Source organism: Anser cygnoides, chromosome 5 (assembly GCF_040182565.1).
Source record: "Anser cygnoides isolate HZ-2024a breed goose chromosome 5, Taihu_goose_T2T_genome, whole genome shotgun sequence".
Lineage (NCBI taxonomy): Eukaryota > Metazoa > Chordata > Aves > Anseriformes > Anatidae > Anser > Anser cygnoides.
The window spans coordinates 29,640,769-29,744,773 of NC_089877.1; the positions used below are offsets into that span (position 1 = coordinate 29,640,769).

Here is a 104,005-nt window from a genome sequence, read left to right on the forward strand (position 1 = left end):
AGCGGGAAAGTATCCTTCCTGGCAGAAGCTAAGAGCAGTTATAGGCTGGCTTTTGCATGCTGAAAGAAATAGCCTGGTTGGGTGGGGGATGTTAGTTCTTCCCTTAACTCCATCCTGAATCTTCCCTTCAGGCTATCGGCCTGCCTGTTCCTTACTCGACTTCCCAAAGGCCTTTCTTCTGCCTCTAGCTTGAGGGCAGGGCAGCATCACCACCCACCGCTGTTTGCTAGCAGGCGTGTTGCTGAGCCTCAAGTATTGTGACTCCAAGTAGGCTGGTAAACTTCCCTAATCTCACCTGAAAAAATCATCCACATAGCATCAACAAAAAGCCTAGCCAGCGATGTGGGCTTGGAGGCTTTGGGTTTAAAATCAGGGTTTAAGTGCCTGCTAATTCACCCACAGAGGGTTTTGCAAACCAGGATCAGCTGGGGCTGCCCCTACAGCCGTCAGCCCTGCTGGAGCCTCTGCCTAGGGAAGGAGGGGGAGGCTGTGCTGGAGGTCGGTGGGGTGGGGGGAGAACACCACTTACCCACCCTGTCTACATTTGAGTGCTGTGGCAACTTGATAAAAAAAAAATGGGTTTTTCTTTCTTAGTACTGCTTCTGTAGCAGGACATCAGCAGAGCTGTGACCCTGGATTCCTGCTGGGTATGTCCCAAGTGATGACCGCTGTCCTGCTCTAGAAACCGGGGCATTAATAACGGGAAAAGGTCCAGGAAAACTAAACACTGACCTTCTAAAGAGCCAAATAAGGGGAGGGATGAAAGGGGGATGGGTGCCCCTCTGAGGAGAGGGGGAGTGGGCATGCAGTGCTCTAGCACATAAGTGAGGTGGAGAAGGGTTTGGAGCAGAAACAGTCGCATCGAAGGGCCTGTAGAACCAGGCGTGAGGAAAGATACAGGGCAGTCATTTCTTTGTAGGAGGTTAAAAATATGGAAGAACCACATCCACAGTGATCACACAGTTGGGTCAAATTCAGCCAATGCTTTGTCTCAAAAGGTAAATCCAAGTGTTTTTGTTTACTTTTTATTTTTTAAACTACCCAAATAGATCATTTTAGCACACACAAAGCAGAATATAGTCTTAGAAACAGAGATGTTCTGCAAGCTGGCTTCAGTAGGAACGTGAAGGGCTAGATCTCCTGTTTCAACAGCCTGTTAAAAGGGGCGTTCTCCATACGGAGACCTTACACGAGTGTCTCTTCGTTTCCAAACCGCCTGCTGACGAGCTGCAAGATGTGCTGAGGTGGATGGCTGTCTCCCAGCCCCTCTCGTTGGACCTCTCCTGCACTGTAGAAGTGCTCACTGATTACAGAAGTGCCTGGAAACCTGCCGGCCGCTCCTCCCTCAGGCCTGACACACGTTGTGCATCCTCTCTCTTATGGTCTTGTACTTCCTGGCCAACACAGCCCAAGAGTTCCTGTATCCCTTCCTCTTAGGGCTGGGGTTTCACTCCTTTGTTGGGACTTTTAAGCATTTTAATCAGAAGGGAAGAGGCCCTGGGGAACGGCAAGTGCTGAAATCAGCTGTTCAGATCTACCTGGAACAAAACGTGTTTTCCATGTGCCTGTTCTGCTGCTGTGGCAGCAAGAAACCAGCGCTGCGCCTCCCTGTCGCAACAAAAGGGTGTTTGCAGGGTGCTGGGAGTTTGGCTGGGCTTTCCCTGCCTGTGCATGGACAGGAGGGATCGCCCTTCACCAGCCTCCCAGCTTCAGTGCCAGCTAACAGGGCTGTCATCCACGTTCCTCGTGCTTCATCTCTGTAAGGCGTTCTGCAAACATCTGTGGCACCGTCAGGAGCTGCACGAGGAGTGTTCCTGTGCTGCAGTGTGTTGCAGAGGTGCCACCGGGCAACAGGAGGCTGGTACAGCAGGGAAGTGAACGGGCGCTTGCTTTCCTGACTGATCTGCATCTGTTTGACCACAGCTGCTTACGTCTCACCAGTGACTGAGCAGTGATTAAAGCCAGGGCAGAACAATGTAGTGCTGGGAATGGCTCTGGGAAGTGTTTGGCCCTGCCTGTCTTTGAGTCAGGGACATCCCATTGGAATGGAAACAGCGGCTTCTGCTTGACATCTCGGTGAAACTCCTGCTTACCAAATCCCTGTCATTAAAACGAATCCGGCTTCATCTGCATTCTGCATGGTGCAAGAAGAAAAACGAGAGGAAAGATAACAAAATAATCCACTTGGGACAAAATTGTGTTTTAATATGATTTTGGTGGGAACCAGCTGCTCTGGCTCCATTTCCATGGAAACCAGCACAGCGAGGCCGCTTGCCGCTGCCTGTGGCAGGGCTGTGCCTGGCAGCAGTAGCCGTCACGGTGCTCTGGGTGATGAGCTGACCGCTGCCTGGGGGTGCTCAGATCCGTGAGCGTGAGCTGAACAAAGTGGGGGCACTGACCCCAAACGCCGCCCGTGGGCCCCTCCGCCCCACGGCTCTCCATCAGCTTTCTTTTCCCAAGGACTCTTCTCTCTGAATTTTGTAGTTAGAGCCCAGGCCTGCCTTGCCTCTTCCCTGTCTCTGTCTCAGGCTGTTGGCAGGATCCCAGCGTCACCTTCCCTGCAGCAGCCTGGGGCTTCGTGTAAGCGTGGTGACCGCTGGTTCCCCAGGCTTTGTGCCAGCACCCGCGATTCCGCCTTACCTCGGGCCATGGCATGTCATTTCACGGCCCCAGGGCCTCTCCTGACAGTTATTTAGCTTTAACCTGTGGGCCTGCTGCCATCTCCTACGGGCTTCCCTTCAGCAGCTGGGTTACCAGAATTGGCCTGCAGACAGATGTGTTTTGGAAGGGACCACAAAGGTTTCGAAGAAGTGGGACAGCTGCGTGCAAAGCAGAGAAAAGAGCTTATTGGAAAAGCTGACATCTTTTCATCTTTCATCAGAATTTGTGTGACAATTAATTCTGAGTTTTGCCTCCTCTTGCTGTGGGACAGAGCACAAGGGATGTGTTCTGCTGCCAGCCATGCCCCTCGGGGACCGCAGACAAGTCACATCGCCTCCTCGTGCTCCCTTCCCGTCGCTGGGCTGGGAGCGGTTCCTCTGGCTGCCACATGAAGCAAAACATAACTCAGCCTCTTTCTCTGTGCCAAAGAGGATCCATTTTTGTTACTGGTGTTTCCTAATCGATCTTTTCCTGCAAGTTGATCAATTCTATGTGCAGTTCTTTCTTTGCTCGGGTTTGCAGCAATTGCAATGCCGTGTGAGAAAAGCACAATGAGAAGTTCTGCCTCCAGTTTAATCCGTGTCTGTTCTGCCATTGTCTCCACTTGCTTCTGGTTTTCTCCTCTCTGCTGTTTTTCCCACGTGCTCTTCCTCAGCAACAGACAGAGGCCGACAGGTAATGTAACTTTTACATCTTGAAATGGCCACAAGAAGGAGGGAAACACAGCTAATGCCTGAAGCAGGTCTGCCTCCTGCGCTGGCTCTGTTTTGGGGGTGCTCCATACCGAGCCTCGCTCTGTGTCCAGCATCACCTCCCTTCCCCTGGGAAGCACCCTTCCTATGTCACGTTGTCTGCCTGTAACACTGCCTAAAGCACACGGGCACTTGTTAAAATCAGCTTAATGGCAACTGTTGTGTAGATGAAGGCTTGACTATATGGGCTTTATATTATCATCTTTCTGCTGCTGAACATGCTGCAAGGCAGGAAGCGTGCAAACGGTGTTCCAGCAACTCTGACATGGAGAAACCTCTTTGAAGCAGAAGTCCTTTTCTCTAGGTAATTTCTCAGTTTTTGGAGGAAACGTATCAAATTGTAGCAGAGTCTTGATTCCAAATTTCTGGATTTGCTGCAGTTGGTGCATTAAGCTCACTGGTGGCTTTGTCTTTTTCTCAAGCCCTGAATAATTTTAAACCATCCCTTGGACCAGACTTGCCAGCACAGATTGGTGCGGTACAGTCCACCTGTGGGCTGAGAAACTCCTCTGGCATGGGAGAGCCCAGTCCCTCGCTCAGCAATTGGTCCTACCCCCTGCCAGAGCTGGGATTTCCACAGGAGACTTCACATCCAAGAATTTAATTTAGTCTAAATCGCCCTGTGAGGTGTGATGATACTGCAGCCATAGGTATCTGCTGATGAAAATGGGCATTCGAACGTGACAGATGTAGCTAAGTGTAAAACCATACTGCAGGATTTTATTCTTGGGGTGACATTACAGAGTGCAGGCTGGTTCTTTCATGGCTCCTCTCAAGGCTTCAGTGCAGCGTGGCTAATCTTTTGTATTTTTAACTCGTAAATTTTGTTGTGTGAGATTTGTTGTGTGCATACACATTATAATGCTGTTGACAAGGACAACCAAATGATGTCAAAGTCCTTCTAATTATCCTGAGCTGAAGTGTCACCTCTGCTTTCTGCCTCTGTGGATGAAAGCAATATTCAAGGAGTCCCACTTAATACTGGAGCATTTTTCAAGGCAATCAGCTGCTCCAAGCTCTTTTCCCCCTAAGCAATCTAAATGCTAAATAGATCTTTAAAATAATTACCATAGCTAAGCTGAGGAGCCATTTTCCCCTGCAAACACCTGATGCTCATTAGCAATATTTAACCTGTCACACATCACCTCAGTTTGCTCCGAACTTTCTTGACAGGAGTTCGTCAGGTGTCTGCAAGTGCTGAGCCTCTGCTGAAGCGCTTTGGAAAGCCTCTTGAGCACAAACCCTTTGCCCTAGGAGAGAAGGGGACAGAATTTCTGAGAAACACTGCCTATCTTCCCCTGCCCAGCTTCGTTCTGGTGTCATTTACAACACCTAGTCTCAGTGAGTGGCGCCAGCCTAAAATGGGCCCCCAAACCAGAGATGAACATGGCACTGAGCTCGTGAGGGGCAGAAAAGCTGGCTTTATCACATCCACGCAGCCAGGACAGAGCAGGACCCAGCTGGGTCACAGGTGGCTGCTTACAACATCAGAGAGCCCTTGAGAGCTGGTTTGTAGCCAGCCCTTTGCCCAGGAACGCGTTCAGCACACTTGGAAATGTGAGCGCCATGGGCCTGCTGCAGGGCCTCGCCATGGCTTCCCTGCTGCAAGCGCGGCCTCCTGCTGGGGACATCCCCAGGAGCCTGCTCCCTGCCCCTCATGTGGGTTTTGGGAATGAATCAGTCCCACCCCCCTACCAAGGCAATGTATTAATAAAGAAGAGGCCCTCTGGGAAATTGGACTTGCTAAAGGTCTGCCTGCTGAAGCTGTTCTTTACGCCTCACGTGGTAATAAAGCTTGTTTTGGACATGGGATGTGTATTTCTGGCCTAGTGGCTCAAGAGCTTTCAGTCTCTGGAGCGGGGCCTGGAGCCCAAGGTTGCTTCAGGAATTACTTAGCATTTTTGATCTGTACCGGTTTAATTTCAAGTTCACAGCCTTTTGGAGCCATGCCTGGAATCCAGGACCTTTCCGCCATTCTAATGCCCCAGCTGCTGCTAGAAACCTGTATTACTTTCCCTCTGGTGCAGGTCATCCTCAGATATTTCATGCAAAGTATTTGAAAAGAGCCTCAGACGAAGGCATTCAGTGTTTTGCCCTCTAATGCCTCCCGCCAGCCCCAGAAGAGCCTATATAACTTGGCGAAACAAGGCAGTCTCTGGGGAGGAGAGGTCTCCTTCTCATGGCAAAAGAACTGAGCCTGCTTCACCACATCGACTGCGATCCCGCAGCACGTGGTAAGGTCGGAGGGGACCAGCTGTCAGCAGTGGCGATGCTTTAACATGCGCTGAAGCAGAGCCTGAGCTGTGAGAACTGAGATGTGTGCAGCGAAGGTGAATCCACCTTTGGACGACAGCTGCGTGGAGGCTTTGCGGGTTCCCCATGTGAGCTGTAAGCGTTCAGATGTCACCCACGTCCTTTGGATCTGGGCTTCTGAACACCACGCCTCATCCACACATCATCCCGCCTGCAACAGTCTGAAGCCATCCACCTTTGAGCCCCGTTTTTAGGATGGGATGCCATACCTTCCTCATATATCTTAATGCACACTTCTTGAAAATCTTGATCAAATGTCTCATTTGAATAATGTGTGCTTCATTACCACAGGGGCTCTTTAGCCTGTAATATACTACAAATAAGGCTGAAGGTGTTGAGTTAGTGAGACCCTTTCGTGGGTGTGCTGTGCATGGTAATGCTATCATCTGTGACTTCTTTGCAGCCCAGAACCTCCAGACAACATTGTCCCGTTAATAAAATGGATTAGACACTCTCAAAGGTTTTTGAGATTGCTCAGAGGAGAAGCAAATGCTGCTGTAAAAATTTCCTCTGAATTAGGCAGTAATAAAACCCATCCCAGAGGGTGGTGAGCATGTGTGAGAAGGGTTATTTGGGGGTGCTCCCTCATAGCCCGGAGCCCACACCAGCTATCTGTTCAATCACATCTTAATTTAACCATAATCCCAGCAAGCTAATGAAAGGGAAATAGCAGGAAAGGCTCACTGCCTGCTGTAGCAATGAGTGACCAAGCAGATTCTGAAAGCTGGGAAATCTCTAAAAGGTTTTAAGTGGATCAATATTCTCTGTGCTCTCATTTCTAATTGGGCTTTATTGCAGGGCTCTGATTCATGTAGTTCATTAAATGGCCTCAGATGGAGTTTCTACAACTGAGTTTATACTCCTAGGGCATAGAAGTAAAATAGCAGCAGCGAGCAATTGCCAAGGCCCCTAGAACTCATCTAGAGAAGTAATTGCCAGAGTGCTGAAGTATTAGGCCTCAATGAGACATGGATGTGGCTAAATCACTGTTATTAATTGCATTTTAGTTTACAAAAAAAGTTATCTGCCATGTTAACAGTCACTTTAAAAACCACTCAGTGCCATGAAGTGGATAGTTCAACTTATTTGTAGTACCACCTGCATTCTGGGGGAAGTGTTTCCCAGGTCTTCATGAAGCCCCCGAGCAAACAGCTCTTAACCAGTAACTCCATCAGCCAGAGCTACGTCGTCTCCTGTTCTCTCAGTCTCAGGATAGCCTGCACAAACCACCAAGAAGTGGAAGCAAGGAGGAAGACACTACCTATGGAAACTCCTCATTTACCTTAAATCTGCATACACGCTTTAATCTTCCCTGTAAAACATCTGTGAAAAAGATTAGTTAAGTTAAAAAAAAAAAAAAAAAAGTGGTTTTGTGTCCACCTAGTCCCTTAGCCTATTTCTGTCAGTGACCAAAACCAAGTGTCTAGGGGAAAAAATAGGAAGAGGGCAATTGAATGGCGCTACTCTGCCAAAACACTCTCAGGGCCCTTAATAACTTCTGCTTTATTGACAGCCTGAGCCAGGGAGAGCATCCTTGAATTTAACAACCACTAATGGATTTCTCTTTACTGGGCTCGCCTAAGTAAATAGGAAGAAGGGTGTATTTCAATCCTCATGGGATCTTCTGCTTAAATTAGCAATAGTTATTCCTAGTTACGGTGAGTCAGTGTTTGGTGGAAACTAGGGCAGGAAATATCAGCTCGGTCAATAAACGTGTGAGTGAGGGAAATGGGGGAAACTGTGTGAAGCTGGCTCGGCTGTTGGGCTGGGACCTGGATTTTATTTTTACATTACTCCAGTAGCTGGAAGAGAGATTGGACAAATCACAAAGGTAGATTTTTTTCAGTCTGAATTATATGTCAAGTACCTTTGAGGCTGGACCTTCGTTCTCTCTGCAACTAGACTTAAGTAATGTCTGACTTCTAATGACAGCATGCCTAGAGGTAGTCATGAATTTTGTACTGAAACAGTTTAAATGGAGAACTAGGAGTTGTGGAGCTTAACGTGTTTTATTTGAGGTCTGTTGTGTGGGTGTGGGTGTGGGGGGGTCTTAAATAAAATTTCTGCTGGCTGCTGTTCCACCCCAGGAGAAATCCAGGGCACCAAATGAGTAGCCTAGGCTTCCTGGCCTTGGGGGGGAATGGGGTATGAGGAATAAGATAGACAGAAGCCACCATGCTGAGTAGAGAGCTGCCCAGGTTATGCAATGTGCTAACGAGATGATTGGTTCGTTAATTAAAAGACGGAGGGAGGTGCATCTTTTCCTGGGGACTTGCAGATGGGAAATACTTCCTGGAGCTATGGCTGACCTGATTTGAGTGCTTTTCTCCCAAGGCACAGCAATGCAGTTTTAGGATTAACACAGTCCCTGTTCTACCCATTTCAGAGAGGCCTCGAGTCCTCTGGAACATCCCAGGTGAGTGTCCTAATTAAGGCTAATTACTTGGTTATTCTTGCATGGCTCTTTCTTGGTCTTCTAGCTGAAGTTTCATTTTGTATAAATAACAAGTGCTTGGAGATCACAGGGCAAAGAGATAGAGGGTGTACTGAGTTATCAAGAGCAATCAGAAGTGTTGCAGACATTAAAACAGCACATGTATTGTTTGGAGGCATTAAATGATTCATTCTTGGTTAAGATTAGGGAGGTATCATTAACAGAGTATGAAAGATTGGTAAACTTCATTTAGAGTGGTAGGTGCCCAGAATGGTGACTGTGTTCAGCTGAAGATAAACGGGTAAAGAAGCAGAGAACCACCCATCACAAGCTGCTTGTTTAGTAACACTGAGATGGGGAACGATTACTTTTCATGGGAGATGAAGGGAGAAGTACTTAGAGAAAGAATATAAAATGTTGTTACTGGCACACCGTCAGTAGAAATTGATCATAAACTCACCTGGGCCAGAATCTAGAAGGTTCTGGAGCTGCAAAGATTTCTCATTCTAGAGTTGGAATGGGCTGCAGAAGGTGTTCTGCAGTAGCCTTATGAGCTGGCAGGGAAAGCTGCATTGATTTGGCCCTGGCTAAACTTCTGGAGATGGGATGGAATAGAAACAATTCTGGTTTGAGAAACGCACTCCTTCAAAGAGGATTGGATGCTCGACTCTGCTTGCTGCATGTTGCTGATGTCTTGCTGGTTCCACTGTGTTACAGTGTTACAGTGGAATAGGTGTAGAAGATCAAAAAAAAATCCCTCAGAAATCATGTTAATATATATATTTTTTCATTTTGTTTTAAAATAAATTTATTTTCTGCTCAGATCCTGAAGGTAGCCATAGCGAAAAGCAAAACGTGGCACAAGGCTTGTTTCTAGTCCTAGCGGGGTTGACTTTCTTCTTCCCCAGCATGTACCTCACTGGGTACTGCGTTAGGATGCCTCCGCCTCCTAGTGAGGCTGGCAGGGAGCATTGAGCTTCTCCTATCAAAACATCACAAATTTTTTAGGCCTTTTATACGGAAATATTTACATTTGTTGACAGCTGGAAATGTGTGTGGGTGTGTGTTTGGGGTCGGGGTGTGTCTGGGTGGAAGGTCTGATGGCCCCCTAGGACTACACCCATCTAACAAGGCATTTTACTCAATGTCACGTGTGAACCTTCATTCCTGCACAGAAAACATTGGAACAAGATCAAATCTGACCTGTCCATACCGTATCTTTTTCGCTGGGTAGCAGTTACATACAGTACTTGCTGTAGCCCAGTGAGTGTGTCATGCAGTTGTGTCATGCAAACCCCTTTAGGAGTACTTGGTATGCTGCCACTTGCAGCAATATCCTAGGAAGGCTGGGGAACACTGAGTTCAGATGCTTCTGTGGAATCAGTCACAATAGGGATTCAGGGCTCGCGTTTCCCACTTTTCAAGATATGGGATGTCGCAGTAATGAGTCCCATGGAATGACAGGTAACTTAGGATGGAAGAAAGCTCCAGAAGTCCTCTATTCACATCCCGCTTAGAGCAGGTCTAACCAGACCAGGTTGCCCAGGGCTGTGTCCTGTCGGGTCTCGAACATCTCCAAGGACAGCTGCTCCCCAGGCTCCCTGGGCATCAGGCGTGTGTTAGAGTGTGCGAAATCACGTCCCCCAGGTAACCAGCAAGGCAGTAGCTTAAACTCAGGAGCCTGTTTCCCACGCAGTCCCACGCAATTAGACACTAGGTTGAAGCACTGATGCATTAGAGATCTGGGCCATGCCAGTATCTCGTTTAGCCAGTAGCTATGCCCAGAAACACAGACCTTAAGCGCACAGGCTCGTTTTCCTCCAGGTCTCATTGACTTATGTGGCACAAGCAGAAGGCATGCAGCTGCTACGTGCAGTGACAGAAGCTGTGTGCGTGTCACCGAGTGCTGATGCAAAGACAATGGTGCAAAGTAACAGTTTATTTGGAAACACTAAGAAGTTTGATACTGCAGGGGTTGTAGGAGAAAATTGACTGTTTTGTGTACAAAAATATTAGCAAAAATCTTGCCAATGCTTCACAAGCAGTGGAACTGAGTGGGGATAAGTTTTGCTTGCATGTCACTTGCAAGCTAAGCACAGAGTGGAAAGAAAAGCTATACATTGGAACTGAGCCTGAAAGTCACGCAGATAAACTGTTCGTACAGATCCATAGCTCAGATTGCAGTAATGAGAAAACATCGCCAGGATCCAATGTTTCTTCGTGACGAATCCAATCAGGGCTTGCTTTAACTTGGATGGTTTTCAGAAGAAGACGAAACATTTATTCATGGGTCAGAACAGAGAACTGTCTTGTACTGTGCAAAATCAAACCTCTCCATTCAGTGCATTTCAGTGGCAATTCATTCCCCTGCTACTTCAGTGAATGGCACATTATATTCAGCCAGCACTAAGTAACATTATAACAGACAACACTCAGTGCAGGAAAAACTCAAGAGGACTGGCTAATATAGCAGAGCTTTAAAATAATTTTCTATTTTAAACAGATTTACAGTTTTGATATGTAACTTCTGCTAGCTTAGGATAATTGAGATAAATCTGAAGCAAATGGTTCCAAGCTTCAGGCACAAGCAGTCCAGATACTCAGTGACACTGACACTCTTGGGCTCAGTTACTAGCCGCAGCCACAACCTGCCTCATGCTGGAGAGCTGCTGAAGGAAGCTCCCTGACCCCTCAAGATACTTTCCTTCCCTCCCCCACGACAAACTTACATTAATGGTAAGAGATTTAATGCATTTAATACACTCCAGAGTCAACAGACAGACAATACGAGGTTCTAGCAGACAATTAAGTTTCACAGGGGTTGAAAAGCAAGAGCTTGAAATTACTTTATACTTGTAATCCAGTGACTGTTGACTTTCACTGTTTATTATCTTTATTGATGGACTGCTTAAGTGAATTTCTTCCAACAAAGCTCTCTTTAAATACAATCGCTAAATCAATACAATTTGCAATTCAGCGGGATTGGCAAATATATCTGTTTATGTACTCTAAAGCAGAGTAGCTGGAGCATTCCCTTCCCTCTGAGAGTAACTCCTCTTAATAAGTTTCCATGTGTTTTCAATGCATCATGAACTAGCTCACTGCTTGGTGTAGGGTAAGGAGATCACAATCAACAACTCTGTAACTTTACCTCTTTTTAATGGCAGTGAAGAAACTGGTAGTTCTTCTAACCTAAAAAATACCAGGAACAGTCAAGTGCCCTCTTGTTGTAAACATTTTTTTCTCAAGCACGTATATTAGTTACTAACAAAGGTAACAAGGTGGTCTTTGCTTCTACTCTTTTCCCACTGTGACAAAGGTGTTAAGCAGAACAAACTGATGTGACGATGGGGATGCCACTTGCCTGCTGTGCTTATGGTGTGTTGTCACAGATGTCATGATTTCAGTCTAGCTTTTAAAAGAATGTGATGAGGAAAGAAACTGTAGATGAAGACAAGTATTTTAATCACTTATTTCACACTCAAAAAAGGAATAAAAACTCGATTTTGCTGCACAAGCCCCCTCTAAAAGTCTTCAGAATTCTGAAAGATGGCTGCAGAGTGGGATTCTTGTAAGAGAGTGATCCTGTTACTGTTGTTATGTGAAATGTGATCAAAATTTTAATCCAAGTGGGGTTACATCAGACCTAGGTCCTTAAACTGGCTGTGAAGTTTTGGTCTGTATCCCCAAACCACACAATATAATCGTGTCAGGCATCCTCCCCCTCCATCCCAGTCCATCACAAACTGTCAGGAACATGCAATGGCAGATAAACTGGTCCTTTATGTATACAGCCGTTCAGCTACCATTTTCTGAAACAGCATTTACTTGCTTGATCTTGCTGTCAAAGCCCCAAATGAGATTTTAAGTTACCAACTGCTCTGCTTATGGCTGCTGAGCGGCAGCCCCTGTTCTGCCTTTCTCCCACGACTCCCAGTGTCTCTCCTGTACCAGCTGTAATAACTACAAGTGTAGAAACTACACAGTGTGGAGCAGCATCGTGCCCTTACAATAGCAACGAACTGTTAGATCAACTCCGTCATCTCCTGAAACTTCACCTTATTATTTGCTTGGTGAACAGCCATGCCATGAAATGGGTTGTACTGCTCTGGTTTTGCCTCACTTGGGATCAGTAGCAGGCAGTTCAGAGTCTGCATGACGACTCGGTTAGATGAGATATAGCATGCTTCATGGCTCCATAAGCCAGGCAGCTCAGTTGCTTCACACTCCCGGCAATGGATGAGGGCTCATCTATCTCACTGAAGCGAGGCTAGGCTTGCTTGATGGACTTTTTAAAAATAAAAAAATAAAAAAAAATCAAGTACTTAGAAATACTAGGTCTCTAAATTCCATTCTTTCTCCCTTTTTTAGAAGACTTTACCATTGCCCTGCAGAAACAGCCAGTATGATTTACCTTTATCATTTACTCCCACACTGTAGCTGCTATGATCAACACTGCTGCTTACGAATGTCCTTCATGTGGGAAGTATCAGGCTGCCACAGGGCAAAGCATGCACAGGATGACGGATGATGGACTCTTTTCAGACATACCTTCTGTAATCACGTGACTTATTCACCGATTACTAGCAAAACACTGCTAACAAACCTTAATTGTAAAGCAGCTGAACTCAGGCAAATAAATGTTTGATATTGGTTAGTGGAACCGCTGTCATATGCCTTTAGGGACGGGTGCAAGTGGAGAAGGTCCTAAGAACACTGCTATCGCCCCTTAATGGAAAGGAGCTAGTGAAGAGACACCGTAAGACTCCTGGTGTCCCTGGATCCAGGAACAGTCTTTCACTCTAGGCCCAACCCTCCTGTAGCTGTGGCTTTGACCATAGGGACCACTCCAATACTTCAAGCTTGGCTAAGGGAGCGTTAGAGCACCGTCAGTGGTGCATCTTCTGGGTACAGAGTCGTACAGTCTGGCGTTTCTTTCACCTGTTTCAGACACATGCTGTAAGGTTCGGGCAGACTTAGATGATAAAAATGTGAGCTTGAAGGGGCGCAAAACTAATGAAATACCACTGATTTTTTTCCTGCCAAGCAGCAAATTGAAAAGTAATTTTTCACTTGGCCTCCTACAGCAGACTACATTACTAGCGTGCCAACAGAATGTCTACTGGCATGTTATGTTTCCAAATGCTCACAACCCTCTTCTTTACTATATTTCTGAAAGCAAGTTAGATGGATTTCAGATTAGTTTCACGTTCTCCTTTCTCATCTGTTACACATCAGGCAGATGCTGCAGCATCTTTTTTTTTCCTTCAAGTGTTTTTGCACTCAGTTGCCCAGTTAAGCAATTGTTCTGTTGTCTCATGAATAGTTAAACAAGTAAAAGGCAAACCCAAGGTAATGTGGAGAATGGCAACTCAGGAACTAACTAGGGAATTTTAACCAGTAGCTTATTTCAGGAGGAAAGAAAAAGCAGCACCCCCCCCCCCCCCCCCCCCCCCAAAAAAAAAACACAAACAAAAACAGCAGACAGCTGTAGTTAGGTACCAAAGGGAAACGAGATGTTTAAGTGCCTTCTCCTAAAGTGGTCTACAGGCCCTACCTTTTGTATCAGCAGAAGGCTGAGTCTGGCTCCACAGGTATAAAAGGAACTTATACTTACATTTTCCAGTTCCTTGTACTTTTCACAATCAGGAAAGTGCCCACATGCCTTTTTTTTTTCTTAAAGTAAAAACAAGCTCACAAAATGAGAAAAACACTTAATCATTGTTTTTTAGTGTGCAGAAAGCGAGAAGGGATTTTTATTTGACTTCACTTAAAAGACTGCAGAATTGCATCCTGCTTAGCACCTTAAAGGAATATGCACTGGATTGGTTCACTGTGAGAATAGTGGAGTTTTAATGAAGAAATATTTACCAGTAATAAAACCCAAATATTTTGGGAAAGAACATGCTATTTTAGTACTTGCTAAACAGGAGGATAAACTATACAAGATGCTTGAATAACATTGCTTATATTAATTTGAGTGTCGCTATACGGGGCAACAGTTAGTGGGTTATTTTTGTTTTAAGTTGCATTGGGATAGAAAAGCAAGCTTCTACACAGAAATATTTCCAGATTTAAGTAACCATGTGTTGATACGCTTCAGACCTGTCCTGCTTTGAAAAATCTGTTTTAAAGGAAGCATGTTTTGAAGTTAGCAGATTGAATCGATACCTTATCGCTACAATCAAAGAACTAGTAGCTTTAACCTCCAATTTGTACTCATGTTGGAAAATGTTCTAACATTCCCCGTGGGTATGTCTAAGAATTTTTTCTCCCCAGTAATTTGACTCAAAGTCTTCAGCAGCACTTACTTATCGCTTAAGTGAAGCTATTTTCATTAAAGCTTTACTATACACAGTCCATTTGAACTCATTCTTTTAAGCCAATGCATTTGCTGTAAAGTCTATCAAACTATTAATGTGTTTCAGGGAGTTAAGCACACTGGAGACAGCTACATTCTTCCATTAACCCTAGAACTGCTCCTGGCTGGGCATACCTGGAGAGCCTGATCCCAATCTGTACCCACAGTGGAGGGACTCTAGGCTAACACAAAGGCACAAAGTACCAGTTTAGCCTTGCTCTTCTACCTGCTATTTATTTGGTCTAATATATCCTCCAGCACTATTTTTTTCAGTACAGCCAGATTACAAACACAGCAGCATCTGTATTAGGCAGGGGGGAGGGTATCGTTCTACAGAGCATGCAAGCAGATAGGTCCTTATCCCTTGTAAAGAGGGAATACAGTTTGGGCAAGATCCACGTCAGAATAATTCACTTCGCCCGTTCCTTTCTCAGGGGAAGCTTGGAAGTAGAATTATTCATGGGGTCTGTGATGCGATACATCAGCCTGCTCTTAGCCATCATCTGTCCTAGCAAGCAGACGCTTACCTGAATATAAATGCCTTCTAAGAAAGATCAAGTTTAGAGTGCAAGAACAAAGGGGTTGCAATGCTTCCCCAAGATCCCCAGGAAAGACAGCCAAGTATAGGCCAGAGAAATTAATTTGTAAGGCCAGACTTTGAGCCATCCTGTAATACAGCAAATGACCACGGTGTTCAGTCCACACATGCTTTCAAACCCCATTCTTCAGCAAATGGACAAGGAAGATTTAGTTCACGGTATAGCAGGAAAAAACACAAAATTCAGCACTCGAATTTAACTAAAGGGTAGTTTTTTTATTCCCCATTAAGACCGTCTCAAGGACAAAACTAAATGTTGGAAACCCCACAGAAGGGCACATACAGTGGATGTGGTGAAGTACAATGTGAACAGCCCCAGGGGTTCAAATAAGGTAGGACCATTAGCTAACCAGCAGGAAAAAAAAAAAATAACTCTGCTGAAGATGTTGCAGTTTCTTCCCCATTTACACTGAAAAAAAAAAAAGGTCAATCCAACAAAATCCTTGCATCTCTAACAATACATTCAGTCCCGACTAAAGAGTTTAACAAGATGGCAACAGGATGACTATAATACAAAACTTTCACTACTACACTCTGTACACACCTGTTGTCCAAGCCCTCCCCCAGCCCCACGTAAGGATGGTGAACCCATTATTTGCTTGCTTGCTGGGCCTGCCTGCGGAGGAGGACGTAGATCTTCTCCTTTATCCAGTCTTTATTGTACGGCTGGTATGTCTGAGTGTCAGCACGGTAACTAGAAAAAAAGAAAAGAACTCATGTAATATTGGTCTGTTCCACGGAACACTTACTACAAAGATTTCACAGACAATTAAGTGTCCTCAAGTGTACGAGGCAGAAAGTTGTATACAGAACATCAGTAATATCAGAAGTGAATGGGAATTGCCATTTATCAAAGATTTGTTCTGTTTCCTAAAAAAAAAAAACACCTCACAAGTTACCCAGCAAGATCAGTAAGAACCTGAAACGACTAGATTCTCCAAAGACTATTAAGAGACTGCATTTTGCATTTAAATTCATGAATGTAATTACTTATGGGAGAAAGAAAACAGAGCACCTTAATATTCTGGAGCTTAGAATTAAGAAGAATAGTTCCACCAGGAAACTATACTTAATTTGTCTTAATGAGCCAAACACTCAGTTTAACTTCAAGCAAGTGTTCATGTAATTTTTCAAGTGTTCCACTTCTGCCTGGATTTTTTTTTTTAATAAAATGAATAAAAGCACAATTTTCCAGGAATAAAGGCAGGCTAATAGATGGATGACAAATGATTCTTGCCAGCTGGCAGCAAGGGCAAGCTTGCATCTAATAAACAAGGACACTTCATAATAAGCAAACTGAAAACAAGAGCCTACAGGTTAATTTTCTTTACTACTCAGTGACAGGTGATAAGAGTAGACCACTAGCAAGATTTCTTGCCAGGGCTAAAGAACTTGGTTACTCAAGACACTGTTGAACTGAAGCAGAATTAGACTGAAAAATAAAAGCAAAGCATATAAAGTTAACTGTGAAGATTCATGCCCTCCTTCCCCCTTTAGTCCTTAAAGGTGATTTTTTTTTTTTTTTTGGATAAAGATGGTATTTTCAGTGAATGTCCCAGCCAGTCCCTCAATTTCACTACAGGTATTTCTCATCAGGTAAGAACAGTAAGGCGGTCACTGGTAAGCAGTAAAGTATAAATCCAGATGTTTAACTCAATTCAGAATAATTTGCAGTTCTTACTTTAAAAAACAGAACAAAAAAAAAATACTGAACATACTGTTTTTAAGAAAACCTTATTTTAAACCCAGCATGAGTAATTCAAGGCCAAAGAGAGTTTTAGTGTGTATCAATATATTAACGATTTCATTACAGTATAAGAAATGTTAGTTTTGGGAATTGTTTGATTTATTCCCCTCCCTCCCACCCTATCCATTCATAACGCTACACTGCAAGACCAGATAGCAAGTTCTTCACAAATCTCCACAAGCACAAGGCATGTCTGGTATGTTATGTGCTGTGTGTGCCATCTGGTGGAAAACGCTAAGCTGAAGTAGCATGACACTAAATTTACAAGCCTTATTAAGAAATATGAAAGACTGTACAAGAAATCAGTCACTGCTTCTTAAAGCAAATAGTCTTCAGTCTGTTAAATATGCTAAAACAAAGCATGTCTTTCAAACCACATCAGCCTAGTACGATGGCAGCAGGAGATCTAACATGGCAGAACAAGGTAACCACAGAAATTGTCATAGTAATTTATTTATTCTACTGAAATCTTTGGTGAATGCCATTTGTAGCAAGTCACTATCAGTAATGTAATCTGTTTCCGTATGTACATCTAGATGCAAAGGAAAGCAATACAATTTTTTTTCTTTTTTTTTTAAACTGTATTAATTGGCAAGGATTGCTTACTGTGCAGCTGCACAGAACTTGCATTGGGATTTAAGACAGAGCAGTACAGCTGCAGGAATGTCCACACTAGATACTCAGTGGCTTAAAAAGAGATCCTAGAATTTTGAGCTGAGCAAACTGAAGTGGTTTTGGTTATTTGAATGTGCTATTTGTATCCATATTCCTACAGAATTTCTGTGAAATTCAATGCCACTGTCATCTCAAACTATTGCTCTGAAATGTATGGCGCAGAAATTAGCCAGGATCTACCTGATTCAGTCACAATGTTAGCTACATTCTAAATACTGAAACTTAACACTTGATTTCAGTCCAGCCAGAATGGAAAGCACACAAGACCACCTTTGCTTGCCCACAACTTTAACACACAGATGAGAATCAGAGATTATGTATTCACAAGGGCACTCAAACCACTAGCCAGGGGGATCAACAGGATTAATAGGTTCCTTGATCACTTAACTAGGATTTACAGAAGCTTCCATCTTGCTGTATCTCAATCAAAGTAAACAGTTGCAAGTGACTTCTATAGACTACCACCAAAATGATATTAAAGCCTGAATAGAGCTGAATACAATTCATTAATCATTCTGCCTCCTTAAGAATCTGACCAATTGCATAAAGGCAGATCCAGCCCCAATTTAAACAGACTAGCCAGTCTAAAACATGTAGGAGTTTATACAGAAGAGTTCTGTGAGTCACTGAAACATATTTGTACAACTGAACTTACACAAGACAGCTGAGGTCTGCCAAGTCATCAATGAAGTCAAACAACTGGCTGATATCATATGTAATGGATGGACTGTTGGGATTCATTCTCTTCAGATGCTCTTCATACATTTTACAGACTCCTACAGAGGGGAAAAAAAAGATTGATAATGCAATAATGTCAGCACTGGAGAAAAGCAAAAAAAAAATCTGTATTTGCTGCACTTTTTCTCAGGTATTGAACCAGATGCCAAGAAAGTTTAGATGTGAGTACCACGAAAACAGACATGAACTTACTCAGATTTTGTTGCTGAAATGCTTTTTGTTTTAGCTATTTGCATTAAACACAATACTATAAAACTAGGTAAGATGCATGACGAGCATCATCATCTAAAGGAAAACCATTTAGTTCTGTCGTAGATTTAATGTTCTATGCAGTAAGCTCCAAGTGAAGTCTGGAACTCTGTCTAGTAACTTTTAAACAGCAATTGCAACATATATTTCTACTGTACAAGCACCTGAGAAAGACTAAGTACTGTTAAATACAGCTGGTCAAGTCTCAGAAGAGATCATTCTTCACGAAAGAGTCAAACATAGTGACTGAGATAAGAGTGCCAGAGCAAGTCTGTACATTTACATAAGTTATACTTAATCTATCCCATAAATAATTCGGATACATTTGAAAAGAATGTAATATTAAAGTGAGCATGGGGGTTTCACATTCTCTCTCCTATGCTTTTGTTTGTCTTGCAAAGCTTTCTGGAATTAGATTTTAATGCTAAGAGAACTTTTACATTTAAATTATACAGCTGTAGTATTTCAATCTTTTCTCCAACTCACTGTCTCTCTCAAAGTCACACAGAACTTTTTTTTTTCTGGCACAGAAGCCACCAGGTTGCAAACTACATTTCAATTACAAGCATGCTTTTATTTTATATATTATTTCCAGTAGCAATCTCTCCTTTACATGGTTAGCACCAAGATTTGTGAGAATTGGAATCTGATCGTGCAGTGAAATATGTTCAGACCGGTCTGTTGCATGGCCCCATGCCTACTTTCATGAACGGAACATGGTTCAATCTAGTTAAGCCAAAAGGAGACATTTACTGTCACAAGGAAGTTTTACAAAGAAAGGATAACTAAATAGTTTGCTAAAACATTAGTAAGTTAAAAACATGACACTTTTGCTTTTTTTTCCCCGAATTATCCTGGGAAAACATCAACAGCAGCTTATTCTCTTACCAAGGAAGTATGAGAATGTCAAAACCAGGATTTTAACAATAGTTTTAGACTACAATGACTGCACCCACCTTCCATGCACTCATTCACTGATTCATAATCAGCATATGTTCTGCCTTCTGGCCTCTTGGTAGGCTGAACAAGTAGAATTGTGTGAGACTGAAAAACAAAACAAGAAAACAACATTTTTTTCAAAATCTTTTTTTTTTTTAAATTCGAAGTTATTTATCTGAATGAAAAATAAGCTGTAATTTTATTTTTGGCCACCAGATCGTTACACAAACTGGGAAGCATACCACAGCTGTTCCCAGTGTTACTTTGTGATGCTTCTACACATCTTTGGCACGTAAAGGTTAATTATGAGGACTAAGACAGCACAGTCTTCTCAAAACTAACCAGGCTAAATAACGCAAAAATTTAGTACAGTATTAAACACTGAACTACCAATCAAGGTCACGGACATTTTCCAAATAATACTTCTCATATAAGCTGTGTTATATTTTTGCTTCCAATCAGTCCTATCAATTCTCACAAACTTTTACAAATGTGTAATGTAAAATCATCAGTAAAGCAGCTATTGTGTTGAAGAAATCAAACACGAAAATTGTAGTTTCTGCTTAAACAGAAAAGCAAGGCGATGCAGTCAACGTATAGAAGCTATCCCATTGTGCATTTACTTATTGTATTCCAGAGGCAAGCTGTTAGTATGAATTAAGTACCCTAGCTAGAAAGCAAAGATGGAGTCCAAATTAGCATCCCTGTCAGTCTCACCTTAAAGATTCAAACACAAAGAGCTATTTTGAGTTATTCAGCTTCAAGGTAACAAAAATTCTTTAACAAATCTGCACTTGGTATTCAAGATTATTTCCTGCAAATCAGATGTGCTGATTATTTTTTTAACACTTCAGCAAGCCTACTGAAAGGGTAATTATGGCACAGATAACTGTTCCAAATGTCAGCCTGTAAACTTGCTCTTCTGCAGGGAAGGCTTTGATGATTGTACGGTCTGTGGCTTGCATTATTTCTGTAATATTTTTCACTTGGATGCAGCAAGTAATTTAAACAAACAAGATTTTAAGTGTACACAGCCTGTGACCTAATTAACAGGTTACACATCATAGGAAGCTTGCAAGCACCCTAGAAAACAGCATTTCCCGTGCTGCTAATTTAACCCAGCACTTTCAGTGCTAATATATAAAGTGAGCACTCAACTTGTAAAACTCATGCAGGGAACTGCAGAGTAAGACACACTGGAAACAAATACCAAAATGCATTATCAGGCTTCATTTAGGTAGCTGCTGATAACCCACGCTTTGGACAGAACAGTTAAAAGGTACCACTTCAGTGCTCAAATGCGGTGATAGAAAAATGGCAAAGAATTTATAAGAAAATGGTCCAAATTTTTATACCACGATCGACCTGGAATACGGTTTCAGCTTTTTAAATTCATAACGTGGTAGAAGGAGATTTGGAGGAGCTCAGAAGAAAAGTTCCATAAAGAAGCAGTAGCAGTAAGACTTTTCCCCTCCCAGAAATGAAGGAGGAGAACGCAGAGCTTTGTGCTATAATGAAAATCATACAAAGGAGACCACATCTGCTAAGACTGCTTCCCTGCACACCGGAGGACGCTAGATGTGAACGGGATGCCCCCAGGGCCGCTGGTATCCAGCTGCTCCTAAGTGTGCTGCACTGTCCCAGGCACGCCTCGCCAGGGAGTCAAAGGGCTGCCAAATCCATTCACAACTACTTCCAGCAGTACCCTTTGTATTTGGTTGTGACCAGGCTCGCTTCCAGGACTTGGAACTCTGATCTCCCAGGAGCATCCGAGTAAGAAACCCTTCTTAAAAAAAATGGGGTCTGTCAGCCAGTTCAGTGTGTTCTATAAAAGCTTGCGTGTTTTAGCAGCAGAACGCCCTGCAAACTGCAATTGTGGTCTTTGTACTTTCAAACTCAACTTTAACGTTAGAAGAAAAAAGTTGGGTTTATTTGGCAAAACCTAAGAAAGTATAGATAAAACTGTACTGCCTAGGAGATGAGCAACTTTATCATAGTTAAGTGAATTCTGTATCCAGTCTTTCAGTGTCCTGGTGGGGAAGAACTTTAAGCTTTCCAGCCTCAAAATACCCCTCCCAGTCTTTGACTGTTAAATCAACATATTTAGTCTGACACTATCCCAATACTCAGACTACAGGAAAAAAGTATCAGTGAGCCAGACATACAAGCCAGTTCTTTCAGAACTTCAGGTTAGAATTTATTTGAGCTTCTGACTGGAAACCATTTTTCTCTTTGCAAACTTTTCAATATCCATATCAGCCTGGAAATTATTCATTCCCTTGTACAAAAAAAGGGCATAATTCAGCTTTTCTAAAAGCAACACCAATAGATCGTGAGCCTCTAACAATAATTACTACAATAACATCAAAAAACAAGTCCAAATTGTTGCTAGTATTTCTTTTGATCCTGTTACTGCCACTTAAATTTCTCCTTCTAACAAGTATTAATGTCTCAGCTTCTGCTAAAAGCTCTGAAGTAAAGCAAACAATAAAAGAATCAATTCCTTCGTGTTTATATTGTACAAATTAGCTTTTAAGATCTTTGTCCACCTTAGCTGGTCTACCAAAATTACTGCCATTGGGATCAATTGTACTGCAGTATCAATGCATTACATCTTAAGTGTTTCTTTAAGAACTTCCTGTTATTTTACCTTACGACAAAAAAAAAACCCTAAAAAAACTAATTTAGCTTGATTTGGTAAAATTGCTCCTCCTCTCCCACCACAGATGTGACAAGTTCATAAACCTGAGAGGTTTTTTCAAACTTTTACCTGCCCCCCCCCGAATATGTGCCTAGGGACAAAGATCGGTGTAAATAAAAACTGTTTGGTTTTTCCATGAGTATAAATCTCAGTGTTAGAAAACCAAAACAGAGGAAGATACTGAAAATGTCACGCCATAGGAATAGGTAATGTGGAAGAGTGCAGTACGGGCTCTTTATTGTGTTGCATTGTTTCGTGTTCTTGTGTTTTCTTTTAGCGGGAATTGTACTGGCTGTTGTTAAATAAGACCCCAAACTGGTTTATATTACTCCAATTTTCAACTGCCAGAGCGCCCTTTAGAAAGCTCTCCAAGTACAAAATTGCAGACATAACCCCGTAAAAGCGGTTGAGGCAGCACTGGCACCCCAACGAGCAGGAGCCAGGCAGCATCTGCCCGAAGAGCATTTTGCCAATTGCGAAGCCTAGACGAAAACAAACTGGGGGGAAGGAAAAAAGAGAGAAGAAGGAGGTACGGGGAGAGCAGCAAGACGCCTGGCGAAGCGAGGCAGCACACCGCACGCTTAGGGGCCTTCCAGCTCCTCAAGCTAGGCAGGAGGAGTTGATTTCGGCGACTTTTTCCCCTCCTTCGGGCAGCAGAAGCCAAACTCCTGACCGCAGCCAGGCCGAGGCGGGCCTCTCCCCCCAGCCCCGGGGCACCGAGGGGCTCCGGCGCACCCCCCTCACGGAGGCGACCCCCGGGCCCGCACCCCCGGACCAGGCCCGAGCCCCCGCTCGCGGCCTCCCCCCGCCACGTGCTGCCGGGCCGGGTCCCCCCGCGGCCTTGCCGTCCCCCTCTGCCTCCCCCCGCCCTCCCCGGTGCCGGTGCGGCCAGGCCGAGCCCCCCCCCAGAGCCCCCCGCGCCCCCCGCTCACCATCGCGGCTCCCGCTCCTCAGCTCCGCCGCCTCCGACCGCCAGGCGCCCGCCGATCCCCCACAACCCCCCGCGGCCGACCAGCGAGAGGAAGGGCTAGAGCGCCCCCCCGCGCACGCGCGCCCTCTGAAGCCGAAGCGCTGAGGGCGGCGGGTGGAAGCCTAGCGGGACGCGTTGGAGGAGCGGGGGGGGGGGGGAGGGAAGCGGGCTGCGCCGCCATCTTTGATAAGGGAGCCGCGCTTTCCCGCCTCCGGGTGGCGGGCGGCCGCCATCTTGGAGCCGGGAAGGCCCGGAAGGGGAAGCGCCGCGGTGCCGCTCGGTGAGGGGGCGGCTGAGGGGGAGCCGCTGAGGGGGCAGCCATGGGCCGGGGCCGCGCCTGGGCCCTGGGCGTCCGCACGGGCTGAGGTGAGGTGAGGCGAGGTGAGGCGGGGCTGGGGCGGGCAGCTCGCCGCCGGACCTCGCCGCCAGGCGCCATGGATGACTTCCCTGCCATCTGCCTGCTGTCCCTCGCCATGCTGGTGGCCTGCTATGTGGCGGGCATCATCCCCCTGGCCGTCAACTTCTCCGAGGTGAGGGGGCAGCGCGAGGCGCGGTGCGCTTGTGCTCGTTGGAAACCCGCACGGAGGCCGGGTGAGGGAGCCGAAGCCCGTCGGAGCGCTCCGGCCCCAGGCGGAGCAGAGGCTGAGGCGCGTAGCGGGCAGGGGCGGCGGGAGCCGGGCTTGGTGCTCCTTGCGAGTTTCTGTCAGAAATGCCTGGAGTCCCGGCTTAACTTCTACTGCGCGCCTCAAAGGAGGGCGGCTGTGCGCAGTTCTGCTGCCTCCGGCTGTGTTTCGTGTTGTTCGGAGGTGGTGTTCTTGCCCCGTGTTTGTGTAGGTTATACCCGTTTGTATGGTTGGATCAGGCAGTCCGTGTCTGTTTTGGGACTCCCGGCAGCTGCCGGAATACAGGTCGGTGGGAATCCAGAAACGTGGCACTCGGCATCAACAGCAGTCACACACTTGCCAGCCTTCTGCGTAGGCAGTGCTTTACCAGCAGCACACACGTGTACAAACGAGTTTATCGTGGGCTCATCAACTCTCGGAAATCCTCGATTCGATTTTACACTTGCCGTAAACTTGCTGCTTTAAGGATCTGTCTGCTTTGCTGGTTTAACAACAGAACTGTATCTGTGGAAATGATTTATGTGCGAACACCGGTCCTGGAAGTGTCTGATGAGAAGTTACAATCGCTTTATTTAAAACGGTTGCTTAGGCCCCCTGCTACATGGGTAATTTAAAATCGAAATGGCTGTTTGGGCTGTGCGTTATGTGGTTTGCAAAAAGCTTCATAGGTGGTAATAGAGAAAAATGCCTCCTCCCCCTGGGTACTTATCATGGTTAAGTAGAAAGCAAATTAATGCTGTACATAATAAATCCAGATGATGGAGAACAATAAAATTATTCATTAATTAATGCATTTCTTCAGATGAGTTTAATTGTGGACCTGATGTTTGTTTTGATTTCATATTTGTTTCTATTCTTTTAATTACACTTGAATATTCTTGAAAGTCTGAAGCTCCAATAAAGCCTGGTATAGCTAAACATTAGTGGTAAAAAGATACAGATGAACAGCTCTTTGCTTTATTTCTGCAGGCAGATGCACATTTTCAGTTTAATCCCGATTTACATGAAGTACTCTAGAAGACTGACCTTGGGCCAGAAACCACACTCTACCAGTACTTGAGGCTCTCTGAAGTTGTAGCCTAAATGCTCAAAACAAAAAAAAAAGTTGTTCAGGTAGTTTGAATCTTTTCCTTGGGTAATAAAGACTCACAGTGTTGACTGGAATGGGACTGTTTACTTTTTGCTAGGTCCAAGTAAGAGCTTCAATGACGTGAAGATTTAAACGAAGAAATAACTGAGCTGTGGAACAGCTCGGTGTTTTGAGGAATTTAGGTTTTTCCCTGTACATTTTTTAACAGCATTTACTCTGCTGCTGCTCTTAAGAAGAGACACACAAGTGGGTTTTGGAACCGAAATAGTTTGATTTCCTGGATGCCTGTCTGGATAAGCTGCAGTTATTAGGTAGCTGTATTCACCGTTTTGAAGTATTTCATATTGAAAAAGAAATGCAGACTTCTCTTGAAATAGTAACTTGTTAGTGTTTATTATTTTCATGCATTTTTAAAATTCACAGATGTCCAAATTCAAGCAGTACTCTGTATTTGAAGTAGTACTTGAGATGTTTTTTGGCAAACACACACACACACAGCGTAAGAGAGAATATAGTGCTGCAGTGTAAAACCATTTTGTTTTCATTCTGAAACATCATATTTTGGCAAAGCTACTTTGGGAACAGTGGGTGTGGAAGATAATCTTTTCATCTAGATTGCCACTGTTTAATGATTTATCAACTGTAATTGTCATACATGCAACCGTACCATGCATGTTGATGGAAACTTTACATCTCTTGCATATTAGTACTCACATTTTCCCTGGTGATGCTGTAATTGTTTCCCTATGGTCCCACGTGGCTTGCTTTCAGAAAGCCCGTTGTGCTGTCAAGAGCCTCCTATTTCTTCTATGCCAACATCACCTGTGCAGGCGAGATAAGCGGTGCCTGTCCTTGCGGCGTGTGAGAGGGCAGGTGGCACGACGTGTCTGTGCTACGAGTGGTTTCACAATGTTTGAGCACAGACCTTTGTCTCCAGGGCTCTGGTAGCTAACGTTGCTATTTGGTGGCACGCAGTCCTCTTGTGCGTGGAAGGTGATGGCTCTGCCACAAAACAGGTGATACCCAGTTGTTACGAGGATCCAGTTTTGCGTGGTTACTGTATGCACTGTGTTACAGACTAGCTCAGGAGTGACCTCTGCAAGTTGTCATATTTTGAAGTCTAGCAGACGATGCCTATATAATTGCATTTTCAGCACGTGACTTTGACTCTAGCCTGTCAGTGTTGTGGTCACAGGGAAGCAAAAAGTATAATGAACTGTTCTTATATTGGTAAAACAGAATTCAGTCAAACAGTACCGCAGTTGAGAGAGGGGCAGCATCCCTGGCTTTTTGGTTTTGTTTGGTCCAAAATTAGAATATAACTAGGAAAACAGTCGTTACTTATGGTGTCAAATGTCTACCTACCCATTGTGGTATTTTTTTAAGCATGTAGAAACTTTTCCTGGAGTATAAACTAAACTACTTTTGTTTACTGTACTTTAAAAGCATTAAGTTTATGTAATTTTCGTAAAGATTTAATTACAAATTTGCAAAACCAACCAACTGGCATGTATTTTAAAAGCTCTCTTTGCAGTGGGGACAAGGGATGGCTGTGGTTTGTAATTCTGTGTTATACTTGCTGCATAAAACTTCATTTGATGCCTTTTTGAATACATGGAACACATCATCAGATCTTTCAAATACACAAAAGTACACTTCTCTTTAACTATTTTTTATTCACAACTGTGTTTTTTTAAAAAATAAACTCTCTTCTTCAGTGATACCCTATTAAATACAATGCCATTAAAATATGTCAGTTTTAGGACAGACTTTTGTGCAAGGGTTGTTTTAGAGACTGAAACGTAGTTCATCTCCTATAGCAATCTTATAACAGCTTAACTTGGTTTGTTGTGTCTCTCTAAACTTGTAGGTGAAGGTAGAGCTTTTTTGCTCTAAAATCTTCCTTTTATTTTTTCTGCGGTCCTAAAACTTTTCTTAGCCTTTTTCTGTTATATAAATATAGCTGACTTTGTGGTTTGTACTCTTATTTGACCAACGTATTTGCATTTTTAGAGGCGTTTATATTTTTGTCTCTCTCATTTTTCTTTCTTTTATCTGGCAATTTACTTTATTTATATATCTTCCTTTGTTACTTAGCCTGACTTTTTCAGGAACGGGTCATTTATCCTGTGTTGTGCTGTACCTAGGAGAGGCATTAGGGAACTTGCAGGTTTAAGTAGGTTTCTAGTGGGAAGGGTATTTGATAGCAAACCCAGAGTAGAGATAAAACGTAGAATTGTGAACATGCTCCAATTCAGACATAGTCTCCGTGATCCTTGGTCTCTGCAGGCTTTGCAATTTGAGGTCTTGGGCGCAAATTAGCCCCCAAAAAACATTAGTGTCAATTATGACAATCCTTGCTGTTCTCAAGTATGCACCACTCCACTTCTCTGATGTTGCTAGTCTAATGGGTTGTCTCCAACTTTCATTTCCTATTTCAGTTGTTTGTATTGGACACTGAGTACGTTCACATTTCAGCAAGTTAGAAATATAGGACTATGCAACCAGGTCTCCTGAGTATTAATCAGCAAGAGATTTCGTGGGTCGTTCTCTCTTTTCCACTCCACTTCTTCCCCATCCCCCATTTAACCTCTGTTAATGAGGGAGAGTAAGGGAAGCATTTTCCTTCGTAAAGGTGATACTTGTTTTGTGCTTGCTTGCAGGAGAGATTAAAGTTGGTGACTGTTCTGGGCGCCGGGCTGCTGTGCGGAACTGCCTTGGCCGTCATTGTGCCCGAAGGAGTACATGCACTTTATGAAGACATTTTGGAGGGTAAGAACCAAAACTATGTAGATAGCCATGTTCAAGATAACCTAGGCCATGATTTATTATTTAGTGGGGCCTGTTTGTAGGGCTTTTAAGATAAGATTGGCAGGGGCTTTCACAGTATGACACAAAGCCCACGTACAAATACAGAACTGCCGTAGATAAGATACTGCACGTTTCTGGTGGTTTGGGAGAGGAGTGTGATCAGGCTGGGGATCAGGTGATTCTTGCCGAGCGATCCGGTCGCTTGTGGGTCCAGTGTAACAGACTGCTCGTGGAGCCATAGCCCGTTATGCTGGGTCATGTGTAATGTTTCTTATTGTGGGGAGAGTTAAAGTTTAACTTTCACTGGAACCTCTGATGAGGTGTAGGGATGTCTTTGGGTGAGAATGGACTCATCGACTATTTGCTGTTGCATTTCGTAATGTAGATCGCTTCTCGTTTCAGCAATTGCTGGAAGTGCTTTATGTGTACGTGTTATGCTATGTGTACGTGCCATGTAAGAGTTTTCTCTTTTGAAACTGAAGAACTTACAGAAGTATGGATAGGTTCTCACAAGTGTGGAGAAAGAACACTGGATGGCAGCTGCTGTTCCTGCCCGCAGCAAGCTGGGGGGCTGTTGCAAGCCAGTTAAAATGGTCTGAAGCTGGAACCAAGATACCTTAAGGCACCTGACTGAAAATCGTGGTTACGTGGGGCTAATTTGCAGAGTAGGAGACATTTCTGTCTTGGGTGGTATAAGCACATCTTGTACCCAGAAGTCTTGGAAAATCCTCAGTTTGAGGTTATGACCTTATTTTGAATAGTTGGGGCCCGTTACCTTTGTCTGGAGTGCCCTTTGAATCTTGCTTTATTTTGGCGTGACGTGCTATCACGTTACCTTCTGACAACTTTCTGATTCTGAGCACGCTGGGAAGTATCATACAGACAGTGGTAAACAGCAACAACTTAACAGTCACAGGAGTAAGGCCTATGAAGTTGAGACTAGAAAAATCAGCAATTGTCTGATGTCCCATTGTTCCTAATCTGTAATCGACAGATAATTGTAATACTCTGGTTTCTGTGTGCTATTGCATTTTTCTTATTTCAACAACCTTTTACATTTCTTTTTAGGAGTATGCTTTCATCTATTGTGCTTTAGTTTCCACTAAATTTATGTTGTTTCACTTATTATCTTCTGTTTACTTCAAATCTATAAAATCATCCATTATCAAGAAGTAAAAGAACCTCTGATTATGCTTTTATACTGTACTGTAATTTGTGCACTCTAATGTAGGATGTCTCTAATGAGCTGTAGTTGTGGGTTTGCTCTGCATTCCACTTTAATTCAAAGTAGAATAAATTTTCTTCTAATGATATGGATAGCAGTAAATACAATTACTGTGAATATTTGCATGTTTTTCACTAAATGTGGTGTACTGTTCACGTATAATATCTACATCCAGATGTTTAGAGCTGTTAATCTATATTTTTTATATTATATTATCAGGGGAAATGTCAGAAGTATTTACCTAGTAAAAAAGATTTTTTTTTTTCCTGTGAATGACTTCAGGCTCAATTCCGAGCTCACAGTATTATGAGTGAAGTGATTCTGTCTGTAAGGAAATGTGTAAGTGACACTAAGAGAATGATCTCTTCCAGATAATTCTGCTTTCTGTAGTCTTCTTTGTATTTTAATTTTGCCCAACACATTGCACTTGCTAATCAAATCCTAAGTCATTGTTTTCATTTCTTGTAGGTGCAAGAGAGAACGAGATTTTATTTATTTTTATATTGCAGAGAGGCAAAAATCACAGATGTTACGGCTTTACCTACAAAAATACTTGTGATACCTTTCTTAGAGAAGTAGGATATTCAAAGTTAAGCTTAAGATTCTTAGAACTTATCGGCTTTCAGTACAGCTCTTGCAACTGCACCCATTTACGTCACTAAGTCTAGAAAGGTGCTGAAGGGAACGCCGAGGCTTAAGGCTGTATATGGTTTACACACACATGTATGTACATATATGGGCTGTGTTTGCCCAGTTCCAAGTGTAATTTAACTCTGGTTGCCTGTTATCAGAACAAGAGTTTGCCATTGTTACAAAAGTCACTTACCGCTCTGTATTTTCCCCCAGGCTGCAGAATAAATAACTGCTCATTTTTTGACCTTTTAGGCTGCAGTGAGAGCAAACAGCATGCCATGATTCAGATTAGTATTTGCTCCTAAACCTATTTATGCACGTATGTACGTAGTGAAACCAAGTATTACCAATACATAAAATTCCTTGGTGACTGTGGTCCTTTGCTTTAACTGGTGAAACTGCCTGACTGCGGTTGCTGTGAATTACCCACAACGTCTAGCATCTTGAAATAATCTGAAGCAATGTTATCTTTTTTATAGAGATGGCAACAATATTGTTTGGTCCAAATTGATTTATTGGTTGATCTTGTGCAGCAAAGTGAGGTGTGTGAAGTCTTTCGATCAGCCAGCCTATTCTAATGCTCTTTGTCTGTAGTAATGGCGTGGTGCCAACATCTTGTGCAGGAGGGTGGTACGACTGAGGCAAATCCAAGAACGTGTGAATACTCCCAGCATAAAGACGAGTTGAATCAGTCACGTTTTTACTGTTGGTGTCTAAAACTTCAGAAGTTGCCAACCAAAAACCTCTCAAAAATGACAGTTTTGCTTTTGTCACTTATACCGCAGATGTTAGAAAAGGAGTAATGTGCTGTGCTCCATTTTGTTTGTTGCCGTTTTTTTTTAAAAAGGGTGATTGATATTATACTATTTTTTTAGGTAGCAGCATATCTAGAGTAAACCTTAAAAATGCAGACAGATTTTGCATTGAAGTGTAGTGATTATTCTTGTCTAAATTTGTTACATCCTTACCTTGATTCAGGCACAACAAATTGGCTCTTCGGAAGTCAGAAAGCTTTCCAGAGCTGAATGATAATTCCTTCCAAGCCTGTGCCTGTTCTCATACTGAGAAAACATTGGTTGCTTTTAGACTAGTGAAACAATCTAGTTAATATTCTACTTTCTTAAGTACTGTATGCTAATCCTGTTAGTCCTTTTTACCCTTAAATGAGATTAAAATTAAACTAAAATCAGTAACATTTTTTACGGTGAAGACTTCAGAATTTCTGATGGAAACTGATGGAAATTTCTGATGCAAGTGAGAATTTCTGATGGAAACTTGCTTAATCAGTGCTGTTTCTTATTCCTGATCTTTGCTTGTACCTTTCTAACAGTGTATTTCTTTATGTCTAGGCCTTCCTTCTGCCAACAGCAAATTTTTCACTTAAGATTCTTCTGATAAGATTCTTCACTTATTAGCTGGAAACTGGTTTAACTTTGTTAAACCAGACAAATGTCTGGGGCCTACAAGAAAGCAGGAGAGGAACTCTTACCAGGGGTGTAGTGATAGGACAAGGAATAATGATTTTAAACTAAAAGAGGGTAGATACAGATTGGGTATTTGAAAGAGATTCTTTGCTAGGAGGGCAGTGAGGCACTGGAGCAGGCTGCTCAGAGAAGCTGTGGATGCCCCATCCCTGGAGGTGTTCAAGGCCAGGCTGGATGGGGCTTGGAGCAACGTGGGCTGGTGGGAGGTGTCCCTGCCCATGGCAGGGGGTTGGAGTTAGGTGATCTTTAAGGTCCCTTTCAACCCAAAGCATTGTATGATTCTATGAAATGTGTGCTATCCTAGGAAACGGGGCTAAGTAAAAACTTTAAACAATGATTTCTGTGTGTTGTCTAAGAATGTATGAGGAATGTTTTGAGAAAAGTGACCACGCCATGTTTTGTCCACTGTCTCGTAATCTGTTTGTTTGGCTGCCGCAGGGAAGCATCACCCGGTGAGCGAGATGCAGCACGTGGTGGAGTCTGAGAAGGTCGCAGAAATCCCGGTTGTACATGAGTATGGCCACGACCATTCCAGGTTGCACGCCTACATTGGTGTTTCTCTTGTCCTTGGCTTTGTCTTCATGCTTCTGGTTGACCAGATAGGCAGCTCTCATGTGCACTCTACAGATGGTAAGTAAAGAGACATTCAGTTAGTCTTGCTAATTAGTTCTAATTAGCAAGGTGTGACTTTTTTCAATGCTATCGGGATTTAATTTGACCAGTCACGTCCAGAATTTCAGTAGGTGCTGTACAAACATAAAGCAGGATCTGTGTGAAATGTTTGTGCTGGAAACCTGTCTTGGAATCCAGCATAATTTGAGAGCTTGCTTCATTAATGTGAAATAACTGCAGGCACGTGTAGTGTGGTGGTGGAGGGTGACTTGACACTTGAGTTATTGTCTGGTTTACAGTATCGCCTATAGGGGGTTTCTTTGGCTTTCCCCAAAACGTCAGGTTAGTCTTACCATCATTATTTTTCCTACTTAATTGTCATACATGTAGCTAAAATTTGCAAAAACCAAAAAATTATCACAAGTAAGACTGCAGAAAGAACTACGTTTAAGCTCTGGTCCTTACTGTAACTGCACGGCTGAGCTCCTGTATTAGTCTACAGCCTCACTTGAAAATGCTTCCTGCGAAGTCCAAAGATTTCTCAACTTGTTGCAAGATTCTCAAAATGCCCACAGTTGCCCTTGTTTCTTGCTGCAGCTTCACATCCAGACTCTAGCTTAAAATGCACCAAAGGTATTTTGTCATTGAGAAAGGCATTTATTGCCTCGGGCTGCTCATTTTTTCCCCACGTAGTCTCTTCTGTTAGTAGAATTTGCCCCTCCAAAATTAAGGAACACACACACCACAGCAAAGAAGGAGCTGGGGGGGAAATGTTTTGTTTGCATCCTTAGCAGTTCATGGTGCAGCTGCACAAATGCTTGTATGGGGTCAGTGTGATGGGACAGTTATGAGGCAAGTTCAGGGGCTGTGTGTCATTTCACGCCGTTTCAGAAGCATAAGTGGAGCCACAGGCATGGTAGCTCACTTCCTTGGATTTTCAAGGAAAACCTTGCTAGTAAGGATGACAAAGGGACGTGGGTGAGCCACTGCCAGGAAAATCAGTGGCTTGTACAGATTATGACCCTTTTCCATGTCTCTATTTAGAACAAATAGGGCAAAATTGGCTGTGGTCTGTGTTAAGAGATGCACAGTATGAAATCGGTTATTAAGGAAAGCTTTGTCTTGTTTTTACCCCTATCACAGGAGATGTAGTAATGTTTTTGTAGTGTTTCCTAAAGCTACTGAAGAAAAATATTTCTCATTTGAACCAGTGCCTGGTAGTTTTTCCTTTTCCATGTAACTAGATTTTACTTTCTCTAAACTAGAAAAATTCTGTAGGCTGGAAGGAGGTACGAACTTAAATGCGACCGTCCCTTTGAATTCTAGTTCTGATCAATCAATGCAGTTGAAGAACTTGAGAAAACGTGTTTTGTGACTGATCTCCTGTTCTGACATGAGTATACCAGCACAGTCATCCCGTGCAATTGCTCACATAGGTTCTCCTTGATTCAGAAGACCAATCTGTTGGAAGAGAGTACGTTAATTTATTTAGCCAGCTCACTTCCGTGATGTGAGACTGCAGGAAGGGGACAGGCAGGAGAAAAGGAACACTATTTTTCTCTTCTGGCAGCAGTGCAGACTTGTTAAAATAGCTGTGTAAGCATGCTTGCAGTATAATTAAATAACTCCTGTTGAACTATTCTGGAATAAAACAGTTGAATAATATGCTCCTATATTTGCATAGGACTTATCACTGTGATAAACAGTGCAGCTTCCTCGTATCACTTTCACTGCTGCTTGCAATAACAGTGGAAATATGGGCTGGTCTGTATAATTATTTAACATGAAAGCATCCTCAGAGTAGTTGTCAAACAGCTGCAGTCAAAACACTGGGTCAGGAAAACTACTGAAATCTTTGCAACTGCCCCCACAAGAAGTAGAATTTATTGCTTACTGGGAATTCCCAGAGAATCAGTTCAACAGGGACTGTCGCAGATTTTTCACCTGAAGGAAAACTGGGCTGGGGGGTGGGGAGGGGGAAGCATCCTGACCGTTGGTGTAACTCGAGTTCGGGATCTGAAAGCTAGATTTTCTTCCCCTTGGTAGCAAAGAACTTCAAGGTTTGGTTTCAGGAGCTTAAGAAAAACAGCCAGCACTGCCTGTATCAGTGATCCTGTAAGTTGCAAAGAATAGTCTATGATTCTGTTACTTGTTGATGGAACTTAGGGCGATTTGAAGGTGTTAAGTGTCAAACTATTTTATAATAAATTTAATGCAGAAATACAAGAGCTGTTAGTTTTGAGTATAGCTGCCTGAACCGCTTATCACAGGTAAGTGATGTGCAGTGGTACTTACAATTTTTCTTCCAGCGTAATTTGTGTATTTGTTCTCATTATGTTTGCCTGCCTTATGACCATTTCAGATCCAGAAGCTGCTAGATCGGGCAACTCCAAGATCACCACAACACTGGGATTAGTGGTCCATGCTGCAGGTAATGAGGGACCTCTTGTTAGAACTTGAGGGCTTCTGTTGCTCTGTGGCGTGTCCCTAGGTGCGATAGAAACACTTGCATTTTGGTTTTGAAGGTGGCTTTTTTATAAACAAAAAAAGAGGGGAAAGAACTAAGGCTTTTTACCAGAAGTGGCTAAGAAAACATACTCCAGTACTCAGAATGTTTCAGAGAATTTTGAGTGCTGTGTTTTCCCTTCTTTATTTTTCCAATCTAAAAATTGTGTGACGCTTTCTGCCTGTCCTTTGCTGGCTGCTGTAGCTGCAGAATTTCAATACATGCTTACACATTTGATACATAGTATGAAACACCTTTGGGTTTCTTGTCAGTAGAGATGTGTTTTTAAAAAAAAAAAAAAATATCATGTGGAAAAAGGAAATTTTAGGGTGGAGCTTAAAGGTTTGACTGAAACATTTATGTTGACTTGCAGGGATTGAAAAAATGAAGCATGTATTGCAGTCAGCCCATGTTCCTGTTGTAATCCTTTATTATATATCCATAGTGTAAATATGGTGCCTTTAATCTCTTCTGCTGACAGCTACTGTGTAAATGTCTTAATTTTGATCAAAAGGTATTTCACTAAACAAAGTGTCTATATAGTACGGATTAATACGGTATCTATTTCCTATTTCATTTAGACAATAAAATTGTTAAATGGTACTAAAATTATTTAAACAGTCGTTTAAAGAGTAGTAATTAAAGTTCTTTTAATGTTAAGAATCTAAAGCAGCTTTTTAAAATTTATACAGACAGCATTTCTACAACAGAAAACTAAAATTAGTAATCTTGTTACCTGATTATAATTTGTCAGACTTAGTCAGTGCTGTATACATTCTCATTATAATTTTTATGGTCTTGGGGAAAGTGATACAGCTCCTGTTGTGGGTTGTCTGAAATCCTCAAATTGTTTTACCTGAAGAAACAAAGGGGAATGAATTATGTGTTGGGCTGGTTTATTTAATAGTATTTTGAGTAACAGGACTTCTCGAATGTTTTGTGATCCCAGCCATTATGGGGGGGCAGCTGAAATTTATGTGGAGGAATAATCCAGGAACTTTTACTTCTCTTTCAGCCGATGGTGTTGCGTTGGGTGCAGCAGCTTCTACTTCTCAAACTAGTGTCCAGTTGATAGTGTTTGTTGCAATTATGTTGCACAAGGTAAGTCAACAACCGAAAATCTGTTCTTTATTCATTAAAAGACTGTTAAAGCATACAGACATTACTAAAGATCTTAAATTTCCTTGATGGTGTAATCTGGAAGTGTTATCCCATTGAAATGAACAGGTTAGCAGGGACCAAAAAGCACTGGTATGATGTATGACAGAATAGTAAATGATGGATGTAAGTCTGAATGAGGTGCAAATGAGAAGAAATTCAGACTTCTTACTGCCTAATTTATCTGCAGTCGTTGGGAGGAGTCTCCCAAATGCAGGGACAGAAGAACAGCTCATTAAGAAATATAGCAGCTTCACCTTACTTTTTATGAAACAAGGTGTTTTGGTGTTCTTTTAGCTAGTATTTTTGGTGGGGAGGGATGGGTTTTTCTTTTTCTTTTTTTTTTTTTTTAAGGAATCTTGTTGTTATAAAAGGTGTTTTCAAACAAGTTCTGCATGGTGGACTACAGGATTATATGTTAGTATTTTCAAGGACACAAACTTTTATGCTGTTACACAGCTTTTTTTTTTACACTGTTCACATCTTTTTTACCTCTGTTCTCAAAAAAAAAAATAGGAAGGATATTCATGTTATGAAGGGTTTCACAGTGTGTGGGGTTAGTCTTTCAAAACTACATAATATTGGAGGGCTAAAAAATAACTTCTGATTACTTGTGTTACTGTAGTAGCTTCAACATCAATCATGACACTTCTGTAGGAAAAACTTTGAAACGTTTTGTTAATGATAACAGGCAAGCAGTGAAGATGGAAAGATCTTTTTTCCTTAATGTTTATGCAAAGATTGGCTATATAAGTGTGCTGATGCACATGACTTATGGCAGTGCATACGTATATTACAGTAGTTAGTCATACGTTTATGCAGGCACAATTTTGTATTATTGTATGTCCCAAATGTTAGGAAATTCAGGTTTAGTACATCTTCTGTTCAATGTTCATGCAATAAACCATTCTTTATGTAAACCTCTTTAAAGGTGGTGATAACAGTGTCACATGTTGATGTGAAGCTTATTTCACAGCTAATGCCAAACATAATTTTTCATTTTTTATTTGTAATGTTCAAATTAACTGACTTCTTAAATTTTGCAGTTGCACAATTTTAAAAGAAAATTTTTCTCCAAAAGATTATCAAGAAATATGTGATATTGGAAGAGTATATCTTTTGTGGTCGTTTTTTGGATTCTTTTCTTCTGATCCAGATTGATGCTCGTCTTTCTCACTTTTTCCCCTCATTTTCTTTCTTTAAGTTTTTTTTTTTTAAAAAAGGAGAGACTCTGCACATAAAACTAGCTCTAATACATTTTAGTTTGTCTTGAGTAGTACTGTCAGGGTGGAGTTGTATTGTCTTTATGTGAGTAAAAATACAGTAAACTCTATGAGCAGGACAGCTGCACCTTGTGAATAAGAAACTGGATGTTAGTGGGGGGGATAGAAAAGTATTTGCTTCACAGTGGGAATAGAAATATAACTGAATGATGAACAAACCAAAGGAGCTGTTCAGTCTCTGTTCATTTGCTCTCTCTCTTTGGGAATCTTTTCCCTTCCAGGTTAAATTGTAGAATTTTTCTGCTTCAGCTTTATTTAAAAAAAAAAAAAAAAAAGAATAATCTAAGAATGCATAATATCAGGATGGAAAAAAAAAGAAATTACAGAAGTTAATGGAAATTTAGGGTTTATAGCAACCGCTCAAGTCAGAATGAACACCTGAGCATTTATGACTACACAAATATCTTTACTTCTGGTACCTTTCCCAGCATTGCACTAATAGAATAGCATTGCGCATCTATAACTGCAGTCCTCGTTCTAGAATCAGCATGAGAACAGTCTCAACTCTTGTTTCTATCCCTTCTTTTTGCAAAGAAATAATTGACAATATGAGTAGAGCAATCCATATCTGTGAGTCTGCAGTTGGAGATCATTTCATTAATTTCTTCTTTAGAAACTCTTAAAATGTGTTGCTACCCCAAAAAAGATGGGTCATAAAACAGGGCTAGGACTGCAGTTTGCTGAGATGGACAGGATTTTCTTAATTCACAGTTTTTTTAATTCACATTTCTTCTTCTATGGAGACCTTCAAATATTTTTCTGTGTCTTATGGCAACACAAATAAATAAAATAGTTTGTAGGCTGATGAAAATACGAAATGTCATTTACTTGAATGATAGGCACAACATGGCTTCCCATCAGGTAGTGTTCTTAAGGCAGAGTATTGTATAGGATTCTGTTTATCTGGGTTAACTGAAACATACAAGTGCCTTCCCTGAATTTCTTTGAAATCTGTGCATTCCAGTGAAGTAAGTCATATTTCAACTTAATCTTTATCGCGTATTTCAGGTAATTTAAGAAGGAATTGTATTACCACTAAAAACTGTTCTTTGCAGGCACCAGCTGCCTTTGGCCTGGTTTCCTTCCTGATGCATGCTGGGCTGGAACGGAATCGAATTAGAAAACACTTGCTGGTCTTTGCGTTGGCAGCACCTGTTATGTCCATGGTGACATACCTGGGGCTAAGCAAGGTAGGTCTGAGATGTTTGTCCTGCCCAAAACAGCTTAGTGGTGGAGTTAAGGGAAATGAATGTCATACAAGGTTCGTAATTCGTTGTCTCCCATCAGCTTTATAATGTCACTATCCCCATGTGAGGTGGAAGACATTAAGCAACATACTAAACTATTGTCACTGTGAGAGAACGAGAGTTGATAGAAGTCTTACTTTGTCTGGACCTTTATAGAATTGTTTTATTATTGATTGAAGAACTTCTGCTCATCTCCATTTTTTGCTATTTGTGCTTTTTTCCTATTTCACAGAGTAGCAAAGAAGCCCTTTCAGAAGTCAATGCCACCGGAGTTGCTATGCTTTTTTCTGCTGGGACTTTTCTTTACGTTGCCACAGTTCACGTCCTCCCAGAAGTAGGAGGAATTGCTCATAGCCACAAACCTGAATCAACTGGAGGAAAAGGACTCAGCCGTCTGGAGGTGGCAGCCCTAGTCTTAGGATGCCTTATTCCTCTAGTTTTGTCCATTGGACACCATCACTAAGAGCGCGAATTTCACCGTTCTCCTCCTTGATCTGACATGAGCAGTAAATGTCGGCTGCTCCCTTTATCACTGTCTGTCTTATCCATCATCCATCCCACCTACTTTATGGAGTTCAGAGGGAACCTTGATTGCAAAATGAGGAATACTGGGAAAATTTTTAGTGTAGCAAAATGTACTTTGGCAGCCGGACATAAATTCTGTGTAACTTTTCTGAAGACATTTGCTATTTTAATTGTTACTTCTGGCCCTATTCTCAGGGAAGATGGAATTTGGAGTTTGAGAAAGGTGAGTGGGGAAGAACATAGCGACTCATCATGAAATTGCAATCACCAAAGTATCCTGCAGTTCAGCTTTCAAAGCTGAGAGCAAAAACAAAGGATGGCTGCCTTTTGAGAGGTTGAAGTCTTCTTACTAATGAAGAAGGGGGCTCTCCCCCATTGGTTCCGTGTTGTCTTGGCAACGTGAACGGTTCTTGTAATGTTTGTCATTAATTGTATTGCGAACGCGGGCTGCTCAGAATTCTGGACAACAGTGCTGTTGTGACAGAGGTGTCATTGATAGGAAGGAAATGCTATAGAGAAAGCGTAGGATTAGAGTAGGAAATCAGCTGGTTAAGAGTGCGCAAATGAATTTTGCAGTGTATTCCATTATTTAAGGGATAGAAGCAAGGAGAGTATCGTTTTGATTATTTATGCAATTGTTAATAAGTTTTAAACAGGCAGTATTTACTGGGAGATGGTCTTCCACCAAGTAAAGCATAGGCACCAAAAATGTTAGCGGGAATTAGGTATTTGTAACTGTGATTACACTACTGCTACTCCTGAGAGAGATCTGTGTTGTCCTTTGAAATCCACGTGTTCTGGGCTCTGAGGAGTAAAAATCTGATGGAAGCACCTGTTGAGGGACCAGAGAACTTTACTAGCTCATTTTCAAGAGTCTAAACCACTGAAATCAGTGGTGTGTGTGTTTCTCATTAAATAAAATGTATTAAGGCTAACATAACAAGATCTATAGATAAATATTTATGTTACAGGTAGAGTACAAAGTGTTTCTAAAGCAGTTCTAAACAAACAAACAAACAAAAGAACAAGCAAGCAAGAAAAACCTGGTGGGTTTCCAGTGGACCTGTTAGGCGTTTCGCCTTTCCTTTGGGAATCCTGCTTTCACCTTTTACTGATAGTCATTAGATTCGGTGAATCTACTTGAAGACTTATGGCCAACTGCTGACGCCTCTCACTGCAGATGGGTGATAAAAGATCCATCCCTTTCCAAGCCACAGCATTTTCTTGTCAGGCACCTTTTCTCTTATGCAAATTATATTACACTTTAATAACTGTAGTGCATTGAAAAGTCAGGAATGCTTGATGTGCACAGACTCAACATAAAATTCTTTCTTTAGGGGAAAATTTTTAATGCTGTACCCTTTTTGAGCTATACTTTTTCTGCAGTTTTTAAAGCTAACATTGCCAAATAAATTTTTTTTTTTTTAAATGGATTTTCAAAGCCTGAAATATCTTTCCTGAAGTGCTTATTGTTTCAATTTGAATGAGCGTGTCTTTCTTCATGCCATTTATTGCTTATACTACGCAGGCCGTTGTGCCTTTTAACTTCTTTTGCATTTTTGTCACCATCCTGTTTGTCTAATAGCCCAGTAATGGGCATGGCCTGGCTCTCGGCCTAGTGATGCTCCGTCTGTTGGCTTTGTAACAGTGCAGGCGTATCCCAGGAGCGTACCTAGTATTGATCCCCAGGAGTGCTTGTTCATTTGTGTATTTTACAATATAATAGGTGAACTTGAAAAGTTCATTGAAAGCATTGAAAAATGACTAGAAATGATCTTCTCCCACAAGATACTATTTTCAGATAGAACTTCAGGCCTAAACAAGCATCTTTGGCATTAGAGCTTCAAAAGTTAATCCTGTTTTGAACAGCCACTGCAAAATTAGTGATGCAGATGAGATCCTCTGCTGCACGTCCTTAATCTGTTTTTACAACATACATATGCAACTAGTAACTTACTAGTTGTTACCTGTTAAAAGGTTCAGTGAACAGGTTACTGACGCGTGCAAGTGATATATAGGGGTATTTACACCAGAGCTCCCGGTGTTCTTCCTGATTTCCCTTTAATTATCTTCTTCCTTCGTAATGTCACTATTTTACCTTGATTTAACCCTTCCTTTTGTTTCCAGAATCTGAAGAGTTTGTGAGATCTGTAAAAAAAAAAAAAAAAAAAAAAAAAAAAAAAAAATGCAAGCAGGAAATAACTTAGAGCAGCAACAGATGCTTACATTTTGTAGAACAGCAGTTTTGAAAGTGGAGGCTATCTGCCTAAGTATGCAAGGTGAGTCCTTCTCCCACCAGACCTGAAACAGTTTTCATATTGAGGGGTGAGGTCTGATTCTTGAAAACTGATCCAAAGAGCAAACCTTAATAAGCCTGATGAATGTACGTGAGTGCTGATTCATGATGGATGATGCTGGCATGCCGCAGGCTGTAGGGAAGCTGTTCTAACTTGCAGTGTTCTGGGAGAAACTTGAGTTTCTCAAATACTGGTCCAGCAGCCCGTATGTGGAAAACATTTGGACTGGAGTCCCAGTGGCAGAAAAGTACTATGCTCTTTTATTTTTTTATTTATCTAGAGCCACATTTTATCATCTGCCATTTGCACAGGAACCCTGACTCCGCTAGTTACACTTGTATCCTGACACTGTTCCTCTTCAGCCTTCCTTATTTTGTACACAACAGTTGCAGCAGTTTGGGGGTGCAGATAGTACTTTTTTATATGGATGAGCGTTTGCTTCACTGCTGGTGTAACCTCTAGCATATTAATCATAACAGGTGCTACTGGTGAGAAGTCTTGTCATCTTTGGTTTTTCCCCATCCCTTAGGCCGTGTTTCTTTTGATGGGGCAGCTACCAGGAATGGTAATACTCAATCATTCATGAACTATAGAGGCCAAGTTAGAGCAGCAGGTGAGGGATATATAAAGTCAAAACATTGACAATTTGAAATTGGTGCAAAAAAAAAGCCTGATAAAACGTAGCTTTCGCTTTGGCACTCAATTATGTGATATAAGACTTCTGTGAAAGTTCTTCTTATCTATTTGGAAGTAGTGTTTCCTTTTCGCTGCCTCTGTTATCTCTGTGTTGAACTGTTATTTTCAGTTACGTAGCTGAAATTGCAATGACTAAGGAAGATTCTGGATATGTCATAGGGAGGATACAAAATCTTAAATGACCAAACCTTTTCAAATCATTAGGTCCACGTGGAGGATTATTCTCTAGAAGCAGAGTATTTTAATGAGGTAAATAAAATATCACGTTTTATCATATCCCTTTTCTTACCTATCTCCCATCTGTCACAATAAATCCAAGCACTGCGTGTAGTCAAGGCCATCTGGTGTAATTTTCTGCTCCTCAGGGGACCTTGCTGCAAGCAAATTCCTCTTTACTCTCCCTGTAATAGCCATCTCTGCCCGTGTTTCTGCTGTGAGGTAGGTGGCAGTAGGAATAGCAGGTAGCACTTTAACGAAGTGCCAGGCATTTCCTTTCTTTCTTCTGTAAATCCCTCTAGGAAACCTATAATCTTCTCATCACTTTTTTTTCCCCAGTTAATGACTTCTTAATTGGCAGTAGGAATTGGACTAAAGCTGTGTTTCTCTTCGTCCCAGTGTGTTCAGGTACTTTCCCTACTGCTCTAATTCTTCTATTATTCCTTGTGTTTAAAAAAAAAAAAATCTTTTTGTTTTCAGCACCTGGTGGCAGATGCAGAAGCTGCTCTGGCATTAACTTGTGTGAGGAAGGTAGATCTGCCACACCGAGACAGGAGGTTTCGATAATTGTTCCCTGTAATTTCAGATGGGCAGGTGTTAAACACAAAAACCCGCTGCTGACTTCTGGTTTCAGAGAGCCATCTCTAGGTGGATTGTGTAAAAGTATGGCATCCAGGAGACCCAGGAATACTGTTTATTTGGGAAAAGTTCAGAGCCTTCAAGGAGCTTTTGAGAGTAGCAGATGTGTCTGTGCGGTACCAGCTCTTGGCAGAGTAACAGAGAGATGCTGTGGAATAAAGGCTGCTGCTGCTCCTGTCCTGTTCTGTGCTGCTTTATGTGGGACTTGGGAGGGAGAGGAGGAAGTGTGTTCTTTTGGGGTGGGAGGAGGAGGAGTGGTGTGGTGGGGAAGTTTGAGTTTCAGATTTCTGTTCACCTCAAATTTAAAAAACAACAAAACAAACAACCCTTTTATTTCTAATTTTCTTTTTATTAAATCTCTTAGCAGCCTTGGCTTTCCAGGGAAGAACATTGCGTGGTCATTGCTGTTTACCTGACTCCTTGTATGGAACTGTAATTTTAATGTCTCTTTTTTCAAACCATTTGTACACAAAATCATTCCATGAATGGCTGCCTTATAATTTTTCCACTTTAATTGTGAATGGTTAAAATAATGTTGCAGTTTTCAATTTGTTTTATTATATTAAATTTTTACTAGGTGCAGAGCTTCAGAGTTGGCTTTTCATTTATTGCATGGGGTTTTGTGACAGCTCGAACAAAGAGAAATGACAGTCTTAAATGGGATGCAAGCACTGCAGACAGTACATCTTATTTTTGTATGATTGTGCTTGCAGCTTCCCTTCATAATGTCTGAGCACTTGGAAACGTGAAGCATGAAACTGACTGCACGTTGGGAGGCAGTCTAGCGTGTTGATTTGGACATGGCAAGAATGATTTTAGAGGTATAAATACAGACGGGATTTGACAGCTCCGCTTAAGAGGGGCGTTTGACAACTTCTGTCTCCCACCGAGTGCTTAGGAGCTGGCGTTGCTCTGAAGCTCCGCCACCCTCTGGAAAATCTTGGATGCTTACAAGGCAGAGATGTCTGGAGGGTCGTGAAGAGATGGCTGGCTCAAGATTGCTGATGAGGACCTGCTAGGTCTGAAGAAAACTGAGAGCGCAGGTTGGAATGAAAGTCTCGCCAGCCCCCAAACCAAAATGCCAACACTCACCAGAAGAACGCAGCGCGAGGTACTTTGTAACAGAGCAGCCTCCCTTATTGATGTGCCTGTGTGTGGTGTGGGTGACAAGTCAACTTTAAATACTTATGCAAAAATATGAGTTCCCCTACTTTGGAGGAAACCCTGGCCTCCTTTTGCTTTTTGTGTTATGGGGGAAAATGATTTATGAAATCTTGCCCTTGTTGTGTCTTTCCTCCCCTCTTGCTGTTCTCGGGCACCTTCTCACAGCTCAGCTTTCCACGTGTCTGCCACGGGATCCTGCTGCTTACCTGTTCACAGCTCTTCGTATTGTTGTCAGTCTTCACTGTTGTCACGTTTTTTCTTGAAGGCAGCCTACCTGCTTCCTGCCACATACAATGAACTGAAAGGCAGTGTTAAACCACAGCGATGTAAGCTTTCCCTTTAGTCCCAGTGGTTGTAGTCATTGTAACTGAGAGCAGATTTTGTTCTTGCTGTGAAGGAAAATTGTCTTCTTAGGCTCCTGAATTTCTCTGGAAGGGTTTTATTTGCTTCTGACATAATTTTGAGTTTCAAAGAATAGTTGCAATTTAAATTTTAAGTGGTTTTTTTTTTTTTAAGCGATGGGTAGGCAGGGGATATGAGGAGAGCTTTGAAAATAGATTTTGTTAGCCTCTGAGCAAAAACATGCAGGATGTGTTTTTTTTTTTCCTGTTTTCTCGCTACTGGACGCTTTAGGACATATTTTTAGGGTTTGCAGGCTTTCTTAAAAGATTTGCAGAAATCCAGGCAGCTGTGCGTTGTGTGCTGTGACTTTTTGGAAGATGGGTGCTATGGCTACTGCCAGGATTTAGTGCAAGGCTGAGAAGCAGAGTTGGGATCTTTGAAGTAAGAAAGAAACAAATAGGGATTTGGCTGCAGGTCACGAGACAGTTCATTAGGAAACACCTGCACAGGCATTTCACATCTGTGTATAGGTCCAGGGAGGAGCAGTTTTGCAAGTAAGTGGTCTGAAAATGTCATTTGACCTCTGGTGATAAAACACCAGGAAACCATCAGCTGGGGCAATTCAGGAAACGTTAACTGCTTAGAGCAGTCTAGGGAGTGAGGCAACCCCTTAAGGAGCTCATGGATAGGTAACGAAGGAGTCGACTTCGCCTCCCTCACGTTGTGGCTGGCAGTGCCCAGTTGGTCAGCACGTGGTGGGAAGGCGCTAACTGGATGTCGTCGAGGGCGCTGAGCAGAGTGGTGAGGCTGGCAGGGCCGCTGGAGCCCACCCGGTCCGAGCCCTGCTCAGGCAGGGCCACCCAGAGCAGGGTGCCCAGGGCCACGTCCAGGCAAGGGACTCCAGCACCTCTCTGGGCAGCCTGTGCCAGCACCTCCTCTGCGTGTTGGTGCCTGTTGCCTCTTGTCCTGCCGCAAGGCTCCACTGAGAAGAGCCTGGCTCCGCCTTCTTTACGTCCTCCCTTCAGGTATTTACATACACGGATGAGATCCCCCTGAGCTCCCTCTTCTCCAGGCTGAACAGTCCTGGCCCTCTCCTCACAAGGAGAGGTGCTCACTTCCTTCTCCTTCTTGGTGGTTCTTTGTTGGATGCTCTCAAGTATGCCCATCTCATACTGGGGATAGCTCTCTTGTGAGAGCCTTTAAAAATAAGGGTAAGATGTTGGCTTGACTTGGTTTATTGATGTTCTTGCCCTCCATGCTGTCCACCTGCCCTGTAAGCAGGGTTGGCTGTCAGGCATAGCCTTTCAGAGGAAGGGGAATGTTGCCGTTAGGGAATGAGGAAGGTATTCGTTCCCAAAGCAAAGGATCTTCAGGCATCCCTTCAAGCAATCGCCTCGAATGGAGGTGCTTTAGAAGTAATTCAGTAGAAAAAAATGATTTTTTCTTTCTTCTGTGGTTGCTATCTATAAGCTTATCTAAGGTCCTGTAACCTTATCATCTGGAATGCTTTAGCTCTTTTACTCGAGCAACAAGCAGTCTTCTGAGTTGTTTTTTCTGATAGCTCATAGGAGTTGTGGTTAGGAAGGTGTCATCTCTTTATGCTGCCTTAATTACAGGAGAACATGATTAACGTGAAGTCAGTGAGAGAACTGAAACAAATGGCAGTGTTGCTGTTGTAGCTGGCACAGGCAGATGAGACGCCAGCACTTAGTCAAATAGGCTCTTGGTTTTTTCTGCAAATAAAGCTCAGTTTTAATGCTGAAACATTATGCAGTATATTAGCATACTTTTAATGTGTTTAATAAAAATGTTTTCTGGCTATCTGGAGACTTAACTGCAGCGGTCTGGTGTCCATCCTTGTGAAGCTGTGGGGAAGGAGGAGGTGTTTTAGGTGTGTTTATGTTACAAGAGTTACCCCTGAAAGCTTAAATATGGAGGAACCGTGGTGTTGCAGGCGTTCTGATGATGGCTGTACAGTGTTCCATCATTTAAGGAAAAAAAATGTTTTTTCATAAGCATTTTTATCAGACTCATTAGGGATGAGCACTGCAGCAAGAAGATGAGCTGTCATCTATTGTTCCAGCTTACAAATTAAACCATTCTTCTACTGATATGTGCAAACCTCATCCAAATGTCCCTCCAGGCAGCATTGCAGAGCGTTCACCCTTTTTACCATAGCAATTTTTCTCTTGTCTAAAATGTCTGGAGACTAACAAGCCATTGCAGTGGATCTTGGATTAAGAAAAATGCCTCAATCAGAAAACATGTAGAGCTAATGAAAAGTAAGCTGCATTATGGCTGACACCAAACCATATACAGCATCAAGAAAATCTGAAATCCAAGGGAAAATTATAAAGGGAAAAGTGCTTGTTCTGTATCTGTGTGCCCATCCTGTGCCTGCAGTAATTACTTATGATATATGGTTGTAGTTTGCATTGGAGTCTGTGGATGTTAATGGTCTTTTGGACCAGACAGTACAAAGCGGGTGGAAGTCAGCAGACTGCAATCAATTTCTAATTTTCTTGCAGTTGAAAAACACCTCGTAGAAAGTAGGCCTGCACCATTGTACCCAAGCTACCGCAGGGGTGTGTGTGTGCGCTTGTGGTGGTCTGGATGTTGGTACCGGTGTCGCAGGTGAGGCGCTGTGAGAGAAATGAGGTTACGTGCTTCGGTCAGGGAGATCCTGCCAGGGCTGGGAACTGAGCCCAGGTGTACCGAGCCCTGCTTCAGTGCCCACATCACAAACACAGTGCTTGTTCTGTGCTCGAAATTAACAGGACCGAATAAGCAATTGCCCCTTTGAAGTGCTGTGCTGTGCCCAGAACAGCTGCTCCAAATACCTGTCTTGTCTCTGGTCTGTCTGTGAGATCTCTGAGTGTCCGGGCACCACGGGCTGCAAGGGGCATGGGAGTCTTAAAATTCGTGTGTTTCAGTAGCCCGTGCTACTGCTGTGGCATGTGTATGAATGTTGTGTGTAGCCCTTGACGTGACTTGCATGTTTCCTATGCAGAAAGCTTCCTATAGAGCTCACCAAGCAATTGCTGCTGAGCTGTGTAACCTCCTGAGATATTTCCTCTGCAACTTCCTACCCCTGCTGCTGCAGGGTTTGGGGTTGGGTTCAATGCTCTTAAAGGAGCTTTTTTTTTTTGACTGATGTTGAACCAGGTGTGGGTTGGAAGCTCTTTAACTGGTTCATCGCTAAGCATTTGCTGTTTATGCAGGCCACGTGAACGTTTCAAGAAGACTCTGGGCTGTCTTCTAGAAGGAGCTTTGTCAGAGGCACCTTACCGCTCCGATGCGTTACTCCAAAGGCCCTGGGAATGTCTGCTTAGCAGAAACATTTCGTTTAATAAACACCAGAGTGAATGAGTCTTCTCCCAGAAGAGATCTTCGAGTAGGATTAAAACAAAAACAAGCAAACAAAACCCACCACCAACAAAGCAGTCTCCTTTTAGATGATGAGAGAAATGGTCATCGACTTTGGTGTCAGTCCCTGAGCAAACTACCCCCAAAAAAGCCAGGCTGTGCATGCTTGCCATTCGCAAAGCTGTTGGACGAGCTGCTTGCTATCAAACCCCTTCACTCTTCAATAAACAGTAAACTAGAATCTTACTTTCTGTCTTCCTGTAAGCCTCCTGAAGTGGTGCTTATACCCCCAGCTAATGATTTGATTAATAAGACTCAGGGGTCACTGAAAATGGATCTGGGAGGGTTTGAATGGCAGGGGCTCAAGGAGGGCTTTGTCTGGACCACACTACTGAGGCCATGGGGCCACGTCAGATGGGGTTATAAATCTACAAAGGCTCTTTGCTTTAATGCCCATTTGCTTTGAGCTCTGCAGGACAGCTCCGAGTTCCCATCTGACGTTAAAAATTTAATCATGTGCAAAAGAAAATCTATCAGTGGATCACGTGAAAGAGATGGATTGGTGCTGGTCGCTTCTGCTGTGTTTAAAGCTGCCCCTGCACACAGCTGTGTATCTGGGGAGCTGGAGCATCATTTTGATAGGTAAATGTGGCATTTTACCTTCGCAGGATTGTTACATCGGAAAAGAAACCTGAGCTGGATTTTTTTTTTAAATGTCTCCTCATTGCTCCAGATGCCCGCTAATACCTCCCATAACTGCTAATGGGCCTTTGGGTGAAAACAGCCACCAAAAGCTGTAAGAGGAAAACGAATCCAAACCGGAGAGCCAGAGCTGAACCCTTCCGACTGCAGCAGCTCTTGTCCAAATCTCAATTTCCTAGCCTCAACCCGAGGACTGGTGTGTTCTTTTCTTTGTAAAGTGCTGCTGTAAGGCTGCCCAGGACATAAAGGAATAACTTCTTACCTTCCAAAAATGCAGGTCTGTTCCCTGGCTGGGGTTATCCAGCGTGTGCTTCCTTAAACTGGAAGGGGGCACCGCTAGCCGGAGGGTGGCCTGTGGCGATGGAGCATTGCTTCCCTGCTAGCTCGCGCTGCTGTTTGTCTCTGAGTTGTTTAAGCAAAATTGTATTGGCTTGATGTGTAGGAAAGCTAGGGACAGCAGCAGGGAAATAATTTGCTTGTCAATACAACCTGTCTCCCCGCAGGAAGGTTTTCTGAGCAAAGCTCCGGTGCTTTCTCCACAGGCCATGCAGCTGTGTTTTCCCTAGGAGCCATCGAGAATATAACATCCATGGAAAATCTTTAAATTATTACTCTGCAACAAAAATGTTTTGGAGGAAGAGGGTAGGCCTATCCGTACCCCTGGAAGGCACGGCCACCTCAGGTAGCTGTGCTTGTAGCATCCAGCCGAGCGATGGCTCTTCACCTCTGCTCCTCTCATCCTGTGCCCGAGCACCTCAGGCCCCCCGCCTGTGGTGGGTGCGCTTCTGCTGCTTATTCACGGCCAATTCCAGCTTGCTGGCTTTATTGCAGGCATCGACCTCTGCTAATACGTTAAGAGGGGAAAGAGCTCTTGAAACTTGAGAGCAGTCAATTTTTCCCCTTAGCTCTCACTTAAACAAGTGAAGTGCTTCCAGTCTCCTGTCATGGGTTAGCTCTACCTGCGATCATCCCTCAGGTCCTCTTCTGCATCGCCTCAGGGCCGGGGAATCCGTGTGGTCACAGCAGTGCGGAAGGGACCTGTGGGACTGGGGTCTTCCCTTACCTCCAGTGCAGACCGTGACCACACTTTGATTTTTGCACTTGTTGTATGATTATCCTGCTAAAGCCCAGTATGCTTGGGTTTTCCTCCTCGTATAAACGATGAGCTCCCAGGTTAAACCCAAACTGGTCATATAAATGTCTGTGTGCTTTGGGGCTGTTATTTTTCACCAAGATCTTACAGCAAAAAATAATCTTCGTGTTCAGTTGTGCTTCCTTGAGGATTTTTGTCTCCTGGGACTTGGAGAGGACACTTCTGCAGGACCTGGCTCTCCCTGCTTGCCTTGTGGTGGACCCTTTTTGCCTACCAGGTTTTGTGAGACTGTTCTTTTGATGTCTAATTCCTGGCCGGTGGAAGTAAGTTTGGCTCCTGGCAGAAGTAATGCCGAAGAACCTGTAGGCTGGCCCTTAGGCCCTTACCTTCTGTTTGTGAGAGAAACGTCGCTTGCCTTACTTGCAACCTGTTGGGTTGCTTTCCTACTGTTTCCTTCAAGCAGGCCCCCAATGTAACTGGATTAGCGCATGCATACTGGAAATGCTGCGTGCCACTGTTTTTACAAATTGCTTTGTCCCAGGTATCAGTGCTTACAGAATTCACCCGGCTGCTAATTCCTACCCTAGCATTGCTAGCTCCTGCCCGTTTCTAGCTCTTTTGGAGACTTGACGTAAGCAAGTTGCTTTTCCCCTCCCCTGGAGCTGCCTCCTGTGATAAAGTGTGCTGTGACTGCCCTGTGCCTCGCTTGGCCCGGAGGTCTAGGGGAGACGGTATCTGCGTTTCCAGCACTGTAAGCCACAGACATCCTTTCTCTCTTAATCTCTAAAATAAAAAGAAGGAAAGCCTGTTTTTCCTCGCTGCAGGTCACTGCTATAAATCATTGTGTCGGTGCTGGTGTCCAGGGGCAGAGACATCTTTATGCAGGGGCTCTGTGGCTTTTCCCGGTGCATTTATAAGTTAAGATGGTGTTGCTGGGCCCAGAATACTATTATTATTTTTTTATTCGTGCAATATAATTCCAGGGAAACTTTCCCCTCTCCTGAAGCTCTGGTTATGAGGAATGTTTTCTTTATAGTGCAGTGGGTGGGATGGTCACTACAGCGTTAATGCTGCTTGCCTGTGACACAGCGAGGTATTCCTGAGTTGGGGCTCAGGTGAGATGAGGCAGTAAATGCTGCTGCCCCCTGCTCTCCACCCTGTCCCTCAATGCCACTTTGAGCTGTTATGCCACCTGACGCATCCTGTATGGTCCAAAAACCCAGGGTAAGTAACAAAGCACTGGGGTTGCTGGCTCTCATCAGGCCATTGACGGTGATACTTATCAGGGACCTGCACCTGTAACTTCTCCCATACCAGCTGCAGCCCGTGCACAGCAGGCAGGCTGTGTTTCCTCAGCTTCAGAGGCTTTACGTGTGCTCTCCAAGCTCCTGCTTTCTGTCACCAGGCAAAGGTGAGCGGGCCCCTGTTCGATGCTGTGATGTGGCACAACCCTCGCTCCTAAACTGTAAGGCTGTGGGGTGCTGCTTCTGAACAACGGCACTGCTGGTGTGTTGGCAATTACAGCATCAGCGTCAGTACAAATGGGACGGTACAGGCCAAAATGGGAGTGGCGGTCTCACAGCATGTATACATCCGTATTGATTGTGTGATACCCCAAAATGGGGTCTTTAGGAACCAGGAGCAAAATCTCGTCATGTGAGTGCTGACTGAGAGATGAGTGGAGGCTCACCCGAGCCCTGTGCCATATTCCTCCATCTCTGCTGTGGCTGAGGAGCAGCTGGAACCCAGGAGGCAGGGCAGGGGCTGTGCCTGCCACATGCGGACCCCGAAACGCAGGGGGAGGCATCTTTCTGATCTCTGACCTCCCAGCAGGAGCAGCCCTTTAAGGACGAGGCAGGCAGGCAGCCTGGACGCTGCCCAGCTCAGACCCAGCAGCCACGTCAATGTCCCAGGGTGGGCTGTGCCAGCCTGGCACAGAAAAATCCTCCCCAGGGCAGAGAGAAGCTGATTGAGCTCGCTGGCTCCTGCTCTGCTCCCCTTTTGTGGAGGAAAAATAAGAAGCAGCTGCCTCCAAGCGTGAGATTTTGGGGTGTGCGTCAGAGTAAGGGATGCTTGACAGCAAAACGTCTCGCCCTGGTTCCTGCCTGGGGAGCTGCAATGTCAAGTGAGATAACCTTCCAGGCTGCCTTTGGTGCAGAGGTCCTTTGGCTTATGGTATTGCTCTCTGTCTGGTGAGCTGTCTGCCTCCTGTATGCCTGATCTCAGGCTTTCTTTGCTCCTTTTATTTTTTTTTTTCTCCTCGGGCTGGGATGTGCTCTGCCTTTAATGCATCGGGAAGCCATACGCAATGAGGAAACTCTCATCATCTGTGCATCAGGGCGAATTACTGACTGAGTGCTGAGCAGTCACGGTATTGATTCAGACCGTAGCCCAGTCTCTCCGCCTGCCGCTCGGCGTGGCTGGGTGCATCCTTCTGGTTCGCCGCATATAATCGGCTTCCCGGAGCCGCCAAGCAGAGGGGGGAGAGTTGGAACCAAACCCATCTACAATGTTTGCTTCAAAATCCAGCTCTGTGTCCCCTTCTCCGTCCATGGACCAGGCAGATTCGGATGCTCTGGACATCAGCACCAAAGTGCAGCTGTACGGCGTGCTCTGGAAGAGACCCTTTGGGAGGCAGTCAGCCAAGTGGTCCAGGAGGTAAGCCACGGGTGTCGAGGGGTGCTGGGGTGAAATGCTGGGGTGAGTTGGCTGCGTGCTCAGACTCTTTTCAAGTGCAGCCAGCCAGGCAGGGATGAGGGGTGAAGCTTTGGCAGAGCTTCCCTGCTGTCCTGTGTCTGCTTCAGAGACTCAGACCCCAGTGTGCTCTCCTCTGTCTGGCCACGGGGCATCCAGAAAGGGGTCTGAAAGGTTTGCTAGCACATTGCCAAGGGCAGACGTATGACCTATCGCACCGAAGTGATGGGTCAGCCTGAGGTGCAAAGCTGGCACAATTTCTGTACGTGAAGCACTGAGCCTCTCGGGAGAGCAGCTATCAAATGGTGAGGCAGCGTTGGTCACAGATGGGTACGCGCACAGGAGCACGGCACGGCTCGCTCTTGTTGCTCGCTGGGGGTACACGATCCTATGGATTAAGCCCTCCAGCATTCTTGGGAGGCAGACTCATGTCACTGCTGATAGGCGTCACTGGCAAGCCGCTCAGTTACAAGGCCAGCAGCAGAGAAACTTGTGTTTTCACCTTGCTGCTGTCAGAGATTTTGTGACCCAGGAGCTGTTGTTGTGAACTTTAGAAGGAGAATAATAGTACTGGCCCTCCTTTGGCAGTTTGGTAGTACTACCTCCTCTGGTAGATATCAGCAGAGGAAACTGTGCCAGAAATGCAAAGTAATACTGTTTTCCTTTTTTCCCCCCATTTCCCTTGGGAAAAGGCAGAAATGAGTTGCTAACAAAAGGCAGCCCAGGAAGCCCAAGCTACTCCTGGGGCTGAAAAGCAGCATGGCCTTTTGCTGAAGTGTAGACACAAGGAATCAAAGCGTTACTTCGGTAGTGGTTTTGCGCTTGTGGCTGCCTGGGACTCATGCAGGTTTTATTCTGTGCTCTTTTTTCTGAACGCGTGGCCTGTTTTCACCAAGGACAGAATTTGTGTCGGTGTTCCCTGCTCAGCTCACAAGCACTGCTATTTAAATGAATGGTGTCTGGAAGCTGACGTGACTGTGCTGCTGAGAAATGGACAAAATAGCATAGGGGGAAGGTAATTTGCTATGGAGGACGCATTCTTAAAAGATTTTCTTCCTAATCAAAATTTCTTACAGGCAAATGGCCCAGCTCTGCTCTCTCTGTCATTATTTATTTAGTGCTGTTCTATTCCTAGAAGTCATCCCCATCTTCAGTGAGTTGTAAATATTTTAGTGATGGTGAGTGGGAGGAGGCGGGGAGGCAGGCGTGGGGCAGCGTGGAAGGCTGGCTGCAAGCACGGCCACTGAGGGTCCTGGGGGAACAGGGACAGGAAGGTGTTTGGTAAATGGGAGATGACTCCTGGGCATTTGTAGGGCTGGGAAGGAGCGGCTTCCAGAGCAAAAAGCCTGTGGGACTGGAGGATCAATGGGAGAGCTGGTCCAAGAATGGGCTGATCCTGGCAGCAGAGCATAAGGAGGCATCGGCACAGGGGGAGCACACAGGAGTGGTGTGATGGTGCCCTCCTGCCTCGGGGTCGGAGGGGCCGGAGAAGGCACAGGTTTGCCTGGGGGAGCCCCAGCACATCGGGCTCTTCCGCAGCCTGGCTTTTGCTCTATCGAGCCCAGTGGGGTGGCTCCCGGGCCCTGGCAGTCCGTGGATGTATGCAGCTGGGTGCGGGCTGCAGGGTGCTGGTCCTGCGCGAGGAACCCAGAGCTTCTGGCACAGCGTATCTGGGGCCGTGCTGTGCCACAAGCTCTAAGAGTTTGCTGAAATTCCTCTGAAAGCAGAGAGAGTTCTTGGCACAGAACAGGTTCGCTCTAAACTCAAAAATCTTGCGTGTCATTATCCATCAGCCATTATGGGGGGGATGAGGAGCAGTCTCATGAATTTCCCACCCCCCATGCCCAGCAAGGCACAGCTGCTTAAGTGCATTATTATGTGAAACAAAGAAGAGATGTTTCCCTTTCTGGTTAAATTAAGTGGAAAACAAACAAACAAAACCCTACTGCTAGATACAGTTGGGGATCTGATCTCTGATGAATGCAGATTTTGTCCTGAAATATTGGATTTTATCTATTTTGTCTCATTTTATCTATTTAGTATTTACAGGCCATGCCTTAGCTGTGGAATAATTTTGCACTAGACAGAGGTAGTAGTCCCTGTCCTGAGGAAAGCCTTTCCAAGCGAAGGGAGATAAAGCAGGAAGATCGATCACGTCAGGCCATCAGTCATGCAACTCACTCTGTGTGGCTTTTAAGAGCTGCACTATGTTTACTGGCTCGATCCCATTCATTTAGCTGTAGCAACAGTGCTGCAGGAGATGCTGAGAAGAAAAGCAAGTGTTTATAGGAAGGATGGAGACTGAATGGATTACAAATCAGTGGGAAAAAAATCCAGGAAGAGTGTCCAGAGCTTTGGTGACTTAGTGATCGAAATCCCCGATTTGGAGACTTCATTAGCAGCGTCCTATCTCTGAGTAGTGCTCTCTGGCTTTGGAAAGCCATAGTCCCTTTCCTCCTCTTCCCACAAAGCTGCACTCACTTTTCCTTCCAACCAACGGCACGCAGTTTAGGCTGTTCTCGGGTACACAAGTTGTACCGGCAGCAGCATCAGCGGAGTCTGGAATGAAAGCCCGAGGTGTGTCCCTGCGCTGGAGCTGGCGCTGGTGGAGCACCGCAGCTCTCGGGGCTGGAAGTGACACATCCTCCTCTACCACGAGTAACCCCAGCCCCACACAGAAGTGTCAGTCTCTAAGCTGTCTGTCACCGTTCGGCTGTGACACTTTAAGGCTAAGGGGGACAGCTCAGGGGGCATCGGCTGAGTGGCTGTCCACAGCAAGGAGGAACACAGGGAACTGAAAAGGGTAGAGAACAAAAGGCAAAGTGTGCTGATACCTCTGATACCCATCGGAGGTGCCAGGCTGCTGCTGGAAGGAGGGACAAACAGCACTTGTGTCCTTTTCCCCTGATCTGTCCCTAAGGAGAGGGAGCGGGCCTGGGATTTGCTGTGTGTGCTCCTGGGCTGGTGCCCAGAGACCCGGAGCCAGCATGCTGCAGTGTGGTAATGTAAGTACTTAGCTTGGGCCACTGTTGCTTCAAAAACTTTCTCAAAGATTAGCTAATTAATCTCGTTAGCCCTCTGCGATACAAAGACAGCCCTCTATCCCCAGAGATCAGTATCTCTGCCTGCCATATGTGTCCGGTAGGCCTAATCCTGGCAGATCGCATCTCTGCCTTCGCACCAAGTCACTGCTTGTTGCTGTCCCTCCCCTATCCCGGTTTAATTACACTGCCATTTCGGTGGTTTCCCTCATCTTTCCACTCCCTCTTCCTTCCCTGTCACACCTGTGCCGAACTCAGACACATGCCCAGCGTCCCCAGCCCCGCAGGCCCACTCCTTGGGGTGTCTCTCCCATTCCCCCTTGGTCATCTTTGGCCTTCCTGCTCACCTGGGTGCTGCTGCAGCCATCTGCCTCTGCAGTCCTGCAACTTCCCTTCTCCCAGTTATTATTAATTATTATTATTAATTATCCCTGCATCTTTGTACAGACAGTTTGTCCTGAAAGTCAAAGCTGAAGTGGTAGTCTCGAGTTTTTAGGTGTTGCCTTTCAGGTAAGGATAGAAAAGAGAATATAAACAAATGCAGCAGTCCGCCAGCTAACTGGATTTACAGTGTTCTTCCTTACTTGTTTGGTTATTTTTTCCTGCTATTTCCTGTATTTTTAAAACTCTTATTTTGTCTGTTTTCATTCCAAATCCCCATGGATTCTCTCTGCATCCGTGAGGTCAGGGATCTGAAAGTTCATCAATCCGCCAGAGGCACATCAATTCTGGGAGATCAGTGCTGTGCTTTGCTCTTGTTTTTGTTTTGGCTCGTTTTTCCACTGGAGCATAACCTGTAATACGGGGATTAACAAGAACACTGAGCATCCAGAAAAGTATGTAACAAAGTAGGCACTAGAGATACGGTGACGATGCACCACTCACATGAAGACTTTCCCAGAGAGTTAATGAGAAGAGGTGGGAGGGAAAGTGAAACAAGAAGGCACAAGGCTGCTGCTGGCAGAAATGGCATGGGCAGGAGGAACAAGCCCTGGCTGCTCTGTGGGGACCTTCCTGGTGCCTGCCTTGGACGGGGCTCCAGGGCTACCATCAGCGTGCAGACGGTGACTCCCATGGGGCCATCTCCGATCCTGATGCAGGAATCACAGCTGCTTTTTCTGTTAACGCAAATGTACCAGAAAATACCAATCCTTGTTTCACACAGAGGTGGAGCCTGGGTGAATCCACGCCATCAGGCATGTCTCCTAGTGCCGAATCTGCCAAATGGCCTGTATTTGCCTGTGTCTCAGAGCTGTGTGAGTGGCTTACCCCTCTCTCTGGGATGCTCCTCCGTGTCCCTGCCTGCTGTCATGAGAGAACTGTTCTGTGGTGCTGGCTAGCGATCCCGTACTAGGGCGAGTGGTACTCGTTCCTCCTCAGGGACCTTGCTGGACTGGCTGCACGGGGCACAAGCACCCTTTTGGTCCTCTACTAACTAACTAAGCTCAGCACAGAAGAGTGCTTTTTGCACTGAGTCACGCTGTGCTGTCTAGAGAGGTTTTGCAAGGCTGTGGTTGGGAACAAGCGGTGAAGGTAGGCAGTCAACCGTGATGTTCCTGGAGCATCAGGCAAGAAGACAGTGTCCTGCTGAGGCAGCAAGCTGGCTGCTTCTTCCCACCTCCGATGTCCACACAAATGGATACAAATGAGTGGGCAAGGAGAAAGAAAAAAACTGAGGGCACCTGAATTCCTGCTGGTCTTTGTGCATTGTGAATGTTCCTGGGTGTAAATGTGCTCAATGTGTTCAATGACTGCCACTCTGAAACATCTTGAAGCAGGCCTGCAGCCAGAGTTTGCTGCAGGTCCTTCTACAGAACAGTGCAAAACATTTTCTTTGTCATTTACTTGTCTGAAAGCTCCCTACTAAACCATTCTCTGTCCTTCCAGCTGCTTTTCAGCATGTTTGAGTGCTGCAGATATTTAGGCTGAATTTAAGTGAAGTCAGATCTCTCTTCCCTATGCCATTGCCTGCAGGGTAAATGCAACATCAATTTTCTAAGAGAAGAGGCACTCTCCTAGGGGCATTTTGAACATCCAAATAGGCTAAAAGCAGAACTCCTTTAATTACAATTTTAGGACATGCTCCAGTAAATTAGAGGCTTGATTTACAGGTGCTGTGATGTTTTGTGGCTACCGTGCAGTGCTTGTCAGAACATACCTAAGGCTAATTGTGCATAACAAGGCACATCTTAATGTGATGCATATGAGAAGAAAATTCAATTTCCTTTCTATTTACAAAGGCCAGTGTTAGGAGACTTTGCCAACATCTCTGCTTAAAAATATCTCTAAAATTTATTTCTGCTTCTGAGTGCTCTCATGACGAATACATGGCCTTGAGAGTTGCTTGAGGATGCTCCCCTGTGGCTCTCCCTGCCATATGACTCAGTGTTACAGTGGGAACACTTCCCTCTTGGCTTACATTGGCAAGGGACAATGAGAGGACAAAGGGCAGCAGGGAGGTGATTGCAAAAATAAGCTTTTAGTTGCTTTTAGCCCACGTGAGAGCCTTTTAAAGAATGGAGCAGCTCTCTTCCAATAGGTTGAAGCCACCATGTAGGCTAGACAGAATACACACAGGTCAAGACATCAAAACACTTTGGCTGGGATCCTGTCTTGGATGCAGACTGCTGTCCCATTCCCCTGCCAGTAAATGATGCCATAGTTTGTTTTCAACACCAGCGTGTGCAGTATGGAAGCACAAGGCACTTGAACGTAGCGCTTACTGCTTAAGCACTAGCACTTGCCTTTGGATGGAAGTTGAGGCACCCCGCGTGAAGGTTGAGTGGGACTGGTCAACTTCTCTGCTCAGAAAGCAGCTATAGGTGGGCATTTTCTTGTGCTGTGAACGAAGAGCTCTGTTCTAGCAGAATTTTGTTTCTTTTCTGTCTTACAGGTTCTTCATCATTAAGGAGAGTTTCCTGCTCTACTATGCTGAGAGTGAGAAGAAGAACTTTGAAAGCAATAAATACTTCAATATCCACCCCAAGGTGAGCAGTGCTAGCAAGGGAGAAAGGGTTATTCTGTTCCTAGCTTCTCTTTTTCATTAGACTATCAAGTTAAGAAGAGGTAAGGCACAAGCTTACAGATCTGGGGAAGCGTCCAAAAAAAAGTGAGAGTTGTGTCAGTCCGCGGCATTGACCTACTGACAAGGGTAATGGATGCACAACCTTTATGTGCTATCTTACCACTCTGCAGCATCTGCCCCTGTCAAGAGATCACATTCTCCTTGACAAAACACCTTCCCACCTCCGTGCTTTAGCCAGCAACCTCCCCTCCAAGCTGAATGCATGTTTATGTCCTTTCAGATACCACTTGGAGGTCTCCTGGTGGTGGTGGTGGGAGTCCCTCTGCTTTTCAGGAGCTGTGTATATCACCCCCCCCAGGATGTCCAAGGCAGGGCATAGGCACAAGAGTGACCAAGGGTGGTGGTTCAGCTGATTAATTGTTAAGGGTGATACTTGACTTTGACTGATTGGAGTGCTCTGGTTCATCCCCAGGGTGTCATACCCCTGGGGGGCTGCATCGTGGAACCCAAAGAAGAGCCCAGCATGCCTTATGCCATAAGGATCTCTCATGAAGACTTCCATGTAAGTAGATTTCTTTTCCTTCTCAAGAAAAACAAAACCCAAAAGCACTTATTGCTCGTGAGCAGAGCTGGATTTCCCACTCTACCAATGTCTGTGTACCCTCTCTGGGCAAACTGTTCTGGGAGAGAGAGGGTGGCTTAGCATACAAAGTCCCCTCAAGGCTTTGCTACTGCCCCTGCTTTGACAGCCAACAAGGAAATTTCCTCCTTTTGACAGTGGGTTTAGTATACTAGCAAACCAGTAGATGGAAATCTGGGAGCCCAAGAGCTCATTTCCCCTTATTCCCTCCCTATCCCTTCATTCTTTCTACGAGCTCTTGCTGTGTGCATCTCTTTCCAAGCAAGAATGTGTGGTAGGCCTGGGCCGTATTCGCTCCGGCGTGATGCCTCCTGCAGAGGTGAGCCTCCTCCTGCCATAGCTGTGTGCAGCTCGTGCCCTGAGCGTAAGGCATCAGCCTCTCTAATCTGGGTTTCTTTCCCCTCCCCTTCCCTCTTCCAGGGTAACATTGTTCTAGCAGCCGAGTCAGAGTTTGAGCAGGCTCAGTGGCTGGAGATGCTGCAGGAGTCTGGAAAAGTGTAAGCTGCTTTCTGTTCCTTCTTCTCTTTGATCTGCTCTGTAGATGTATAAAGGATAAAGAGGAAAAAGCCTGACTAGAAGGACTGTGGGGAGGCAGAGAAGCTCCCCAAGACCAGTGAGACCCTCACTTGACTCCTGGGTCCACCCTTTCCTAAAATACAAACTCTGTAAAACTGACAGAAAGCTTCCTGTGTTGGTGTGCAGTGCAGTGACCCTTGGCTAACAAATCTGGGCTGTCATCTGGGACCTGCTGTCCCTTTCCCTGGTCTCAGAGATGTGGGACCTGGGGCTTAGCAGAAGCTCTGAGTCTCAGCAGGTGCGGGAAGAGGTAGCACTTAAAAAGGGATGTGAATTTCCCTGGGCAGGTAGGAACTTGCAGAGCTAGAAACTTGTAGGGCAGAGCCTACCATTCAGATAGGCAGTAATTTGGGGGCCAAATTCGTCTCCCAAGTGCATGTGGGAGGGAAGGGGTGTATATGGGGCTCTCACAAGCAACCCCTGCCCGGCTGCTTGTTTCAGAGCCACCCTCCTCTGCAGGCCTTGCCCCAATATTCCAGCACTGGAGTTTAAAACAGGCATCGGGGTGGTGGCTTCCCCTCTATGCTTCTGCAACCTGCAGTGGAGAAAGATGCAGCCCCTGTGTTGCTTGGTTAGTGCCAATGATGGCCTTTGTGTGACAAAAAGAAGTGATTGCACAATCTATGTTGGTGTGTATATGTTTCCATAAAAGCACCAAGGTGGGAATACAAAAGCCCTCCGTGCCTGCGGTGGCAGTCCCTGCACAGCCTACCAGGAGACTTGGTGGGCAATGGGAAAGAAATCACCAGCTCTTTTGTGTGGAGAAAGGCATGAGCTGGGATGCGGCCTGCTGAGGATAAGATCAAGAGCTTGCTCTGAGCAATGTGCCAACTGTTGCCATACCACATGAGAGCACGTGATGTGCTGCTGAAGCCATTTTGCATTGTGATTGGCATAAAAAAAAAAAAAAAAGACCTGGCATTTGAGAAAGGAGGAAAAAATTGGATTGTCCTGTTTCTCCCTCATTTTCTGGAAGACATTTGTGGCTACTTCAGGGTAAGAGCCAACTCAAACTCAGGTACCTCTACTGCTGACTTGATGTGTGTGAAATCCCTCATGATGCCATTTCTTACTTGCTTCCTATTGTCTCCTAAGCAAAGGTCCATTCCCTATTTCTGTTCATCTAAGCCAGACAAACTACACTCTTGACCCTCATGCCACCTACTGGGGCAGCTCTGCCTTCATATAGTCCGTCTCCCTGTGGGGCCATGCTTTGTGTCCCTGTCTCCTCATCCCCATATACAGATGATGATCCAGCCAGGGGTGTTAGGTAAAGGGAGCATGGTCCACGTATCCTTTGGACCACGAAGTACTAAGTGCCTCCAGAAATTGGTTGTAGATGCTCCCAGGAAAGGTAAAATGCAGGCACAACTGCAGAGGTGTCCCCACCTCAAAAGGACTTGGAGTATGGACACCCACCTGCAAAAGGAGCATCAGCCTTTCTGATGCTGTGCTTTCCAGCACTTCAAGCAATGTGGCTTTTTCTAACAAAAGCTCACGTGGTAAGAAGAACAAAATAACAAAGCACTAGTTTGCTCCCCCCTCAGCCATAGTGAGCACCTGCACCTCCCTACAGGTGCGGTTGCACTCAGGCACTGGTTCCAGCAGATAAAAGGAATAAAAGCCTAAATACTACACAGTGCTATGGGTATATCTGGCAAGTTACACAGCAGTGGGTGTTGCTACCTTTGAGCTACAGACAGGGAAACTTGTCAGGCTGGGGAGGAAGCACTGAAAAAGTGAATCTAATGAATAGACCCCTTAAAAGCTGCAGCCATTTTAAAACCCTCCATGTAATTATATGATAAACTTTACCTCCCCTGCTTGAGTTGTTTGCTGTTGGGTTCTCTGGGATCACATTCTTCCTACATCAGAGCACATTAGTGGAAAAACACACATTCACACCCACATATTCTCACTCAGGTTGAAGATGTCTACCTGTGGGCAAAACATCACCTTTTTAATTAGCATTCTAATTTCCTCTCCACTTTGGAAATATCCTGGATGCTCGTTAGCTGAACAGAAACCCAGCCGCCTGCAAAGAGCACAAGGCAGTGCCTGGGCTGTTAGAAGTGTGAGTTGCCTGGTCCCTGGGGTGACGCGTGTTTAACGTATTTGTCTGGCTTTTGCAAGAGACAAAGTACAGGTTGCCTTGAAATTGTTTTGTAAGAGGTTGCCAACTTACGGTTTCCAAAAAGCTGCAGTCTCAAATGGCTCACAAAGAGGCCTGATGCAGGAAGGCTTACAGGTATTTAATATTCATAGGCTCCCTTACGACTTAACAAAGATGAGAAAACTTCTGGGCAGCAGTTGCTGTTCCTGTATGTGCACCTATATAAATAGATTGGAATTGATTTTACATATGCATTTCATGTATTTTATGTGTGTAGGTGCTGTTTGCTAATGGAACGTGGATAGAAGTGAACAGCAAACTGGTTCTGTTTTGATTTGTACGTCTGTGTCCTTGGTTACTTAGTCTCTGTATTGAAGCCTACTCTGTCCGTCAACTCAGTCACTAATGGGCATCTGCTCCGCAGGCCTTTCAGGCAGCTTAGTTTCATAATGTTTTCAAGAGACCTTGAGATCCTCTGGCCAGTGGTGCTGCAATAACGCAAGGTACTCTTTGAAAATGCCTGCTACCTTTAACTCTCTGTACTTGCCAGTTTCTCATCTGGCTTTTTTTATCTCTGGTTCCTCAATGCTTTTACAGGGAGAGGCACTTACCTCAATGTAGGGCCAGGCACTAAATTCTCGTGGCGTACAAATTGAGTGGAGGAGGGATTGATTGGTTCCAGGATGGATACCAGAAAGGCTGGAGATACAAGGCTTTGGGAAGGGGACAATAAGTAGTTAATGTTTGAAGTGGAAAAGTAGCTAAACCAACAAAATATTGGAAAAGCAGAAGACAATGCCACTGGTCTATGAGAAGTTAGGATTCATTTAGTGTGTTCCAGGTACATCCTGTTGCAGCTGGAGGCTGTGCATGTGCTGGGTTGGTCTGGAGAGCGCTCAAGACTAGGCTTAGTATAGAAATCTCCAAAGCACTGGAGAAACAATTGAGTAGCTGTGTGGTATTGATGTACAGCTCCTGTAAACTTCCTTTTACTGAACGTCAGGAAAATTTCTCCAAGTCACTTGCAGAGAAAAATCTAGAGAATCACGATCACCACTGAGAGATTGTGTTTAAATTCCTTGGTAGATTGCTAGGCTGAGCCCCTTTGCCTCTCTCTGTGGGACCCTTAACTCTCTTTTACTGTCTGCTTTGGCTGCTCTCTCTAGTACCTGGAAGAATGCCCAGCTGGGAGAAGCCATGATCGAGAGCCTGGAAGCCCAGGGACTGCAGCTGGCCAAGGAGAAACAGGAATATTTAGGTAGGAGACTCTAAATGCTGTAGAACCCAAAATAGCCATTTGGCTAGAAGAAACCTCTGGAGGTTACGTAGTCCAGTTCCCTACTCAGAAACCAACCTCTGGATAGCAATACTTTGGGTGCTCTGACTGCCCTGAGAGGTGCGGCCGTCACTCCCCGCATTGCCTATGGCAAGAGCCAAAGGAGAGCAGCCTCTTTAACCCAGATGGCTCCTAAGTTAGGTGGAGTATTCCTCAAGAGAGGTGCAATAGCCTTTCTGGCCTGGTGACTCCACACCTTGCACAGTGATTACAGAGATAATAGGAAGTGCTGAGAGGAGGACCTGGAGAGACAGGTGGAAAGTTAGAAAATTTTGTCAAAATGTTGTTTTGCAAACACCAGAGCAGAACAAAGAGCTTAAGGCTGAAGAGGACCACAGTATGATAAAAGACAAGGTGATGAAGGAACAGAGGAAAAAGTACTCTGTGGCAAACCAAAGATACGTGGAATGTAAAAATACATATTTCACAGTGTTTTTTTGGTCCTTGACAAGATTATCCTCAGCTGGTGAATTTTCACAGTTGGTTACTTTCTTTTGACAGCAATTCTATATTTATTCCTATTTAACTGATGAGGTTTCTGCCTCATTAACCTCATTGTCAGTGATCTGTGTCCATCCTGTAGTTAACTTTTGATGTCAGGCATTCCTACTGGCACCAGGTCAAGGATCTTTGGAGAACAGAAACACTGCCCTTCATTTCTGCTCTAGGGAATTCCCTGCATCCCCACGGGGTTACCTTCCATCTCCCCTCCTCGCCGAGCTGGGATCCAGGTTTCCCAGGGGACTGATTTCTCCAGGCTGTGCAACTATAATCTATTTGCAGTTAGGTTTGTTTAAATATATTAAGATCATCCTTCTTCATAATCGCACACAAAGCTACCCTAGATATTTATGTCCGTATGGTAAAACAAAACAAAGAAACGTAACAACAAAACCCAGCTATCAATCTTCATGACTAAACCCAATGTCAGTTCTAAAAACAAGCAAGCCTCTACTCAAGGCGTGTGTAATGGGAGCACGATGAACAAGAGGCTTTAAGACGTCACTGCAGGGAATAGCTCCAAAGAGTTGTTATTTAACACCTCTTTTTAGTCTCAAGCCATCTAACATCCACGTAGATTCATTCATATGATTTAGGATCACCAGAATAAACCATCAGTGCTGTTTTCTGTTGACTTAACTCCCCTTACACTCGTATCACAGAACAATTGATTATACTTTTGTCTCTGTTTAACATTGCACATACACATGGTCAGGACAACTTAAACCTCCCCAGAATAATTTTTTTTCCTATTGGTTCAAAGCCTATTGTAACTCTAACAGACCACAGTGCTTTTTACCTTACAACTTAATAATAAACCTAAATACCTTCCTTATCCAAGGTAAACCGAGTAGACAGACGTGTCTACTTCATGTTTCATCATGGGCCCTGTAGGCCTTTGACTTCAGGGCAAAGTTTTTCTCTTACTGAATTAAGTAAAGTAAGATCTAGTAAATCTAGTGAGGCTTAGTACAATGAGAGGTTTGTTTGTATGGGCAGCAGCTCCCCGTGCATTCAGCAGAGTTTATTTGGAGTATGCCTTGAAGGCCCCTCTAGACTTGAGGGAGGTTGGGAGACCTCTTCTCCTAGTTTAACCTAGAGGGGTTAAAGGAGAGGGTGATGTGCTGGGAGGGTAAGGGCAGGGCACTGAGACATATGAGGAGAACAGACTGCTGCCGTGCTGTGAGTGACCCCGCGTGCCCACTTAGCCCTTCTGTACCTCCTCTCCCTTATGTGTGAAGCAGAGCTGAGGATGTTTTCCTAGCTCAGCTAGAGGGTGGCGAAGGTTAGTTTGTTAATGCACTTGGGAGGAACCCTTAGAAGGAGTACACATTAATATGATTGCTTAGTTTAAGTTATTTGGCAGGAGGGAAATTACCAAGCATCCCATTAGTGTCATCTCAGCCTTTGGAGCCTCTCAAACAGATATGCATGGAGCAATAGAAAACGCTGCGCTTACAAGCTCCCGTCAGTGCTTCATGCTTATAAACATCCCTGGGATATAAATTGCTTTTCTCTGCGTTTGGCCTTTGTGTGTGTGTATGTTTGCAGATAAGCTGATGGAAGAAACAGAAGAGCTGTGTCTGCAGAGGGAGCAGAAAGAGGTGAGTGTTCATCACAAACCAATTCCCTTCTGCTTCCACGGGGCAGGGCTGGAAGGTCGGAAGCTGCTGGCTTGAGGGCACGCCAGAGTCCAGACAGGGAAGCAGCGGAGCCAAAAGTCTCCTGCCATTCCCTGGGCCCTGTGGGTGAAAAGAGAAATAAGGGCTGTGCCACGGGATGGGCCGTGGAGCGGTATCCCTGATCCCCCGTCCCAGGCTCTTTCCACACAGCATGCTTGCTGCACCCCTCACGGGCTGATGTCTCCAGGTGAATTGAATACTTGCTCTTTGGTGGGTTCAAGAAGGCTGTGGCAATCGACTTGTCTGTCTACAGAGTTAGAAAACAGACCTGACATTGTTCTGGTGTAGGGATGCCATCGTGAGAAAGAAGGAACAACAAAAAGCAGTCAGGTTTGTTCTTTGGACTCAACAGAGACGGGGACAATAACAAACATTGCTCTAGAGAAAGACCAGGGCGCCACTCCTTTAGATGTGACTATTATACCTTAACTGGTCAAGCTTATTATTGTTTTTCAAGCTATTCCTAACCTTTTTGTTTAATATAATAAACACAGTTCATTCATGTATTTACACCAAATCTATAGTAGTTTTTATACCACCATCATAAAGTTATTGTGAAGTTGCTTTGTAAATGGATTTTCCTCTTATATGACTCTTAAGGACATAGATCACTGTGTTGCAGTCTTACAAACTGCCCCGTGTTCTCTTCTCCAATTAATCCAGAACGACTGTGGCCCCTCTTTGGCAAAAGACAGCAATGCTGACCTAGAATTCTCGGGCCTGTGTTTTTCCTGCCTACATTTCTGCAGAGCTAAGGGACACTTGGTGGCTTGGACACTTCTCCAGTGCTAAGCTACTTCTGCCTTTACAAGGAGACATCCCTGTCTGGTGAGGTAGCCTGCTGCACTACCTGCAGCCACAGGGAGGGAAATGTTCTTGTCCAAGGACTCTGGAACAAATCTCTGTCCTTACAAAGCCATTCACTGTATCTTCATTGCCCACGAAGAGCAGATGGGGCCAGTTTAGCGTGAAGGACTTTGTTATGACAGAAGACTCTATAGCTCGCTGGACTGCGGTGGTCTGACCTGCTGTGAGCCTGAAGGCTTCAGAGCAATATGTTGGGAAAGCAGTTTGAACCGTGTGTCTGCACGTGGAGCAGGAGTCAAGTGCATGTCCTGGAGCAAGAGTCTTCTGAATTTATCTGGCACCAGTGTTGTTTTGCGACCTTCCTGGGCCTGCGGCAGGAGATCTGCCTAGCAGCTAGGGCAGGAGGTGGACCCTTGCTGTGCTTTGTCCCCATCTCCTCTTCTGCAGATGGAGAGAAGGCTGGGAAATGCCCCTGGTAGGTCTTGGTATGACTGCTTCTCCTAGACTAGAAGAAACTGTTTCACCATATGTGGCTAGCTTGAGGTAATCAGAAATCTTTAAGCAGTGCTTTATTAGTCCAAAGTGACAGGCTGACCAAATTGCAGAGCTGTAACTGTGCAGTCTGTGTTTTTCCTGTCCCAGTGGGAATGGAAAATGAGGTTGAGCTGGTACAAGTGCCATGTTTGAGCTGGTGCAAGTACCATGCTGACATATTCCTCTCTAGGCTTTGTGCCTGCACGTGTGGGTGCTTGGAAGGAAAGGCTATGTGTATGCTGAGCCCACCTTTCCCAGGAGGCTTTGGACCTTTTGTATACATGGAGCAGAGCTGATCTGTGCAGGCAGCATGTGTAGGATTTCCAGGTGCCTGATAATTTGTCAGGGTCTTCTGAATGTCTGGAAATCTTCAACCAACCTCCAGTCCCTTCTAAATGCCCCTGGACAAAAGCGTGCTGAAATCAGACACCTGATGGCTCTGCATAGTGCACATGAAAAATGACAGGCTTTGTTAACAGGGAAGCTGCTCCTGACTTTTAAGTGTGCTGGCAGAGTACACTCCTGTCTCCTCTTTTGGTGTAGGAACTGGAACGCCTGAACCAGGTTCTGGAAGCGGAGAAGCACCGGTTTGAAGAGGTGGTACGGGAGCTGCGGCTGGAGCAGGAGCAGATCAAGAGGTAAGGGAGCAAACTGGGCAGGGCAGGAAAAGGACACCGGCTCCCTCAGTAGCAGTGCTAGTGTGGCTGTGAATCAGAACAATGGGTAAAAGCCACCAATTTTGTCTGTGTACAAAGGAGGTAAATGCAATGTTGACCACAACAGGGACGGCTGAGATCTGTGTACTTGCACTTGCTATCAGTTGTGTGACCGATAGGTTACAGCTTAATTTCATTTGTTGCTCAGGCCTCCAGCAACCTCATTTCCAAGGAGCTGGGACATGAGCAATCCTCAGGTTAGTTGGGGCAGTATGGCAACTGGCAGGTGCTGGAGGATTTCAGCACCTGATACAACTCATTGTATTCTCACCAGCCATGTGGGCTCCAGACATCTCAGTCCGGTTTTTCATGCTCAGCTGGATGACACAGGGTGGAGGTTGAAGTTGTCTCACTAAGAATAATTTTGTCTTTCTGAGACTTACACTATGCAAAGCAGCAGTAACAAATGTGTTTAGAAAAGGAAGGATCCAAGTGTTGAAAAGGCATTTTTTGCAATTGCTCTCTTATTTTTTTTTCCCACCCCCTCCCTAAATAGCATCTAAGAAAAGCTGGTAAGGTTTTCCGAACTATTTTTCTTTTCATAGATCTGCACCTGCTGACACGACTGCCCAGTCTGGGCTCTGCCAGTTGTACCCATGGTCCTGTCCTCACTAGAGAAGCACACTAGTGGCTGGTTTTGGTTTAACCATCAGGAGGCACAGCCAGGTTCCTGGATGCCTGTAGTGTGTTCAAGGTGTGATGCTTTCAGGTCAGGCACACTCCTGTCTGAAATTCCTGACCCATACTGCCCATACCAGCCACCAGTAGCAGGTCCTGCGTTAGAAGTCCACAGCCTGCACAGTCCAAGTGTGTGGGGCTAGTGTTCCCCTGCAATAGCTGTCACAATTTCTGCTTCTTTAGGGAGCTAGAGCTCACGGCCCGCTCCCTTAAAGGAGTGGAGGAAGAAAAGAAAGAGTTGCGAAGCCTGACAGAGTCCTTACAGAAAACCCTAGAGGTGAGTGACTGCTTCTGCCCTCTGAATGACAGTGTCATGGGAACAGTCCTCGAGAACTGACCGGGACTGACGGCAATGCTGTCCAGGGAATGAATCTAACATCTGTTAGTGTCAGAGTTAAGCCCTGTGCAGATGAACCGATTTCATTCTGTAGGTGATATGAGGGACAAAATCCTCTTCAGAAATGACTAGAGTGACGAGGAGCCCAGCAGAGCCAAACCTTTCTCAGCAGTGCCAGATGAAGCGATGCAGGGCAATAACCATAATATGTAGCTTGGGAAGCTCGGGTTGAACACTGGGAGAGATTTTTTACCAAACAGGCAATGGGAGAGGTTGAGAGATCTCCATCCTGGAAGTTTTTTGAGACTCATCTATACAAAGCCACAGCTGATCAAATCTTGCTGCGTTGACAGGCCTGCTCTGAACAGGAGGCTGGACTAGAGCCTCCCAGAGCCCTTCTGGCCAACAAGGCTATAATCTTCTGTGGGAGCTTCCTGATTTTTGAGCAGCAGCTCCTTAAGCCCTGACTTAGAGCAGCAGCGAGGCATTCCTCATTCACAGACTGGAGCATGGTTCCCAGGTGATAATACATCGTACAGCAATTTAGGAAATGGAGTGCTGATATATAAAACCCTTTATTTACTTGGTATTGCTCTGGTGGACAGGTGAAAAGTGGCTTTTCTAAATTCACATAGTTTTGGTGAAGTTTCCACACAGCTAGCCTGCTGAAGCCTCGATGTCATCCTTAATGTTCTTGTTAGATCCTCAAAGTTGGTCCAAAATCTGATGCTCTTCCTGAAGTCTTCTCCTTGACCACAGTTATGGGTAGGAAAATAGATCTGGAAAGCTAGGGAAGGAGCATTTCTACTCCAGGTGCCTCCAGGTTCTCTCCCACTTGCATAGCAAAGGCTACAGTGAAAACAGATTTAAGGGAAAAAAACAGATTTTGTTACTCTGGTTTTAATCTGAATGAGGAATGTGAATGTAAGTGTGGAAGAACTCAGTAAGGTGCCAGGCAGGAAAAGGAGCAGAAATATTAGACTTGATTGATGCTCATAGTTTCTGTCCTTCTTCAAGGAGCTTTCCCTGGAAAAGCAGCAAATGCTGGAGATGATGGAAGAAAACGAAAGCCAGTTCCCACCTCCAACCAGCCCTAGCAAGGAGCAAAGCCCCAGCTGGGGACTGCACTGCAGCCTGCGGCGGATTGAAGAGAAGATGCAACAGCTTCTGGAGGAGAAACTCCTGGCAGAGAAGAGGTGAAGTGGGGTCGGGGGCTCTTGCAGCGGTGACAGGGAGGTGGAACAAGATGCCTTCCAGTAGGAAAGGTGTTGTGGGAAAAGAGGTAGTTTTTCTTCATGGCAGATAGGAGGCAATTAGAAAGAGTATGGCTAAATATTCCCAGGCTTAAAACTAGGATCACTTCAAAACTCTTCCCATATTTACCCTGAGACCTGCAGACAGGTGAGAGCCTTTATAATTTCAACTTTTGGCTGCTGTACAGGGAAGAGGACACTTCTGCCTTGGTCAGGATTTGTGATGCCAAATGACATGGCTATCTGCTGACTTACTTTGTAGCTGCCAGCATAAAACAAGGCTGGAAGCCCTTCTGGTTCCCACGTCAGGAGTTCAGGTTGTGAGCACTTCAGAGAGGATGGGCAGAGTGAGGCAGGGCCGCTGAACTCCTTGCTGCTACTTGGGCCTGCACCTTTCACATCAGGCTTGTGAATCTGTTCAGTGTTCACGCGCTTGTCCATTGTATTGTCCTTGTATTTGGTGCTCGTGGACCTCTCTGAGGGGGGTTGAGGACGTCCCCTTCAAGAACTGACTACCTGGCTTTCTTCAGCCAGGCCTGTTATTGAAGCAAAAGGCAGATAATGCTCCTTTAGTGCCTCTTTGCTCAGGGTAGCCAGGTAGTTAAATGCGCCCCACCGTGGCATCGAGCCCCTCCCTTTCTGTGAGTCGTGCAGGGGTGGGGATGGTGATCTTCTTTTGCTGTGCCATGCACCAGGATGAAGGAGAACGAGGAGAGGTCCCGAGCTCTGGAGGAGGAGCGGGAGTTTTACTCTTCCCAGTCACAGGCGCTGCAGAACTCGCTCTCAGAGCTGACCGCAGAGAAGCAGCAGGCAGAGAGGGACCTCAAGGTACCACCCGTGTCTGTCACGAATCCGGGTCTCGCACTTGCTTTTCAGATCATCCCCCTTCTCATCTTTTCCCTGCACCTCCAAGACGCTCTTACCCTTTAGCATTCCTCTTGGCCAAACTAAAGCTAAGATGACCTAAGCTGTATGAGTTATTCTCATTTGCTAAACTATTACCCATATTATCCTTTATTTCTAATTTTTATTGTATTTTTTTTCTGAAACTAAGATCTATCCACCCCATTTTGGGAATTGACTGCCTTTATCTCAAGTTCATCTCGTATGAATTCATGTGTTGAAATACCATCTCTGATTCCACATGGTTCATACAATGAGAGTGCAGATGTGAAAAGAAAATTTAGAGTAAGGGAGAGTTCCTAAAATAATCTGGACTTCAAATTCAGATTGTCTGAAGACATAAGGAAAAAATTTTTTGTTGTCTTATGTTATTTCTATTGGTTTTACTTATTTTTATTTTTATTTTTTTCGTTTTCATCTGCTTTGTGTCCCTCGCAAGCCTCGTAAGTTACAGGGGGAGGTACACAAGCTGTTTTCAGGAGTACTTATTCTCTTCATCTTCCTCAGGCTGAGGTGAAGGTGCGCATGGACCTGGAGAAGAGACTGAGGGAAGCTGAGGAAGCGTTGCAGCGCTTGGAGCAAGGTTTAAATTCTCTGGATCGCAACAAGGAGAAAGAGGAGAAGATGAAAGCAGATGTCAGTCATTTGAGAAGTAAGTCAGTCATCCATCTTCTGTACTGATGAGCAAGCTCCCAGAGAGGAAATATTTCTACCCATCTTTTCAGACCTCAAAAAGAGGTTCCCAAATTAGCAAGGCTGCACCAGGTGCTCTCTCGGCTCTTTGTACCTCAACCACACCTCCCTTTGGAGGAGTCAAAATGCACTATGCAGACACTTGGTGCTTCACCCTCAAAGGAGTGCAAAATTATTCCAGCCTTCCCTGAGTGGTGGAAGAGAAACCTAGTGGTAGAGAGAGGAGTAAATGCTTTCCAAAAGGTCAAACAGGGAAGTTGTGGCAGAGCTGGAAAGACTGACTAGGTCTGAGTTTCTGGGAGTCCTCTGGTTCCCCCAATCTCTTTTCTCAGCCCTCCTTCCTGGAACATCAGCAGCGTAAGGAGCACCGTGGCTGCTGTAGCAATGTGCTGGTAGGTCACCAAGCAGGTGAGGTTTGGATCCTGAGTCAGAGCTGAATCACTGCATCAGCCCAGCGTTGCTGTGCTGAGACAACTGCAACCCACGGGTAAGGTGTAAGTCTTACGTTCCCTGCGGCCTATCCCTGTCTGTTTGCTTTTTGTAAGATGGGGTGCTGGCCTAGAATCTGGCTTGAGCCAGGTTTGGGAATTGATATCAACAGCTTATTCTGGGAGAAGTCTTCCTTGTTTTCCATCCTCAAGTATAGTGCAGGGGGAAGCCATTCTAGAGATGCTGTATCTATACAGTTAAGGCTTCATTGCAGTGAAACGTGGATGTATTGGGCCAAGAGAGAAAAAATCAAAAAGTCTTGTGGCATTCTGAACACTATATGTATATATAAAACATTATTCAGTAGTTTCTCCATCAGATTCCTAAACTGAGGCAAAGGACTTGATTTTGAACTTTGTGCTAGCAGCTAGGAGCCATGGCAAGAATACGGAGCTAAAATGGCTGTGTTGAGCTCAGCTTTCAATCAGAGCTGAGCTACCTGCACAGGGCAACAGAGAGTAACCTCTGGCACTGAATGTCTCCTGACACACGTTTCTAATCTTAAGTTTGGAAGCTCTTTTCTTCAAAAGAGCAATGTTTTCTTTAGTACCAGTCCCAGCACAGATTCAGTCCTTGCAGGTGATTGCAGCTCTCTGCTGTCCTTTGACAGCAGAGCTGGGGAGCATTAGCATTTGAGGCCTTTGAACAGCAAGGCAGGGATCTAGGAGGGCAGCCGGAGAACAATGGCAGAGAATGATTAGACCATGGTAAGGCCCTAGGAAATGAACCTGGGCAGGAAAAAAAAAACGAGAAATGAACCTGGGCAGGAAAAGCAACTGCTAGGGACAGAAAAGCATTGTCTGAGTTTGGTGGATGTGGGGCTTTGCACAGAGCCTGTAACGTGTGCATGTGTTAGTATTTGCTATGCTATTAAGAAATCCCTGGCCATGCATGGCACACCTGGGTGTGCATGACAGTGTTTCTAATTCCTCTATTTCCCCAGCTAGGCTTGTCTCGCTTTAAAATTTCTTCAAGGAAGATGCAATCAGCCAGGCTTCAGAGCTCTCTGTTTTGACAGACTTGAGAAGTTTTATCCTAATATCAAGGAGAGTAAACTGCCTTTCAGCAATTAAATCATTAACAGCTGTGGGAAGGATTAAGGGCGAATGGATGGTTGCCATTCTTTCTCTAATTTGAGTTATGACACTGGAGGTTTCTGTTGTTCAGAACTTGGTGATGTTCTGGAGCTTCATAGATTTTTGTCTGTGAAGATCTGGGGAAGTGTTGAACATCATAACTTGGCTCAGCCTGTCAGCGAGCTCAGTCCCTCTTGACTGGTTCTTTGCTTGCAGTGCCTTTCACTGCTCACAGTGGTGTCCTCTCCTCAGAGTTCTTTGAAGAGTGCATCCGCAACGCCGAGCTGGAGGCCAAGATGCCCGTGATCATGAAGAACTCAGTGTACATCCACAAGGCTGCCACTCGCCGCATAAAGAGCTGCCGCCTTCACCGCCGGAGAACCAGCGCTTCGTGGAATGACTGTAGGTATCGGGCAACTTCTTCCTCCGTGTCCTGCAGGAGCAGATACGTGCAGAAAGATCTGCAAATGTGGTTCATATTACATACTCCTTAGCAGTAGCATGGAGCTACGGGCAGAGAGACTTGGAGCTTCTCTATCCAGGGAGCAGGAAGTGAGTCTGTGTACTAGCTCCCTGTCTCTTCGTGTATGTGAAAAGCTGCTGGGATGCTCCCAGACTCCTGTAAAAACATATGCTCAAAGCTGACTTCATTTGTGATTAAGCATTCAGGTGGAGTTAATTTGGAAGGGATGCCTGCACAATATCTAGTCCAGTCCAGTGCTCAAAGTGGCTGCCTTTGAGGTTAGGTCAGGTTCTACACAGAACCCTAAACCTGTAAAGAAGTAAAGCAAAGCACCCGTAAAGAAGAAAAATGTGTTTTTGTGTCCCTCAGCATCTTCCTCCTCTAAAAGCAGGAAGGTGAAGCTATTAGTGCAATGGTTAGCTCATACTTTGCCAGGCTCTCTCTGTCACGATGATCGCGTAGCTTGCGTGCTCTGTTGAAACTTGGGTTTGTGTCCCTGGCTGAGCGTGCTGACCTTTCTGTGCTGCTCTTGTTTCAGTGAAGCAGTCCCAGTCCTTCATCTTCTCGCATGCAGAAGCTGAAAACATTGAGGAGCTGAAGGAGGCAGCCAAAAGACTGAGCCGGCACCAGCACTTCCGCGAGACTCTCTACCAAATCATGAGGTCACAAAAAGATTCAGCTTCAGGGGACGAAAAGTGACTCTTGCTGGGAGGGGACTTCTGATCTCAACTTGCCATTCAGCTCTGCAAAAGCTAAGCCATCAGGCACTAGGGTCAGAAGGGAGATATGTCCTTTGGTGAGGAAGGTGAGGGGAAGTTGTGTGTAGGCAATTCCTTCAGTTAGTGGCTTTGCTTTACTTTGGATGCTCCCCGTAGCCTGGCAGACCTTCCTTGCTGAGCACTGCTGATCACATCTCTTTGCTTCAGCTGCTTACGTTAAGCCACATTTTGCCAAGATACCACGGCCGGTGTGACAGTGGCCACCGACCTTAGCTTAGGAAGTGCCTCTTCTTTTCTTTCCTGCCTAGTCTGCCTGCCCGACACGAGTGTTTCTGAGAAACCCGTTGTTAGCCCGTGGTCCAGCTGGAGCAGCCACCCGAGTCGGGCAGAGCTTGCCCCGTTTTGCCTGATCTCTGCTGGGAACTGGCTCGCTGAGCACCCCTGCTCATCAGCACTTCCATGGGGCATGCTTCATGGCACACTTCCTGAAGACTGCAGCAGCCCCAGCCTCCCAGGCACAGGCAGTAATATCAAGCACGGGGCAATCTCCTGATGCAGCAACATTTCAAGCAAGCGGTAGCAGCGCAAGGTGAAGGCAACCTGGGAATGCTGTGGATTTGGCTCCAAGAAGAATCAACGTGCAAAGTAGATCTTATAGGTAACTCGGCAGCATTGCTGCAAGCTGGAGGGAGGGTAATGCTGTGCTGGCTGTGGTTACAACATCCTGGGGCCACCTTTGCACTTCTTGCACTGGAACAGCTGGCTGTGTTGCTGCTGGGAGGAGGAGCACAGCTGTGTACGGAAGGTGCTATCCACAGGCAAGTTCAATGTGTAGGAGTCTTTGACTCAGCTCTGGTGGCTTCCTCATCACCTCTGGAAAACAAGCTTCGGGACAGGTGGATGAGGACTGTCCAGCAATGAAACCTGCTACCACTTTGCAACTTAAACGCTGTCAGCAGCAGGATGTCAGGGCAGTGCAGCTGTGGGGAAAGCCACCTCTGTGTGGGCTGCAGTGAATGGTCTGTACCCAGGGCTTTGTATTGCTCTCTACCAGTTCTCTTAGTTGCAGCCTGGGCTATCTTGGCTCAGCCTGGGCCTCCAGCAAGTCAAGGCTGGAATGGGAGAGGCCCTGCGGGCAGCTTGTTCAGAGGTGGGCTTCTGGTTGGCCCCTGCGCGTTCCCAAGTGCTCACCACGAGGTTATTCCAGGGGAGGATTTGGCCTGCAGGTGGTTATCTTCTGTGTTACAGAAGAGGGATGGCTTTGCTGTGCAAACTTTACGGCCTCTCCCACTACTCCTTTTTGCAAGTAGTTGGCTAGTAATTATCTGTGCTATAGTATCAGCACTGCTTAGTGCTTACAGAGCCCGTGACAAGCACACTCAGTCACGCTTATCCCTGTGACATAAATCAGGAAACAAAGTCATAAAAGATACAAAGGTGATGAATCTAGCAGTAGAGGGGCTTGGGAATCTTAAGTGCAGGTTTACTGGGGTTCTCAGGGCTGTAACGCTCACCAGTTCCCCTGCCCCCATGCCCTCTGTGCCAAGTGACACTGGGCCGGCTGCTAGCCTGCCCTGTGTGGGCTGTGACACAGGCCAATCCCAGGCTGTGCTTCTGGCCACCAAATTCATTCCCTACCAATCCAGAGCTCTTTTTCCCCTTTGCACTGCCCTAATATAATCTCTGGCTATTTTCCAGTTACAAGTTCTTTGTTGTGTGGTGCAGGAAGGTACAGCCAAAGAATGCGTCTGCAACCCAGGCAGTTAGGAAAATCACCCAGTGGCTTGTGAATGCAGCCCCTTTGGTCTATTACCATCAAATGCCACAATATCAGAATTTACACAATTATTGTACTCAGGAGGTGGCCACATCGGGTCTTCCTTTACCCTGCATATTGACAGCAATAAATAAACAAATAAATAAAAGTTATGCGGATGCTAGAGTGAATTCCTGCGTGTTCTTGACACACCATTACTGAAATGACGTTAAATTGCCTCTGCAGGAGTTGAGACAAATCGCCGTGACACACATTTACTGCCAGGGTACTTGCTGTGCTTCACTGCATTGCTGTACATGCTGAACATCACCTCCAAAAGGACTGTACGTAAAATGCTTTCGTCCTTGCCACCCGCTTCCACCTTATTTACTATGCTGAGCCTCTGCACTTTAAAATGTGTATAGCATTAAAGGCAGGATGTATCAAACCTAAAGCAGAAATCTGTTTGCTTACCCAAAGCCGGCGGGCTGGGTGCCCATTAGCACCAAGCCGTGCCCTCAGCCCCCTGTGGCGATGTGCTTGCCACCTCGCTGCAGGCAGTGGCCCTGCAGAGGAGCCCGCCAGCCCCCACCCTGTGAGCTCCCTGGCAGTCATCCCCTCTGGGAGCTTCTCTTCCCTCTGGTGACTTTCCCAGCTCACCCCTTCGGATACGCATTAAAAAAAATGGTTTAATGTGCAGACACCACCAAACATGAAGCCTGATGGTTCTCTTCTGTCATCTCACCTCCTTTTTTTTTTCCACAGCATGAAGGGCAGCTCCTGCTAAGGCCACAGTAAGGGTTAATTTTGTCCTCCACACAAGCTGCAGGACACCTCCAGGCTGTTTCTCTCTGGTGTAGAAGCGGTTCCCGCTTCACAGGCAGGGGTTTGGCAGATCCCTTGGCTCTCACTCCCCCAGGCCTTTGCTATCGCACAGAAGTAAATGACAGAAAGGAAGGCAGCGCCAGCCCCACTGCTGCCTGCGTTTGCTGCTTCTAAAGCAGAGAAAGTGGACAAGAATGGAAACTGCCCTTGGGGTCAGAAGTCAGTAACAAAGGATGAATGGTGTGCTATGCGTGACTGCACATGGCACACAGGGGACGAAGGCTGGTAGCAATTTTCAGCTCCAGAGCGTGGCTCTTACCTCAAGAGGGTGGGCAGGCTTTCCGCTCAGGACATTAGCGTGGCGTTAATGCAGCTCTTTGGAGATAAGATGATAGTTTTTCACAAAAAACAGTCTGTTTCAACTGCTTTCTCATGCAGTTGTTTCCTGTGGCTACTGGAGGGACAGAAGATGGCTGGAGCTGTGCCTGGGCTCTTGTCAGTCACAGGAGAGCAGCCATGTGGGTTCGAGGAGGCCTGTCCCTCACGGTGACAGTTCTCTGAGCAGCCACGGTGTCTTTCTGCCCACTGGGATAACATCTCTTCTTCTATATTAAGTAACTCATTTACTTCTTACTGTAGGCTTAACTCTAAAGCCGGAACGAGGAAAGATCCAACTGAGGATTCAGCCAGGTCCGTGAGTCCTTTCTGCTCCTTTTTGCATCAGCACCAGTGTAGGACGTGCTGCGGTGCTGGGAATGACACCTCCTTCAGCGTTGGCAGGTCTGGCACTTCAGAGGAAGAAAAATGACAAAGGCCATTTTGTGAGGGTAGCAAAGGCACCTTTTGCTAACTTAGAGGTGTTGCAATAAATAGCACGGCAGGGTCATGTGTTCTTCTTTTGCTGTATTATGAAAAATGCAGGCTTTGCATTGCTTAAAATAATAAGTAAACTCTGCTTACCCTTGAGTTCCTCTTGGTTGTGTCCTGCTTCAAACCTCTCCGTGGAAAAGTACCTACAAGCAGAGGGATGGGTCCTTTCCTAGGACTGCCGCTCCTGTCGGTTTCTCCACTGTTGGTGCTGTGGGCAGGGGAGCTCCCACTTCCTCCGTACATCAGCGCCTGCCTGCAGGAGATGCCAGCCCCTGGCATGAGGGATATAGGTTCTGGTTTGTGCTGGTTCTGTTCTGAGCTCCAAAGCAGAGCCACGAACAGGGCAATAGTGCATTCTGTAGTGTGATGGGGTTCACAAGTGCTCAAGGACCCTGCTGATGAAGGTAAGTTGCACAGCTGGGTGCACTGATCTCGGCAGCACGTGAGGTGGTGAGAAAAGCTAAAAGCACATGGCAAGAAGGTGGGAATGTTGCAGCTCCTGTAGCAAGCTAGAGGAGCAGGCTTACTGCAAAGACAGTCAGAGAGAAGAGATCGCACCTTGCCTGGGAATAGCAGCTGCTTTCATTTCTCTTTTCCTTTCCTCATTCTGCCAGAGGCACAGCTCCTGCTTGCTGCAGGCGAGAAGGTGAGGAGGCTTCACTAGGAACAGGGCTGAGACGTGGGAGTGCAGCTAAAGGGCCTAAAAACCAAAACACTCCTGATAGTGGGTTGGTGTGTTTAAGGAAAAACAAAAATGTGTGTGCTATGTCCTATATCTAAATATGCAAAATGCAACTGTCCTATTTCTTGGTGAGCAAAACCCACCTCCAGTCCCAACCAGCACCCAGCCCCAGCTGCTCGGAGAAAACGGGTCTGAAGCTATGGTCCCCTTTTCCTCTCCTTGCATTGTGGTGCTGAGCAAGACCGGGTGAGAAAGCACAGCCGAGCTCACACCAGCATGGCCCCACTGGGTGATGCCAGGTCTGGCATAGGCTCTCCTCTTCCTGGCCCTCCCCGTGAGATGAGCTGGGTACTCCTGCATCAGACAAAGAGCAATGAAACCGGGACCTGGCTTCCTCCTGTCCTCTCTGATTAATTTCTTTTGTTATAGTTTCTTTCTGCACATAAATACAGAGCAGGCAGGTTTTAATGTGGAACTTATTTTAGATTAAGAGAAACAATGTAGGCTCCCTGTGCAAGCGGGGTTGGCTTTGTTCTCTCTGTAGGGGGAACATGGGCTCCTAAATGAGGACAGAAAATTCCCAGCCAAAGGTATTGTAGATGGGCAAAATAAATGCACTTTATCTCATGCACCAAGCTTGGGTGAGGAGGAATTGCAGGATACGCTGCATTCAAAGTATGAAGCCAGCCTGCAGTGAGTGAAAAAATGATTTTGTTTGAAGATGATGTTCTAGCCCTTGTTTCAGCTGATGCTGAAGAAACCAGAAGAGAATGTGCCCCTTCTTCTTTTAGCTGGTGGCTAAAAGTGGTTAGGTTTGGTAGCTGCTTATTATGTAGAAGGTTTAACATGATCCAGATCCACACCGGAGTGGAGCAAAAATCTTATTCCCAGTTTTAAGGATAAGAAAGCAATAAGGGGTGAGGGGTCTGCAGCTAATCATGCTGAGCACCAATGTGGGCATGGGGGTGTAGGTATTGACACCGGTTTTCCAGCCTGGTCCCTCCAAGGCTGCAGCAGTGTGTATGAAGGAGGAGTCGCAGTGGATTTATTTTCCCAAGGAGCATGCTGCATGTTTGCAAAGAGAAAAGTTGCTGAGAAGTGAAGATGGATGGATGCTGCCTGTTTGCTCTTACGACTGCACCAAATAACTTCAGCCTGTGACTCCTCCGTACACTGCGGGGCGAGTCCTTCCTGCAAGCAGGTGAGGACCCTGGAAGGTGTTGTTTGCTTGGGAAGGCCAGGTACTGAGGATCCTTTTTGATCAGCGACTTCAGAGCCTCTGATCATTTTTCCTGCTCAACCACACACTCATCTCAGCAGGGAAGGTGGGGCACCTCCTAGCTGGAGGGGACGTAAGATTTGTCACCCAAGATAGTGTATATTGAGATGTAATAAACACAGGGTGGGCTCCCTCTTGCATTCACTGAATGATAGCGCTGGTGCTGGATCTGCCCTTCACCGACTGCTGTGCTTGCCCGAGCCCCAGAAGTTGCTCATCCTCTGCCTCTCCCTCCGTGCTCACCCAGTGCTCCCCAGCTCCCAGAGGGACTGCAAAGGACAGCTTCTCCCACCTCCCCCAGCCTTCTCCCTCGACTTTACTTTTGTTCTCATTTGGCTAGCGGTGAATATCTGCCCGAGGTGGGGATCAGCATCACCCTGGCATGCCGTGCTGAGCGGCAGGGCCGTGGTGCCGCTGCTGGAGGCGGGGAAGCCCACCCTGCTGAGGCTTGTGAGTGCACGGGAGGTGAGGTGTGGCCTACAGGAAGCTGCAGCTGCTCATGCGTTTTTCATAGCGCTGGATTTCTGTCTAGAAAATATTACTCATCCAACTCATAAAGTCTTTCAGACTTGAGCATTTCATGCAGAAAATGCATAGAATTATCCAGAGAACACCCCGGGGTGTTAACCTCTGCTAACCGCTCCGCAGCCCACCTCACGGGTGGTTTGGGCACGTCCTGTAGGTGCAGAGGTGTGACGTGGGGGCCTATTGCCCACTGCCCAGCAGCACGGGCCCGTCTGGGGTCTGTGGGACAGGCTTGGTCCCGATGTGCCTCATGGGCACAGGAGAACAGGTAGAGATCCCTCGGACTGTCCTAAGCCTCCATGCTGGCTGTGGGTTTCCCTTCCAAGCTGCTAGCCAGAACCCCTCTACTCACACACTTACCTGCACACGCATGCATATACGTAAAGGGATGCTGTGCATTAAATGCATGTCTCAGCATGTAGATAAGCCAGGTCAGACAGCTGTCCTGACAGAAATTTCATCAACGTTTTCCTATCCCAGGCACTGATAATGGCAGAGAGGCCCTGACTTCAGCTCCCCTCCCGGAGCCTGTGTGCACAGAAACGTGAGGTATACAGAAGTGGGATGTGGAGGAGTGAGTCTTCATCTTTAGCCAAGCTAAAGACAAATCAGATTTTATATTATGGAATCTCCTCTCTCCTTAATCTTCAGAGATTTATCAAAAAGCTTAAGGTTAGGACAGAATGCTACAGCATCTAATCTTTCCTCTCATTTGCCACAGACGAGTACATTTCACCTATTCACCACGTGGCCAGTTCTACTGTTACTCTAATCTTTGGCTGGAAAGATGGGAATGGGATCTCTGCCACCTCTTGGGCATTTCCCCACCTATGTTAGCGGTGCAGGACAGACGTGCACCTAAGCAAGCACTGACCTGGAAGCCTCCATGGTTCAGCAGTGTGTGGGGAGCTGGAAGGGGCAGACCGCCCAGGGGAATCCCAGTGAGCCCAGCCTCGGCCCTGGGGTGATGGGAGGGAAAGTCTGCTTGTGGGGAGAAGGTGGCACCCAGTGAAATGGGATCACCAGTCCAAGTGGAGGAGAGTGCTTGATTTCCATGTGGTTAAAAGGGTCCTTTGCGCGTGCGTTTAAACCCGCGCTCTAGAGCTGAGATGTCATCTTGTGACAGGGTTGTCCAGCTTTCGTTATGGCCAAGGTGACTTGGAGGCCTGGGCTGATGGCTGCAGGGACCACGGCTGTGGGAGGGATGCGGAGGAGGCAGGGGCTGCAGGGCAGGAACCTCTTAAATGCGAGTTCCCCCATCTCTGCTCTTGAGAGCTGCTTAGTGGGGAGAAGGACCTCTTTTCTTAATTATGGACAATATAGAAATATATGTAATGTCAGATTTCCCCACAGGCTCAGAGAAATGCAGGTGGGAAAAGGAGGGAGCTGAGGAGCGGCAGCCAAGTGGAAAATCTGAAACTTTTTTTATTAGTGCTCCATTTTCCACATGGAGCACTGTGGGTTTTTGTCTCCTTTGCCTGAGATGAGAGACTGGGAAAGGACCTTTGCTTGCAGCTAGCTCTCCCAGGGTGGGCAGCTTACTTATTCTGCCTGTCACTTGTTTAAATGTCTCTGTCCCTTTGCTGCAGCAGCTGGGCTGTAGCTGTTGGGGTGCATGTGAGAGAAAAGGGCACGGTGCGACCAGCTCAAAAAGCTCCAGCTTACTGACCTGCCTTTCCACCAGCCCAGATCCCTCCCGGGGCCAGGAGAACAGAGCAGCGGCGGAAGGGAGATGTGCACTAATGGTAGCTGTGGCTGAACCTCCCCGCAGGAGAAACTTGAGAGGAAGGTCTCTGAAGGGATTGCATTTCCCTCTGCTGTCCTTCACCAACGTTGTCTCCTGGGGCCTCAGGGGGAGGCTGGGATGGTGGACACCTGATAAACACCCTCAAGCTGTAGTCAGTGGCTTTCTCCTTTAAAGAGGGGTAAAGTGACCTACACATAACCTTGGCAGCAAGAGGACAGGGCTTGTTCTGGCCAGCTTGAGAGACTGTGGTGGCCAGAAAGCCATTTTTAACATGATTTATCCAGTGCTGCTTCAGTGGGGGTTTTCTGGCTTTCTGAGAAAATCCCGTTTGCTTTCCTAAGAAAATGAAATGCTGGCAGTTGCTCTGCCTCTCCTACCTCCCCACAGTTACGACCCTGTCAACTGAGCTGAATAGAGACACAGAGAGCTCACCTTTCATGTTTCTGCACTAGAAGTAGTAAAAACATTTTTGTTTTTATTTACAGCTGAAGGAAGGTGGAATTTGCCAAGCAGACTCTGGGCAAATCTCGCACCCTGAGGTGGGAGCTGGTTCTCCCACATCCCACAGCAGTGCTGCAGGAAGCATCTCGTGGTAGGAGGAATGAGGGGAGCATCACCTCCGGCTGCAGGGTGGCCCCTGGCCTTCACAGGTGAGGTACCTGCACTTTGCACGGGGTGGGTGTTACGGGTAAAGCGTGAGCCCCTGCCCCATGTTATTTCTTAGCAAGAATCTGGTTTTGTAGCTGTGTGTGTGAGGAGCTCCACTTGCTCTTTCCTAGTGGCAGCAGACCGGGATTCCTTATGCTTCAATGTCTGAAGACTTTTGTCACCGACCCCTTCGGTTTCCCTGTCAGAGCCAAGTGGGCTGCCCTTGTGCACACTGAGCACTGCCACAATAGGCTGGCTTACTGGGAGCAGGACTTTCCGCCTTCTGCATATTTCTAGATGTATGCTTTTTCCCCCAGGTCATTTGTGTCACTTCTTTTCTGGCCCAGGCCTAGAGCCTGGTTAGTCCTTCACAGCCTATTAGAAGCTCCTGAATAATGCTCTCCCTGTAGTACGCTAAATGCATTTCAGCCCTTTTGCCCTCTGAGATTTGGTGTCGGGGGTGTTTTATGGGAGGGGAACAAGGCTGAATTTCAATTATGTTTGCAAGAGGCATCTGAGGGCAGTTGAGGAAAGCCACGCTGCACCTTGATGGCATCTTAGGGGCATTGCTCTCCCAGAAGCAGCAGTAAAGCTGTGGGCTGGCAGTGACTGTCCGGCCACTCGTGTTGCTCCAAACCCTGGCTGCATTATCTGTCAGGGAGATAATTCCTTGACCTCGTGGTCAGGGGATGAGCACTTTGCTTAGCGATTAAGCCACTGCGCTAGATAACACTCCTTGTTTAATCCCTTCGGTAGCTGCTCCTGGGGAGGGGGCTGCAAAAACACAGCACCCTGCTGCAGGGGGGCCTCAGAAGCGGTGGTCACAGTGCGGGAGCCATGGCTGTACGTCCCTGTCCCCCTGTGTTAATTCGGTGGCAGATTGGAAAACAACCAGCATATCTAGGGCACTACTTTATCGAGTGATGGAGCCATCTGGTGCAAAAAAAACAGAGTTGTCTGAGGGCTTAGGCTTGTCAGAAATCAGGGAGTCCCTCTGTGTATTGATCCTGTCTGCTATCTGCCGTATATAAAAAGAAGGTTTATAATTATTTTTCCTCCGCTCTGTCCTGAATTACTCACTAGTTCTGCTGACTTGGCCCAGAGAGGGGTGAACAAAGCTGTTTCTCCTGAACCTATGCCCAGGACCAGCCTGCCCTTTGTACCCCTGGCACCCAGGCAGCGTCTTGGACTGTCCGGGCCACAGAAGCATCAGTGCATGGATTCATGACCAGGTCTCAGGGTTGTACAAGTCCTTGAGGGTTGAGACCCAAATCCCCAGTGATACTTGGGGTCCTGCCTGCAAGTGAAAGCAGAGGGAAAGCTTTGACCAGGCCTGACCTAAGAGGTTTCAGCCTCCCATCCAGCCGTCTGTCTCCCACGTCCTGCTGAGTGTCCCTCTCTTCCCATGCTGGCAGTGCATATTTGAGGATTATGAATCCCCTCTAGTCTGCCTCTTCCCTTTCAGAAGGACCCTGCCCTCCTTGAACCGGCCCCAGCCTCGGGTTTCCTTTGGCTGTGGTGTCGCCTCAGCTCAGGCACAGAAACATGCTAGTTGTCACCATGTTGGGCAGCTGACCTTACCGGGGAGGAACCCAGCCCCACGGCCTGCTGCCTGAATCAAACTGGCTGCGCACAAACAGAGCTGTGCTTGGCCCTGGCCTTGGTGAGGGGCTCAGACACCTCTTTGCCTTCCTAACCAGAGCTGGGCTGGGGGCATGCTGGGGGCTTCTGCCAGTCTGATGTTAAATTTGGTCCTTAAGCTTAGCCCAGCCAGCTCTGTGGAGCTTGCTTTTCTTTTCCTTCCTTATGCCCACCATTCATTCAGGGCACTTTTTTTTTTTCTTTTCTTTTTTTGTCTTTCTGTACTGGTGTGAGAGCCATCATCACTGGAGATCTACAGAATAGCTTTCCTGCATTGCTCCACTCACTCAGCTTTCCAGGTACTCCCAGGTGTTGGAAAACACCTCTCCTCTCCTACCTGTGGTTCTAAGTGCCCTCCGCCTCTTTCCTTCCCCAAGGGTACCCAAAACATCATATAAGAGGACCTGTGTAGCCGTGCACATTTCTGTTGCATGAGACCTATAAACCGTGTACCTATGATTTGGAGGTTATTTAAATCCCCCGCTTTGCCAGTTATTTCTTCTCTCTCACGTTCAGCAGTTCTTTCCTTTCCTCTTGGGAGATGCTTTGTTCCTTTGCATTTGTGCCAACAACCTCCTCATGGAAAAGACTTATGCTAACATTATACTCTATAGATTTGATATACTGACCCCCTGGTCAGCCTTGCCTGCTTGCAGGATGCCTTCCTCTACCCGAACGTTGCAGTGTGTTGTCACGGGGAGGATTCAGCCAGCACTGCAAGGTCAGTGAGTACTGTACAGCCTGTGAGTTTATAGAGCGTGGGCATCGGGAAGGATGCAAAGGGCTCCTGCAGATTGCAGGAGACTCTGCAGAAATCCCCTGGTAGCTGCATTACAGATTTTTTTTAATGCATTTGGGGAAACACAGGCTGTGACTGAATCAGGTAGCATCTGCATTATAGTACAGTGTCTCTGGAGAGAGGGCTCTGCAGGTTCCTTTCCACAGGAAATCTGTGGAGTAGCACAGCACATGCTGAGCAGAGACGTGTAGAGAGGCCAGTAGCTCTAGGTATGGACATCGCTGCCTTCAGGAACCTCCTACTGCCACAATTTTTTCTTTATGCAGCCATAAAGAGAATGCATTGGAATACTTCACTGAGCAAGGAGTGGTGAGCAGGTTCTTTGCAATGTTGTAGGAATCACCGAAAACTTCTGCCTTTCTTCTCTGGGCAGTCCCTTCTGCCTAGAAAGCATTAGGACTTGCCACATCCAAGAGACGTGAGTTGGAGTGACAGCTACCATGCAAAGTGATGTGGAGCGAATACAGAGCAAATGTAGGATGTCAGGTGCTCTAACTCGAACTGCATAAAGCACTGAAGGATCCTTCAGTGCACCCACCTGCCTTGTGTTTTCTGAAAGCAGGCAGGTCAGCTCTGATCTTCCGAAACAATCCTCCCTGGCTCTACTGCATCCTGCGCAGCAGGAGGTGAGACATCACAGAGCACTAGCAGAAAAAGTGATGCCGTAACTCAGAGCTGTTAAGAGACTTCTAAAATTCCTGTCATGACAGGCCCTGCAGGCCAGTATAAGCTAACCATGCGTGTTTCAGCAGAGCTCAGGATGGGTTTCAGTGCCCATCAGGAGAAGGTGGAGAACACTGGACCGGTTAGCCCGTGCTGGGCTCTGCAGTGCTGTGGTTAAGCTAGCGGAGCCTGAGCTGCTCCATTTGAAACTAGCTTGGTTATAGCCACATCCTCAGGGGTAGTAATTGCAGTGCTGTTGGGGGGACATATCTTATACAGGAGGACAACCTCACACCAACGCCCAAATCCCTCCCGGCCCCACATGCTTGGAGAGGTGGTTCCAGCTTCAGGGTTCATATTCGTACTGGTGTTAGTACCAAAGGCCAGGCTTTTGGCTTTGTGTTTTAGGGCATGGTTTCTGGTGCTGCTAGTGTTCTCCCCATCCATGTTACACTGACTGGGAAAACAATGCAAGGGAAGAAAATTAGCAGCGGTGCTGCTATTTGAAAATCCCTTTGCATCCATTTGCCATTCCACAACATCCTAGTTCTTCTGTAGGTTTTCAGTCTACGCCAGCCAAAGGTCCAAAGCCTGGATTCAGACAGCGTCTGTAATTGGCGAGGGCTGAGGAAACCCACTGGTGAGAGCAAAGTGCTGCTCCTCTGCTGGGCTGGCTGTGCTTCGTGTCAGACCTGGGCTGAGTCCTGCCAGCACAGTCGTGTAGTGATCCCTCCTCAGTGAAAATGCTGCCCTTCTGCTCATGGAGCTCGTCTTGCGCTTCTTTAATCTCACCTTTTCCTTGAAGTCTGAGGAAACAGCTGGTACTGGGAGCGGGCAGAAGACAGGTACACGGATAGCAAAGTTGTGAACAGAGCAGACCCTCTCCTGGGGTTGAACACGTGTGCTGCCTGGCACTTAACGAAGCTCTCATAATGCTCAGGGTTTTTCAGGTTGGAGAGGAAAATGTCTTTCCGCTTTACCTGCACATTTGTGTTTTAAGCTCCCTTCCTCGTTTATGTTCCCATCTTTCATAAATCATTAGATAACCGTTAAAAATAGCACAGCTTACTTGGGAGGTGATTAAAAATGAGAAGACTTTATCCCATCACCCTCCTAAAACCCCAAACATTCCCAACAGCATCTGACAGGGAGCCAAACCTCTTATTTATTCCCCACTGTTTAGCTTGCTGTCTGACAAGGTGCCTCTGTGCCAGCTGCCCTGAGCTGCTCAAGCAAATGCTGCTTTCTGCAAACACCCAGGAACGCAGCATGCAGATGAGTATCGACGGGCTCTCCTCTGTGCCTAAAAATACCAGCGGCTGTGTGACCCTACCGTCCCATTGCCTGGGTACAATTCAGGCAGGAGGAAATTTCCAGCGGGCTCTTGGAGGCATAGCTTATCCTAACACACTGTGATTGACATAAATAATAGAAAGGATAATGTATCCAGGCTGCATTTGTTCCTGGAGTAACTCTGTTGGCTCTAGTAAAGTAACTAGCGAGGTGAACTTGTGACCTTGGTGGGCTGGAGGAAATAGTGTTACTGCATGTTGTCATATATACAGAGGTGATTCCAGTCAGCCGGCATGGTGTAAGGATTCTCAGTCACACCATTCATGTTCAGGCCCCCTGTTTGAAAGCCTAAAGAGATATTTTACAGACCCTTCAACTGCTTCAAGGTTTGAGGACAGCGGCTAGAAGTGGAGGCTGGCATCTTAAGACCTCCATCCTCGGTGAAGCTCCAGCTGGAGAGCAGCAAATGGAGGAGCTGCCGCAGCAGAGGCTCGGGGACAGCCTCCCCTTGCAGCCAGGGAGGTTAATCAGAGCGCTGCTGGGGGAGCAGGGAGCATGCGAGAGCTCCAGCTGAGTGCCAGCATGGCCTGGGGCCAGGCACATCCGTTCTTTCTGCTTCAGTTTCCCTGTACTCAGACCAGGGGCGATAACTCGTTTACCTCACAGTCAGGTCCCGGGGTTGGACGCAGGGAGCTGCGTAAAGCATGTAAGTACAAAATTGCACTGGCAGTTTGATTTTGTAATAGAGGATATTTCTTACTGCCAGTGTGATTTTGTAATGTGGGAGACTTCTTGCTGAACGGCAGGGATGTAGGTGACGAATGCAAAGTCGCAAGAGAAGGATGTGGGTCCTTTTACACTAGAATCTTACTGTAACAAAGTTGTGTTTCACAGCAAAAGCCATGCTAAAATGAATGAGCTAAGGACAAAGGAATCAGACCCAGAACTGATTTTTTTTTATGTCCTAGCATTCACAGGAGTATGGGATATGGAGCATATCCCAGTATGAAGGCTCTGAATGCTAGCTTCCCACTGAATGCTGGCTGCTGTGCATAAATGGAAAAGGTGTTTCCGGGTATCTTGTATGGCGATTTCACTTTTTTTTCTTCCCCTTCACAGTATTTTCCCATCAGAGCACCATCCAGTAACATCTCACCGCAAAGAGGGGCAGAGCTGCCTTCTGCCTAGAAGCAGAAGCATTCTGATTTTCTCACCTGGTCCCAGCATTGGCTGTTTACAGCGTGCTACTTGCTTGCAGAGGGCCTGCAGGGCTGCACTCCCCTGGTAAGTTGTACTGGGGCTCCATCGGCTCACCTCAGAACAAGGCTGGACTGTGCTGCAAAGCAAACATCATGCAGCTCATTTCCAGAGGGACTGGGACTTCCCGTTCTTTGCCCGTGACAGCCTTCTTTCTCAACTACGACAGCTAAGACCAAACCTAACAAACTTAATTCCCTGGGACCTTGACCCAGCAAGGCATTAACAAGCTTACACTCGCATGCTTTGAATGAAGGCTGTGTGATCTGAGAGCAGGCAGACCCCTCCCCAAGCACCTACGCTCTCCTAGATGTGGTGTCTGCTCTCCTGGACAACTGCACAGTCCCAGGCTTGCAAAGCAGGACTGCGTGTAGAGAACCACAGCCATTGCCTGCAGCATGCTGCATCCAACTAGTTTTGTGGCTCGTCCCTGTACCTCCCTGCACCTGTTTTAAGAAGAAATAAAAATAAAAATTAAAAAAAAAATAAATAAAAACATCATACTAACTATTATATTTTAACCACCAAAGGAAGAAGAACCAGAGATGAAAGCAAATCCTTTCTTATGGCGTAATGGCTGGTGGTGATGAGAAGCTGTTCTCAGGTAGGATGTGGTCAGCCTGGCTCTCTCTGAGGTCAGTAAAGGAGCAGAAAATGTCACTTCTCTGAAGCAGTCACCTCTGATGACGGCTACTAGCAGTGGCTCTGGGGCCTTTCTTAGAAGAACCTCTGGAACACTAGTAGTTGATGGACTTTGTATTGCAAATTCTGTGCTCCCTACATCTCCCTGTCCAGGCTTGGATTAGTAAAGACATACACACTGAAAAAGACTCCTCTCAGACCTGTGCATATTGCATATTCAGCATCAGTTTGGTAAACAAAATTTCCCTGGTATCAAGAGAAATTTTAGCACAGAATGAGTCAAGAGCTTCCTAAGCACTGTAAGAGAACCACAGTAGGTAACCAAGGTGAGAAATCTCATCCTCACATCTCTCTCATTCATGCTGTGAAAGTGTTTATGATAAACTTGGTTAAAATACTTTGTGAAATATTAACTAGTGGGGATGCAGCTGCTCCTCCTAATAGCTTTTGAATGTGTGTGCCAAGTTCAGCATTGACAGAGAGATCATGGCTTAGTGATGAATGTTGTGTGAAGAGGCAGCATGCAGAAGAGACAGACTGTTGGGGCTCTCATGGGTATTGAAGGGCTCCAGCTTTAGTCTAGGTGCTGTTAAAAATTAGATAATTCACATAAATGACATAGTCAACAAAGACTCAAAGTGTGCCAACACACTCAAAGTGTGTGAAAGCTTCATTTGGAGTTCACGCTACAGGAACTGCCCTTCAGTCAGTGGCTCTCCTCACGTGTGAGTTCTCTGATGTCTAATACAAGCAGCTTCAGTTTTGCTGAAGCCAGTCACTGGGCACCAGCCCAAGGAAACCAGGCTGCACAGTTCTGGGACCTCTGAAATTTCTTGCCTTATTCTGTGATGGATGAGAGTGTGACACTCTCTTCTTTCCCATTATTATGTGCCTGATCATCTCGTCTCATTGTGCAAAAGGTAAAACTCCCATCATTATATAACGAAAATGAATCTCAGGCCTTGATCCTGTAATTCTTTTTTGAACATTTAAATGATAATGAAGTCTTTCTCCCTAATGTTTCAATACCTCAACTTCAGAAACCCCTCAGACAAAGTGATTTCTAGCAGGTCACATCCTAGCAGGAGGAGTTCTAGTCTAGTCTACTGGTAATCGGTACAATGCTTTTCAAGTGGAGTTACAGGGGTGCATGCATCAGTGTTTGGCTTCAGATTTAAAAGTTTAGTAGCACTTGGACCTAGATTTTGGCTTGTCCCACTAGATCCGTGGGATCCAACATGAAATCTTGGAGCTAGGCTTTCCAGGTGCTCAGGTAGGGAAACCTGGGAATTTGATACTAGCTAGATCTAAGATGTGCCACTGGTCACAGAAATTTGCCAGTAATTGGCCTTTGTTGCTTTTCAGTGCAGATATTCCAAGGTCTAGCAGTCATTCTGCAGCAGGCATGCACATGGTCTAGAAGCAAATTCTTTATTCTAACCTCATGATTATAATAGATCAATGGCTTAAAATGTGTCTTCTAATCCCAGGAGAAGCCCAACCTAAGTTATCTTTCTGCAGAACCTGACCAAATGTCATCAGCTGCTCCTGTGCTCTGTATAAGCTGTGATCTATTTCTGAGCAGTCAGATAACATGTTTCTTGCTTTCATTTTTAGTTCTCTCTGGCTTGCAGCTCAATATCAAGCCTCATTTAAAAATGCCGTTCCTTTTGTATGCATACCAGGGCTTAATTTCAATTTCCACAGAAACCCGGCAGTAAAACTCCTCAAATAAACAAAGCATAAGCAGACCCAAGAAATACCTCTCATGCCTGCACCCAACTAGCTGACTTCATTTTCCATGTCACAAGTTTAAGTAACTATAAACTCTGTTGACTTTCACAGGTTTTGGACGGGGACCGCTACAGAAATAAAGAAGTCCATACACAGATTAATGTCTTTTGAAAAAAAAAATATTTTTTTCATTAGATTGCATATTCAAAACTTGAGCTGCACACTGCACAGTATAGAAACAGCAGTTAGCCAATCCAATTACCACCATGTAGGTGGGTTTTGATTAGTTTGGCTGTAGCCCCAAGGTGTCAAACTCATTTGGAAGCATAGACCCGAGGTGTAATTACAGTCAGTGGCCAAGGCGTCTCTCCTGGGCCGTAAAAACGTTCTCAGTCTGCACTGGAAATGCCACGTCAGAGGGCAGAATGCAGTGGACTTTCAGGGAAAAAATACTGTTCTACTGTTCCAGTTAGTGGCCGTGGCTGCTCATTTGCCCATCAAATTATGCATTTGATTTACGTTATGCATTCTTTACAGTTCCCAGCTCTTCCCCTTAGCTCTCTGCTGAATGGATCAAGCAGTGAACTTCAACCACAATGCAACGAAGCAGGGAGCACAGGCCTTTGCATCAGCGCTGGCAGGCTTTCTCTGCAGCCCCAAAGGCTACAAACTAGATGAAATCTTGGCTACACAGAAGTTAGTGCAAGTTTTATCCCAATTCCAGTGCTGCTGGGGAGAGAGAGAGAGATTTTATGCAGGATGTAGTTGGGCCACTGGGCATCTCTTTTCCAGGTCTTTGATGCTCCAAGGGCATAGGTGGAGCACTGCAGTAACAACAACACATGCACACAACTATATTTTTATGAATAACCCCGTCTGGTGTTACCACAGGACAGCAGGATTGCTTCCACTGTTCAAACTGATTGTAGTTTTGAGGACGAGGGTGCAGTGACAGGCTCCTAGCTGGAAACAGTAACGCTGCTGTCCTTCCCAGAGTTGTGCATGTTTTTAAATTTTGCTGTTAATTGGTGCTTTTTGCCAACAGACATGCTTTACTTTAATAACAGCTCAAACAAACAAACAAATAAATAAAACAGTATCTTGTGCTTTGTTAGCATCTTTCATCCAGAGTCTTTAGAAGCGTTTTGCCAAGCCAAGTGTTACTATTTCCTGCGAGTCACAGCAATCCCAAGAGCCTGACTCTGCTTCCTTTTATATCAATAGGAGCAGGGCCAGCCCTCAAGGACTTGCCTGGTGTAACACAGTGAGCCGACGACTGACTGAGCAAACATAACTCAGGTGCCCTAATTCCTACTTTTCACGCCGCCTGCCCTCAACAGCACCAGTTGCTCTGTGATTCAAAGAGAGCAAGTTCCATCACAGTGAAAGAAATCCCTACTTGCTTCATTCCCATCGCTGCTTTTATAATGTCTCCATCTTTGCAGGGCACCGGGGTGTGCTTGGCTTACTGCTGTTGTTGCTGGTCATTTAACACCTTCTCAAAGCCTTCTGAGAGGTAAGCGATCTATGCATGCAGAACTGCATGCCTGTGTCATATGTCAACCTCCTTTGGGTCTTCTCATCCCCTGCGTTGTATGTCAGAGACATCTGCAAGTAAATGAGAACCTGGCTCTTCTTGCTGCTTCTCCCCCTTGCTCTGGGTTTGATACTATCACTACAACCACCCAGCACAGCGTCTCAAATGGTGGAGCACAGTGCTGGCAGTGCCCAGAGACAGAAAAAAAGCAGCAGAAAGTGCCTGGTTTGGATGTGTGTTTGTAACTGCAAACCAGCAGAGTAAACGTGGAAAACTGGAACAGAACACTGACTTGAACGCTGTCCGTGGGGCGTAGGTAGGCTTTTCACATTTCCAGTGCATTAATGTCAGAAGGACTCATTTCCCTATCAGTGGGATTGAGTTACAGTTGTAAAAATGCCATGATCCTCATCTAAGAGGATCCATAATGTACACTATTTTGTGCATCGACTCTTTCTTGTGCCCTAAAATAAGCATATAACTGTTAGCACCAGTGGACAGATAAAAGCTGCCCTGCTCAGTAGACAATGATAAGAGCTGGGTGAACGTTTTAAGCCACTCACGCAACCTTTAGGTTGGAAGAGATCTCTGGAGCACACCTTGTCCAGCCTCCTGCTCAAAGCAGACCGAACTGGATGAGGTTGCTCAGGGTCTCGTTGAGTTTTGAGAATTTTGAGTTTTTTCTCCAATCATGGAGATTCCTCAACCCCTCTATGCAACCTGTCCATAGATTTCCATTTTAAAATGATCTGCAAGGCCAGCTTCCACAGATTCGTTAATTTTTATATCTTAATGAACAAACGGGTTGTGCCTATCAGGTTGTGGATTGCCTACAAACTTCCTCCCCGAAAGAGGAAATTCTACAGACCTTTATAAGAGACACTGGGAAGTGAGGGGTGAGGATACTGGGGAGGGGCCACAGCTGCACACAGCAAAAGTGAAACTGTGGTGTTTGTGAGCACCCTTAACAGTTTCTGCCCAGCTCTGATCATAATGTCTACTTACAAGGTGTTATGAAGTCTTGACCCATGCTTTCTTCCCCCCATGTCTGATATCAGCAGCAGGTGAGGCGCATCCAGGGACATGTGGACTTCTCCAATACAGCTGTCCGTGCCTTCATAGGTGTGCAGTAGCTTTGAAAATGCAATCCTGTACCTTAAATCAGCTGAACGTCACTTGAACCAGAATCAGCTGGGCTGGTTTTGGTTCTTTGTCAGTAGGCTCTAATGGTAGCCTGTAGTCTCTATTGTCTGTTTTTCCAACTAAAAATAGTGCAGCTGTTGTCAGCTCCAGTTAAGACAATCAATCAGTAACCCGCAGGTTTCACGCAAACTTCTTCTGCAGCCCTCTGGGAAAACGTGTGCTTGTGGAGTGGAGGATGCAAAAGCTCTTTTCCCCCTCTGTACAGATGACTGAGGTTGGTCCTTAAAACATGCCCAGAACAAAAACATGTTTTAAAAAGTATGTGAAATAGCTGCCACGATTTTGTGCGGTACCCTGCTCCTCCAAAATAACAAATTAGTTTTTTTTTTTTAAATGTTAATGCAGAGGAGCTTTCTGATGCATTATGATGGACAACTGGTAACACATCCCTACTCATCCACGAAAAGGTCTTTCACTTCTTATCCAGGCTGGCATGCAGTTCTGCTTCAAAGGCCATCTTGTCAAAGGTGCGCGTGTTAGTCTCTTCCCGTACCTTTTCCCGGACGTGGAAGGATGCCCGAGCTACAGACCTGGCGTTTTCTAAGACGGTCTTCCTCTCCTTGAAGATCTGCTCGCTCCTCTCCAGTTTCCTCTCTATAGAAAGGAGGATCTCCCTGCGCCGTAAGTCCTCGTACTGTTCCACCTTTTGCTTGTTCATCTTCTGCACCTTCTCCTTCTCCAGACGGCTCAAGACCACCTTGCGGGCTTTTTCCTGGACCACCTCTTCAGCCACCTGGGCAGCATGCTGGAGCTTCCTCTCTGTCTCTTTCGCCAGGGCCTGCAAGTGCTCCTTCTGCTCTCTTTCCTTCTTCTCTGCTGCCAGCTTGGCTCTCTGGATCTGCATGTCCTCCCGCCTGGCCTTCTCCCTCAGCTCCTGGTTCCTCTTCACCATTAGCTGCTCATAGTTCTCCTGAGCCTTGGTCAAACTCATCTCCAGGGAGGCCTTCAGCATTTCCTTCTCCTCTGCCTCTTGCTTGGCCAGTTCCTTGAGCAAGGCCTCGTGTTTCAGTTTCTCTGCCTGGCTGAGCTGTTTCCTTTCCTTCTGCAGCTGCGCTTCCTTCCTCAGCCTCTTCTGTGCGGCCGTGGACAGCTTCTCTTGCAGGAGCTGCTCCTCTCGCTCCCGGTGCTCCTTCTTGCCCTCCTCCTTTGCCTTCAGATTGTGCTCTTGATGGAGCTTCTTCTGCTTGTCCTCCTGGATGGCCTTCTCCAGCTTCTCCCTCCGCAGTCGCTCCTGTTTCTCTGCTTGCTCCCGCCACCTCTCCTCACACACCTGCCGCTGCTTCTGCTTCAGCAGGGCGGCCTCCTGCTGCTCCTGGCTCAGCTTTCCCCGCCGCTTCTCCACCTGGCTCTCCCACATCCGCTGGCCCTGCAGGAGGGCCTTCTGCTTCTCTTTCTCCTCCTGCTCCTTCCGCTGCTCTGCCAGGCGCCGCTGGCTGTCCCACTGCAGGTGGGCCGCCTGCCGCTGCTCCCGCAGGAGGCTGGCCTCCTGGTGCTTGGCGATCATCAGCGCCGCGATCTTCTTGTCCCTCTCGGGCACCTCCGAGAGACCCTTCCTCCTCTTCACCTCCTTCACGATCCTCTCCACCCTCTGGGCTGTCTGCGGCGAGTGGCTGAGGTCGCCCAGGCTGAAGCTGCGCCCCAGCAGGGAGCCATCGGCCACGCGGCCCCGTCCGCGCCCCTTGCCCCCTTGTCCCCTCAGGCTCTCCCCGCTGTAGGAGGACGAGGCCCCCGACTCCGAGGAGGTCTTGCCCCAGCTGCCCTCCCGGCGCTTCTGCAGCGAGTCCAGCGAGTGGCTCTTGGCCTTGGCGCCTCCTGACGCCCCGGCCTTCCCCCCGGGACGGGGTCCGGTGGCGGTGGTGGTGGTGGTGGCAGCAGCGGTGGCAGCCCGGGGGGCGAGGCGGGCGGCGGGCGAGGGCGGCAGGCTGCCGAGGGGCGCAAGGATGCGCCGCTTCTCCTCACGGATGATCCTCTCCCGTTCCTCCCGGCACTGCTGCAGCTTGCGGCGGCGCTCCCGCTCGTAGGCCTCGTAGAGGCCGGCGGCCACCCGCATGGAGCGCCCGGGGGCCTCCCGCAGCAGCTCCCCCAGCGCCCGCGGCAGCAGCTCCACCGGCCGCACGGCGCAGCGGGCGCAGGCCTCCAGCGAGCGCGGGCTGGTCAGCACGTACCGGCTGCCCTCCGCCGCCGCACAGTCGAAGTTGTACAGGTCCAGGTGCAGCAGCGGGGACTGCTCCCCGGGACGGGACGCCTCCCCGGGGGCCGCTGCTGCTGCCGCCCCGCCGGGCGCCGGGCACGGCTGCGGAGGGGGCTCCGCCGGTGGCTCCACCATGGCTGGGCCTGCGAGGGAGAAAGCGGTGGCGGGTGAGCCCGCGGCCCCCTTTGTCCCCCCGCCATGGCGCCAGGGATGGAGGGGATGGGGAAGGGCGCGAGGATGGGGACGGTGACCGGAGCGGGGATGCTGCGGTGTGCGGGGGTGTTTGGGAGCTCATGCAGGGGGGTGGCCGGAGTGCATGGGCTGGGGGTGCTGGGGGTCTCAGGTGCGTGCTATGACCGGGACCCCCGCACCCCACCCCACCACACCCGGGCTCCCGTGGGGGCGCGTGGTGATGGACGGGGGCGGTGGAGGAGAGGGGCTGGGCTGCGGGCAGGGCACTTTGTTCGGGCCGGGGGGAGGCTGAGCTGCGGGCGGGGGTGCCGGGGGGTGCCCGGACGGCTGCTGGGGGGCTTCGGGGGGTCCCCGCGGCGCAGGACGGAGCCCCTCGGGCCGGGCGCGGCACTCACCGGGCGGGCAGCCCCGCGCTTTGTCTCGGCGGCGGCGGCGGGGATCAGGTGGCCGGCGGTGGTGGCGGTGGCGGCGGTGGCGGCGGCTCCTCCATGGCAGCCGCGGGGCGGCGGCGGGCCCGGTGGCCGCCCGCAGGCTGCCCGCCCCGCGCTGCCCGCCCCGCGCTGCCCGCCCCGCGCTGCCCGCCCCGCGCTGCCCGCCGCAGCCCCGCCGCAGCCCCGCCGAGCCGCGCTCCCGCACGGGGGCGGGCACCGGGGGGACCCGCCCCGAAGCCCCCGCGCTGGGGCCGGCCGGGGGGGGGGGGGGGGGGGGCTCTCCTCGCGGCCCCCCCCCCCCCGCACGCCCTGCAGGGGTTTGTCCTTCGGGCGCCCTCCGGCCGTCCCCTTGGGAGCGGCGCTCCCGGGGCTGTGCCCCCCGCGTTTGCTGCCGGTGTAAGCAAGGACGAGGGGGTGCCAGAAGGAGGAGGGGGGCAGCGCGGCGGGACAGATGGCAAACGGGGCCCCGGGGGACGAAGGTGCCCGCCTTGGGGCACTTAGGGGATCTGTGTCAGAGCTGGGGCGGGGAGCGCAGCGCTCAAATTTCGGCGCAAAGCAGTTTGCGGCCACGACCCCCTGCCCTGTGGTGCGAATGCAAGCCACCGCTAGCTGCGGGGATGTGCCAGGACCGAGACGGAGGGCACCAGAGCGGTGCCGGGGGCAGCACAGCACCCGCCTGGAGCAGGCTGCTTGTGGTTACTTCACAGATCCGCTCTTACTACAGGCATCCGGGGCTCAGCAGAGGCAAAAATACCGCTCAGCACAGAGGGCATCATCGCTGGTTGTGGAGCTGCAGAGCATCTGTGCCACACAGTGGAGCAACTGGTTTTGTCAGGCAGAGGACAGCAGTAGCAAATGCACGTTAGCCACTGTGTTACCACTTCAGTGTTTTTCAGCAATCTGTCATTTAACTGCTAAGACACAACTTAATCTGCTTTGTTTCAATAAGGAAGGATGAGGCACTCACCAAGGGGCTTCCAGGATGGCCCAGGGCAAGGATAGAGAGCGACAGAAAGACCCAGGAAAGGGCTACGGAGTCCTCGTGAGAAAGCTGAGAGCTGCAGGCCAGTGGTGGTTTCATACTGTGTGGGCAAAGACTTTGAATCGAGCTCATCCCCAGTACCGATGGACGCACACAGTGATGATGCATCTGCAGTGAGTGGGCAAACTCCAGCAATGAACCATATTGACTTACCTAATTTCATTCATTCATCATCATCATAGTCTGTAGGGGACGGTTATAAAGCTTGGTGATTAGCTATGTGAAAAACCCTCAGGCCAGGCAACAGCTTTCTGCTGTCTGAAGAGCCCAGCGCACTGGCCGATGGCGCTAACCATTAATAGTAGCTGCAGCACAGCAGCTGTCGAGCCATGGTTGTGTTCCCCCTTTATGGAAAATATTGAGCTGGTAAGTGCGCATGCCAGGTAAGGTGAGGGTTTCTTGGGGCTTTTGGCAGGTTGCTGTTTCAGCCTGCAGCGGGGCTGCAGTTGGGCAAGGAAATCTTTCAGGTTTCCTTGTGGATCTTCAGGATTCCCCTAAGTGGTCTCCTAAATGCAATGGGAAGGGAAGTTATCAGGAGGTTTGAGAAGCAGGCAGATATGACTTTAGGAGACTTTAACACACACTGTCTAAACACAGAGTCATGTCCCCATCTCATCAGGATAAGGGAGACTTGGGATGGGGCAGGAGGAGACCTCTGGAGAAGCTGTAGAGGATCACTACATGACTAATGAGTCATTTTCCCCTACACACTTATAAACCCTAATTCTCTTTTGTTTGGAAATGAGAGAAATCTATGCATGCAGGCTGAGCAGTACTGTAAGGTTAGCCTCCTGCTTTAATAAGCAATTTCCTCCTTTGCATTGCTGTTAATGATAGCAAGAGATGCAGGGCAGTGGAAAATCGTGACTACAGATAGCGGAGGTGGAAATATTTATATCATGCTGACAAATTCTTCTGTATGCTCTTCATTGCACATGTATTAATCTTTTCCAGTCCAGCTTTAAAACTGCCTGTACCTGGGTTTTCCCCCAATCTCCTTGGGAGAGCTATTTCACAACCTACGAGAGCTCGTTGGTAAACTGTTATTAGCTACTTTCTGCTTCCGTTTTTCTTCTTTTTTTTTCATTTTATCTTCTCTTGTAAGTATTTTGCCTTTTTTTTTGGCTAAACACCTCTCTCCTGCTTGGGTTTGTGCCTTACAAATGTTTGTAAACCGTTTCCATATCCCCTCAGAGCCAAGGAAAACATATCCTCGCTGTGAACCGATTCCCCGTGGTTGTGCAACCAGCTATCGCCTTTCTTCTGAGCTCCTGCCAGCGCGTCAGGCCCTCCTGGCCACTGCTGCCAGTGGGCTCCTGTGGAGCAGCTGTGTACGCAGCCCTGGTGCCGGTGCGTTGCCTTTCTCCTTCTCACATCTCCCCTTCTCTAATTTGCTAGCTCCCCTAAGGCTTGCTCAGCACATTTGGACTGTTCCCCCCTCTGCGATAGGGATATTAGCTGGTGATTTTTTTCCTCCTTGCTAACTAGCTTTTGTTTTCCACATTGACTACTGTCTCCATCTGGTTTGCAATTTCTGCTTTCTTTCTCGTGTTGTTTAAACCGTTCCTGGGAGGACCCTGACCTAGCTATTGTGCAGCCACTCCAGCTCTCACCCTACTCTCTCCCATTCAGACTCCTCTTGGTTTTGCACCAGATCATTCCTGCTTCTTCCTGAGGTGACAGCCTTGGGGAGCAGAGTGTAAGAAGCGTGGGGGCAGCTCTTGCACCACTCCCAGAGACAGCAGAGCGTCTGCAGCACAGTCTTCCTCTGTCAGCTGGAAGCTTTACATACCAGTTCAAGACTTTCATGAGGCACTGAGGCTAAGGTCTTACCAATCCCCATCCCGATGACACATTTGATGCCTTCCCTCTAAACAGTCCCTTGCCACTTGCCTTCACCCTTTCCTTACAGTCCTACAGCCTGCCCACCCGAGTCATTTTGCAGCCCTGCTCTGAGCTAATGCTGAGCAAAAAGTCCTGCGAGACTTGTTTGGTAGCCAGGGACTGAAAGTCAACGTGCCAAAATGTTTTTGTGACAACCTGACAACAGGCAAAGTCTTCCTCCGGGAGATTTCAGTCCCATCTCCTTTTATCCTTTCCCATGCTTGGCCTCTTGTTTTCTCACTCCCTGCTTCTGCTTTGCTTGCAGACGTGCTACAAGCTGGCTTTCCTCTCCTCCGCAGGCGGCAGGATGGGTGTTTGCTTTCCTCCTGTTCCACAAACTGCCTGCCCACACGACGCAGGCAAAGCCTCCCTCCTGCCCTGGGTGGCAGGCACTTTTCTGCAGCCCCCCCGCCAGACTGTTGCAAACCAACTGCCCCAAGCTGAGGAATCATCCCGACTGCTCGTAGCCCAGAGGCTCTGCTTCATGCTGTCATCTGTGGCTGGCCCTCAGCCATTTTACTTGTCCCTAGGGAAATGGAGCCTCTGGCTGGACAGATGCACAGAACAGGGACACGGAAAAGAGATGGGGCATGAGGGGGTAGCTGGAGACAGCGACATATGGTGGGACACTGTGCGGAGCCACCGCCAGCAGCAAAATGTTTGGCAGCCACTGGGGACAGACTTGTATTACAAATACAGTGTCTTTCCCTGTAATGTAAAGCTGGAGTCTAAGGCTAGCATGTAAGCTGTGCTGATGGTGAGTTGTTAATAGCGTTCATCTTGTTGGGTAATGCTACAATGTGCTGTTTGGTGTCATCTCTGCTCCAGAAAGCGTCTAACTGAGGATCTTACTGGTGCTTTTTGGGGACGCGCCGAGCAGCTGCCTACCTGGCTTTGTGCAGGTTTGGCACACCTGCAGTCATCTTTGTATTTGGGTACAACCTATGCAGCTACCTGGGCTGCGTGAGAAAATATGGTAGGCTGGCAGACAGAATTTTGAAAATGAAGGAAAAGTCTTTGTCACTGCATATTTCCATGGAAACAAGTATAGATGTGGGAGTAGGTTTTATTTGCTTTTGGGGATATTCCGCTGCCAGGGGCTATTTTTGGAGAAATTAGAATACTGGCGTGTTTTGGACCAAACCAAATTGGAGATGATGACGCTGACCCTCGTGCATCCAGTTCTCCTGGTCAGGCTCAGCTTGCTATGGAGAGCTCACAGTCATGAGGGTGTTATGGTGTGCCTGCACATAGTGAATCACGGAGGATAGATTTTCCCCAAGGTCATAGAGCAGACTGAAGATGCGGCAAACAAATAGATGAATCACTCAGAAATGAGTGTGAGGATGTCTAAAGGACTGTGTTATGCGAGAGGTCAGAGTGCACCACTGGAGTCCCTACGGAAATTCTGTGGTTTGCTTTTTTCATTAGAGAAAAGGCAAACTTTTCTGCTGAGTTTTATTAATTTTAATGTTCACCAAAATCCAGTTTGGACAGACCTCACTGTACCATGTGCAGAAATATCCGTACTGTAGGCAGGGCTGTAGTGTGGCACTTAGTTTTGGGCAGGGAATGCCTTTGTGGTGGTGGTGTTCAGCACCTAGTGCAAGGGGTTTCTGATCCCTGATTGGGGTCCTACCACTATTGTAACCCCGTTACTGCTAAGATTAGTGGCAAGCATTGACTCCAAACTGTCTCTAATAAGCATGAGCTATTGAGTATAAAATCAACAGGAATAATGCACGTTAACTCCGGTTACATTTTCAAGCTGAAGCTGAAATGCAATTCCATTCCATTCATTTAATTGAAAACTGTTGTTTTTGAGCAAATGATCAGTCTTCCACGCTGTTTCAGTTTCTAAGCTGTGCTATTTATTCTAGCACAGCCTGGAAATCACAACGTGAAACTATTGAAGAACAGTGAAATATGACATTGCTGGTGACATTCTTCAGGGGGAGCAAAATGCTAAGTGTAATCAAGGAGAATAAACTGTTAGATTAAGACTGGAGATTTTAAATTGTTTTACTTTTAATTAATCTCAGGTGTTTATTAGCCCAATAGTAAAAGATTCTTTCTCTCCTTCCTGTATGATATCTACCTTGACCATGGCACGGATTTTATCGATTAGGTATATTTCTCTCATATCTCCAGGGCAACTGCAAATATATTCCTTCCCTCCTTCCTCCCCTTACAGAAGCCACCACCAAAACATAATTTTCCATGGTATAGTATTTAATGTCCCGGTCTAAATATGAGCTAATCATGCATTCCTAGATTAGTCTTGCCTAACGGTGCATTGCCAAGGAGCTCGGAGGCAGCAGGAGGAGATTTGCCACTTGCTGCTGCTCTCATCCGGGAGTGAAGGGCAGCAGAGTCAGGAGTTGGGAGCTGGCCCCTTCCTCACTTGGTCAGGTGTATAGCCACGCATACGGAGTGTACCGGGGTCGCGCTCAGCCTGCGTGGATGTAAATTATGGCCTGAGGAGAAAGGCAAAGAAGTGTTAAGCCTGTGATGCCTGCCTGCAGAAGTCAGGAGAAAAGAAAGAAAAATATCACACTCACAGGGGCAGAGTGATCACACGTAGGCAGTCACATCACACGCCCAGAGATGCAGTCGCCCAGGGCAAAGCTGCCCCTGCTGATAAAACACTGGTTAACGAGAACCGGAGCTACCAAGTCTTCCTTGACTACAGCCAAAATAGCACTGAGGGGTAAACTCCAGCAGTACTTCTGGTTAATTACAGACTAATGTCCTGCCACCCGAGTCCCACGTCACCAAAACCTCCTGGGGAAAGGAAACCATTCCACCTGAAAAGTGAGAGACTGCAATGGCATACAGTGCCAAATAGATTTTTCTTTACTATTGGACTGGTACCTGGGAATAAAGCCAGCTGGAAGACCTCTGGAAGGAAATCTTCTTAACCCTGACCATGCTTGCAATCAGTTTTTATGCCAGATTTAGTCTCAGGAAATATGAGAATCAGTGGACGGTTGTTTTAACATACAGCTCTGCAGCTTAAAAAGTGCTGAGTTTTTATCGAAAGAAAATGAAGGTTTACCGCTTCCTTGAGGTATATAGAGTCACTATATGTAGCCAAATGGTGCAAGGTCATGTGGAAAGGACAGATGAGAATCCAAGAAGTTAACAAATGTCCCATAACAAAAATCTACTCTGTAACAGAAAAATATTTACAACTATACTTCATTTTGAAGAAGAATAAATCAACAGATGCTGACTTTTTAATTATGGTTTTTTGATAAAAGGAGAACCTGTGAGTAAACTGGGTGCTTTTCACAGGAGAACCTGAATGCGTAGTTCTCATTGTAAAGAAGGAAGGGTTTAGGGTGATGGGTAGTAGACAGGGACAGATTCAGTCCTTTGCTTTGTCACTTTGCCTAAATAAACGCTATGACTGAATATCTTTGGGGATCTGGGCCTCCCTCTTCCATCTTTAAGTAGGAATAATAGCACCTTCCCTAAGAGGTGCATAGCCAAAGTGATAGTGAAGTTGTCTGTTACATATATTAGATACATTTGGCAGTGGGATCTCAAATGGTTGGAAGGTAATTTAAATTAATCACAGGACTTTACACTGAAGGGGATCTTGTCCTTCACCTTCTTTGAAACAGGGTCCTACAGACAAGCAGAAGGGGTTCTAGCACACAGGCAATGATAGAACTACAAAAATTAGCCTCTCTTGCTGGAAATACCAGTGCTATTGAATGAATAGTAGAGGGGGTAAAAGGGATATATTCCAAGAAGAGTTTCATAGTATTGGTATTTCACCTACATGTGTATCTAGGCCAGATTCTGCAGTTTCTCTGCTTACACCAAGTTTCAGTGGACTCACTTTTTGTTACACCATTTTTTCCTCTAACTCACATGTTTTTTAGTGCATTGTGGGGATGGGATTCATGAGATGGTGCCAAATGAGCTGGTAAAGGCCCATGAACACCGTGTGTTATTCTGGCATTAGGAAATCCTGCAATCAAACTCCGATGTCGAGAAAAATTAAATGAAGTTTGAGATGGTGGAGGTAGGTAGGATGATCAGAGAACCAATAGGCTAGCCTTAGGAAAGTGTCCTGTTAGTGTCCTAACAGAGATCTTTGAAACAAGACCTCTAAAAACGAAATCTGAGGCAGGATGTGGTAGATCTTTAAAAATCCACAGGGGAACAGACAACTTGTTCATGCAGTGCCTTTAATGCATCCCGCATTTTGCCGTGCTAACCCAGAGGCATGTCACAGCCACCCTCAGAAATGCAGGCTCTGAAGAAGCTGCTGCCCTGAAAGCTGGCGTGGTTTGGTTGTTGACTTCAATGCGAACAAGACCTACAGGAAACTCCCTTTTCCTTGCTCTGAACATTTAGCCCTTAAGTGAAGTGGAATTAATACCATTGTGCTGAGTGGCTTGAATCTAGCACAACTGGAGCAGAAGTCAATTTGCTGTATTTGAAAGAAAATTAATTAAGGCCTCGTTTGTTTCCCTCAGAGAAAAAAGCTCTGGGTAGTTTCCAGGAGAGGATTTTCTTCCAGGCTCCTTCGGTTCAGGCCTCTCCGTACATGACAAGCGTTGCATGGCTCCAAGCCCCACGTCCCTAGGGGCTCTGGGGCTGCGAGCTGGGCCTTGCTGCAGCACCCTCCTGGATATGAGGTTCTCTCTTTTGCATCCTTTCTGAACAGCTGGAGTGCCTGCCCTGAGTATTAAGAAACGAGCGGTGCCCTGCTGAACATGAAGAGCGTCTGCAGGCTCCATCATGGGATCCAGGCCGTGCTCCCCCTTCCTGGGGCTGGGCTGGGGCTGCCAGCGGGACCATGACCGCTGGCCCGGGCATGAGTTCCTGCTTCAATCGCTGTGACCTGCCCGTGGTGTCGGCTGCCCACGGGCTTCATGTGCTCAGCTAGTGAAAGTGGAGCGCTTTGGGAAAAGTGCCCTCCTGTGCTCCACATGGTGCAGGTGAGAGCCCTGGGCGCTCATCGGCCGCCTGGCTGCCCGGCACTGTGCCGCCTCGGCTGGTACTGAGCCGTGGTGTGAGGGGGCTGCCGGGGGACATGGGCCTTCCCCAAGGCCAGGGGCAGGTGCTTCCTGTTGAATTCCTCTGGAGCATCAGCTGCTGGCTGAAAAAATGCCTTTACCATGGTCAGACACTGGAACAGGCACCTTGGTGAGCTGGCTGATGCCCCGTGCCCGTCAGTGGCCAAGAGGTGTTTGGACAATGCCCTCAGTAATGTGCTGTAACTCCTGGGCAGCCCTGAGGTGATCAAGCACCTGGATTTGATGATCTTTGAAGGTCCCTTCCAAGTGAACTTCTCTGTTCTATTCTCAGCGATCTTCCTTAGTGAAATTGGCATTGTCCTTCAATGCAGCCACTGTTTACATTGCTCACCCTACAGCAGCGCCTGTGGATTTCCGAGCACTCTGCACCTGGCTGTAATGTAATGTAATTTTGAAGGTCCCTTCCAACCAAACTATTCTATTGTTATCCTATCCTATCCTATCCTATCCTATTTCTACTCTACTCTTGTAGTCCATTCTATTCCATTCCATTCTGTTCTTATTCTATTCTATTCTATTCTATTCTATTCTATTCTATTCTATTCTATTCTATTCTATTCTATTCTATTCTATTCTATTCTGTTCTGTTCTATTCTGTTCTGTTCTGTTCTATTCCGTTCTGTCCTGTCCCATTCCATTCTAATTCCATTCCATTCTATTCTACTCTTATTCCATTCCATTCCATTTTATCCTATCCTATCCTATCCAATCCTATCCTATCCTATTCTTATTCCATTCTATTCTATTCTACTCTATTCTATCCCATTCCATTCCGTTCTACTCTATTCTACTCTATTCTACTCTATTCTACTCTTATTCTATTCCGTTCTGTTCTGTTCTATTCTATTCTATTCTATTCTATTCTATTCTATTCTATTCTATTCTATTCTGTTCTGTTCTGTTCTGTTCTGTTCTGTTCCGTTCTGTCCTGTCCTGTCCCATTCCATTCTAATTCCATTCCATTCTATTCTACTCTTATTC

The 104,005-nt window shown here is 46.4% G+C and overlaps 4 protein-coding genes and 1 long non-coding RNA gene across 5 annotated transcripts; 3 read left to right on the forward strand and 2 right to left on the reverse strand.

Annotated features, from left to right (window-relative positions):
• Nucleotides 1–15,314: 15,314 nt before the first annotated feature.
• On the reverse strand, nt 15,315–23,241 carry ERH (ERH mRNA splicing and mitosis factor). The gene is made up of 4 exons (XM_066997739.1): nt 23,101–23,241; nt 19,485–19,572; nt 18,197–18,317; nt 15,315–15,813 (listed from the first exon to the last, which is right to left on the reverse strand). Exons 1-4 carry the CDS (start codon nt 23,101–23,103, stop codon nt 15,711–15,713), a joined length of 315 nt encoding a protein of 104 aa, XP_066853840.1. The 5' UTR covers nt 23,104–23,241; the 3' UTR covers nt 15,315–15,710.
• A 134-nt stretch (nt 23,242–23,375) lies between these two features.
• Nucleotides 23,376–42,767, forward strand: SLC39A9 (solute carrier family 39 member 9). Its single transcript, XM_048065227.2, has 7 exons — nt 23,376–23,668; nt 27,515–27,623; nt 31,443–31,634; nt 33,979–34,047; nt 35,138–35,223; nt 37,619–37,753; nt 38,043–42,767. Exons 1-7 carry the CDS (start codon nt 23,573–23,575, stop codon nt 38,271–38,273), a joined length of 918 nt encoding a protein of 305 aa, XP_047921184.1. The 5' UTR covers nt 23,376–23,572; the 3' UTR covers nt 38,274–42,767.
• Nucleotides 42,768–42,909: 142 nt separating this feature from the next.
• Nucleotides 42,910–75,576, forward strand: PLEKHD1 (pleckstrin homology and coiled-coil domain containing D1). The gene is made up of 13 exons (XM_013174128.3): nt 42,910–51,508; nt 57,479–57,572; nt 58,083–58,172; nt 58,671–58,747; nt 62,106–62,197; nt 64,328–64,380; nt 66,343–66,437; nt 67,377–67,470; nt 68,548–68,726; nt 69,479–69,611; nt 70,194–70,338; nt 72,197–72,346; nt 72,946–75,576. The coding sequence occupies exons 1-13, from the start codon at nt 51,360–51,362 to the stop codon at nt 73,104–73,106; spliced, it is 1,512 nt and encodes a 503-aa protein (XP_013029582.1). The 5' UTR covers nt 42,910–51,359; the 3' UTR covers nt 73,107–75,576.
• Nucleotides 75,577–77,917: 2,341 nt separating this feature from the next.
• Nucleotides 77,918–87,875, forward strand: LOC125182904 (uncharacterized). The gene is made up of 4 exons (XR_007163688.2): nt 77,918–78,460; nt 81,296–81,460; nt 86,974–87,138; nt 87,642–87,875. It is a non-coding gene; the product is annotated as an uncharacterized lncRNA (long non-coding RNA).
• A 1,773-nt stretch (nt 87,876–89,648) lies between these two features.
• On the reverse strand, nt 89,649–94,553 carry CCDC177 (coiled-coil domain containing 177). The gene has a single exon (XM_013174385.3). The coding sequence runs from the start codon at nt 94,551–94,553 to the stop codon at nt 92,640–92,642; it is 1,914 nt and encodes a 637-aa protein (XP_013029839.3). The 3' UTR covers nt 89,649–92,639.
• Between the last annotated feature and the right edge of the window lie 9,452 nt (nt 94,554–104,005).

Excerpts from the sequence above, each read along its gene's own strand:
- ERH (XM_066997739.1), bottom strand. Across the intron at positions 18,318-19,484 it reads AGTGAATGAGTGCATGGAAG|GAGTCTGTAAAATGTATGAA; the intron begins GTGGGTGCAGTC and ends TCCCCTCTGTAG. Across the intron at positions 15,814-18,196 it reads GCAGACCTCAGCTGTCTTGT|TTACCGTGCTGACACTCAGA; the intron begins GTAAGTTCAGTT and ends CTTTTTTTCTAG.
- SLC39A9 (XM_048065227.2), top strand. The coding sequence starts at position 23,573 with ATGGATGACTTCCCTGCCATCTGCCTGCTGTCCCTCGCCATGCTGGTG. Across the intron at positions 23,669-27,514 it reads TGGCCGTCAACTTCTCCGAG|GAGAGATTAAAGTTGGTGAC; the intron begins GTGAGGGGGCAG and ends GCTTGCTTGCAG. Across the intron at positions 35,224-37,618 it reads TTGCAATTATGTTGCACAAG|GCACCAGCTGCCTTTGGCCT; the intron begins GTAAGTCAACAA and ends TGTTCTTTGCAG.
- PLEKHD1 (XM_013174128.3), top strand. The coding sequence starts at position 51,360 with ATGTTTGCTTCAAAATCCAGCTCTGTGTCCCCTTCTCCGTCCATGGAC. Across the intron at positions 67,471-68,547 it reads CCTTACAGAAAACCCTAGAG|GAGCTTTCCCTGGAAAAGCA; the intron begins GTGAGTGACTGC and ends TCCTTCTTCAAG. Across the intron at positions 72,347-72,945 it reads CAGCGCTTCGTGGAATGACT|TGAAGCAGTCCCAGTCCTTC; the intron begins GTAGGTATCGGG and ends CTCTTGTTTCAG.
- CCDC177 (XM_013174385.3), bottom strand. The coding sequence starts at position 94,553 with ATGGTGGAGCCACCGGCGGAGCCCCCTCCGCAGCCGTGCCCGGCGCCC.